This window comes from Plecotus auritus, assembly GCF_963455305.1.
Source record: "Plecotus auritus genome assembly, chromosome: 12".
Taxonomy (NCBI): Eukaryota; Metazoa; Chordata; class Mammalia; order Chiroptera; family Vespertilionidae; genus Plecotus; species Plecotus auritus.
Genome location: NC_137778.1, coordinates 7,399,417 through 7,541,634, shown reverse-complemented (window position 1 = coordinate 7,541,634; position 142,218 = coordinate 7,399,417). Strand labels below are relative to the sequence as shown.

The 142,218-nt window shown below is 48.9% G+C and overlaps 4 protein-coding genes across 4 annotated transcripts; 2 read left to right on the top strand and 2 right to left on the bottom strand.

The window, feature by feature from the left end:
• The first annotated feature begins 1,265 nt into the window (after positions 1–1,265).
• Positions 1,266–12,017, top strand: FMOD (fibromodulin). Its single transcript, XM_080647706.1, has 3 exons — positions 1,266–1,576; positions 4,145–5,133; positions 10,255–12,017. Exons 2-3 carry the CDS (start codon positions 4,152–4,154, stop codon positions 10,404–10,406), a joined length of 1,134 nt encoding a protein of 377 aa, XP_080503832.1. The 5' UTR covers positions 1,266–1,576; positions 4,145–4,151; the 3' UTR covers positions 10,407–12,017.
• A 25,560-nt stretch (positions 12,018–37,577) lies between these two features.
• Positions 37,578–41,800, bottom strand: BTG2 (BTG anti-proliferation factor 2). Its single transcript, XM_080647900.1, has 2 exons — positions 41,553–41,800; positions 37,578–40,487 (listed from the first exon to the last, which is right to left on the bottom strand). Exons 1-2 carry the CDS (start codon positions 41,704–41,706, stop codon positions 40,153–40,155), a joined length of 489 nt encoding a protein of 162 aa, XP_080504026.1. The 5' UTR covers positions 41,707–41,800; the 3' UTR covers positions 37,578–40,152.
• A 29,203-nt stretch (positions 41,801–71,003) lies between these two features.
• CD48 (CD48 molecule) lies at positions 71,004–138,779 on the top strand. Its single transcript, XM_080648291.1, has 5 exons — positions 71,004–71,266; positions 113,399–113,626; positions 125,727–126,035; positions 133,515–133,781; positions 138,320–138,779. Exons 2-5 carry the CDS (start codon positions 113,548–113,550, stop codon positions 138,397–138,399), a joined length of 735 nt encoding a protein of 244 aa, XP_080504417.1. The 5' UTR covers positions 71,004–71,266; positions 113,399–113,547; the 3' UTR covers positions 138,400–138,779.
• SLAMF7 (SLAM family member 7) lies at positions 78,075–97,309 on the bottom strand. Its single transcript, XM_080648082.1, has 7 exons — positions 97,039–97,309; positions 87,449–87,781; positions 81,647–81,919; positions 81,324–81,431; positions 80,807–80,907; positions 79,123–79,185; positions 78,075–78,315 (listed from the first exon to the last, which is right to left on the bottom strand). The coding sequence occupies exons 1-7, from the start codon at positions 97,190–97,192 to the stop codon at positions 78,244–78,246; spliced, it is 1,104 nt and encodes a 367-aa protein (XP_080504208.1). The 5' UTR covers positions 97,193–97,309; the 3' UTR covers positions 78,075–78,243.
• Positions 138,780–142,218: the final 3,439 nt, after the last annotated feature.

Here is a 142,218-nt window from a genome sequence, read left to right as displayed (position 1 = left end):
CTGAATTGTACACTCAAAATGGTTAAGAGGGTACATTTTATGTTGTATGTAATTTACCACAATTAAAAAATGTTTTTAAAGGGGGTGTTTCTTGGATGTGAGGCCATTCAGTTGAAGAGAGCAATTAGGACACATGATCTAAATTCCGAGGTTCCCAAATGTCTCCTTCCAACCCCCAAACTCCAAAGTCAGACTCACAGCCTGTCTGTGCACATCTGCCCTGGAAGGCCTAACCGGGAACGTGGCACATCCACAGCACGCTTCGGGTTTCCACCCAGGTCTGTTCCGCCCTGTCTTCTCAATGTCAGGAAGAGAGCTCCCACCCACCCAGTGGCTCAGACTGCAAATCTAGGGCTCATTCTTGACCTCCCTAACTCCTCATAGCAGGTTCACCTTCAGGACTTGTCAGTTCCCTGTCTAAAAGCACATCAGCCTTCATCCACTGCTCTAGGCCAACCTGCCATCCCCTCTCCATGAGGCTGCGGCTTCCACCCTCGCCTCCCTTTCCCTACACAGCAGTCTCTCCCGTGTGCCTTTAGAAATGTGAGTCAGGCCCTAGCTGGTTTGGCTCAGTGGATAGAGCGTTGGCCTGCGAACCAAAGGGTCCCAGGTTCGATTCTGGTCAAAGGCACATGCCTGGGTTGTGGGCTCGATCCCCAGTAGGGGGCGTGCAGGAGGCAGCCAATCAATGATTCTCATCATTGATGTTCCTATCTCTCTCTCCCTCTCCCTTCCTCTCTGAAATCAATAAAAATATATTTAAAAAAAAAGAAAGAAATGTGAGTCAGGTTCTGTTGCTTCTCCCAAGTAGATTAAAAGACAACATGTCTTTTTTAGAATAAAAACTAAATCCATTCCATGGCCTAAAGGTCCCTTCCTGGCCTAGCTCCTGTGTGCTTCTTGGACCTCATCTTCCCCTTGCTCAGGGTGTCTACATCTGTAAAATGGGTACAAGAGCAATCATCTCTCCCACATGGTAAGCATCACTGGGTGCTAGGCCAGGCACCTCACCCACAGCCTCTCCTATCATCCCGTTTCAACCCAACAAGTTAAATGTTGGGAACCCCAAGGATAAGTGAAAGTGTATGGTGCTGGGAAGGATGAATACTAGCTCTGGGGGAGGGAGGGAGGGAGGGACACCGCAGCTGAAAGAGTTAATTAAGATGCCTCTTCCCAAGCCTGGCCCTCCCATCCCGGCAGCTGCCCTGTGGGTTTAATGAGAAATCCAGAGCCTGTACAAATAACTTGTGGGGCGCCACTAACTCATTCAGCAGGGGGAGAGCAGAGCTGCCAGCGCTCAGGGAAGACAGTGAGTGGAAAGAAGGTGGTTTTCCTAGCGGCAGGCAGACAGGACTGGGAGCTCCGCCCCTGCAGCGGAGCCCAAAAAGCCAGGATCCTGGCTCCTCAGCCCCGCTCTTCACAATATTTGATTAGGAATTTGGGGGCGGGACCCTGGCCTGGCACAGACCCGGACACTCTCAGTACACACGCTCACTCCTTCGCTCTCACACACACTTCCTTCAACCCAAGGAGTCCACAGGCAGGGGGACGTGGTCACTCTGAAAGTCAACTCCAGGTAAGTGCAGTCGTTTCGCTGGTTTTAGTGATTTGTAGTTCCACAAGAAAATAAAGGAAAGGGGCTGGGGAGTGGGAGGGGGCAGCAGGGAGAAGTCATTCCTCATTCTCCCTCTCTGGGCCATGCCCCCAGGATGCTGGAGATAGCCAAGGGGAAATGGAAAGAAGGGGTCCCCGCATACTACTTTTGTCCTGCAGCTCCTTTCCGATTGTTGGGGGGACCTCCAGTTCTCAGGCATGAAAAAGCAAAGGGGAGCCAGCTCTGCCCGGCTACTACTCATAAATGCCACCCCACCCTCCAGCCCTGTGTCCCTGCAGTCTCTCCTATAGAGGGGCTGTGGGGCCGAAACACTGCTTATGGGGGGAGGGGAGTTTTGTGTATTGAGTCTGAGTGTGTGTGTGTGTGTGTGTGTGTGTGTGTGTGTGTGTGTGTGTGTGTGTTGCTGGGGTGAAAGGGAGAGAAAGAGACCATGTCTAGGGAGCTGTGAGTGGGGGTCCAGTCCAGAGAGGGGATGGCTTCTGGTTTGACCTCCTCCACTCTGATAGGAGGGAGGAGGGGTCTGTAGAGTGGAGAAATGAGAGAGCAGCAGTAACTCCTGAGTAAGCTTCCCAACTCACAGAGTGACAGTCTGAGAAACTTCCCCTCATGAAACTCTGAGCATGGGAGGGTCTCTAGAATTAGGGGGTGATTTAAGAGCAGACAACAAGAGATGGGGGTAGGACAAGCAGAGGCATAAGGTCCCCACCAAATCCTGTCAGCAGTCAGGGCTCCTAAGGAGAAGCCCAAGTGGACAGGATGCATGCCCCTGGAAAGCTGAGTCTTGAAGAGGAAGGTGGCTCTTGTCTGCCAAAGTACCCAGTCTGGAAGGAGAAATGGAGACAGAGGCTCACTGTGCCAGCCTCCAGACAGCCACCTTGGTCCTGCAGCAGCCCAGAGCTGTGCATGGAAAAATGTGCTGCTGGCAGTGGGCCGCTCCATCAGTCTTCTCTCCTGGCCAGAGCCAGGCCCCAGCCAGCGTGCCCAGGCCATGGGCGATTGGGTTGGCTTCTCAGAAACACTGTGGGCTCTTTGTCCGAGGCTTCAGGCTGCCTGAGAGTGAGCCAGGCTGCCTCTCCTCTGCAGCCCAGAGGCTGATGGGATGGAGCTGGCCTAAGAGAACTGCTTTCAGGGAACCAAGAGGTCTGGGAGGGGTGGTGGACACAGAGTGACTCTATTGTCACAGTCAGGGTGCTTCCCATCAGTTCATGGGAGTTGGTGCTGGCTTTTAGACTTCTTTCTTTCCCCTGACCACCGTTGCCAACCCCAGCGTGGCCCCAAAGTAATGTGAGAGATATCTGTGACCTTTTCGGGACCAAAAAAGGGTCTAAGGTTTCCCCATCCCAGGGTGACACTCACACCTCTGGACGGTGCCCATTGCTCACAGGAGCTATGCAGCACTTTGGCTTAGGGAGTCAGAGTAGGGTGCTCAGCCCTGATATGTCACCCCCTGACCCCTCATCTTCCATGCCTTCAGCTTCCCTCTCAGAGGACACCATGCCTGCATTTATCCCCAGGCCTGCCTGTTCTCATCTCACTAGCATGTAAATTCAAAGGCAACAGGCTGATGCCAGTGTGAGGGCCTCGATGTGGAGCCCGGTAATCCAGATGTCTCCACAGGGGATGGCAGGGGGATGCCAGAATCCCATTCTAAAGCCACGTTCCCTTGGGCACACGTGCCAGTCTTCAATTCCTATTCCCTTTTGTGCTGTTCCTCAATGCATGTCTCTTGGCCCCACATGGCTCTTGCGTAATGACCGTGGTGGAGAATGAAGAGTGCTAATACTTTCCTAGACATCACAGAGGACAGCAGGTGGACTGACTCAGACGCCCTGCACCCAGCCACTCTGGAAGACAAGTGCCATTCCTGGGCGCCAGTGCCTGCCAAGTTGCATGTGTAGCCACACATTGCTAACTCAAGAGTATTCTCGCCCAGCAGACTGTCCTAGACGCTGGCACTCTGGAGGGCAGCCCAAGCCTCCCCAAAGACTCAAAATCAGAAACCCTCAGGCTGCCCAAGAGACCAAAAGATCTTTCAGCAGTAATTCAGATCTTCCCCTTTGAGGTCTCCAGCCACTTCTGGAGGTTTCCCAGAGACATGAAAAGAGCCACGGGGCTTTTTCCTTGGACTTTTGAAAATTATTATTTCCCCGGGGAGTCCAAGTTGGCTGTGAATTCAGGCCTGAAGAGCACCCCACACCACAGGGCTTGCTATGGGCTCTCCAGCTGCCACAACAGAACCTTCAGGTTGTAATGGATCTGCCCCTCCAAAAAAAGGCAGCACCCCCATTCAAGTTTCTTCTCCTCTCAAAGACTCTGCTTCTGTGCCTCTACGCCCCAGGGGGAAATGCACCCAGCTCCCCTCAGACAGCCAAGGTCCAGCTGGGAGAAGGCATGCAGGAAGGGAGAGCAAGGCTCCTATTTTCAGGTGTTTGGCACTAAATCAGATCTGCTCAAAGCCTGAGCCTCACCCACTCACTCCCTGGAGTCTCACTCATGTCTGCTTGCTCTGTTCTCTCTCCCTTCTTGCAGAGAAAACATGCAGTGGGCCTCTGTCCTGCTGCTGGCAGGGCTCTGCTCCCTCTCCTGGGCCCAGTATGATGACGACCCCCACTGGTGGTTCCACTACCTCCGCAGCCAGCAGTCCACCTACTACGATCCCTATGAACCTTACCCTTATGAGCCCTATGAGCCTTACCCGTACGGGGTGGAGGAGGGTCCAGCCTATGCCTATGGCTCTCCACCCCCACCACCAGAACCTCGAGACTGCCCCCAGGAGTGTGACTGCCCACCTAACTTCCCCACGGCCATGTACTGTGACAACCGCAACCTGAAGTACCTGCCCTTCGTCCCTTCCCGCATGAAGTATGTCTACTTCCAGAACAACCAGATCTCCTCCATCCAGGAAGGTGTCTTCGACAATGCCACCGGGCTGCTCTGGATTGCTCTCCATGGCAACCAGATCACCAGTGATAAGGTGGGCAGGAAGGTCTTCTCTAAGCTGAGGCACCTGGAGAGGCTGTACCTGGACCACAACAACCTGACCCGGATGCCCGGCCCACTGCCTCGATCCCTGAGGGAACTCCACCTCGACCACAACCAGATCTCGCGGGTCCCCAACAATGCTCTGGAGGGGCTGGAGAACCTCACAGCCTTGTACCTTCAACACAATGAGATCCAGGAAGTGGGCAGTGCGATGAGGGGCCTCCGGTCACTGATCTTGCTGGACTTGAGCTACAATCACCTTCGGAGGGTGCCGGATGGACTGCCCTCAGCCCTTGAGCAGCTGTATCTGGAGCACAACAATGTCTACTCCGTCCCCGACAGCTACTTCCGGGGGTCACCCAAACTGTTGTATGTGCGGTTGTCCCACAACAGTCTCACCAACAATGGCCTGGCCTCGAACACCTTCAATTCCAGCAGCATCCTTGAGCTCGACCTCTCCTACAACCAACTGCAGAAGATCCCCCCAGTCAACACCAACCTGGAGAACCTCTACCTCCAAGGCAATAGGATCAATGGTGAGACCTTGGCAAAGGGGCATGGGGAGTGGCAGTCTATTTCACTGGAAAGACCCTATTCTGAGTGCTGGTGGCAACACAAAAGACATGGCAGTAGAGTAACTAGAGAGCACAAATGAAGCAACCTGAGACCCAGCCTTATACTAACAGCAGGGTCAGTACAATTTAGTGGCCAGTTGGTTGGTAGGAAGACTTCCCAGAAGTAAATTTCAATGTAGGGCCTGAGAGATAAGTGGGCATGGGCTAGAGGAACTTAGGACAAAGCCATTCTGGGAAGACAAATTGCCACCAACAAAGAAACCAGTAATTGAACAGGTCACCTGTAGGGGACAGCCAGGAAATGCGTGTGTCTGAGAGGAAGGGGTCATGTACTGAGGAGTGTGGAAAGGGTTGGGAGTGGCAGTTCATAGAGAGAAGGGATTGAAGTTGAATTTGTAGGATCCATCCTGGGAGAGCGGGGGGCGGGGGGGGGAGGAAGGTGGGCTAAGAAACCATGGCATCTGCATCCTACTCACTGGCCCAGAAGAGGATGAGCTCTCTGTTCCCACACCATCTCCTCCTGCCTCTACAGCCTGGTCTTGTGTTTGGGTGTTTATTTGCTTTTCAAACATAACAGCTGGTGGACAAGAATGTGCAGCCGCTCAGAGCTGAATGCAGTATTTGTTCTGGTCAGTTCTCCCTGGAGTTCAAGGAGTCGCTGGAGGCAGGGCAGAGGTCCCCCTGGAACAACATGAGCCTGACCACGACAAAGCCCTGGGGTGGGGGCGAGGATACCGGGCTTCTTGTCTCCCAAGCACTTCCCTGCAGGTGCCTAAAGGGGCCCGAAGGGCGGCCTCTAGGACCTAAATATTCCTTGCAGATTGGATTACCTGGTTGCTTGTCAGCTCCTGCTCAGCATCTTGCGTTCAGACTGTGCTTACAAGGCTCCGGGCCTCTGATGTCTTAATCCTACCCAGAGGGTCCAGAACCAGCATTTAACCTCCCTTCCTCTGTCAGCAAAGTCCCCTCTCCCTGGGGAAAGAAAGACTCACTAACAAAGGGCTTTGAAGCAGAGCCTGCTGAGAGCAAAGAGCACCTACAGGGCTGAGTAATCACCCCTTGTCTCTTGATCCTTTTTCTCCCTGTGCTCAGGGAACAGGTCAGTCATTTGGTGAGACGTTAATGAGCTGGACCGCCTTCCGCCCTCTGAGTGAGAGAGGCACCAGCACCAGAGGTTGGCAGTGGGGCTAGAAAGCTGATGAGGGCCCTAGCTGGTCTGGCTCAGTGGATAGAGTGTCGGGCTTCAGATCAAAGGGTCCTGAGTTCGATTCTGGTCAAGGGCATGTACCTTGGTTGCAGGTTCCGCCCTGGCCCGGCCCTGGTTGGGGCGCATGCAGAAGGCAACCAATCGATGTGTTTCTCTCATGTCATTGTTTCTGTCTTTCCCTCTCTCTTCCACTCTCTCTCTAAAAATCAAAGGAAAAATGTCCTCAGGCGAGGATTAACAATAACAATAACAACAAAAGAAAGCTGACCAGGTGCCTGGTCCTCTAATTTGAAGTGCAAGACACCATCGTGTGCACGGCAAACGGTTTTGTCTTTAATGTCTTTCTCGTTCCAAGGGGGCAGTCCTCTAAGACGTCTGTAAGATGTTGCATGCCACAAGGGGTTTGACATTTCCCCGCAGCTGTCCTTCATTCCACTAGCTCTCCATCATCCCTCCCAGAAGTCACCACTCCCTACCTGCCACCCATTCTGAATCCAGGAGGACTGTCACATCGGAAATGGCATGTGCTATGCTGTGCTCCATCAGAGTTTGACCTTGAAACTGTGACAGCAAAGAGCATCTGTCATGGGAGAGGACCCATTAGTTACTGCCTAACTATACAATCAGAGAAACTTGGGGTGGAAATGGCTTCATCACAGCGTCTGTTACCACCCTGCCCTCATGCAGAACCATGTTTGCTGCTCAAATATTAGGTGGTCCATCCCTTTCTAAAACTCTGATGAAGATAAGATTACTTCAGTAAAGTGTCCTAAGGTCTCACAAGAAAGTTCTCCTTAAATCAAAAAACCTAAAAATCTTCGGCCCTGGCTGACATTGCTCATTGGTTGGAGCGTTGGCCTGTGCATCAGAGGGTCTCGGGTTTGATTCCCGGTCAAGGGCACATATCTGGGTTGCAGGTTTGATCCCTGCCCCTGGTCGGGGCCTGTGGAGGATCGATGTGTCTTTCTCACGTCCATGTTTCTCTCTCTTTCTCCCCCTTCCTTTTCCTCCCCTCCGCTCTCTCTAAAATTCAATGGGAAAATATCCTCACTCCTTGAATGAGGATTTTAAAAAAATAAATAAATAACATTTTTCAGTGTCTACCCCAAATCTCTTCTTGTACAATTTAAGCCAAATCCTCTTTGTCTCATTATGAGTCTTTCCCCTAGTCTTCTCTTTAGACAAACAGCAATTCCTTATTTTTCTTTTTCTTTTTAATCTATTTTTTTTTATTTTTTACAGAGAGGAAGGGAGAGGGAGAGAGAGTTAGAAACATCGATGAGAGAGAAACATCAATCAGCTGCCTCCTACACACTCCCTACTGGGTATGTGCCCGCAACCAAGGTACATGCCCTGGACTAGAATCGAACCTGGGACCCTTGAGTCCACAGGCTGACGCTCTATCCACTGAGCCAAACTGGTTAGGGCCCTTATTTTTCTTAATTAGTAAATTAATGGGCCTGGCAGGTTATTGGAAAAGCAATGCACAATCACTGTTATTAGCTTTTCTTCTTTTTGCCACTTTGAAGTTAACAGGCATCGTTTTGCTTTGTTTTACTGTTTGCAGTGCAAAGATGGGGAGACTGAGGCAGAGAAGGAAAAGCAGCCTCTCCATGTCACCCAGGCTGCGTAGCATTGCACTCTGAGCCCCTCCTTTTGTGGTCCAAGGACCCAGAGCTAGGCGTCTCTGGCTGAGAATATGAGGAGCACCTTCCTGAGGCAGATCACCAGCAGGGAAGACAGAGCCCGAGCTGAGCCCCTCTCCTAGGGCGAATGACAGAAAGGGCCCCCTGCAGGGGTGGGGGTGCAGGCAGGATTGAAGCAACCCCCCAAGAGAGGATCCAGAAGAAGGGCAGGAACTAAAGGGTGTGCAGGGGACAGGCCGCCCTCCCCTCCTCTTCCTTCTTCCACTAGCATCGCCCTCAGTTTTTCCAGCCTGGCAGCAGCAGGGAACACAGCTCGGACTGTATTCAGCAGCTTCGGGATCCAGTGGAGCAGGGCGGGTCCAGCAGCAGGAATTTGGAAAGACTTATGTCAGCTTTCAATCTGGGCTGGAAAGTGTCCTCAGAGTCTCCAAGCAGAAGAGCCCTGTGCTATGAATGAGCTTGGAGAAGGAGCACAGGGGGCTCACGGTACCCAACATGTGGGCAGAATCTACACACTGTGTGCCCACAAGCCCCAGGGCCCCCATATTTATATGTGCAGAGCTGGGAGCCAGGATTTGAACAGGGGGTAGAGATTCTATCCTGGGACCTCCAGCGCAGTCCCAAATAGGGTTGGAAATGCTACTCACCTGGGCCACTCTGCGTCTCCCCAGCTCACCCACCCACTGCTTCCATGCAGACACCATAGACGCAGCCCCTGGCCTTTGCTCTGCCTGCAGTCTGCCCACTCGGAGGCCACTCGACCCATTCCCCAGGACCAGACAGGAAACATCCCAAAGCGTTTCAGATTTCCTCTCCCGCCCTCGTACACTCTGGGAAAGGGCATTCCTCCCCGCCCCTCCTTATGCTTTGGGGCTGGATTTTCTGTCTTCCATTCACATTGGCTGCAGCCTCGCCTCACCTCCTCTTGGTCAGTTCTTAACAGAGACGGAAACCAATGGATTGTATTCATTTAAAGACACGTTCTTCCCCAGCCTGTGAGCTCTCTATACTGTCTTCCTTGCAACCTTCATTTCACCCCCACAACGCCCTCCAACCGTCGCCCCTGGGAAGAGTCAGAAAGCCTTCCTCCCACTCCTGCTGCCCAGCTTCAGGCGGGCAGAGCTCCTGACCATCGAGGCAAGCCGAGAGCGCCTCTGGTGGACACAAAGGCGAGCCCCACCCTGGCTCAGCCCGGGGTTCCAGCCCTGGAGATGGACCGTGTGGACCCTGCCCTTGAGACCCGACCCCGACCCACACTCACATGAGCATCTTCCTCAAGCCCTTACCGCATGCAGGAGCCCAAGAGGCCTCAGAGCTCTTCGGTGGCGACTTCTGATGTCCCTGCTGGGTTTTAACTGAGTTCTTGTTTTTCTCCTTTCAAGTTCCTGACCTGCAGACCCTGGACAGAGGCGGTTGCTGTCTAAGAGGACAATCAGAGGGAGAAGGGGGTGAAAAGCTGCAGAAGAGTTTTTTAAAACCAAACAGAACTATCGCACCTATTAGGGATTACATGGTTGGGGTGGGGGGGAAGCTCCGAAAGGGGGGGACTCTTTTGGGATTTAAAAGAAAGAGATAAACCACAATCATATGAAATGCAGGAGGCCGGGGAATTGTGTACTTGGCTCCTGGGGTTCTTGGCAGCCTGATTCTTCTGACTTTGAGTGTCCTTGAGCCTCAGCGCCTTGCTCACCCCTGACAGTGCTGGGGATGGAGGGGCACAGCCCCCCCGAGCCTGGTCCGCAGCGGCGGTCTCTCCGACCCGGAGCTCTCACGTTAATTTCCTGCCACTTTCTCTGTGTGCAGAGTGGCAGGAGCTATTCCAGCTCTGAGTCCCTCCATTTCCCTTGTCTTTCATCTCAGAGCAAATGAGCCAAGCCCTCTCAAACGCTATCCATACCGCTCGCTGTCTTTGCGTTCCTCTGCTTCCCCCTGCTGCACGCAGATGGGAAGGGAGCAGGTTCTGGTTGGAAGAACACGCAAGGGCATTCCAGGGTCTGCAGAGTGCTGTCCAGGCTGGGGGTGGGTTGGAGGTTGGAGCGGCAGACACAGCTGAGGTCCCAATTTGCGCCCCCTAGTGGAAAGAGTCGGTATGACTCCAACCCTAGAACCCGCTTGGGCCACCTAGCCAAGCTCCAGCCCTGGCATCAAGCAGCTTCACAGGCCTCGCTGTGGATCCGGGACCCTGATCCGGGCTCCTCCCACCCACCTCCGCCCCTCTTGTCCCCGCAGAGTTCTCCATCAGCAGCTTCTGCACCGTGGTGGACGTCATCAACTTCTCAAAGCTGCAGGTGCTGCGCCTGGACGGGAACGAGATCCAGCGGAACGCCATGCCCGAGGACGCGCCCCTCTGCCTGCGCCAGGCCAGCCTCATCGAGATCTGAGCGGCCCTGCCCCGCCCTGCGCGGGGCCCGAGCCCCCACGCCCACTGCATTTGGCTTGATGGTTTGGTTTGGCTTTTGCTGGAAGGTCTAGGACAGACCATGTGACAGAACTCCACGGGCTCCCCTGATATCTTCTTCCCGGTAGGCAGGGTCGGGTGGGTCAGCGCACAGGCAGCTGAGGTGCAGGGCCCAAGCTCCCTTTCCCAGGACAGGGGTGGCGGCAGAGGGAGCAATACCCGGCAGTCCCAGCGTCAGGAATCTCACTACCCTTAGCTTCTTCCCGAGGTTCTGGTGTCATGAACTCTAACAGTTGCCTGAGCACGGTTCATTAGCTATTTTCCCAACAATCCCTGACGCTGAGCAGCGCCTGATCGCTCCCACGTGTGGGGCTGGTCATGCCACTCCCTGGGCTGGCACTCGCTGCTCCTCATAATATACCTCTGTCCAACTGCCTCCCAACTCCACCTCATCCCCTCAACTTGCCCCATGGACAGCTCTCTGGCCTTAGCCCCGGACAGGAGGCCCCAAGGCACTGGGCACCTGCCTGCCAGAGGACCCACCCTTGTGTCTGCAATTGGAAGGACACAAGAGTCACCTCTCTGCCTCCCTAACCTCACTCCTGGAGAGCCACCAGACTCAAGGTCACCATTATGATGACAATATTCAGGGCCCGATGTGGGAGGAGACAACCAGCCTTAGGCTTAGAAGTGGAGGGGGCCCTGCTTTAGCAGGTAGATGGGACTTCAGAAGAGGAAGGTCAGGCGGAACAGGCTGGGGGAGGAGGCTGCGCAGTGGTCCCTTCTTGCCCCACGCTCTGCATGGCCAGCAGCTCCCTGCTTGGGTCTCATCCTCAAAGGAGAGACCAGCATGAGAAAGGGGGTTTGGCCTCTCCTCTTACCAAGCACGAAGGACTACATCCTGATGGGAGAGGCAGACTCCAGCCAGCCCCGGGCTTGCCTGCTGGCCCGAGGAGGAGGCGGTGGCTCACCTGTGTTCATGGCTTTGTGCTAAGGCCACTGTTCTGCAGGGCCAGCGCTGGCCGGAGATGCTCACTGGTCGCGGAAGCCCAGGCCAGGCAGCCAGCTCCTTCCTGTGCTGAGCATCAAACCCTCTGCTTTTGCAGCTCTGAGCTACACTCTCATTACTGAAGGTTCCTGTTGCTTTATAGCTTGGCTGGAGAGCTTTGAAGTCTCCCCATTTCTGAAAGGTAATGTCGCCTGGAGCCTAACCCTCCTCTTTGGGGCCCCCATGGGGATGGAGCCACCTGGGAAGCCCGGGGCAGGGACCGCTGGAAGAGAGGTGGCCCTAGCCTGGCCCCTGCCAGATGCCATGGTGTCCCTGATACTGTGCGTGTTTGGGAGCAGCTTTCCCAAGAAGCGAAGGAGGGATCCTTGGACTATGTTCTTGGTCCCAGACCCTGAAATCCACAAAAGCCAAACTAACCAGCTCATTTCAACAAAGGAGCTCTGATGTGAGGGGCAAGGCTGCCCCCGCCCCAGGCTCTTCAGAAAGCATCTGCATGTGAACACCATCATGCCGCTATAAAGGATCCTTATTACAGGAACAGCATGAGTGGTGGCTGACTGACCAATAAAGGTATTTTACAATTGCATCTGCAAGAATGGAGTCATTGAAGGCAGACACTTTAATAGGACCTAGTGGGGTCACATCAGCCTCAGGAAGGAAGAGCCCACCTTCTCATGTATTCTGCTTGGGCAGATGTAGCTAAAGGCCAAAAAAAACCAAAAAAACAAACAAACAAACAAAAACACCTGTATAAAATCTCTAATAAGCATGCTTTGTGCGTTGGAAGTTCTTTTTTTTTTTTTTTAATATATTTTAATAGATTTCAGAGAGGAAGTGAGAGGGAGAGATAGAAACATCAATGATAAGAGCGAATCATTGATTGGTTGCCTCCTGCATGCTCCCTACTGGGGATTGAGCCCACAACCAGGCATATGCCCTTGACAGGAATCGAACTGGGGACTCTTCAGTCTGCAGGCTGACGCTCTATCCACTGAGCCAAACCGGCTAGGGCTGGAAGTTCTTCTTGAAGTCTAACTTCAATCTCTCTAGCCACACATTTCCTTCCATTGGGTCCCCCAGAGATAAAGAACTGGCTTTTTTTCAAGCATTCTAATGTTTTTCTCCTTCCCTCATCCTCCCTTGTCAAGCCAATAATTCTGGGTCCCAGGGGGCCTGAGTACAGTTGTCTTAACCTCTCCTGCCCTCTAGCGGCAACTGTGCAGAACTGGGGCAGTCAAGCACGACGAAGCCCAACTGGGCCTGGAGGAGGAAAATAAGCTCATTCACCCGCTCCACCCCCCACATTTCCTGAAAGCCTTTGAGTGCCAGAGGTTGTGCTGGGTGCTTAGCAAATGTTATGAAGTTAAGAGGGCAGACCCACTGTTTCCTAACAGAGAAATAACTGGTATTTATTGAGCATTAATATATTCTGTGAAATTCTGTGCCAAGTATGTTACCAATGTTATAACTCCATCGGAAGCCAGAGTCAACGACTTTGGTTATAAATCTCTGGAGTGAGAACTGGGCAGGGACGTGAGTGTAAAAGACCAGAAGGAAATCGTGGTGTCAGGCCTCTCCACAAGGGCAGCACACTCAGCACATCCTCGGGGAGGCCAAGGCCTGGGCACCGGCAGGGATGCAGCCCAGCGGTGAGGAAGAGTCCCCTGCCTCTACTTTTAAAAAAATTCTCACCCCGGATGTTTAGGGAGAGGGGAGGGAGGGAGGAAGGGGCAGAGGGAAACATCAGTTGGTTTTCTCTCCTATGCACCCCAACCGGGAAGCAAACCTGAAACCCAGGTATGTGCCCGGACCCGGAAGCAAACCCGCAGCCTTTTGGTGTAGGAGATGATGCTCCAGTCAGCTGAGCCCCCGGCCAGGGCTCTGCTTCTACCTTGTGCTTCTTAGCGGCTCCCATGCATATCACAACCGAGACAGAGCGGTGGGGTGGGGGGGGGGGGGCAGAATGGGAGCCAGGCCCAGGCCCGCTGCAGGGCTGCCTCCTCGCTGCCTCCAGCGCCTCCCCTGAGGGCAGGGAGGGTGGACTGACCGTCCCTCAGGCTCAGTTGGCTCTTTTCCTTTAGGCGCCATCTGATCTGTACTTGCTAGGTGCTGGGTGCTTTCCTAGGTACCTCGTTAGCACTCCTAACCTCCCTGTGCCAGGGGTACTGTTCCTTTCACTATTCACAGATGAGGAAACTGAGGCACAAAGCGGCTGAGTCACCCAGGAAGGAAGCCCCAAGGCCAGGATCTGATCCCGGGCCATCTGTCTCCCCGGCCTGTCAGTCTTGCTACCCCGTTTCTACTGTGTGATCCTGGGGAGCCCTGTTACTGGTGAAAGTAGGACCCCTGGGAGTATGTAGAGGCTTGGCAGTCATGTGTCACGGTGGAAGGCCATCTGATTTGATTTCTCGTGGACCTAAATCCATTCTGCTCGCATTCGCCGTCTCTTTATGAATTTTCCAATTCGCAGTCACTCTTCATTAACAAGTGCTTGCTGAGGGCCCTTGGGCAGGCACTGGAGATTCTGCAGAGAACAAACAGCCCCTGCCCTAGTGCAGCGATAAGCAAAAGCCCACTCCAAGGAGAACAGCTGTGAGCACAGATCTAGACGAGGATTATCAAGGAGCCTGGCCTGGCCTGGAGGGTCAGGGGTTGAGGTCAGATATGGAGGGAGAGGGTAGTTATCCAGAGGAGGTGATGGGGGGAGTGAGGCCGGGCAGTCCAGCAGAGGTAAAAGCATGGATTAACACCCTCGTGCAGGCCAGGCTTCGAGGCACTGACAGAGAAAATGGATGGAGCACAGGGAAGAGGGAAGAGGATTTTAAGCGATGCGGCTGGAGTTGTAGGCAGCGGTAAAACCGCCTGTTGCCTTTATTCTCTCATTTCAGACACAAGTACCAAGAAATTTTACCAACATCCCCAACCCACTGTCCAAGGGCCTGTGTTGTTCGCAGCCTCACAGTTCTACATTCCAACCACTAGTGGGCAGCATCTCCCTTCGCACGGTCAGAGGCTTTCAGAAAAGTTAAAAAGGCTTCAGTTTGCTCCCACCTTCTCCCAAACCTGCTCCAATTACAGCCAGCCCCGCTAGACTCTGACCAAAAATCAAGACCCCAGAAGGGGGGTCGTGACCTTGTATGCAGTGAACCTCTTTGGCAGTCTGGTGAAGCCAACCTCTTCTCAGAACATTTTTTAAGGCATAAAATAAAACACATAGTTTTTACAAAAGAAACCAGTTACCTTTGACCTGCCGATGTGGCTCAGTGGCTTGAGCATCATCCAGTGCACTAAAAGGTCGCTGGTTGGATTCCGGGTCAGGGCACATGCCCAGGTTTCCGGTTCAGGCCCCGGTTGGGGTGCATGTGGAAGGGAACCGATCAATGTTTCTCTCTCACATCGATGTCTCTCTCTCCCTCTCCCTCTGCTTTCCTCTCTCTTTGAAATCAATAAAAACATTAAATAAATAAATAAATAAATAAATACCAATTACATTTAAATAGTTACAAATATATAAATGTTTACATCGTATATTGTTTTATTAATGAACTAAATAATAAGATGTAGCAACAAGTCTAATTAGCTATAGTCCCTGTGAAGTGCTGATGAGCATAAATGGCATTTCTAAGTATTTTCAATAACTAGTGTGATTTCAGTTGGTGACGAAGCTTCAGGTGCTCCTAATACCCCTGTGGTCTGTTTCCTTCATAATTGACAGGAATGCTAACTTTCAGTTAGCTGAGTGAAAAATGAAAACACAGTGTCTTCTCATCCAAATTCACCGGCTGCTCTCCCTTAGGCCAGGAAAGGACAGGCAGAACCCTGGATCGTTGAGAAGAGGCAGGAAGAGGAGGCGCCCCGTGGTCTTTTCCCTCCCCGAGAGCAGCTCAAAGGCTCCACAAGTTTTAGCTCTCTGCAAAACCCTGAGCCAGACAACGTGTCCCAGCTGGCACATTTAGGGTATGAAAGCATGAATGTAGAGCCCTGGCTGGTTTGGCTCAGGGGATAGAGTGTCAGCCTGCAGACCAAAGGGTCCCAGGTTTGATTCCCACCAAGGGCACATGCCCGGGGTTGCGGGCTCGATCTCCAGTGGGGGGCGTGCAGGAGGCAGCCAATCAATGATTCTCTCTCATCATTGATGTTCCTATCTCTCTCTCCCGCTCCCTTCCTCTCTGAAATCAATAAAAATATATTTTAATAAGTAAATAAAACAAGAAAGAACATAGAGCTCTCAAGGTCCTTGCTATGGTGTTTGGTGGAGAGAATAATAACTAACATGCATTTTGCTTTAGCTGCTTAAAAAACAGTTGCTTTAGAACCCATGACACAGTTTGATGTAAGTGCCAAAGGAAACATATGAACAAAACGTCTCTTCGTTCTTTCTGAAGAGGAAGGAATGCTGAGGGCGGGGGTGGCCAGCAAAGCTGCAAGAGCAGCCCCAGCACCTTCTCCCTGGGGGCTGGGAGCCCCTTGTTTTATTCATTCCCTCAGCCATTCATCCCGCTGAGCTCTTGGGTACAGGGTCCGCAGCTGAAGTGTGTCATCAGGGGACTCCGTGTCCTGTGTAGACCTCCTCAAGCTCTCCCAGAAAGTACTAGGCCTCCGACAGACGGATGGAAGCGCCCGCCACCAGCTGAGCCTCGAGGTGACCCAGGCCACCGTCTTGTGCCCAGTGGAAGCAAACACATTGCTCAACCCCATGGCAGCCCGAGTTCCCAGAGCCGCCAAACTTCCTGGAAACCAGGCCATGCCCTGGGGACAGAGCCCACATGAGGTTCAAGCAGGACTGACACAGAGGCCGACCCGGTCCTTGGCTTCCCATGCAGTCCAGGGAGCAGAAACGGGGCGGGGTTGCGGAGGGGACTAGGGTAGAGAGGCTGAAATGTTCAAAAGAACCCAGCAGACCCTGCCCAGGCATGCAGGGCTCCAACGAAAATCGCAGACAGGCTTGAATGCGCTGTCCCCACCTACGTGTCCAGGTTGCCAGCCGCACTTAGAAGAGAAAGAATCACACTTGACCCAGTTTAAGAAATAATAACAGGAAGTGGGTCAGAGTCCCAGGAGGAGATAATGAGACCTACCTACATAAGCAAAAACATTCAGAAGCAGTGGGGTTAATCTTGAACACTCCTAATAATCTATCCCAATAATCCCCACGTCTCCTCCCCGGGTGTCATACAGAGCCCTGGGTCTTAGCAAAATAAGGCTCTAGGGACAGGTTGGGACAATAGCAGATGAATGGCGTAGCCGGCAGTTCAGAGGTAAACCTGGGTCAGACGCCAGGGCCAGCAACTGCCATTTGCACAAGAAGGTGTGGGGATGGGGAAAGCTGCTTCACGGAAGAAGCCACAAAACCCAAATCCCAAAGTAGAACAAAGATAGGCGGTCAGGTTCAGGGCACAATCAGCTCCAAGCCCAGGGGGAAGGTAAGTCAGGATCAGCCGCCCCGGAACAAGTGTCAGGTGGTGCTTCCTGGCCCGCCACCAGCTGAGCCTCGAGGTGACCCAGGTGGCACCTTAAAAATATGAAAACGCCCTGGCCGGGTGGCTCATTGGCTGGAACATTGTCCCAAAAGGTGGCAGGTTCGATGCCCAGTCAGGACACATGCCCAGGTTGTGGGTTCCATCCATGGTTCCTGTGTTGTGGGTTCGATTCCTGGTTGGGGCACGTATGGGAGGCAACCAACAGATCTCTCTCTCTCTCCCCCCACCCCCCCCCTCTCAAAATCAATTTAAAAACACCTAGCCTCGAGTGAGGATTAAAAAAACAAACATTTGTGTCCTCGGAAGTCTGAGACATGCAATCAATAAGGACCACGTGGAAGTCGGATCATCAGACCGAAGGAGGGGCTGTGTCAGTCCCAATTCTCTAGCAACAGAAATTGAATTTAGCCGATTTAAGTAGCAAAGGAATTCATTTGTTTGTTTGTCTGTTGCCTGTCAAGGAGGTGTCATACCAGGGAGCGCACAGACGCTGCGGGAGGGCTCTAGACCCGGGCTGGAAGGGCGTGCAGCCAGAAACAATGCCATGACCGTGTCCATGCGAACCTACAGCCACCGCTCCCAGGGCACAGACACGGGGCTGGCTCCCCCAGCACCACAGGTTGAGAACCGCTAGCAGGGTCGCCTAAGACAGTGGTCGGCAAACCGTGGCTCGCCAGCCACATGCGGCTCTTTGGCCCCTTGAGTGTGGCTCTTCCACAAAATACCATGGCCTGGGTGAGTTTATTTTGAAGAAGTGGCATTAGAAGAAGTTTAAGTTTAAAAAATTTGGCTCTCAAAAGAAATTTCAGCCCTAACCAGTTTGGCTCAGTGGATAGAGCGTCGGTCTTCGGACTCAAGGGTCCCAGGTTTGATTCCGGTCAAGGGCATGTACCTTGGTTGCAGGCACATATCTAGTGGGGAGTGTGCAGGAGGCAGCTGATGGATGTTTCTCTCTCATCGATGTTTCTAACTCTATCCTTCTCCCTTCCTCTCTGTAAAAATTCAATAAAATATATATTTTAAAAAAAAAGAAATTACAATCGTTGTACTGTTGATATTTGGCTTTGTTGACTAATGAGTTTGCCGACCACTGGCCTAAGACCATCGGAAAACACAGATATTTACATTACGATTCATAACAGTAGCAAAATTACAGTTATGAAGTAGCAACGAAAATAATTTTGTGGTTGGGGGTCACCACAACACGAGGAGCTGTATTAAAGGGTCGAGGCGTTAGGAAGGTTGAGAACCACTGGGCTAGAGGCAGGCGAGGCTGGGAAAGTGCGCACCACACCCTCATCTGCCAGGCTCTGGCACGGGGCAGGGGATGACCCAGAGCCAGGAAGGGCTCAGATGCTGAGCAGCCAGAGCACTGGCAGAGTCTCCTTTGGGGACATCTGTGGAAGGAGGTTCATGAAATGCATTGGCTCCCACGCCGGCCTCCATTGCAGCTCTGTAGAGCTGAGTAACAGACACCCCATGGGCATGGGGTGCCCTTATGGAATTGGGACTGCTGCTACACACCCCCTTCCTCTTCATCTGGAAACACTGCGTTCTGGCTAACACGGCCTTGAGTCTGTTTTCGGGTCTCGGAGCCCATCTGTATTAGTTTCGTAGGGCTGCTGTAACAACGTACTAACTGGGTGGCATAAACAATGTTTAAGCTTTACTGATTCCCTCACAGTTCTGGGGCCAGAAGCCCAAACTCCAGGAGCCAGTAGCTTTAAAAAAGAATCCTTCCTGGCCTCTCTCAGCTTCCGGTGGCTCCGGATGCTCTATGGTTTGTGGCCACATCACTCCCATCTCTGCCTACCCTCATCTCACGTGGCCTTCTTCCCTCTGTATCTCTCTGCACCCTCTCCTCTTCTGGTAAGGACTACCAGTCATTGAATTTAGGAACCATCCTAATCCATTATTATCTCATCTGGATGCTTAACTAATGTCATGTACAAAGGCCCTGTTTCCCATAAGGTCACATTTTAACTGTCTGAGTGGACATGAATGTGGGGGTGGAGGGACATTGTTTAGTCCATTATGCCATCTAAAGGGGACTTGCCTGAGGCAGACGAACAAGCTTCCTGTAGGCTGTCAGACGGATGTGTCCAGGGTCTGGGATATGGAATACCAACCAAGCATCACAGACTCGGGTCTTGCCATCTGGTGGATGACATCCTGGCAATGGCAAAGACAGTCCCAGGTGGCACCACACATGCACCAAACCAGATGAGAGAGAGGGAAATCCTTCTGGGTAGGTGCAAATGGAAAACGATTCATGTAGACCACCCCCACCCCCCCGCCCCCGTCTACACTGTTCCTTTTTGAATTCATTGTGAAATATTTCAAACCTACCACGAAGCACAGAAAGCAGCATGACAGAGGCCCATGCATTCACCATGTAGACTTGACAAATGCTACCATGGTCCTATTTGCTTTAGAGACATTTTTAAGGCAATAAAACATTGCAATGCATTTTAAGTCTCATTTTACCTCTTCCCATTCCTGTTTCATCCGCTCCAGAGAGAAACTCTCTCTCTGAGGCCTGTGTGTTTCGTCACTTTATTACCTGCTTTATACCCCTACGTTAATCAGAGTTCTATGTGCCTGTAAACTGTGCATGGTAGTCCTTTACTTACCACTCTGTTTCTCTCACTGACAACCGTGCTCAAGGGTTATCCATATTGAGTCTCGTAGTCCCAGTTCGTTCATTCTAACTACTATATGCATGCACCTAAATTTAGTTCTCTAATTCCCTTTGGAGGGACCACATTCGAAAATAATTGGGATTATTTTCAACATTTTACCTTTAGAAATACATAAACAGTGCACACTCTTACCTGTCTCTTGGGCTTGCATGTGAGAGTCTTTTAGTGCACGTGCCAGGGATTCTCAGCGGTGGTGCTGCTGGCACTGGGGCCTGTATAATGCTCTGTTGGGCAGGGGTGGGGCGGACAGGTGGACTGTATTTAGCAGCTGGCTGTTACCCTCCAGAAGCCAGTAGCACCCGTGCCCTCTCCAGTCAACATAAAAAATGTCTCCAGTGTGGCCAGATGTTCCCCGGGAGCGAAGCACCAGTGAAGAGCCACTGGCTTATGTTTCCGGGAGGGAGCTGCTGAGTTAGGAAGTGCGAACAATTTACCTTTACCTGCTGCTGCCAAACTGCTCCCCAAGGAGTGGCACAAATGTACTCATACCCACAATGCACGGGAGCCCCGTGTCCCCCAATGCCAAAGATTGCTTCAGAACTGAATAATTTGACAGTCTGGTGGGTGAGAGTTGATTTGCTTTTCATTTTAATTGGCACCTTTTCTTTTCAAACAGATAGCACTGATCTATCCCTTTTCGCCAGTTATGCTGAGCCTTCATTGGCAGTCCCAGAAGAGGAGAGGACCTAAATCCGCCAGCCCGACACGGGGATCTGAGGCTGGACTCTACCTGCCAGGCCCGCGGCAACAGAACTGACCCTCCACCAGGAAGGCGGGGGTGGGGGGAGAGGGGGCCTCCGAATGAGGCACAGTGGGAAAAGGTGAGCACCTTACATCTGTTCTAGTCTGTTTGATGGGGGCGGGGGGAGGAAATGCAGGTATTGGAAGGGGCACACTCGCACCTTTCTTCCTCTAGTGGGAGGGGGAAGAGAGGTGGCCTCTTTTGCCCAGAGCAGGATGGGTGGGGACAGCGGCAGCCCTAGTGTCCCACCTAGGGCCCACCCCAGAGCAGCTGCTGCAGCTACAGGAGCTGTGATGGTGTTTGTAAGCAAGGGCGTGGGCAGGGGCAGGTGAGAAAGCATCAGGGACGGGTGCCTCCAGGACTGTAGGTGAAGGGCCTCATCAAAAGTGAGCAGGAGAGGAGGCCCCAGTGAATGCACTGGCATCTCCCCAAGCCCAGGACACAGGTATCAGGCCTTGACTCATGAGTGCGTGTGAAGACAGCGGTGAGGAGTTTGTGAGACCCTGTGCTCCTCCGTAGATGGAAAGGGAGAGGTCAGAGGCCAGCAGGTGTACTGGTCAGAGTGGGGCCCATCCACCCATTGGCCCGTTGTCACATCACCAGATTATCCTTTCATTGCAGAATAGAGTAGGATGGGGTGGAGAACCATTGCTATAAACCCACAGTCAGTAAGTACCACACATGAATGTTTCATGTGTCAGTTGAGCAACCTGGTTAGATTGTAAATTCTTTAAAGGTAGAGATCATGTCATATGATTCCTCCATATACCCCACAACAGGTAGCACAGAGTTGGGCTCATAAGTTTTTAATAACACTTGTTGGATCATATTCTTTGGGGCCCAATGAAAATACTGGCATGAAATGGATTTCGTAGCCCATTATCTCATCCCACAGCACACACATACACACCTTTTTTTCTATTTGTCAAAAAATATAAAGTACTCTCTATTGTATGACTTCATTTCTCTTCCTAAAATATCTGTACAGTGAGGACATGGGTATGATTCACCCATGTTACAGGTAGGGCAATTGAGACCTACCACTTTTGACTTGACCCTAAAGGCATAGACTCAACACGGAAATCCAATTGGCTTCCCATTGAACCATACGCCAGCGCTTCTTGCCCTCCTCCCTGTCCCCAACATCCAGCACCATGATACATCCATGCTTTTGTTCTTAATGCAAAACATCAATTAAAGCCTCCTTCTGACACGAACAGGGCCAGCAGGTGATAAAAGGAGGCGGCTGCCAAAGCTCTGTGAGCACCGGTTTGCCAGTATCTGTGTTCACTGAAGACCCTCTAGGTGCCAGTGTGTAGATTAGTGCAGAAGACAAAGAAGGCCGAAGAGAGGAGTCTCTGTCTGGGTGACAACAAAGAACTTCCGGGGTTTGGGAAAAACAACCCCATTGTGAAGTTAATGCAGGTGTATGGAGAGATTAGGTAGGACACTCCCCAAGTCCATGAAAAAAAGGGAACTTAAATCTGATTAAAATGGAATTTATTATAAATCCTCAGATGTGGCTGTTCAAAAATTTTCGAGAGGAAGGAATTCGAAAAAAGAAAAGAAGTCCTCGAGGAAAAGAGGAATCCGTCTTGCCAGGAGACATCTCGCAGGGTAAAACCCAAGAGATAAAGGCAGGGCACATGCTCAGGCTGGAGCTCTGACTGTCCGAAGGGTTCCTCTGCGTTAGACTGCTTCACTGACAGGAATTTTAAATGTCCCCAGCATCAAGTGTTACCTCTAGCCCCAAAATCAAGAATGGAGGGCTGAGATTAAATGTGGGAAAGAAATATTCCTGCCTTTGCTGTTAATGCCTGAAGTAATAGCATCATTTATCAACCAGCATTGTGTGCCAGCATTTTGTCCCAATAATGCTAGGAGGCAGGCCCTCTTACCATTTTTTCAGAGGAAGAAACGGAGGTTCAGAGAAGTTAAGCGGAACCCTGGTCAGAGTTTGGAGTCCTTTTTTTAAAATATATTTTTATTGATTTCAGAGAGGAAGGGAGAGGAAGATAGAAAAATCAATGAGAGAGAATCATTGATTGGCTGCCTCCTGCACAACCCTCTTCCCCCATCAAGCCAGCAACCCGGGCATGTGCCCTTGACCAGAATCAAACCTTCAGTCCGCCGGCCCACGCTCTACCCACTGAGCCAAACCAGCCAGTGTCCTAATCTTGATGCTAACATGCTAGGTTCTCTGAGCCCGCACCTGAATGTCTGTGCGCATCAAGGTGGGGGAACAAAGCTATTCAAGAGACTTCCTCTTACAACGCTCAGAATCTATGTCCTCAGAAACTGTGTACTCCATTCAAGCATGCGAGGCTGGTGCCCACGGGATCGGTATCATGAAGGGGCTGGTTAATCTGGTTTTTGGAGGGAGGGTGAGCGGTAATGTGACCATTGGGGGGGCGTGAGCACACAGACAGGCAAGAAGAGAACGAAGAGGGCCTAAGTTACAAACCTGGGGACATAAGTGCCCCCAACTCAGAGGGCTTTAGGGAGGGGGCTGGGAAGGCCTGGAGGTTCGGAAACCCGACCTCTAGAATTGCTCCAGGACAGCTGGGCCGGCCCTGCAGGCGGTCAGCTTGTGGGGAGGGGACTGAGAAACGGGGGACGACTGCGTTTTAGGGACCGAGAATCTCAGGCAGCAGGTGGCGGGCGGGAGGGGCTGCGGGTACAGTCGCCACCGCGCCCAGGCCTCCCCCAAACCCCCACCACCGCCCGGTCCCAGCTTCCTGAAGGCCCCCCTCTCCGCAGCCACAGCCCGCCCCGCCCCTCGGTTTCCATCCTCTGCAGCCAGAGCGTCAGGGATGCCGTTGATTGGCTCGCTCTGTCCCCGGCCAGCCAATCAGCAGCTTGTTGCTGAGGCGGGGCTCGCGGCGGAGACAGAGCGGGGAGGGTTGCTCCGGAGTTCTCGCCAGACTCCGCGTTGGCGGCGGGAGGGCTGGGAGCCAGGGCGCTCCCTCTCAGGGCAGGGCAGGGCAGGGCAGGGCAGGGCAGGGCGGATCCCGGAGGCCCCTTTGGGGTCCCCTCGGCCTCAGCTGTCCCGGCTGAAAGGCGTCGCTGTTGTCCCCAAGCTTGTTGAGGACCAGAGAGCTGCTTCCGCTGGAAGGAGCAGACTGAGAAATGAATGAGAAATTGAGCCGGGCCAAAAACGGTGTCTTGCAGTGGGTGCCCCACAGTGACCCGGTGACCACCTCGTGCTGGTGACCTTGCGACTTGGGAGGGGCTAGCGAGAATGGAGAAAGCCCCAGGAAGCAGAATCAACTCAAGGCCCCTAACCATTGGAGTTGGTCCTTCATCCCATCATAGACTAGGACTAATGAGAGGGCCCGAAAGTCTGCAAAGCAAGGATGCCCCCCACCCCCGCGCGCCCCCGAGGACCTGGAGGCGGAGGGACAGGCGAGGATGGGAAATGGGCTTACCGGACAGGACTGGTCCTAGGAACAGTAAAGACCACATTTCCAACCCTAGCTTATTACAAAGGGGGGAAGGGGAGCCCCGAACCCCGGAAAAAATTCCGCTCTGGCCTCAGACTCAATTTCCAAATCCCTGTTCCAGCTTCCACTGTGTGGTGGGTGCAGATGCCCCCGGATCTGGTAATGACGATACTAATGATGTGTAAGAACACGTGTTGTGCGTATGAAGAGCCAGGCACGCTTCGGAGGGCTTCACATATGTTAGTGCTCTCCACAGTACCGAGTGGGAGCTGTTTTATCTCCAGCTGACGGATGAGAAACTAGGCCCTGAGAAGTGTAAGTGGCCTGTGGTAGCAGAGCTGGATTTGAACCCAGGTAGTTCCTACCTAGGGCCCTACCTGACCTGTCTTCAAGGGGGAACCTTCTGGTAATACTGTACGGGAAAGGGGCTTAGAGTGGGCTACCTTCTGAAGCAGCACGTGCCCACAGGAGCAGAACCTCCAAGTATCTGCCTTCTCAGTTTTCCCAACAGACTCATTGGAGTGAAAGCAGATAAAATGGTGAATTTTGTGTTATATGAGTTTTCCCACAATTAAAAAAAAAAATGAAACCAGAGAGAATTCTCCCAGCCGTCTGCCCAGCCCCGTCACAATCCCTAAGTGCCAGGAGTCAGGGGAAGGGCGATGACCCCTCTTCTAGTGCCATGGCTCTCTCATCTCCGAAACGGATCTCGCGTGGGGCACACACTAGGGCTGAGGTTGGGGCGTGGTGGACGGACACCCTGCCACCAGCTGGTGTAGGGAAAGGCCATCTGCAGGGCCTGCTTGGGTCTGGGGGGCAGTCCCTCTTTTCCTCCCATCCCCCCTCCTCTTGTTCATCTCTCCCTACTTCCTCCACCCCCACCCTCATGGGCCCTGCTATCCTTTCCCAGCTCCTTGGGCACACCATCTGCCTCTGCTCCCCCTTCCCCGAGGACTTAGCTCCTTTTATTGAGACTTTTAAATAATTAAATGCCCCCCAGGCCTCCCCCACACTGACCCCAGCCCCTGGCCTGGGGTGCTATTCAAAGACCAGGAGCCGGGCTGGAGGGCTGCCAGCCCCCCCCTCCAACCCCTACACCCCCCCCCAACTCTATTCAGCTCCTTTCTCTTCCTGCTCAGCTGCCTGGCGGCTAATGGGCCTTTTCTCCTGCTCAGGCCCCTCTGCCTGCCAGGCCACAGAAACCAAACAAAATGAGAAGAGCTGTAAGGAACTGCTGGGGGTGAGGAGGGAGGAAAACCCCAGAGCCACCTGAGCTGGGGAAGGGATAGGGGCAGAGAGGCCCAGAGCAGCCTGTCCTGGTCCCCATCTTTGTGTAGGAACTGGGGCCTCTTTGGCTAACCTGGGGGCTGTTTGGCTGAAGGGGGAGGGGGAGGGGCTGTGAAATGAGGAGGGGGCTGGAGGCTGTCAATCGCTTGAGTGGTCTGGGGCTTGGGCAGCTCCCCCATGCAAATCACCCCCGTGAGTCAGGAAAGTTTGGTGTGGACACAAAGAAGCAGCTTCTGTCCCCCGCTGCTCCCCTCCACTGCCTATGGCAACACCCCCTCCTCCCAGCCAACTAGACAAAAGGCCCAGCGGTGCCCAAGTGAATGGGCCAGGCCCTCCCTGGCCACGTCCCACCAGACAGATGGCAACAGTTGCCCCACACGAGTTGCAAACCTCCTTTCATCCATCTCCCAGTCATAAAGGAGAGTGGCCCCAATCCCTCCAGAGCCCATTGGCTTCTCAGAGCCAGCCCGAGGACAGAAGCGGGGGGGTGGGGGGGGGGTGCTGCCAGGGAGCGGGAGATGAGAGGGGAACTGACGCTGGATATTTGGCTGAGAAACAAAAAGGTTGTTCAAAGCTCTGGCGCTTGGGCCAGCCTGCCCATCTGTCCTCCTTCGGAGGAGGGGGAGGGGGAACGACACTCTGCCCCATGCTCCTCCTGGGCTGTGGCCAGCTCTGCGCAGAGCCAGGGCCCCTGGGAGGGGAGACCTCAATTTGGGGCAGCAATGCTACGCTGCAGTGGACTGGGGCTTGGTGCTTTGAGGGTCTCCTTAGGCAAAAACCCCTTGACTGGGTATTGTTTTGCCTCTTCAGAGATAGGTTTAAATGGAAGAATCCCAGGCCTTGGGGAAAGATGGAGAAGAGTGGGATCTGGGTTCTCTGCCATTCAATAATACCATTTGAGTTGTTCTAGAATGGGATTCCATCAACAGAATTCACCTGTGTCCTCGCACATTAAAAAGCTAGGTGGGAAGGCGTGGCCCTGGAGTTAGACGACCAGCGTCCACTCCCATCTCACCATCTGCTTGCTGTGTCATCTGGGCAGTCGCCCAGGCTGCCGGGAGTCCCAATGTCCTCTCTGTCAACTGGGGGTAAAATCACCCACCACCTCTACTCCCAGTGTGAGGAGGGTAAGCTGACTGGGACCTGGTGCTCTGTAAATGGAGAGGCTGTGCAAATGCATGGCCTCCTTCTCAATCTCCCACATCCATACTTCCCGGGAGGTAGGGTGGGCATGGCACTTTAATCGTTTTTTCAAAGTACTTCACATCTATGATTTCGTGAGGCAATTGAGACCAGGAAGGTCTAGGGCAGTGCAGAGCTCTGTGTTTGGAGCATAGGGATGGAGATTTCCCTCCCCTTTGCCCGCCTCGCCCAGTATCCTGAATCTCCTGGTTTTTTGTAGGGGTTTTTGGTCTCCCTCCTCCAAAAACATTAGCCCACCCTTGCAACATTAGCCCAGCCTGGTTTGGGAGGAACAGTGGGAATTCTAGGTGAAGGTGCTAAGAGATCTCAGTAAGTTTAAAACAAAAAGGAACATTCCCTATGTCTTAAACAGTAAAAACGTATACCAGTTGCTAGTTAAGATTCTGAGGCCACAGGCGGCCCATCTTTCAGGCTAACCCCCCTGCCCTCCGCCCCCCCACCACTTTCTGCAAAAGGGCTGAGCTGGTGGTGCAGGGTGAGGAAGTGGAGGGGAAGAGAGGAGCGCAGTGGCTGCCCAGGCCACATAGGGGTCGAAGCTCCTCCTACCTGGCCGCATGCCCTGCTCCTCCTCCCACCCACTGGCCTCCAGTCTGTGTTGGCCAAGGTGCCCACGCTGGGAGCTGGGTTGGGCTTCTCTCTGGCCTAATATCTCAAAACATCCTTCTTTGTCAAGTTCTGCTCAGGCTAACCTCACCCACCTCTGATCGTTTCCACTTGTCTTGCACCAGTGTGAGCATTTATGGATCATGTACTGTTCTGTGTAATCCACTAGTTTGCATTTCATCCCTGCTGTCAGTGTTTGATGTACTCTCATATATAATCACCCCCTCACCTCCTTTGCACTGACAACACCCAGTTCCACTGTCTCTTCCCGACTCCCCACCCTGAGTGTCTCCCAAGGACCTTTCTCTGGACAAAAGAGGGCCCTTAACCAGGATACCCACTGCCTCCTGGGCAGCCAGGATACCCACTGCCTACTGGGCAGCCAGAGGCTCAAAACACAAAAGCACAAACATATCTTTCAGTCTGCTACATGCAGCCATCCCTGTGCTAGAGTCCAGATGGACCCCGGACTCCAAGGCCAGCACTCATCTACTCCAATCCCTCACATTCGAACACAATTATAACTTTAACGAGTGCTTTTACATCCTGTTCCACCCACCAGGCTATCTCTGAATCTCATCCCAGGACACAATTCGTGTTCCATTTTTTGTTTTTCCACCTGGGCGGCGCCATGGGAAAAGTCTGTGGGTCGAGCAGTGACGGTGACAGGGAGATTATTTTCCTTTGGTGAGAACAAAAGAAGCCACTGAGAACGAAGCCTCCACCCTGTGCGGTAAGAAAGGAAGTGGGTCACGGTGACCAGGAGTCCCTGTGCTTGCACTCGGGCTGGGAAATAGCTCTGAGGGTGAAGCATCGCCTGGCTGGTGCATCTCCATTGGATGGGGATTCTTCAACTGCAAAGAGCCAACGGGCAAGGGGTGGGGGTACACGCAGGTGTCTGGGCGGGATACCTGGTCCCCCAGTCCTTCCTGCTGTCAGATTCAGACCCGGGTGTTTTTCTGGATGCTATGGTGGACATGGAGCAGTATCAGAGTGGCCTCTAGGACCTTATGTTCAAGTTGAAATATGACATGTAAAGAAAGCAGAAATCGCCCTGACCGGTTTGGCTCAGTGGATAGAGCGTCAGCCTGCGGACTGGAGGGTCCCAGGTTCGATTCTGGTCAAGGGCATGTACCTTGGTTGCAGGCACATCCCCAGTGGGGAGTGTGCAGGAGGCAGCTGATCGATGTTTCTCTCTCATCGATGTTTCTAACTCTCTATCCCTCTCCCTTCCTCTCTGTAAAAAATCAATAAAATATATTTTAAAAAAGAAAGCAGAAATCCATGAGAGACATACACACAAAATCCCACACATGTGAATGAGGATGGGAGCAGTGACTTCTTTCTATAGGAATCCTGAATATGTTTATAGACTCACTAAGCCTGGGATACATGTCAAGGACCGCACAGAGGAGAGGCAATCTGAGCTTGGGCATAAAGCCTGTGTCAGACGAGAGCCCAGACTTGTCTCTTGCAGACTATGGTCCATGAACTGTGTCTTGCTGTAAACGTCCCTGGAATCCAGAAGTCCTGAGGGCGACAGGTGACATGGAGAGAGAGAAGCAGCCCTGGTTCCAGTTCTGCCTTCATTGCTTGTCTCTGCTTATTCAGCCAGTCCTGGTTTGGAGTCTGACTGCCACTGGCCAGCAGTGTAGCCAGGGGTGATTTGTTCCCCCTTCCCTGAGTGTTAGTCTCCTCATCTATACCCTCAGGGCCATATCAACCCACAGAGTTATTCTGAGGATGGAATGAGGTTGTGTGCCTGGCGAGTGCTCACGAGTGCTGTGTTTTATTGTGATTCTTCTAGCCCCGTGGTCGGCAAAGTGCGGCCCGCGAGCCACATGCAGCTCTTTGGCCCCTTGAGTGTGGCTCTTCCACAAAATACCACGGCCTGGGAGAGTCTATTTTGAAGAAGTGGCGTTAAAAGAAGTTTAAGTTTAAAAAATTTGGCTCTCCAAAGAAATTTCAATCGTGGTACTGTTGATGTTTGGCTCTGTTGACTCATGAGTTTGCCGACCACTGTTCTAGCCCATCACAAACAGAAAGAAAAGGATTAAAGAGGCAGCATCCTCATTCATTCCTTTACAGTACTGTTCAGAGCCTACACAACATTGCATGCCAGGCCCTATGCAAGCCTCAGAGATACCACTGGTATGTAGCATCCAAACAGACAGCCCGGCTCCCGGAGCCAGCAGCCCACCCGGGAGACAGAGACATAATCACACGGATGAGTGGATCATTTCAACTGAAAGGAGGAAACTTGAACCGAACACGGCCCTGCCGCCCTGGGACAGAGAGAAACCCAAGACAGCGCCTGTCTTTGCACCGATGGGCTGGGGCTGGGAGGCCTGGAGGAGACGGGGGGGGGGGGGGGGGGGGGCGGGGAAAGGGGGGGCGGCGGTTTCAGGTCTGAGGGAAGGACATGGAGGCTTTACCATGGCCACTGTCCGCTCTTGGCTTTTGCCTGCCATTTCATGTAGGGATTAGGGCCCAGGGTAGCCAGGCCTTTGCCCTGAGGTCCCTGGAGTGACCCACACTTTAGGTCCTAACCCCACCCCCTCCCTTGAGGAAAGGGAATTGGGGTGCAGTGACCCCCTCGGGCCTGGCCCAACGCAAGCCCCTGTCCCCCTCTGCCTTCTGTGCTCCTCACTGTGGTCATGCTCCAGAAAGCAGGTGTCAGGAGGCAGCTGCTGCTGTGGTCGGTCCGCTCCAGATTCGGGGTGCCCTGCCTCCCCCACACTGGCTGCCATTGGCTCACAGGAGCCAAAACAGACTCCCTCTCCCTGCCCTACACCACACAACCCCGAAACAAAGAGGGTGCCGGAAACACCTGGAGGAGCAGGCAGCTGGTGAGGGACCTCTGCCCGAGAGAAGAAAGGGCACTCGTTCGGGGAGCAGTGAGGCTGGTGAGGAGCGGGGAGGGCTCAGGCGCTTCATCACACTCCTCTTGCACCCACCAGCTGCTGGGAACCGACAGCTGAGTCGCTCACATGTGCCATCTCTCCCCGCCTGCCTCCCCCCGTCCACCCCACCCCGCCCCCCCACAGTAAAGGATCACTCCCCTCCAGCACCAGCTTTCCGAGAGCCATCAGAGAAAGCTCCCAGCAGGCCTTGCCTCTGCCCCTTCCTCCCTTCCACGGCCTCCTCACTCTCACCAGAGTCTGATCATCTTTCAACCATGGCCCAGGCGTGAGACAGAACCCTTCCCCTAGGCCTCAGCCTGTGTTATATGAAAGCTCATTCCAAAGATGAGTCTTCACCCTGGCCGGTTTGCCTCAGTGGATAGAGCGTCCGCCTATGGACTGAAAGGTCCCAGGTTCGATTCCGGTCAAGGGCATGTACCTTGGTTGCGGGCACATCCCCACTGGGAGGTGTGCAGGAGGCAGCTGATCGATGTTTCTCTCTCTCTATCCCTCTCCCTTCCTCTCTATAAAAAAAAAAACAACAAAAAAAAACAAAGATGAGTCTTCGTTCACTTCCCAGCATATTTATCTAGATCTGTGTCCAGATCTGCCTACTCTGCTTATTATTTCTGGTTGTTGTGGCTTGTAGACTGGATGAAGCCTCCACCCAAGACCTGTTTGTTTTGTGTGTGTGAATGTGTGTGTGTGAGAGTGTGTGTGTGTGAGAGTGTGTGTGTGTGTGTGTGTGTGAGAGTGTGTGTGTGTGTGTGTGTGTGTGTGTGTGAGAGTGTGTGTGTGTGTGTGTGTGTGTGTGAGTGTGTGTGTGTGTGTGAGTGTGTGTGTGTGTGTGTGAGTGTGAGTGTGTGTGTGTGTGTGTGTCTGAGTGTGTGAGTGTGTGTGTGAGTGTGTGTGTGTCTGAGTGTGTGTGTGTGTGTGTGAGTGTGTGTGTGTCTGAGTGTGTGAGTGTGTGTGTGTGTCTGTGTGTGTGTGTGTGTGAGTGTGTGTGTGTGTGAGTGTGTGTGTGTCTGAGTGTGTGTGTGTGTGAGTGTGTGTGTGTGTGAGTGTGTGTGTGTGTGAGTGTGTGTGTGAGTGTGTGTGTGTGTGAGTGTGTGTGTGAGTGTGTGTGTGTGTGAGTGTGTGTGTGTGTGTGTGTGTGAGTGTGTGTGTGTGTGTGTGAGTGTGTGTGTGAGTGTGTGTGTGTGTGTGTGAGTGTGTGTGTGTCTAAGTGTGTGAGTGTGTGTGTGTGTGAGTGTGTGTGTGTGAGTGTGTGTGTGTGTGAGTGTGTGAGTGTGTGTGTGTGTGTGTGTGTGTGTGTGTGTGTGTGTGCGGGATCCACTCACAGGACTCCCTCTCCACTTCTTAGAAACCCCGAAGAGGGCACTTTCCCTTTTAGGTCTGGAGCAGGAGGACTGAAGGGGACAGTGAGGAGAGGCCACTGGCCCTGCGGCCCGCTGTGGGAACACCACGGTTTACTCAGCCCTTATCTTTTCATTCAACAGCTGGTGTACTCAGACCGCCTGGGCCAAGTCTCAGACAGCACATACAAAGAACTAGGACCCAGGGTTCCTGGTACGGAGGCTCATGTGGTCACAGCTGGAGGGCGGATGCGAGTTTGCAAAGCCACCAGACGTCAACAAAAAGCAATACACGAAGATGTGCTGATTGTGTTTGCTATAAAAGTGTCATCAGTAATAAGCCATGTGTACGCATCATTAAGAAACTCTGGAGCAAGAAATTTGGGCTAGCCCTGGCTGCTGTGGCTCGGTTGGGTGGGCCTTGTCCCGTGCACCTCGGGCTTGCCAGTTCAATTTCCAGGCAGGGTACATGTCCGGGTTGTGGGTTCAATACTTGGTGTGGGGCATGCAGGAGGCAGCTAATCGATGTTTCACTCTCACACCCATGTTTCTCTCTCTCTCCCTCTCCCTTCCTCTCTCTAAAAATCAATAAAAATAGTTTTAAAAAGAAATACGTGCCCTAACCGGTTTGGCTCAGTGGAGAGAGCGTCGGCCTGTGGACTGAAGGGTCCCAGGTTCGATTCCGGTCAAGGGCATGTACCTTGGTTGCGGGCACATCCCCAGTGGGGAGTGTGCAGGAGGCAGCTGATCGATGTCTCTCTCTCATCGATGTTTCTAACTCTCTATCCCTCTCCCTTCCTCTCTGTAAAAAATCAATAAAATATATTTAAAAAAAAAAAAGAAATACGTGATAAAAGTGTGAGCAAAAAGGTGATAATGGGTGATTAAAGCACATGTATAAATGTTGAAAAGCCCTGAGGTAAGTGTTTGTAAAGAGAACAAGTGAAATTATTCAGAGTGGCATCCTGAAGAGGCCACGGGGAGGGGGAGAAGGCCCCAACTGTGGAGACAGACACACGGAGGTTGTCAACCCGTGCCCACCGCCTCCCCCTTGTGCTTTGCTTCCCTCATCTGTGAGCTTGAGGTGACAATGCCTCGCAGGTGCCTCTGTGCGAGAGTCTGTGTGTAAGGTAGCTGGCAACGTGAGTGTTCAGCACACACGAGGTGCTCATATCCTAGGAAAAAAAAGTGTCGAATGACTTTTACAAGTAATTTTAGGCCAGGCAAATTGGCAGAGCAGAGAAATTTGCAAATGCAGGCACAGCTACACGGAAAGGTGAGCAGGAGAAGGGACAAGGTGAGGGGTCCTGGCAGGGTTCACTTGGGGTTGGAATGAGTGGGAGAGCCTTGCATACCATCTCAGGGATTCTGAGTAGCAAAGAAAGGCAGCAGCGAGGGAAAGCACGATGGAAATGGAGGTGTGGGTTGTCCCGGGCTGCCCAGGCTAGTGGGGCAGGTCGAAGGCTGTTGTGGAATTTCAAGAGTGAAGGGGCAGGTCCAGGACTCTGTGCTGGAAATGGAAATGGAATGGTGAGAGGTGATTTAGCACAAGGGCCTCATTTTACAGATGAGAAAATGGCAGAGGCCCAGAGGCGGAAAGGGACTAGTCCAGGATGTCAAAGACGTCTATTAGGAGCTATTGTCAGGCCTGAGGTGAGCCTCTACTATCCAATCCCTAAGCCCGGAGCTATTCCCACCAGCCCGCAGGGGCCTCCCAAGTGGTCAGTGGGAAGGACGGTGCCTGGGGACAGGATGGGTGCTCCGTGGCTGTGGAGTGTTTCCTGCCATCTCTGTCAGGGGACCTTCCTGGCCCCGGCCAGCCTCTCCATGCCACTACCTCCTAGACAAGCCTACTTGGGAAGTTCATTGATAACTAAAGTTCTCGCACGTGGTGGTTGAAAGTGCCTCCGCCCCTCTCTAAGTTACATTTACATTTCAATAGCAGGTACTTAAGAACTTAGGAGCCTGCAAGGTTTAAAGGGTTGTTTTCTTAAGAAGGCACAATCCACAGGTTGGCTCTTCTGAGCTGGGACTCCTCACAGGCAGATCCTGAATGAACCTGATTTTTCTTTTTTTCCTTCCATCTGATCTAAATCCCTTTCATCTACTTGCTTATTTTTTGGCAACTTTGACATTCATTCAACAAATATTCACTAACACCTAGGAGACACCAGACTCTGCTTGGCCCACGTTCTCGCTAAGAATCAAAGTCATAAGGACAAGGACAGAGAGAAGAACTGAGTATCATGGGAGCACATGTGGGGGGAAGGAGGAGATGCCACTGGACTGGTGCCTGGGAGAGATGGTCTGAGAGACGAGTTAACCAGGAAAAAAGTGGGTGGGTGAAAGGGGGGCAGGGAATTCCTTGAGCAAAGGCCCAGAGGCTGCAGTCCCAGGCACAGGTTAGTGGACACCAGTGGAGTGAAGGTGGGGAGAGCTGCCTCCAGCTGAATCCTTGCAGGGGAAGCCGAGGTCCTACGCGTGTCCTGGGTTCTATTAGGATCATGCTGGGTGCTCCTTCCTGGGGCCGTGGCCATGGCGACAGCCTGCTATTGATGTGCTGGATGCAGAGCCTCCCGCCGAGTGCACATCTGGACTGGGCGGGAGACTATATGGGTGGTAGCCTGGATTCTTCTTCCTAACCAGCTGTGTGAGTATGGACAAGCCCCTCAATTTTCCTGTCTCAGAAATTAAAGGGTTGGATGAAATGATTCTATTCCTTTCTTCAGCTTTTGATTCTAAATCATCTCCATTATCCCGGCAATCACTGGAGGGCAAATTAGCGTAGTAATTACCATCATTTTCAATTAGTTGAACTGAAAAGTTTTTGGGGCTGGGAAGGGCAATGAGCACTCATCTTCCCTTGTTTGCATCACTCCTGCCTGATGAGGTTTCCGTTTCTAAGCAGCAGGGAGGCGGCTGCAAAGAGGTGAGGCGCTCAGGGCTCTGGTGTGAGGCTGCCTGAAAGGTTCTCACCAGCTCCACCACCTACCTACTGGCTGTGCAACCTGGGCCAAGTCACTGTACCAACCAGGCCCCCATCTCCCCACTTGTAAGAGTGGATTAGAAATACAGTCCATCCCGGCTGGTGTGGGTCAGTTGGTTGAGTATTGTCCCATGCACCAGGCGGTCGCTGGTCCCATTCCTGGTCAGGGCACAGGCCCGGGTTGCTGGCTCCATCTAGGCAGCGGATCCATGTGTCTCTCTCAAGGATGTTTCCAGCTCTCCCTCTCCCTTCCTTTCTCTGAAATCAATAAAAACGTATTTTTTTATAAAAAGAATCCATCTCACATTGTTGTCATGAGGATTAAATTAGGTCAATAAACTACTTAGAATTAGTGCTTTTCACAATTAAGTTACTCAAAAAACGGGAATTGTAGTTTTAAGTAGAAGTTAACCTCATCTCTTCAAGGGGCTGCCAATTGGTCCTGAGATGAATAAGGACACTCTGGCATTCTCATAACTGGAAGGAAACCATTATTAAAGTAATAGTTCCTTCTACTGCCTCCAAAAATGGCTAGACTCAATACCATCTAAGCAAGTCTGTGTCCTCTCCCATAGATAAATGACTTTCAATCCTTTGTATAAAAAATCTTCATAGTCAAAAAGCCCATCCTAGTGTCACATGTAGCCTATAACAGGCACTAGAAGAACCTACTGAATGAATGAATGAACTCATGTCTGACTGCCATCATTCTTGCTGAAATGGTGGTGTCCTTACCAGACAGCTCATCTTTGCCCACAGAGCAGCTTTGACCTGCTGGCCCCATGGTCCGCTTGTGATTAATACCAAACTGGGATACATGCTCATTCAGACACAGAGTGGGCGGGAAAGGGATTTTCCAGTAAAACTTTGCTTACCTCCATCCTGCCCACCTGTAAATCACACCCACGTGCTCTCCCTTCCCAGAAGAGACAGAAATGAGGACGTTGAAAAGGACAAGCCTGACTTCTGGAGAGGTCTGGCTTTCTCTCCACATGATTTCTTTATAGAACTGTCAAGAAAAATGTTTGCATTCGGTCTAAGAAACTACCAGGGCTCTGGATAACAATCTTATACAAACGAGTGTACCCTAGATGTGCAGCCGGCCCTACCCCCAACTTTGATAGGAGCCTGGTTCTCTGGACACATCCAGCTCCAAGTCATTTTGTTCCCAGCTGCCACCTGGCTCTACCACTCCCCACCTCCAGACCCATAGACAAGGGCAGGCCTTAATTCAACCCTTGTCCAGGAAACCTGATGGGCTGCCCAGAGCACATCAGATAAGAGGGTGTAGCTAGGCAGGTTGGAGCAAAGGTGACTTTATTTACCACTAGCAGGAGGGAGGGGCCATTTAAAGTTCAGTGAGCTCCAGGGGATAGAGGGTGGGCCAGGATGTGCTAAACTGGGAGAGCAAGCTCAAGCCTTGATTGTACCCCCACCCCACTCCTTGGTGCCAGTCCACTGTCATTCTGGGAGACCAGTGATAACAATTAAGATTTTTCAAGAGAAACCTGAAATGTACTTTTAGTTGACATCTCCCTAAATTCTAATGTTGTTAATTATTTTTTAAAAAGTATTGAACAGCCTGGCTGGAGTGGCTCAGTGGTTGAGCATCAACCCATGAACCAGGAGGTCAAGGTTTGATTCCCGGTTGGGGCACATGCCCAGGTTACGGGCTCCATCCTCAGCAGGGCGGGGGGGTGTGCAGGAGGCAGCCGATCGATGTTTCTCTCTCATCCATATTTCTGTCTCTCTATACCTCTCCCTTTCTCTCTCAAAAAATTAATAAAAACATTGTTAAAAACGTGTTAAATGCTTTTTTTAAAGTACATACATTCATAGGCTCTCATTTACCTATGATGCACCTGGGACCACCTGGGTTGGGGGATGTGGGGGTTTACAACTGCCTCCCACCCCATACTAGGAGTGAGGCTCTGCATCCAGCACATCAATAGCAGGCTGTCGTCATGGTCACAGTCTCAGGAAGGAGTACCCAGCATGTTCCTGATAGGACCAAGGGCACGCGTGGGACCTCGGCTTCCCCTGCAAGGATTCATCTGGAGGCAGCTCTCCCCACCCTCACTCCACTGGTGTCCACTAACCTGTGCCTGGGACTGCAGCCCCTGGGCCTTTGCTCAAGGAATTCCCTGCCCCGCTTTCACCCACCCACTTTTGCCTGGTTAACTCGTCTCTCAAGATTCAGACCATCTCTCCCAGACACCCGTCCAGGGGCATCTCCCCCTTCCCCCTACATGTGCTCCCATGATGCTCAATTCTTCCCCCTGTCCTTGTCCTTGTCCTTGTCTCCGGTGTGCCAGGCTTTTTGGGTGGGGTGCTGACTCTGGCCTGGCAGTCTGGAGGCCCGTGTTGCTTCCCAAAGGCTACACATGATCAGATGTCAGGCTCACAGCAATGGGTCTCTTCCACCTGGAGCTTGTTTGTTGCAGCCTCATAGACTACCCCACCCAAACCTCCTTATCAGGAGCCGGGACGGCTCTTAATCTGCAGCTCCCAGGGCCTTGTCTGCACTCTCTGGGAGGTGCATTATCATCCAGAAACAGCTGACTGAGCGAGCACAGGTCTCCCAGGGCTCAGTCAGACTGCAACTGTTTACCAACTGGGGAAGCTGGGAGCAGAATGACCCACTACTGCTCAGTCCTTGACACAGCTGCCACCTGCAGCTCTGCTGGCAGTTCCTGTCCACAGCCCCTGCACCCAGCTGGCCAGGGGGCACTCGCCACCCCTACTGAACTTGGTCAGATCTAAAGCGGATAACACATTGTTGATCACAGAGCCTTTCATGAAAACTGAGGGACTGTTGGTCTGCCCCGAGCCAAGAGCAGCCCCAGATGAACCTGCCATCCTGCCGTTTCCGTGGCGTGGAGCCAGGGGTTTGGGATGCTGGCCCCTGAACTTCTAGACAAGCTCCCATGAACTTCAGGTTTTCTACTAAATGAAACACCCATCCTGAGTGGGGCCTATTAGGAAACAAGACAGATGCTGACTTTGTGCCAAACAAGAGAAGAGCACTCTTGGATGGGAGAAAATTCAACCTTAACACTGGGTCCTTACACCCAAAAAAGTAGGTCCTTATAAATGAGTGTGTAAGACATTTGTATTAGGAGTTACAAATGAACCTGGGAACCTTCCTTTAAATCACATCTTGACACAGTGGGTCCCCATAACCAATTCTATTTATGATACAGGTGAGCAGGCTTCCCCCATGCCCATATTCTGGCTCACCTACCCTCCCAGCCTATCACAGTCTCCAGGGCCACCTGCTACCTAGCACACCTAGGTCAAACTACGTGTTTCTTGATGAGGATCATGGAGGAGTGAAAGTGTGTGTGTGTGTGTGGGGGGGATCCCATAGTTCATGAGTCAACATATTTAAATTTTAAAGACAGCACCGATGGCCAAGAAAAACAAAACAAAAAATTAGCTCAGGTCAAAAATGCATTTGTGACTTCAATAGCAACAACTGAAGTCCCACCATTCTGTCTAATGAGACAAGAACGGTGGGCAGCAGATGGTACTTCCAGGGAGCCCAGGAGAGCCTGCACCAGGAATTTCTAACAATTCTGCCCCAACCTGAGAAGAGGTGAGGGGTTCCCTGCTCACCACCCCGTCTGTGAGAGGAGAGGCTGTGTCTAAGCATCTTTAATGTTTCCAGTGCCCAGAACTTACTGACAATACATTCTTGCTGAATGGAAGGAGTGAATACAGCTGAGGCCTAGCAAGGCTACATCAGATGAATCCTCTCACTTCTAGCATTTTCACAGAATATGCATCAGAGGGAGTAAATATGGAGCTACTTCCTGGAGAAGAGGGATGCTTGGAAATGCCCTCACCACACAACTTAAGATTTTCCTTTTATCTGGCCACATAGGTTTCTAAGTGCAACTGAAGACACAAAGGACCTGGGTCTGAAAGACCCAAATTAACGATGTGGGAGTTTTACCTTTTCTAGGCCACACAACTTCATCTGCTACAGTTTTATTAAAGTAACAAAACAGTGTACATTTGTCCATAAAGCTGTACATTCTTCCATATAAAAACACTATTATACAATTAGTAACCTTTGTCTTTTCTTTCAGAATAGCTTACAAATGCTCTACTATTTATTTTTACCTAATAGGAGAGACAGGCCTGCTCAACAGTCCAGCTCTGGGCATTTAGTTTTTAAAGTGAACGTCAAAAAGAAGAGAGAAAAGATTAAGCATGAGACCATGAGGCTGCTTCTGAAAAGGCAGGACCAGTTTGCAACATGCAACAATGAAATCTTCAGTGATTCACAGCTTTGTTTCAACCCACAGGCCAGAATATAAGCAAGCTCTTGGGTCTGTGGGGCCCCAAGTCCCTTTTAAAGCAATTAAGACTGGAAACAGGGTCTGGGAGAAACAGCTTGGATCTGGAGAGTTGAAAAGGAGGAGGCAGAATAGGCAGGAATGGGTTGGGAGAGTGTTTGGTAAATAGCACCTCCGAGTCAGAATTGAGTAGTTAAGAAACCCAGGAAAGGGGGGTGCAGTGGAGAGGGGACTTTGGGGGTTGGGGCAGAAGGTTCCTCAATAAGAGTCAATAGCAGGAGCATAGCCAGGTTGACCAGATGGCCCAGCTATGTCCTTTTTAAGATGATTCAGGTTTGGGAATCTCAAGGTCTTCCGAGAACCTCTCACTAATGTCACTGAGAAACCAAAGGTAGTTTTCCATTTTTCTCCAACCCAAAACAGTAAATATTGCACAAGTCTACAGACAAATTTGGATTGCACTGAGAGAGACAGCAACCTCTCCCAGAGGCGCTCTGAGCACCAGGGAGAAAAAGCAATGCCCAATGTTTGGTGTTTAGTGTCAGCCCTACAAGAATAGCCAGTAATCCTACAGAACTTGGGCTTTCCGGGGTCAGCCAAGGGACACCTGCAAGGCTGAGCAGCCAGCCAGTTCCGAGGACAGAGGAAGAGGGGCTCCCCAGCCCCCTAGAGCGCCAGGAGGTTCTGAGGGCCAGTTCTCCACATCCTCCTGGGACCAGGAGGCCATATTGCACAGTGACTGAGAAAATAGGATCGCTCCATGGCTCAACCAGAGGGGAGAGGAGCGGGGAGAGTGAGAGAGCAGTGTTGTGCTTTTAAAAAGAAGGCAGTAATAAAGGACTTGGAGTTCCCTGTGGCTTTTGAGCCACCTCTCAAAGGGATAATGGCAGCAGCATTAGCACTTTCACGTGGATCCAGAAAGAAGGGTTTTGTAAATACCCAGCGGACACTCTTTGGGTCTTAAAGTCCATTGCAAATCACCCCCGAGTCATTCAGCACACTTACACACAGCAGCACATTGCCAAGCAAAGGGTTTGTGCAGAGTACCCTGCCACCCCAGCCCCCGGAACCTCCAACCCTGCCTCACTCCCGTGAATCCCACAAAACAAAAAAGCTTTCGATTCCTGGCTGGGAAACAATACCTACAGGCCCCTGAGGATAGAATTAGAAACAAGTGATGATTTTAAGAAAAGCTGTTTGGGACAAAAGGAATCACTCTCTGCCCAGGATCTCATCAGAAAAATAAAAGTGAAGATTAGGCAACATGAGTTAAGTCCAGGCTTGAATGGCCCTGAGGTCAGGGATGCAGGTGTCTGGGTGGGGAGAGGGTGAGGTCCCATCTCATTCACAGCTGCTAACCATGCTTGTTCCCTCTCACATCTTGAGGTGCTGGCCCAGCTTCTCCCACCTCCCTGCCTTGGTTGTGCCCACCCCTAGCGGCTCCCCCTCCCATAGGCAGACACTGGCCCCCCAGACTGAAGCCACCACAGTTCTCTCCAAAGGCACCTGGGGAGGCCACTTCCAAGCAGCACCCTTTAAGGATTTTTTTCTTTAAAAAAATCTTTACGGTTTTTTTTCTCCCCTTTTCTTAAAAAAATAATATATATAAATAGCTCTTCATTTAAAATACAGTTCCCCACGTTGAGGTATGCTGTGGCCTGTTGTCCCCGCAGGTTGAGTACAGTGGAGTGCCGAGGGGGGGGGCAGGGGAGCTAACTGGAGACGGCCATCACGTAGTTCTTGGGGGGGCTGCTCCTGCCCAGCATCATTTGGTTCTTGCAGGTGAGGAGCCCGTAGGAGGCGACCAGCGGGGCCTCCTCATACAGGACGCAGATGGAGCCGTCCTCCCCTATCCGGTAGGACACCTCGTAGGGATCCACCCACAGGGTGAGCTCTCGGGGCAGCAGCCGGTGCAGCTGGGGCTGGCTGAGTCCGATCTGGCTGGCCACCTTGCTGATGATGGGGTCCATCTTGTGGTTGATGCGGATGCAGCGGTAGCCGGAGCCCTTGGAAGGCTTCTCGGGGAACCAGTGGTGTTTGTAGTGCTCTGTGGAGACAGGACAAAGGGGAGACCCCTTGGTTAGAGCAGCTGGGCCAGGGGTGCCACGCCTGCAAGGGGGGAGGAAGGGGTAAAGGAGAGGAAGCGACCCGGTGGTTTTAAGTCAACAAGGTGGTTTGCCATGACTTCCAGTTTCAAACCCAGGAAGACAAGCATCATGGTTGGGATCCTCAGCAAACTACTGCGCCTCCCACCCTGGGCCCCAGAGGTTCCCTCTACCTCCTTCAAAAGTCAGAGACCCTCGGCCACTGGCTGGCTCAGGAGTCCAATGGGGTTGCTTTACTGAAACATGATGTTCCCCAGCAGGCGGGACCTGCGTGGGCACAGTCAGAGACAGCCAGACACCGCCGGCCAGGAGGCTAAACCAGCTGGGAGACAGGTCTCTCCCCGGCCAGCATCTGCTTATCTCGTGTCCACCACCCCGTATCGCGCAGCACCCGCCCCCGTCACACACTCCCGGGGAGCTCAGTTACTTTCTACAAGGCTCCGTTGGCCCCCTGGTAGGTGGCAGGGGGCTCAGGGGCCCGGGGAATACAAAAGGAGCCCGATTCCAACTTGGAGAGAGTCAACAACCCGCCCAGAGCCGCGCGCGCACAGCCGGAAGCAGGGCGCTGGGACTCGGGCTGCCGAGAAGGCTCGAGTGCGCCTCCTCTCCCAAAGGGCTCCCTCCCCAAAGGGTCCTCTCCCAAAGGGCTCCCTCTCCGGCGGCCGGATGGGTCACCGCAGAGTTCGGGGCGTCTCGGGGTCCAGGGAGGGAGATTGGCCCGCTCTCGGACCCGCAGGCACCCCTCTTCCCGGGCAAGAGCCGGGTTCAGACTTGCACTCCAGAACTAAGAATCTGCGCCCGCTGCGCCCCCAAGACCCACCAGGGACCGAGACCTGCGCGCAGGGCCGGGAAGGTAGACGTGGCCCAGGGAACGGGAGAGTGTGGGCCGCCCCGGGCTGGAGGGAAGCCGAGTCCCGAGCGGCTCCCCTGGCCGAGGAGGAGGAAGAACGCCAGGAGGGGAGCTGAGCCTGGTGGCGGAGTGGCGGCCCGGATCCCGGCGCGCTCACCTGTGAGCGCCTCCTGGAGCGCCCCGCTGAACACCTTCAGCCGCTGCTCGCTCACGCAGCCCCGCGTCCGCAGGAGCCCGGAGAGGAAGCCCACGGCGGCGGCGATCTCGGGGAGCATGTGTGTCCTCTTCCCGGCCCAGCCGTTCTGGTTCATGTGCGCGGCTCCGGTGCGGCGGCGGGGGCTGAGAGAGGGTCCGGGGGTCCTGCAGCTCAGTTCCTGGGGTGCTCGCTCGTCCGCAGCGGGGACTCTACCCGACGGCAACCGGAGGCGCCTTTCATACCCTGGGGAGAGGCGGGGCAGCCACGGCCTCGCCCATTGGCCGCCGCCAGCGGATGGGGGCGGGGCCGGAGCCGCACGCCCCGCCCCCACCGCCCCCTCCGCGCTGAGGTCACTGCCCGCTGACGTCAGTGCTGGGAACCCGAGCCCCGAGCCAAGGCCGGGGCGGCGGAAGGAGAAAGGGGAGACCTGGAGGGGCCGGAGGAGAGCGCCCCAGGGAGCGGAGCCCAGCTCGCGCCCGGCCGGGGATGCCCCGACCTTTTCTCTCCGCCCTTCCTTCCTGACAGGCCTTAGAGCCACCTCCTCCAGGAAGCCCTCGCTGATACCATCTCCCCCAGTAGGTCCCCCTTTCGAACGCCCACATTTTCCAACCACTCACTGGCCTAATCACTCACCCGGACTGTCACCATTTACCGCTTTGCCATGTTTCTTAACTAGTGGGAGTGGGTTCCTCTTGGCTCTTCGGAAATGGGGGGACTGCCTTCTGTTTACGTCCACAGTAACCGCCCTGCCCTCGAGTCCTGCTTCTACAGCGGCCTTTTCTCCAGCCTGAAAATATCTAGGCTCACCTGTGGGTGGGTGGGTGGTGTGGGGGAGCTGGCAAGGCTTTTCTGTCCCCTCAAGTTATTTTTCTAGTTCTGGTTTTCCTTTAAATGCCAACATTTTTTTTAATAAGTGGGCTGCTCTCAACTGTATGCATTTTGCCATCCACTCCCCCTTTCTCCTTCCCTCCTTCCCCACCCCTGGCCCTTCCTCATTGTGGACTGAAGCTTTTGTAAACAGGGCTCCTCAGGGGACAGAATCCAGCCTCAGAATCTCCCTCTTCCACACACAGGACTGTGCTCAGGGCCTGGCTCTCCTGGACGTCTGCGGGGACTTCTAACCAACATCCCAGGGGCTGGCATACATATATGTTAAATGAGGCAAACCCAGTGGTCTCCGTAAATTCTTGTCCTTGAACTCTGGGCCCTGCTGACCACCTTTTCTGAGGGAAGTCTCCTGCGGGCTTCTCCACCAAGGTCCGCGGCTGGCCATGTCTGCCCTGGATGTCTTCCCGCCCCTGCTCCCTCACCTTGCACCTTGTCCACCCTCTTCCCTTTCCTCTCACTTTCTTTCCTCAGAGAGCTCCTCTTCACGTGGCCCGTTTTGATGTTTATTGTTTTTACAACTGACTTTCACATCTGCACAGCCCAACCTGGTGCCCCTTCATGCTGCTCCTCCTCCTGCCCCGGCGGTCCCTCCCCTTGGATGTCCGGCCACCAGCTCATGTCCGTCTCAGCCCACTTCTCTTCTCCAGAACCAGCTCTTCCTGATCTCCATTGTGTCTGAGATACCATCATTTATCCAGTTACTCCACCCACAGAACACATTCTTTTTTTGGCTTTTCCGTGTACTTTCCTCCTCAGATCCAGTCCCTAGACGTGTTGCTTCTTCATATCTAGAGGATTGCAGTGAATCTGTCAGAGCATCCATCCCACGGTTCGTAGAGTCCTGCATTTACTTTCTCTTCTTTTGCTCAGATCATCTGAGATACCCCCACCCCTTTATCTACTGCATTAAGTCTGGACTCCTTTGCCTAATAGGTAAGACCTTTCATAACTTGGCCGCATCTACCTTTTTAGGTTTTCGTCACTTTATACTCCAGGGTCACGCTCCTTACTGTTCCCTAAGCATCACGCCAGCTCTGCAGTCCAAAGGCCTCAACATTTTGCCCATGATCCCCATCCCTGCCCTGTATCCTGGTACCCAATCCCTGCATGCCTGAACATGCCTGCCCTGCTGTACTATAGCTCATGTCATAACCTCTTAGGTTCCTCACGGCCCCCTTCCCACCCCTCCCAGTCCTCCACACTCCCGAAGGCACGGTTAAGCTTGGTCTCCCACCTCGAAATCCTGCCCTGACCATTTTCCCACTGCAGAATGCATGTTAGTCGTACCACCCACCCTTGGCATTTATAATCTGTTGTTTGGTATTGTCAGTGATCATTTTAGAAGTTGACATCTTGTCTCCACAGTTTGCAAGCTGCTGGAAAACAGGTTCCTATGCTCATGTACCCTACATTTCCGGGACAGTTCAGGTTTCAGATGCCCTGCTCCGCTGCTGCATGCACTCCTGGAATTCTCGTATTTGCCCTTGAGCACATTTCCTAGTTGTCCTCTTTACTGGCTCTTCCCAGAGCTGGACCGGGCAGGATGAGACTCACCTCTGCCCAGTGCGGGGGAAACCACTTGTTGAAGGAAACAGGGCTGGAACTGGATATGAGACGACCAAGAGAGCATCAAACCAAAGAGACCAGGTGTCAGCAAGACCAGAACTGACCAAGGTCAAACACCAAGGAAGTCAGGAAAGCAGCTGTAGACAGGTGTACAGTATCATTCAGCACCTAAATCTGAAGACACTTAATCTCTTCCTGGTGTGCTGTTGACAGGGATCTGGTCTCCGGGCCTTGCTTTAGTCCAGAATTGATGAAAAAAGTATTTTGCAGGCCATCACCTGATTGTTTGTGTTTTGCCTGAGGAAATAGAACTCTGTCCTTATGTAGATTTTTGTATCACTCCCCAGGTCACACAGCTGGTTCTCAAAAAGCCAGAACTAGGACCACATCTGCTGACTTCAAGTTAGGCCATGGAGCCCCTGTGCTATTGTTACAATGGCCCAGGGTCCCACACGGTCCTACAGAGCTGTTATTCCAGATGATGATGATGCGATGACCCGGGGGAGATAGTGTGCATTTTTTCAACAGGAACAAGGAGACCTTATCCCCACCCTTGCCCATTACCCAGGGTGCGTGATAGCTGTATCATTGGTGGCTAGTTCCTGAATTCTGTAGAGCGCATAGATTATCAATAAGAACCAGAAGGCACACCCCCTACTTTCTCAACCTCTTTTCTTTCTTCACACAAACCTAGGAAGAGGAAGCTTAATTTATCTCACAGTCAAAGTCCCCAAGTCACTAACAGTGTAATTGTATACAACTCCCAACTCGAGATTTGGGTCTCAAATAAGTTTCTTTATAAGGTCAAATACATTATAGTACAAATTCTTTTTGAAATTTCCTGAAACTGCCCTTATATTGCTAGGACCAAGATCCTTAAAAGCTCAAAGGTCCAGATAGTGGCAGAGGTGGGGTTGGACATAAGTGTATGCCTCACCTGGACCAGAAACTTCTGTGCCTGTGACCCCGACCCACTGGCTCCCCTGGTCCTGGATGCCCACCTGTATGGCCCACTCTAGAGTGACCCAAAGCATCCCAACTGCCCCCCTCAGACCAAATCCCCATCCAGAACGGGTTCTCTCTCCTGAGGAGTCAGCTCTGGCCCTGTCTGTAGGGTCATCACACATGCCTTGCTCCCTTCTCCCCGTCAGGAGCAACAAGAGGCTATATGTTACCCTTGTCTTCCCAGCGGCCTGTTGGGCCTGCAGGGTCTTGGCTTGGTTGCCAAGGTTACCTCCCACTCTCCTGACCTTGTGTAGAAACCTGAGGTCGAGTAAAGCCCACGTGCAGGCAGGGGCTGGGCTGAGATATTCTAGGACAGTGGTCGGCAAACTCATTAGCCAACAGAGCCAAATATCAACAGTACAGCAATTGAAATTTCTTTGGAGAGCCAAATTTTTTAAACTTAAATTTCTTTTAACGCCACTTCTTCAAAACAGACTCGCCCAGGCCGTGGTATTTTGTGGAAGAGCCACACTCAAGGGGCCAAAGAGCTGCATGTGGCTCGCGAGCCGCAGTTTGCCGACCACTCTTCTAGGAGGATGACATCAGCTCACGCTTACACGGCACAGTGTGTAGTTTTGTAGGGGTGTGTGTGTGTGTGTGTGTGTGTGTGTGTGTGTGTGTGTGTGTGTATGTGAGAAAAAGAGAGAGAGAGAGAGAGAGAGAGAGGAAATACATGAACAAGCATACATACTTAAATGTGCCTGCTTGCTCTGATACTTGTGGGTAGGAGTGATTGTGAGTGTGTGTTTGCAGATGTTAATGTGCACTATTACATATTGAAGAGCATCATTGTCAAGGGTGGGTATTTGGATGCGTGTGTATTTTGGCGGGGAGAGTACGTTTTGGCAGAGTATGTCTGAGTGTGGCTGGTGTAGATGCTAATTTGACCTTCTTTTCAGACCTCGTTGGTGACAACCTTGCTGGGCTGCCCAGCGCTGATAAGAAGCATCACCCAGGGAGGACCAGACGCCTCTTCCTCCCTTCCTAATCAGGGTGGGAAGACGGCGAGATATACTCGTACCTCTTTGCAAGCCTTCTTGGGCAATGTACAGGGCGTCTTTCAGGGTTCTCTATCATCTTTGCACAAAATTGTGCTTTTCAAGGTTGGCTGTAGGCCAGCCAGCCTAGGACTTTTTCTTTAGAATGAGGAGCAGGAATCAAGGACAGAAGAAAGTGACATTGTTCCTCAGATCTGTTAATGAAGAATGTAAGAAAGTAGGGGTATTCGTTATATTACAAATTTCCGTCTTTAAGCCCCTTGCCCCACTCTGAAGTGAACTGAGATAGGGACAGAAATAGATAATGCAAAGATGATTGGGGTTAAGGGAAGTGGAAAACCATACACCTGGACGAAAGGAAGACTTGGTAAAATATGAATATGCAAAGGCCTTTCTAATCTTAAGGTCACGATAATTTTTAAGTCCCAAGGAACCAGTTCTGGGAACCTGTCAAGGGCAGGAGAAAAATCTGAAAGCTAAAAAGTAATTCACTCCTTCAGTTGCTCTGAATATAGAAGTGGAAAGTAGATTCAGTTATACAAAAAGCACCTAAGCAACGAACACCCTGATGGGAAAGGGAGCATCCAGAATGTGCTAAACACAACACCTGCTCCAGCCGGACTGTGACTCTCTGAGGGGCAGGGCGTCTTCACGTGGGGATGAAAATGGCCGTGGAGGGGTGGAGTGAAGGCTGCAGGCTCCTCCCCACGGTGCATCCAACCTGGGAAGTAGCAGAACCCCTGTGGCTGCTTCCACAATTTCCAGGTGATGAGCCGATAAACTGTGAGAGATGCAGGCTCCATTTGCTGCCACCAGCATGCAAGGCCATCAGATAGCCAGTGGCTAAAAAGATCAGGGCCTAAGCCCTGTTTTTACCCACAGGCAAGCTTGGGAACCTGGCGCCGCGTGGGGGGGGGGGGGGGGGCGCGGAATCCTAGTTCTCCGTGGCATAGTCCCTGGATTTCTTAATTTGCTCAACTCTCCTGAATCCCATTTGTGTGGCTCTGCTGTCACAAACTGGGAGCCTGTAGGCAGAGCTGACTCAATCACAGATATATATGGTTTGATCTGGATAATGTTCCAACAGTTTAAAAATTCATAAACAGTTGTCAATGTTTATGAGGTGTCATATTTTAAAAACATAGAATTATGATTTCTCTTTAAAGACCAGGATGTCTATTAACACCGGTCCCTTACGTCTGTCTAGCAATGACTGACACCTAAGACAGGAGTGTGTCCTCCAGTTTGCCACCGTCCCCACCACTCTCTATCAATCCTGATAAGACCAAGTGGCATTACTGTTTACCATGGACATATGTTGGGTTTTTAAAATTATACTTAATCCTCATTTTCATTACCTGTCTTGACCCTGGAGGTATTTGAATTTGCAACTCCTGATATGCAATAAATCTCAAACCGTTGCCTCTCTCTTTTTTTAAAATATATATATTGATTTCAGAGAGGAAGGAAGAGGGAGAGAGAGATAGAAACATCCATGAGGAGAGAGAATCATGGATCGGCTGCCTCCTGCAAGTCCCCCACTGGGGATCGAGCCCACAACCCGTGCATGTGCCCTTGACCGGAATCAAACCTGGGACCTTTCAGTTCACAGGCTGACGCTCTGTCCACTGAGCCAAACCAGCTAGGGCTCAAACCGTTGTCTCTAACCCCCACATCACTACTGAGCTCCCAACTATTTTTTTTTTTTTCCCAATTGAGAACTGGACATCTGTAAAATATTTTTTCTGGTATTTTAATCTCAACATACAACACATCAAGATACTTTTCTCCCTTCTTCCCCACGTGTGATTTCTTTTTCTCTCTCAATAGCAGCCCCATTCTTTTTCTAGTCACCAGGCTCACACCCTGGCAGACATCTTTAAACACCGCCCCCCTCCCCGATAATCAGTTGTCAAGGCCTAGAGAGTCCATATTTGCAATGTCTTTCCTGTGTTTGCTTCTTGCCATGAGCACTGCCTTCCTGGCTCTGATCCTTCTGTCCCCTCTAGACTATTGCTGTAGGTACTGGTTGGTATTCTGCCCTCCCGTCTCTCTTCACTTCAATCCATGCTGAGGACTGGTTGCCAGAGTAATTCTTCCTTAAATAATAATCTAATTGTGTTACCTTTGGCATGTAAAAACCTCCAGTGGCTTCCCATGGCCTACACTCAGCATTAATTAAAATCTCTCACCCAGCACTCAAGTCCCAATCCCATAAGACTGCTCAGGACAGTGATTCAAATCACCTGGGGAGTTTGGTAAACATTCAGATTAAAGAGCTTCCCCGGAGACTCTGATTCAGTGAGGTGGGGTCCAGGGCATCTGTATCTGTAATGAGAACCCAAGCCAGTCTGATGCAGGGACCTGGGGACCCCACTCAGCACACCCTGTCCTAGAGGCGGTCTTAGAGCTCCAAGCCCATAGTTGCCAGGCATATCTGCCCAGACACCAGGAGCTGTCCCATCCTCATTATATCCCTACAATACTCCCCACCCCCCACCCAGCCTCTCCTGCCAGCAGCAGCACCTAATTCACAACTGCTGGCTGAACTGAATGGTGGGGAGCAGGCCCACAGAAAGGGTGGGATAAGCAAGGCCTTGACCCCTAGCCAGATTTCTGAAGGCAGCCCCCTGCCCTCTCAGAGAGAACTTCAATAACCAGAAGAGCACACAGCAGTCCCTCTGAACGCAAGACCTCTTTGACCTTAAGACGTGGGTCGTTTAGACATACTTGCTCTTGTTAAGTGACCTGGATTCTAATCCTGAACCTGCCACCTATTATCTTATGACGAGGCAAATCATTAATCTCTCTTATTCTTACCTTTAAGATGGGACAATATGTTCTTCACAGCTCCTGGGTAGATGAATAATAATATACAGAGAGCTACTAGCACAGGCCTAAATATCATAGATGCTCAATAAACCAGAGCTCTTATTATTGTCAACTGTCAGAGGCGAACTTTTCAGAAATCATCTACACAGAATTTCTAATTTTCCAGATGAAGAAAAGGAGGCCATGAGATGGGAATTGATGCCCAAAGTCACACAGCTACTTAGTGGCAGGCTGAGGACGAGAAGCTAATCTCGCCCCCAGTCTCGTGCTTTTTCCATTATGCCAGACTCCTGTCTCGTGACACTCCATTCACTCATTCACTTGCTCAGGAAATACTAATCAAGTTCCCCTGGGTTCCCGGCTCTAGAGATACAGTGGGGTTTTAGAGCACCTGCCTGGGGTGGGTATGAGGCTGAGAGCAGAAAGGTCACTTGGCAACAAGGAGTTAGGAGACTGAGTGTCCAGGAGGCAGTACGCGCTCCTCGGCTCACACAGCTGTGGGGGGTGGCGGGAGTTAGGGGTGGAGAGGCACGCTGTGAGCCTTGCAGGGGCAAGATCTTGGGTCAACGAGAAGGCGTGACCAGGAGGGTCAAAGATGATGGTACATGGGATAAAAGGAACTTCAGAAAAGGCGATGGGGAGTGATGGTTGGAATAGGGAAGACTCTGCCCTCCACGTGAACCTGAGGGATGTCGGGTGACTGAGTAGCAAGCTCTCCCTGAGAGACGCCCAGGGAACAGGCTGTGTCAGTAAGTGAGGAGGTGGAGAAGTGCTGGGAGGAGGGAGGATGCAGGGGGCTTTGCTGGATCCAAAGGAGGCTGAGGAGAGGGTTTGGAGGGAAGGTGGCAGGAGTCAGATGAGCGGAGCATGTGCACAGCGTGTGGGGATAAGAGCATTCGCCCTGAGTTTAGACAGTGACCAGTGTCAGGAGAAGGAGGCAGGATTTAGTTCTGGCTGGGCTTTGGGGACAACTGAACGCGGGGCCCCAGGAGAGAGGCTCAGCCACAGAGACAGGGCACTCCGAGTGTTGGGGTGTCGGGGGCAGATGCTGCCACTTTTGCTCTCAGGGACCAGCCAGGAGACTGCAGGGTGACCTCTGTGATTTGAACGGTCAAGGCCCCAGGTTCCTGGACTCATACAGACTAACTCCCCTTCTACCAGGAGGAGAACTGGAAGTGTCACTAACTCATTAGGCTTGTCCCTGAGGCTGACTGTCCACCAGGCCCCATCCAGGAAGGGAATCTGCCCCTCCAAGACAGCTATTCCCTGAGGGTTGCTTCTCGGCTTCTGTGCCCTGCTGACCCACTACTGTCCACAGACAGAGAACATCTGGTTTCCCTCCCCTCCTTTGCCAGCCTGGCCCTGTGGTAAGGGCAGAGCAAAGGCAGGCTAGAGGGCCGAGGCGGGGGGGGCGGGGGGGAGAAGGGGGGAGGGGGGGGAGAGAGAGAGAGAGAGAGAGAGAGAGAGAGAGAGAGAGAGAGAGAGAGAGAAGGAGATGAGGGAGGAACTAGGAGAGGGGAGAGATGTGGACAGATGGCCAGACCAGTATTTGGCTACAAAGGTCCCCAGTGGTGTGTGTGTGACTCCCTAGGTGTATCTCAGGATGGAAACTATCTGTTAAGGTCTATTATCCGGGAGGCCTCCCAAGAATGTGACCTCCCACACCTGCACTCTCCGGGCCTCAGGAGGTGTGACTGAAAGTGCCAGAAACTCCACAGGGACACATGGCCTTGGGGCAGTAGCAGATCTGAAGCTGAATTTATTGCCTCTTTCCCAAAGTTAGAGGACAGACATGTTGTAAACCCTCCTCATCCTCACTCCCGGGGGCACAGGATAAACCCCTTCATCTCCAGACAGAAAACAAGAGAAGAGGCCCTGAGACTGTGGGAGTTCCCCAGATGTTGTTTCCGCAGAGCCATAATGGGGCTGGGCCTCCTGGGCAGAGTGTCTGGGGCTGGCAGGAAGCTGGTATCACAGCTGTGACAGCCAGAGATGACCCTGGTGTGGGGGCCAAGCGGTGCAGAAAGACAAACTCAAGAAAGAGGCAAGAACCTGAAGAAGAGGTCCTGCCGTTTCCTGGCTCTGGGCTCAAGGTATTGTTCAACTGCACCGCGGCGCAGACCAGGAAGGCCAAGCCTCTGATGCATACGGTTGAGAGGAAGGAGCCCGGTGGCCAGCCTGGGAGTCGGCCACCTCCCTGAGTCTCAGTTTGCTTATCTGTAACCAGAGAGTGGTCCACCCTGGCTCTTCCTTAATCTGCGATCTATGGTCCACACTGATGACTTTGCTCATATTATGTGCTCTGTGTAGAGTTCGGATAGTCCACTTCTTTGCCCATCCAAAAGCCTACTCACCCCTCAGGACCCGGCTTCTGTGTTGCCTCCTGGGTGACGCCTTCCTGCATCCACCCTCCCCCACTCCCCAAACCCCCATGGCAATTAGTCCCTTTCTCCTTTGTTTGTAACTCTATAAGCGCATATCCTGATACTAACGTTCACTGTGTAGACCTGTGAGGTTGGGATTCCTCGAAGGCACAGACCAGGCTGCAGATTTGTACTTCACTGCCTGGCACGTCCCTTGGCCCTGAGCACAGAGTAGGTGTTCAGTGACCCTTTACTGAATTTTTTTAAATCCATTATCTTCATGATAGAATGATGGGCATGTAAGAAAAGACACTGACAGGGCTCGGGTGGAGAGGGGTTGGGGAAGGGTGGCAAAGATTCTAAATCTTACTGTCTCCAACCTTCCCATTAAGAATAAGGTTGGTGGGGAGGAGTGTTTCTGTAGATGAAGAATGGGTGCTCTGAGCTGCTTTTATCAGCCTTGTTCTGAGGATGACTGACCTGGATGACTCAAGCTTTTGAACTAGTTTGTAATTTACTTATTCTAGTGTGAAGGTTAGAGCACATGCCTTAAAGCCATACTGCCCAGGTTCAAATACTAGCTGCGTTATCTTAAGCAAGTCATTAAACACGCTGTACTTAGTTTCTTTCTTAGAAACATCAATGATGAGAGAGAATCATTGATCACCTGCCTCCTGCACGCCCCACACTGGGGATCCAGGCCTGAAACCTGGGCATGTGTCCTGACTGGGAATGGAACGGTGACCTCCTGGTTCATAGGTCAATGCTCAACCACAGAGCCACACCAGCCGGGCTGTATTTTGTTTCTTTATAAGATGAGCCTAATAGTAGTTCTCACCCAGCACGTTAATAGTGATCAGTACTTGCTAACAATTATTACTTATATACTTTGCTTCCTTCCAAGAAGAATTTGAGACAGCTTAAAATTTTAAACCACATAGAAAAGAGGATAACTATATGTGTGTGTTTATGTTTTATTGAAGATCAGAAACCAATGAGTAGTATGAGGGAGAGAGACAAAAAAAAAAAAAAGTATTTGGTAATGTGTTTGGATTAGTTACTTCATTGACACCTAAATTTATCTCTGGGCTTCCAGGAAGACCAGGCAAAAAAAGGAATACAAGCATTGCATAATTTTCGTTGTGAAATGTAAGCAAGTATTCAAATCAGCTTGTCAAAATAACAACCCCCCCCCCAACACACACACACACACACACACACACACACACACACACACACACGCTGAACTCAAGGAGAAATTTTTGATGTGAAACGCTATGTTGGATCATTGGAACCAGTGATCTAAAGTTATTCTCAGTTGGCATTTGATATCATGAGACTCAGGTTTTAATGAGAGGTCATAATGACACTGGGAGCGATCAGGGTCAGGATGATAGCTGAGAAAATAACAATCAACATCCTTTCCATGTTTCTTTCTTTAAAAAAAAAAAAAATCCTCACCCAAGGATGTTTTTATTGATTTGAGACACAGAGGAAGGGAGAGAGAGACATTGATCAGTTGTCTCCCACGTATGCACCCCAACTGGGGATCAAACCTCAACCCAGGCATGTGCCCTGACCAGGAATCAAAGCCAAAACCTTTTGATGCATGGGACGATGCTCCAACCAACTGAGCCAACCGGCCAGGGCATGTTTCTATGCTCAGCTCAGGGCTTCCTTCCCTCCTTCTTGGCTCAGGAAACTCCCTTGAGGTCAGTCCTGCTGAGTCAGGCACAGGGTCAGGTGGCCCCAGGTGTTTCAGCTGCCTCCCTCCTGCATTAGAGTTGTGTGGAAACCAGATGGGGTCCATGTCAAAAGCTCCTGAGGGGAATGGAGAGATGAATGTTATGAGATAGGGTTAAGGGTTTGGGGAAGGTGGAGCCCCCAAATTTGATCAGAATGATGATCTTAGTGGCAATGAGGAAGCTCCTAGTAAGATACTCCCTGCTCCTTCTGAATTTAAGAAGAGTTTGTTGAAAGTAAATTTTCTTATGTAAAAAACTGCTGTATAAATCCAGGGAGACCAACACCCCCTCCAGCCTGGCCTGGCCTAGGAGGAGGGATTGTGCCCAAGAACTTACACGCAGGAGCTTTGGACCCATCTCAGAAGGGTGGGAGGGTTAGAAAGAGCTGAATTACTCTGCACGAGAAAACAGAAGGAACCTGCATTTTTGCTATTGGGGGGAGCAGCAAAGAGAGGGGAAGCGGTAGAAGAGAGAGCTAAGAGCTTGAGTAACGTTGACGTGGTGTGGGACCGGCGCTGGAGCCAGGGTTACAGAGGAAACAGGAAATTTTTAAAAAATGTTTTTATTGATTTTAGAAAGAGGAAGGAAAAGGGAGAGAGAGAGAGAGAAACATCAATGAGAGAGAAGTATTGATCTGCTGTATCCCGCATGACCCCCCTCCCCACACCGGGGATCTCGGGCTTGTCCCTGACCTTTGATCTCTTGGTGTATGGGTCAGCATTCATCCACTGAGCCACACCGGGTGGGCCAGAGGGGATTTTTAAGAACAGAAACGTCCATTTTGAAGCTAATTGCGTTTTGCAGTATTAACCTCTTCATAGACACAAGCCATTGGTAAGCCTTTGGTGCATGTAAAGGCTGTATGGAGTTCACTGTATGGAGTTAGGAAAAGGGCTGAGATCCGGAGCTCACAACAGCAGGAGCACTCATGGACCAGCAGGAGGATTCCTAAACTGATCAGACTTGAGACACACAGGAGTTCAAAGCCAGAGGCATGATGAGAAGGAAGTCCTCCCCTCCCTCCATCCCCACTCCCAGAGGAATCGTGAAGGTTTGAGGACTAGCATTCGATCTCCCATAGGTCTTACACTGAATCTTTTTTTAAGAAGTATTTTTTTATTGATTTCAGAGAAGAAGGGAGAGGGAGAGAGGAATAGAAACATCAATGATGAGCGAGAATCATTGATTGGCTGCCTCCTGTATTCCCCCTACTGGGGATCAAGCCCGCAACTCTGGGCATGTGCCCTTGACCGGAATCGAACCCGGGACCCTTCAGTCTGCAAATTGACGCTCTGTCCACTGAGCCAAACCGGCTGGGGCTTAGATAGAATCTTTGAACCAGTTTTAGCCAGCGCCTCAGGAGCAGCTGACTATCAGCCATTGGGAGTGTGGCCTTAGGTGTCACCCTCAAGTGTCTTACCTGTAATGAGGACAGCCGCCTCCAAAGGGAGGGTGCCTGCAACCCCCCAGCGGGTCCTCCCTGGCGGGGGGCGGGGGGGGGTTCCATGGGGACCACCGAAGCCCAAGCCCAGGAGTGGGGAGAGTGAGCACTGCCAGCCATTTATATATGGGTCATAAAATCACTTGGTCCCAGGATGTGAACACCGTTTGTCCTCCTTGTTTCTGAGAGATCAAAAGAAGGGGACTTGGTGCCTACACTCAGGGTGGAGGGTGGGGCTCTTCTGTCTGGTTTGGAGAGAAATGGCCCCTGCCCTCAGGAAACTCCAAGCGCAGGAGGAGGAGGAAGAGGAGGAGGAGGGGGGGAGGAGGAGAAGGAGGAAGAGGAGGAGGGGGGGGGGAGGAGAAGGAGGAGGAGGAGAGGCAGGCACACGGAGGACAGACATGCAAAGCAGCTGGCACACAAAGACATGTGAGCAGGTGAGCCTTGGGCACACTCAGTGGAAGTCAATGGAGGGGCTGATGGAGACCCCAGCTGTCAGCTGGGGTCCAGCAGGAGGCAGCTTGTTGGGGCTGGGAGTTCTCAGCCTGGACTGGATTTGGGAGGATGGAGGTCCGATTAGAGGGGCAGCAGACAGGTCCTGCACGGCATCTGCTGCCGGAGGAGAGGCACACAGGACCGCTGCCCCCCGGCTTTGAGCAATTCTGTTCCCTCCCTGGCTTCACTGGAAGGGTCATTGCAAGCAGGCTCACCGCGTGCTCACTCACCCAGGCCCCAAACAGCTGCCCACAGTCAGGGGAACAGGAGGAGGCAAACCCCAGATGACTTTGCTGACAAAGCTTAAGCTGTTCAACCGGCTCAGAGGGCGTTGCCAGAGCAGCCGGGAAGCCCCGGACAGGCCGGTTCTGGGAGCCTGGGCACCTGCCTCTTCTGCTCCTGTCCTGGGAAGGGGCACCTGGGCAGGCTCCTCCAGGGCACCGAGTGACACCCCCCCCCATAATTCTGCGCGGCACTTCACGCTTACAAAGCTGTTTTACACCAACAAGTGGGAGGCTCCTCTGACCCTCGCCCCCACCCCTGGCAGGTGTCCCCTATCGGGTATGGGTAAGGAAACGGAGGCCTGTTGAAGGTCAGGGGCGGAGGCCTGGCTGTGCTTTAGCTGCCCCACACTGGCCTCTGGCCTGGGGCGTTAGGGGCCCGCGCATTAAGGGGCCGGTGCATCCACTCAAGGCCGGTTAGTCATCTGTCTTTCCGTCCAGCTCTGATCGTTCACTGAGAAGCCCGAAGAGGAGGAGGGAGATGACATCTGAGCAGGCTGCCCACGTGGCCTCCAGCTCCCAGGGAGACCGGAAGGCCACATACTCTCTGCACACCGGCTCACCTTGGCCCGAGCGGAGCCGGGACGGTTTGGCAGCCCAGGACCTGGCAGGGCAGCCCGGCAGCAGCCGCCCCGCCCCGCCCCGCCCCGCGAGTCCGCGCCCAAATAAGGGCAGCGCTTCCCGCCCGCGGCCGTGACGTCCCGAGGGCCACGTCAGCGGCGGGCAGGAGGGCGGGGGCCTCCCCGCGTAAACAAGTGACCTAGGCCGGGCGGGGAGGGGAGAGGGTGGGAGAACGGAGGTGGGCGGGAGGGAGGAGGATAGGAGACAGGGGGGGGGAGGGTTGGGATGGATGGGGGAGAAGGGAGGGTTGGGATGGATGGGGGGAGAAGGGAGGGTTGAGATGGGGGGAGGAGGGGGCCCGCGGTTGTCCCCCGCCCCCACCCCCCACCCCCGCAGCACCTGGCCCACCCAGAGCCTCTGTTTTTCCGCCGACGAGGGGCCCGTGTGAGCCCCTCTGCCCCGGCCTGGACGCGGACCCGTCTGCCTGGGGCCGGCCTTGTCTTTGGACACCCAAGTGTTTGCCCTCTGTCTGTCTCCAGGTGTGGGGCGTGCGTGTTTCACCTCCCAGCCGTGACCTGTGTTTACTGTGGAGGCTGACAAGTTACTTGGCGGTGGGTGTTTAAAGGCCCCCACATCTCCCCATCTTTTTCTCTTAAACAAACAGACAAGAAGACCCGCTTGGCCCTGTGCGTCTCCCTGCAGGACTGGCTCCCCTTCTTACCAAGCGCCTCCCACCGCTGCCCCAACCCAGTGCGAGAGGAGATCTGGCTCCACTGTCAGGGGCCTGGAGCGGCCGGGAGAAGCCCGAGGAGAGAAGCTCAGGCTCACATTTCAGTGGGGTTTCTTCCTGCAGCCTGGGTGGTGGGAGTGGGGGGCCGAGGGGGGGGGGGTCCAGCTTCGCTCAGGTGAAGCCTGTTGAGTGGAGCCTGGTGGCCCGCCTGTCACCTGACATTGTGAGTGAGCCCGTGGGGAAGGGAGCCGCGAGGAGCACCAGGACTCCAAGATCCAGGGAGAGCGGTGCACTGCGAGGGTGTGAGAGAAATGAACTAGGACACAGATGCGAAGAGTCAGAAACCCAACCAGGGGCTCAGGCCTGTGCTGTGTCGGGGAACTGGGCTGCCCTGTCTGGGGGAGGAGCTCAGACTTAGGGAAAGTCCCCGGGGCCTCCCAAACTGTCCCTCACACCCACGGTGCTCACTCCTCCCTCCTCCCTCCCCTCTCTGACCCACTTCCTCTCTCTACTTCCCCTGGTAGATAATTGGGTGAAAACCTCACCCACCCCAAGCTCTAGGCACAGTGAGAGAGAGAGGGGTGTGTGTGTGTGGGGGGGGGGGGGGCGGTCCAGGGCTTGGGAAGAGGTGGGGCTCTCCTCGGGAGGGGTCTGCCCAGGATGTGGCCAGTTTGCCTTGGCGATGGGCACCTTCCTCAGGCCCGGCTCAGGGCAGTTGCTCAGAATGGTTGTGAGCCTGGGATTTAAGAGGCTGCAGAACAGAGGCCTCTTCCTGGGAGCCAGCGCCCTGGGGTGGACGGTGCCCACGGTACTGAATGAAAACCGGGGGCAGCATTGTGTGCCACCTGGGCGGGGCTCTTCCAGGCTGAATGGGGGTTCGGAGTCTTAGCTCTGCCTTTGCTGGGAGGTCTCAGGCAAGTTCCCAGCCTCTGAATCTCCGTCTCCTCGTCTGAAAATTGAACTAAAAGTTGAGTAGTAGCTGTGATCAGAGAAGTGCTCTCCAGGACCCACGGGGGAAGTTAGCCAGAGCCATCAGGTTTGCCTTTGGAGGCTCCCTACCCCCCCCCCCCCAGCTTCTCCCTCTGAGGTACCTCATCACCTCAGCCACCTCCTTCTCCATCCCCATCCCAGCCTGCCTTGATGAAAGAGCAGCGAGCATGGGAATATACATCGGTGTGTACATCGCAGCCGCCCCTCACCGAAGCGGGGGAGATACTCTCTGGCTGGCTTCCTGATTGTGGGAACGGAGGGAATAAAACTGAAAGACTTTGAAAACTGCCCCCGCTACCAGTTCATAACTTGGGGAATTCTTCCTTCCTAGCCTCTCCTCCTTTTACTTTTTCTCCTCAAGCATTTCTCCCCCGCTGTGAGTTTTCACAGCCTCCGGGATTTTTGTCCACAGCTCATTTACCTGGAGGACAACTCAGGGCAGGAAATGTCAAGTTCATTGCGTGACCACAGTGCCAGGCCCAGGGCAGGGCACATAGTAGGGGCTCAGGGAAAGCCAGTTCCCAGTTGTCTATCAGCAAATCCTAGTGATCGGCCAGAAGGAGGTGGCTCCAACAGAATCAGGGAAGCAGGCAGGAGGCAGGGAGGGAGGGAGGGAGGAGGAAGGAAGGAAGGAAGGAAGGAAGGAAGGAAGGAAGGAAGGAAGGAAGGAAAGAAGGAAGGAAAGAAGGAAGGAAAGAAGGAAGGAAAGAAGGAAGGAGGGGAGCCTGTCCTGGCACTGTTCAGGCTCAAGGATTCCAGCTGTTCTCACCACACAAAACCAAGATCACCCCCACCTCCCCAGGGCGACATTGTGGTGACTGGCTTCAGGGCTGAAAGAAACCTCTAGCCCCTGCCACTCCACTGAAGGAAGTCCTTCTGCAACAGGTTCCACTTCCTCACAGCCCCAGCACTAACTCCACCCCCACCCGCCCCCGCCCCCTCTCCCCCACCCCCTTCATAGGCAGCCCAGTTTCCTCTTCTGCTGGCTCATGGAAACAAAGAACAGCTGTCCTGCCTTTGGTTGGTTTAAAAATGAGACAGGCTTATCTCATCCTTATCTCTGGTGACTAAAGATCTGGGCACACAGCCAGGTCCACCAGCTCCTGGGCACAGGGGCAGCGCCAAGGCCTACCCTTCTCCCTGGGACTCGTTGCTAACCACTGAGCACACCTGTCCTCCGTGGGAGATCTGCACCCGACTCGGCCCCTGAGTGCCCCTGGGTGCTCTTGCTACTCCAGCCACCAGCTCCCATCCAGTGGCCCCTGCACGCTCACTCTTTACCACCAGGACTGAGTCTGCAATGGGCCTTGCACAGGCTGGGAGGGAGCTGGGTCTGTGACCGCGAGGTGTTCCCTGGCTGAGGCTGACCCTCGGGGAGAGAGTGTCCAGGCTTCCTCAGGCAGACTGCCCCAGAGGGAAAGGGTGTGTGTGAGTCACAAGCCCTGAGCTCAGGGCCACTCACAAACCTCTCTGAGCCTCAGGTTCCTCACCTGCGAGGCGGGCGAGGCGAAGCCTGCTTGCAGAGTGGCAGCAGGACAAACTGCACTGGCAGTAGTGCCACCACACCTGTTACTTCCACCTGCCACCCCCACAGGCCACCAGCTGCCATCTCCTCAACGGCCCTGCCTTTCTTAAACCCAAATCCAGTCTCCCCTCCTCGGGCAGCTAAGTGCACCCCAGTCTGCCTCCTCAGTGCTCACTTATTCAAATTGTGCACCTGTGCTTGGGGGTGTGGAAAAGCACAGCGTGTCTTCAGAGTATGTGTGCTTCCCTGCTCCTGCCCCTTCCTGGCATCAGGAGAGAATGTGCTTGTGCCCTGTTGATCCTCGGCTGGTACCTCTTTGTTCCCCACAACGCAGGGGGGCAGTAAATGTACCGAATCGTGGTGTGTACTTGGGAGAAAGTACATACAGACAGCTTCTTGGGGCAAAACTTTAATGTTACCACATAGGACTTTGTCGACAAAGACCTAGATGGTTTTGTGTATTTTCCTCTCGGGAAGCAAGCTAATTTTGGATTCATTGGGCATTCAAAAGGCAGCTGCCTGCAGGAGGAGCCAGAGAACTGAGCGGAGCCCAGCCCCCAGGAGAGGGGCTGGGGACATCCCTCCTTCCAGAGAAGGACAAAGGGCGCAGGTTTCCAGCTCTTAGCAGGCCGAGCCAGCTGGCCTCTCAGAGGGCCGGCGTGCCAGGCAGCTTTCCGTCGGAAGACTGCCTGGCCTTGTCCACTGTCAATGGGCCCATGAACTCTCGAGGTGGGAAGCCCTGGCCAGATAAATGCCCTGCTACTCCAGGGAACAGAACGTTCTAGAAGACACCAGAGAGCGCTAGTTCTGGCTGATGGAGCAGGCCTAGACCTGAAATGAAGAGGGGCTGTGAGTCTCCCTCCGAAGGGCCAGGGAAATGTCCTTGCTGTTGATCATGGTAACAAGGGTTACTCACCCGGCAAGCTCCCGGTGCTCGCCGCCAGGGCAAGGAGGGGCCAGGGGAACCGGCTGCTGTGTTCAACGGCTTGGGTTCAAGCCTCAGCTCCAACAAACGGCCTGATCGTCTCTGTGCCTCTGGTCCCTCATCTGTCAGGTGGGAATTACCAGAGTGTCTGTAATGTTGGTGCCTAGTGAGTTATCGCGAGAAAGCCCTTACTTAAGGGGCCGGCTGGTCTATTTACCGGTATGGAAGGCTCTGCCCCCGGTTCTGGCACCTTTGGTCAGGCCAGTGTATATATAAATACGTGTGTATATTTCCTCTGGCCTCTGAGCTCCGGTGCAGCAAGAGGAGAAGGCTCCGCTCCTTCCTGGGGGAGAGGCCCCCATGGGATCCCACCAGCTGTTCTCCACCGGCGCTGGGGTGACAGCAGCCAGGCGGGGGACAGGCAGTGGACACTCTGAGAAGCATCTTAGTGTCAGGAACCTGCCTGGGCCAGTGCCCCTGACTTCATTCAGTCAAGCACCTCACCTGCCCAATGTTGTTTATAACAACAGTGTTTATCTCCCAGCACTTTCACATTTATTGCTATTTAACCTCACATCGACCCCGCAGAAGAGGCTGTAAAGATCTTATCAGAGGGGCAGCTGGACCTTCCCTCTCCCGACCCCCTGCTCTGGCAGGCTAGTTCCCAGTGAGGAGGTCCCCGCCCAGCTCGGGTGGGGGTGGCTCCCCGGGGGCAGAGTTCAGGCCTCATGGTGAGAGGATGGCCTAATGACAGGTTGATTCAGTGGGTTATTTGGGGAAGACACACTTCAAATATTCCCACCCGGAGTCTAGGAAGTCCAGGACACTGTGGGTGGGAGAGCCGAGCAAGAAACTCCAGGTGCCTCAGTGGCACAGCTGGCCTGGGCGTCCAGAGAGCCACCTGGGCCCAGGTTTACCCTGAGCTGACTGTGTGACTAGGGGTCACTCACATAGCTCCCTAGGCACCCGGGTAGGGAGCATGGTCCTACGCTGCTTACAGGACGGGGCAGAACCTGTGGTCCCTGACCCAGCTCTCCAGCATGAACAGGAGTGAGGGAGGGGAGGGGGCAGGAGCTCTGCCATCGACTTGCTGGGCCTCAGTCCCCCTCGATCACAGGGTGAGGGCGTTGGCTCAGCTGTACCCAAGTTCCCTATGGGTTTGGACAGGCTGTGATGGCCTCTGTGCAAAATGATATCAATTTCTTCCCCCTTTTGTCATTTGTCTTCAGTTTGTTGATCTCATTTACAGCCTCTTACAGGATTTTTTTTCCCCCCAATTGAGTTCATTTCAACATTCTCCAAGCAACTAGTACACACCAGAGCTGGGTGCTGGGAAGTCAGTGGGCTCCAGCTACTGTTTTCAAGGTGCTTCCAGTCCAGTGGCGGACAAGCAAAACGGTAATGACGCCAGGGTCTCCGGAAGCCCCAGGTGACAGAGAGGATCTCCCTGAGGAGGCTGAAACCTGGGAAGAAACTCACCCCCTTCTGGGACGAAGGGGAGGGGGGCCTACCCTTCAGAAATCATCTCTCTTGGCCAAACACCGTGCTAGATAACATAGAGGCTATCTTATTCATTTCACCCTTTCAGGAACCTTTAGAGTAAGTATTAAGCCCATTTTACAGGTTGAGAAACTAAGATATAGGTGCCATACTCTGGGGTCCAGCTGAGACTCACATTCAAGTCCGCCTGACTCCAGAGCCCATGCTCTTTTCCACCCAGCGGGCAGACTGTGAGGGGCCCGAGCAGCTGACCCTGAACACTGCTCAGGGTCTGAGCCCTGCTGGCCTTTTCTGAGTCCTTCTGGTCCCTGCCTGTGACCAGCGGGAGAACTGCCGCTTTAAGAGACACAGCGCCTTCTCAGAGGGGTTGGTTTCCATTCATTTTTAATGGCCCAGCTGCTGCAGTCTCCCTGCCTCCTTGCTACTAGCCAGGGAGTTTCTCTGCAACTGAGCACCATGCTCCGGCCCGTCCATGCTTAATGGCACCAAGACTCTTATCTGTCACTCTAGTCGTTTAGATTACCCTGGCACAGAGACCGGGGCCCGGGAGGCAGCAGATGGTAGACTCACCAGGCACCTTGTGCTTGCTGAGGGAGGAGAGATTATTGGAGCAAAGGGTGAGAGGGTGGACAACATGAGGGGGGAGGGTTGGGGTGGGGCATATAACGGGGACAGAGCACCCAGCCGCATGTCCCTGTGGTTCTGGCCATGGTCCCCTCCACTCTGCCTCTTCTCGGTGACCTCAAGGGGCTAGCACTCAAGGGCTGCTCATTGCCCCCTCTCAGAGCCTTCCTGGGAGACCCAAAACACAGGAGGGGGATGAGTGGGTGCATTTTGGTAGGGCTTAAACACAGAGTTCCTTTGAGCCCACTCTGCTGTCCCCTGAACATCCGACTCCGCTATTTTCAGGGAGAAAACAGCAGTAGGTGCCACTCTTATGAACTGCTGCATACAGGGACCTTGAATGTTCCAGGGACATAGGCACGTGGCAAAGGTCACAGTCCCCACACCTTCAGCCGAACCCCCATGTGCCTGTGAGCTGGGGGTGCTCATGCCCTGGTTCCTGGCTCCGTAGTCCCTGGAGGGGGAGGGACAGGTTCCAGCCCCTCCCCTGGGGGCCATGCGATGCTGGAGCAGACCGTCAATGCCTATTTGGGGAGTAGAGTGTCATGGTTCAAGCGCAGCTCCGAGGCCACTCAGATGTTATTTACAGACCTTGTCTAATGACCCAGCCTCCGAGGGGGAGGTGGGGACTGGACCTGCGGCCGGGTCCAATTTCTCCTGCTCGCTGACTTTCTTACACCCTGTCACAACTCCTCGACATCCCACCTTCTTTCTACCCAGGAGCACCGGGTTCCCCTGTATGGGAGGTGCCACTCCCAGCTGGGAGTCTGGATAGAGTGTTCTTAAGACAGAGGGAGGGGCTTGGGAGTGGGGCAGAGGGCCCACCTGAGGACCAAGAGGGGCTCCTCGTCATGAGGGTAGGGAGGCAGGAAGGGGCAGACAGGACCCCTTGAGTGGGATGGACAAGGCCATACCCTATAGGGCAGTGGTTCTCAACCTTTCTAATGCCGCGACCCTTTAACACAGTTCCTCATGTTGTGGTGACTCCCGACCATAAAATTATTTTCGTTTCTACTTCATAACTATAATTTTGCTACTGTTATGAATCGTAATGTAAATATCTGTGTTTTCCGATGGTCTTAGGTGACCCTGCTAGCAGTTCTCAACCTGTGGGTCGCTGTGTTTTCCGATGGTCGTAGGCTCTACAGCGGCGGCTCTCAACCTGTGGGTTGCGAACTGCTAGCAGGGTCGCCTAAGACCATCGGAAATCACAGATATTTACATTACGATTCATAACAGTAGCAAAATTACAGTTATGGAGTAGCAACGAAAATAATTTTATGGTTGGGGGTCACCACAACATGAGGAACTGGGTTAAAGGGCCGCGGCGTTAGAAAGGTCGAGAACCACTGCTGTAGGGGCTCCTGGGGCTAGGGTGGGGATGGGCAACAGGACAGGTAATGGCGATTTCCTAATTATTTTCCTCCTAATTCAAGTGGGAGGAAAGCTGGTTGGATGGATAGAAGATGGCCAGCATATCAGACAAATGTTCACAAAGCCTGGACCCTTGACTCCTAGGTTGGGTTTTTGATGGTTGACCTTCTAGAGACTGAAATCTGAAGGGCATTCCTGTGACCCCCTGGCATCAGGTTGCAGGCGTGGTCGGGATGAAACTGGTCTCTGCTCTCTACTTCGGTGTCCCTGGGGTTTCATGCTGATGAAGTCCCTCTATTTACCCCTCGGCAGGTGCCCTTGGCCTCCCCATCAACCACTTCATAGCCTTTTACCCCAAATGCAAGTGCTCTGTATAAAAACAGTCCCTATCTCGAACTGTTATGAGAATTAAATGAGAAAATCCTTGTGGAATGCTTGTAACAGCATTAGCACCCAGTACGCACTCCATCAGTGTCGCTATGGTTACCAGAGGTCATGGTACAAGGACAAAGGTGGCCAGTGCAGCTCCAACATCAAGGCACTCGTGTAGTTCCTCAGTCCACGTGTCGGCTTCCTAGGAAAGACAATCCAAGAAGGGGGGCACTGATTCCCCCGGGAAGGCCCTGTGGGAACCCCAAGACAACTGGGCAAAGGGCAGCTAAGGGCATGGTCCCTCCTTCTAGCTGTAGGGCATCACACACCACTCCCTCTTCGCCGGCCTCAGCCTGAGCCCAGTCTCTCGGCAGAAAAGGAGGAACTTGGAGTCCCCAGCCCCACCCTCCACCAGAGGCCTCGGGTTGGACTGGAAGAGGGGAAAATCCAGACTGAGACAGAAGCGTGGTTTGGGGTTTTGCCTCCTGAATCACAGGGCTGCCAGCCCAGGGGCAGTGAGGAATGGCCAGGCCCAGCCCCGAGGCTGCGGTCCCGGTATTTACAGCCCTCTAAGCTCTCCCCTACTCTCATCCCTGCGGTCAGGCACCACGCTCTGATAGCCGCGGGGAAATGGACTCTAGCAAAACCTCCCGGAATGATCTGTTTCTTCCACAAAGTACGTGCTTACTTCGTGCCAGACAATGTTCTGGATTCCGGGGTGCAGCGGTGAGCAAAACCGGCAGAATCCCTGCTCTCTAGGAGCTCACGTTCTATGGGGGAGAGGGATGAAGAGGAAAGTAAATTAGAAAATATAAATTTCTATTAATGATAAAGGCGAATAAAGAGGGGAGCGGGATAGAAAGTGTCACTGGTGAGTGTGTTATTGAAATGGAATGGCCAGTGAGGGCCTCATGGAGAAGGTGACTTCCGAGTGAAGTCTTTAAGTCAGCCAGGGAGGTTCGAGGACTTCTGAGGGAATAGGATGCCAAGGCCAGGAAACAGCAAGTACCAAGGTGCTGGGGCCAGGTGGGGTGGCGCAGGTCTGAGTCACAGCACACTGGCCAGTGGGGCGCAGCTGGGAGAGCGCGGGGACGCGAGGAGATGGAATCAGAGGCCGCAGGGACTGATTGCACGGGCCCCGAAGGCCATGGTGAGGACGTGGGCTTTTACTCTCGGTGGTGGGGAAGCCAGCGGAGACTTTTTGGTGGAGGAGTAACCTGATGTGACTTGCATGTTGAAGGGATGGCCTCTGGCAGCAGTGTTGAAAATACAAGTGGACAAGGGTGGAGGCGGGGAGACCCGGTAGAAGGCCATTGACACATGTCTCGGGATGAATAGTGGTTTGGGCTGGCTGTTAGCAGTCAGAAGGTAAGAAATGGTTGCATATTTTAAAGGAAGAGCCTACAAGATTTGCTGATAGACAAAATGTGGGCTGTGAGAAAAAAGTGTATGTGCATATGCCCGGTACAATGGAAAATCCTTTCTATACTAGCACAATATCACTAAAATTTCACCATAGTCATATAAATGAGGTTCTATTGTTATTTGCCATGTTACAGATGGGAAGTGCTAGAGCTGGTCTACATCAGAACCCCGTAGCAGCCACAGGGTAAGTCTCATCCATTTATTTAACGTGCTTCATTGCGTAGCTACTCTGCAGCAGACACTGGACTAGAGGTTAGGGATGCAAAGATGAGTGGTGGACATCTTGACCTTGAAGAACATGAGTTTTGGAGGAGGAGGCAGATATGTACAGACATAACAACGGCGAGGTAGGTGTGTAGAATCCTAGCCCTCAGAGGGCTGGGTGACTAAGTGTGCCCGGGGTGGGGAGGGGGAGAGAAAGCACCTCGGAGGGGGTGATGTGTAGGAAGATTGCATAGGGCTCTGAGTAGGGTTCTGGCCGAGGAAACTGTGCCACAGCCAGGATGTAGAAAGCGGTCTGTGCACTTGGAGGACCGCATGCAAAGGCTCTGGGTTGGGAGGTGTGGAAGGAGGCCTTGGAAGGCAGAGGTGAGCTGCAGTTGTCAGGCAGGCCTGGGGAAGAGCTTGCCCGAGGGCAGGGAACAGCACTGCAGGTTTCCAAGGGCGAGAGAAGCCATCAGATCTATTTTCCAAAGATCTCTTCATGCAGTGGGTAGATGCCAGGAGAAGAGGGCATAGTTTTCCCTGTTTTAGGATGACGCTGCCCGGGGAATCTGAGAACAGACGTGGGAACGTGTCTACTTTTCCAGGAAACAGTACTTTCTGGGTGTGTGTGTCTATAAATACACTCGTACACAGTGCCTGGCTGGAGTCTCACTTGAATCAATGACAGCACTTGCCACACTCCCTGAGCTGCCGCTGCTGCCCCCTCCTGGCGAGGAGCCCTTAAAGCACCCGATTTCACCACCTAGCGGACAGGGCCAGCGTCCGACCTCTGCCTTACCATCATTTCCCTAGGGCAGTGGTCGGCAAACTGCGGCCCTTTGGCCCCTTGAGTGTGGCTCTTCCACAAAATACCACGTGCGGGCACGATTGAAACTTCGTGGCCCATGCGCAGAAGTCGGTTTTCGGCTCTCAAAATAAATTTCAATCGTTGTACTGTTGATATTTGGCTCTGTTGACTAATGAGTTTGCCGACCACTGTGCTAGGGCACCAACGCGAGTCTCTACACGGCAACGCAAATGATGTGCGTTTGGCCAAAGGAGGAAATATGGAGACTGCTAGATCCAAGCTGAGCAAGAACTGACTACCCAGTGGAGTGAGAAGTGGGATTTTATTTGAAAACCTGACCCACATCCAATGACTCAAGGCCATCCTGGTCAGAGGTAGTGAATGGATGAGATAGATGACCCTTATCCCATCCAGCTCCATGATCCTTCAAGTCAGAATAGTGGCGAGAGATGGAGACAGAGAAAGACAGAAATGTATATCTGCACATATATTCTCTCTCCATATATATATGAATGTATATACATGTAGATACACACACGTGTGTGTGTGTGTGTGTGTGTGTGTGTGTGTGTGTGTGGAGAGAGACAAAGGCAGACTAGAAACAGGGACAGAGACAGATAGTTAGGGACAGAGAGACAGGGCAGCCAAATTTGGGTTTTAACAGGATAATCTTCAAGGCCCCAGCGGGAGCAGACCTGCTAAAAATAGGATATAATGTTGGTATGCAGTGGAGCCCAGCCCAGCTCCCCTTCCACATCCCCAGCTCAGGAATTTATACCAGTGTTTCCCCTTGTCAGCCCTGGAGGAAAACATAAAGACAGAGGGACAGCAGAACAGGAAAAACCCAGACTCCCAGGGATTCTCACAGAGGACAGTCCCCCCTCCCCCACCCCCACCCCGCCCGCCCCCCCTCTGCCCCGAGGGCTTTCTCACTCCTCTGGTCCGTGGAGGGGAACCCAGGTTGCTGGCAGCTCTTCCTGAGGCTGAGTCCCATTCCAGGGCCTGAGGGGGGCAGGGCACTGGGCACCCAGCTGCCCTCCGCAGTAAGAGGAGTTGGCCTGTCTCACAGGGCAGCTAAGCTGAGCCAGCACATCAGCCAGCTGCCTCCTTAGCCATCCGGCTCACCAATGGTGGGCAGGGAGATAGCTGAATCCTGTTCTCCACAGGACTTGAGAGTCAGGGAAATGGTTCCTTCCCTCCTGGGCCCCAGTCTCCTCATCTGTAAAATGAGAATAAAAACCTCTGCTACTGCCCTGGCCCATGGCTCAGAGAGTTGGAGCATTGTCCCATACATCAAAAGGTATGAGTTCGATCCCAGTGGGCGCATATGGGAGGAAACAGATCGACGCTTCTTTCCCACATTGATGTCTCTCTGTCTCTTTGTCTATCTCCCTTCCTCTCTCTAAAAATCAATAAACGTGTCCTCAGGTGAGGATTAAAAAAACAAAACAAGAAACATCTCCTACTGTGTGATCTCACTTATATGTGGAATCTAAAAGAAAAACAAAAACAGAAAATCAAGCTCACAGGTAGAGAACTGGTTGCCAGAGATGGGGGGGTGGGGGTGGACAAAATGGGTGAAGGTGGTCAAAAGGGACACTTCTAGTTATAGAATAAATAAATCCTAGGGATAAAATTATGTAAGCATGGTGGCTATAGTATATAATACTGTACTGCATATTTGAAAATCATTGAGAGTACAGCAAAACCTCGATTTTGTGGACTCAATTTAATGGACTTGGGATTTAACAGACAAAATTTCTGGTCCATGTATCATATGTGAAAAGTAATGCCCTGTTAATTTTAAAATGCTTTTAACCAAGATTTGGTTATAATTAAATTAACAGGTTATTTTGTTGTTAATTCACTGTTATTTTGAATAAATTTTAGCAAACAGACCATATGTTGGAAAAAACACTATAGTAATAATGCAAATAGAAATAAATATTACATATCTACAACTATAGTCTACATATTTAAATCCAAGAGTCACCGCTCATAAACAATGTTAAATGATTAGCAGGTGATCACATCACATAGTGAGCCGTAATTGGCTCTGTTGTCACGTGGCATGACTTTCTGCAGCAGTTTTAACAGATGCCTCGCTGTTCCCAGGGGCGCTGAGCCACGCCCAGCCGCGTACATTCGTTTACTCGGGTGACTGGCGAGTGCATGCATTTACTAGATCTATTCAGTATAAATTTAAAATTACAGTAATGCATATAGAAAATGTTTCTGTGCAATTAAACTTTCCATACAATTACACAAACATGTCTACATAAGTAAAAATAACAGGTAAACTAATTAGTCAATTTTTTAACATACACGTTCAGAAAACCTACTTTATTATAGAATGGACTTTCGGCTTTAATGCCTGAATTAGTCCGTTACATCGAGGTTTTACTGTTGATCTTAAAAGTCTTCATCACGAGAAAGAAATAGTTTTGTCATTATGTATGGTGATGGATATTAACCAGACTTACTGTGGTGATCATTTCACAATGTATACAAATACCGTGCACCTCAGTTAAAACATCAATAAGTCTGTCCTCTCCTGTTACAGCTGAGGAAGCCGAGGCACCGAGCAGTGAGGTGACTGGCCTCGGTCACTGTCCTGCCCAGGATTTGCACCAGGCACCAGGCCTGCCTCTGGGCCGTGTTTTCACCACGCTTCTCGGCTGCCTCTCCAGCGTCAAGGGCTCTGCGGCGTGGAGAGAGCTTTTGCTCAGGATGGGAGACTCCAGTACTGAACAGAGCCGTTCACTTTGACTCTAAGCTTAAATTCCTATTCCTTCATTTCAAAGTGGCCTCCACGTTGAGCTTGGTGCAAATCTTTGTTGCCCGAATGTTCAAATACAGAGTCTGTACCCTGGAGTACTAGTAGGCTCCCCTTCCCCAAGCCAGAGCACTGCCCCTGTGAGAATGAGGAAGCCAGCAAAACTCACAGCATTAGGCAAGTGAGGTGGTTGAATACAATCTAGAGTTTGGTAGAGTTTTAATTAAATGCTCAAGACATTAAGTCATTATACTTTTAGCACGTTTCAGAAAACCCCTTCGACTCTGTGGTTTAACAAGCCCAGCCGGTGTGGCTCATGGTTGAGTGTCGACCCATGAACCAAGAGATCATCGTTCAATACCAGGTCAGGGCACATGCCTGGGTCGTGGGTAAGGGGTATGGGGGAAGCAGCCAACCAGTGATTCTCTCATCATTGATGCTTCAATCCCTCTCTTCCTCTCCCTTCCTCTCTCTGAAATCAATAAAAACATATTTTTTAAAAAGTTTCTGAAATGCAAAAAAAACCCCACCCTCATGAAAACAAACAAACAGAAACAAAACATCTGTTGTGCTTACCCCCCACGACTGCTGTGAGCAGGGATTGGGGGGACAGTCTGAGGGGACTTTGTAAGCTTTCTTGGGCACCACAGCACAAGGGGCCGTGGTTGTGTGTCTGCTCGGGGCTGTGCCTGCTTCCGGCCCGGCGGCTCCAGGTCGCAGCGGTGGGGAGCAGGCTGTGTGCTTTCTTGGAGCTGTGCCTGAACTGGGTGTCCCCGGGAAGACCTGCTTGGGGACTTCCCGACTCTCTCAGGGGGTTGTGTAGAGAGTGTGTGTGTGGGGGGGTAAAGGCTGGGAGGGGGCCACTGGGGAGAAGAAGGCCTCACACAGCCTCTTCTCCATTCACCCGCCCCCAAATCTCCCGGCTCCTTGGGAGCCCTCAGGCCTCCAGGCTAGAAACACTGTGGGGTGCCGGGGGCAGACCACTCTGCAGGGTGTCCTCCCTTTCCCCTTTCCTCAGCTTCCACGCTCTGCCCCGAGTGGACACTTGAAAAGGGACCAGAGGGATCTGGGACACTGACCTGAGGGAGGGCCCGGGAGGGGAGGGACACAGCAGGCCTGGTTCAGACATTCACAGGAAACAGCCCCTGTCACCCTGCTTGTGAAGTTCCTCTCCAGCAGCCATGGGCTCTGACGGTAATCCACCTAGACTGTCTCGTCATCAGCCCGGCCGGCGTGGCTCAGTGGGTGAGCGTCAGCCTATGAACCAGGAGGTCACGGCTCCATTCCCGGTCAGGGCACAGGCCTGGGTAGCGGGTGCCATCCCCAGTGTGGGGTGTGCAGGGGGCAGCCTATCAGTGATTCTCTCCCATCATTGATGTTTCTATCTCTCTCTCCCTTCCTCTCTGAAATCAATAAAAATATAGTAAAAAAAAAAAAAAAAAAAAAAAAAAAGACTTGTCATTAGCCCTAGTCACACCACAGTTACAAAGATGAGATCTTTATTTATTTATTTATTTATTTAATATATTTTATTGATTTTTTTGCAGAGAGGAAGGGAGAGGGATAGAGAGTTAGAAACATCAATGAGAGAGAAACATCGATCAGCTGCCTCCTGCACACCTCCTATTGGGGATGTGCCCGCAACCAAGGTACATGCCCTTGACCGGAATCGAACCTGGGACCCCTCAGTCCACAGGCTGACACTCTATCCACTGAGCCAAATTGGTCAGGGAGAGATGAATCTTTAAATTGAAGCTTATGAAACCCACCTCACTCTCATGATAACAAAAGTTGCAATTTACCAAGACCCCCACATGCTGGGCAAGGCGGCAGACATCTTACACATTTCAAGTCTAATCCTCCCAACAGCCTAGGGGTGGCCGTGCCCCAACTGACAGGTGCGGGAACTGAGGTCCTACGAGGGGAAGTCACATGGCTGACATCACACTCGGGAAGCGTTGGGACAGGCTGGCACCCAGGTCCCGGACTGGAAGCCTGAGGGAGGGCGTGTGGGTGAGGAGTGAGGTGCAGTGTCCTCCAATCCTGAAGAACGGAGTCTCCGTGAAGGTGAGTGGTGAACACCCTCCGGAGAAGAATGTCACCAAATAAAGTGGCAGCCCTGTGACTTATTTGGGCATCTGGCTCTCTGGAGAGACACGGTGTCAGAGAAGGGCTCAGAGGAATGGCAAGAATTCGTGGCGGATCCAGCGCAGCCCGGCCAGGCAGCTGTTTCCAGAGGCAGCCGTTGTAAGTACCCCTGGCTAAGGACGGGGCGCTGCCACTGCCCCAGATGCAAGGGCTCCCCGTGATTGCACGTTGTCATGAGCGCATGGTGTCTTACGCTCCTCCCAGAGCTTCTGGGTTGTTCTGGGATTAGCTCAGGTGGCCGATGAGGAGGCTGAGGCGTGAGGACTCTGCCAGGGACACTGTCAGCCCAGAACGCCTTTCCCTGAGGCTCCCTGGCAGGTCACCACCCCCTGTCCACTCTGACAGATGCGCGTCCTCCCGGCTGGGCTCGCTCCCTTCGCTGGGGGCCGCCTGGGTGAACAGGGGTGGCTCCAGCAGAACCCCACCACCAGCCTTAGTGACAAGTCACAGTCCCTCTAAACAAATAGGTTGGCATTCTGTTTGCCCATCTGCCTGCAGGGTGTTTGGTTCCTGCGAGCCAGGTCTCCAGATGTCACCAACTCTGGTGACCTGAGAAATAAAAACAAAAACAAGTCCCAGACCCGTTGAGCAATGACGGGCTGTTATTGTCACCAATGTTCTGCCTGCGGGAGTTGGGGCGGTGAGGGGCACAGGCTCCCTAAAGACCCAGTGCAGCCTTGGGCTGTAGAATCCGAGATCCTTGCTGTGTGTCCTGGGGTAAGTTACTTAACTTCTCTGAGCTTCGTTGTCTAATTTATCTCACAGAACAAAGGTATGTGAAATCACTGTAAGTTAAAGTGCTCTGTGGTCTTTTCCGGAATGAGCTCAGCCACTATTGGTGCCACTGTGCGTGCCTGCCCGGCCCACGGGTCCTGGGTCACTTCAGGGCAAAAAGTAGAGGGAGGCCTTGCTCCTGTCATCGGCCAGACAGCTCCTCTGCTTCCTCCGTGTCTGGAAGGCAGGCCCCGTACCCAGCCCTCTGGACCCCTGTCCCCGGGCAGGAAGCTTCTTCAGGCCTTGTCACTCCTAAGCTCCTTGTCTGTACCCCCAAGATGGGAGGAAGGTCACATGGTGGCCCTTCAGTGTTTAAAAGGGGGGCTCTGGGCTGTCAGGAAGCAAGAGGAGAGCCACCGACTGGGCGGGAGGAAGGGCCCCGCATTTGGTCTACCTCCCAGTTTGAGTTCATTCTCTGCCAGTATGGCTGCAGACCCCTCTCCACCAGCCTGAACCATCCTAGTTGCAATAGCATCTCTGTTGTGGTTTCCCAAGGGGAGGTCAGCATCCCCCCCTCATCCCCCCCAAGACCAGGGACTGGGGTAGAAGCCATGCTTTCCTACCTGCCCCCATCAGGCTGACCCCCAGCCGGGCAGGATCCATTCTTGGGGCTCAGCAGGCGACAGAGCCCAGGCTGGCTGATCTGATGAGCAATTACTTGCCTCTGGGTAAGACAGTGATCTCGCTAAGCTCTTGTTTTGCCTTCTTGTCTAAGAACCTAAAGGCTGTTTTGCAACCTTTTGGCCCCTTTCCTCTGGCCAGAGAAGTGAGCACGACTCCCTGTGCCCCGACCCCCTCTGACCTGGAGGACAGGAGCACAGGGAGGGGTCGCTGCAGGGCATGGGGCAGGGCTGACTCCAGGGGCCATCTTGGGAGGCCACCCAGGCGGATCCTCCCCATGGCAGGGCCTACAGAGCAACTCCTTCCTGGGCTAAACACGGGTGAGTGGTTCTGGACCCTCCCCCGCCCCAGCAGCGCCCTCAGCAAGCACAGGACAGGCCTGGCTGCTGCAGGAGAAGCCCTCCCACCATTGCGGACAAAGCCCAGAGACAGACACAGGCGTTCCTTGCAAGGAGAGGGCTCACACGCCCTTTGGCCTCAAGTACTTCCACCTCCCCCCGTCCCTCCCCCCGCCCCCCCACAGGAAGTCAGATGGTGAGAAATAGTGACTGGCTTTAAATAATCACAACCGACTATTTTAGGCCTCTGGGGACAGGGTATATTTTCTGAGCTGCAAGAAACACACCTTGCATGAAGCAACACCTGTTGAGGCCCCGACTTCCTCAACCGCCAGCCCTGCTCCCAGGCGGGGCAGCTGGGAGACAAGACGGAGGCCTGCCTCCCCCTGCTGGCGAGCCTGAGGACCACACCACCTCTAGACTGGATCCTCTGGAGAGACAGATGAGCAGGAACACTGCTTGTCTCCCTCCCTCTCCCTTCTCCCAGGGAACCAGAGAGCTTTACTGCAGCGAGAAAGAGACTTCTGTCTCCCAGAGGCAGGATTCCCCTCCCTGTGGGGCGGAAGGAAAGATGAGGCTCAGTGAGTGTGTGACTCCCCCAGACTCACCCAGGAAGTGGGAGCCTCCTTCACTGCAGAACCCAGAAGAGGCAGACGTGCCCTCTGACTCAGCAGGAGCACCGCTCCCACAGGGGCCCTCCTGTGTCCTCTTATCTCCACGGGCCAAGGCCTGCTCCTTACCGTGTTCCCCATCTCTGTCTGCTGGGCCACTCCATGAGCATCTGGGCTAAACCAAGTGCCGACATTCAACAGATATGCAGCCAGAGAGATGCAGCGGGGCAAGGTGGTCTACGTGCCTCGTGGGTTGGGGGTCCTGGTATTGGAACCGGGGGTCTACGAGAAGGGGCTTGCAATGCCTCTCCCAAGGCGGGTTCCCACTCACGGGGGAGAAAAGCCAGATGACTTTACCAAGAAGTCACATTGCTGCCCCAAGCAGGGAGCAGCGCCGAGGGTACAGCTGGAGGGTAAGTGGCCCCAAGGGTGAAGGTTGGAGGACTCCCGGAGCTGAGGCCACGCTGGGGAGCTCTGTCAGGGAGCAGGTCCCCTGGCCTACATCATGGCTTCCTTATGGGGACGCTCCTGTGTCATGCTTCCCTCCATGCTCAGCATCTTCCGGATTATAGGGGCGCTTGCCTGTGCTTCTTGGAGGGGCCCCTCTTCCTCTCTCCCGGAGAACATGCGGGTTGAAACAGTGTCGTGTCCGGCTTTCCTCGGACCCTGACTGCCTCGGTCTCAGTTCTGCTGGACACCCCTGGGCTCCAGCCGAAGCGAGTCCTGGTGACTGACTGCAGCTCACAAAGGAGCTGTTTCTTCCCAGAGTTGTTGGCCAGGGAGGTCTCCCACCCCGACTGGGCCCAGGCTCTCTGCCCTCCAGGCCAGGGCAATAGGAGAAGGAATGTGTGGGGAACTCCCACGCCCCCCGCAGTCCTGCGCTCGTCATAGCACCTCTCCAGCCTCTGGGCATCTTGCTGGCTGATTTGGTGGTAACTGCTGGAATTAGTGGCCCTCGGTCCCCAAAGCTCCGTCTCCTCACTGAGGAGAGGGCTTCCTTCATGGTGCCCCTCCTCGCTAATTCCCCTGTGTCAGCAAGACCCCTGAGCAGCAAGTGCCATCACTGGGCAGTGGGTAAATACCTCCTAAAGGGAAACCCCTACTTACTGAAAAATGATGATTATAGGACAAGGATCTGGAGCCAGGCGGACCAGGCTCTGAATCCTAGTTCAACCCGTTCCTCTCTGTGTTGCCTTGGGCAATCTGCATAACCTCTCTGAGTCTGTTTCCCAAGCTGCCAGTGGGATAATGGTTTGTACGGCAAGGGGTTATGCAGGACTGAAAGGAGATAACACAGTGACTCCAAGTGGTTTAAATATTGGGTCAAGGACAAGTGGAGCTAAAGGTAGTATAGTATAGCTTACTGGAGTATTAATACTACTAGAAAAGTTCAGGGAAATGTATTTTGAGGTAAACTACCAAAATGTGAACTCTGGATTTTATTTTATTTTTTAAATAAATATTTTTATTGATTTCCGAGAGGGAAGGAGAGGAAGAGAGTTAGAAACATCAATGATGAGAGAGAATCATTGATCGGCTGCCTCCTGCACACCCCCCTTACTGGGGATCGAGCCCGCAACCTGGGCATGTGCCCTGACCAGGAATCGAACCCTGACCTCCCGGTTCATAGGTCGATGCTCAAACACTGAGCCACGCCGGCCGAGCGTGGGTTTAAATTTTAAAAGAGGAAAGAAAAACTGAAAGGAATGTTTTTACTTGCTTTGGGTTGTACTCTAACCTTGAGGGTCAGGGGTTACCTGGTTAAGAGTCTGCCTTTGGGAGTATTTCCATAGAAGAGTCTGCAAGTGATGTGTGTGAGCAGCCAGCTCCTGCCGGATGCACAGTGGAGTGGTCAGGACTCATCTGTAATTGTTCCCTGATGAGTCTTGGCTCTCCTGGGCTTCAACCACCAGCACTAGGATCAGAATCAGGCCTGGCACGCCAGTGAGGGGCCAGGGCAGAGGTCCTCTTTTGCAAAATTACTAGGAGCATCAGAAAGGTGGGCGGGAAGAGTCTCTTTTCACATTCCAGGGTGATAGGCCTGGGGGAAGATAAGTCAGCCTGTTCCATGCATCAATGCTTCTGTTTGTATTTTGTGCATCCATTTATTTTGTTTATTAGATTCCACTGATAAATGAGATCTTTCTCTTTCGCTTACTGGCTTATTTCCCTTAGCATAATTATCCAGGCCCATCCCTGCTGTTGCAAAAGGTAAGATCTCCCTTTTTTATGGCCAAGTAGTATTCCATTATGTAAATGTACCAATCATCTACTTTTTTATCCCCTCATCTACTAATGGGCACTTGGGCTGTTTTCAAATCTTGGCTATTGTAAACAATGCTGCTCTGAACATAGGAGTGCATATATTCTGTCCGCATAACTGAAAACTGTAGAGAATGTTTATGAGTTTATTTGAGCCAAGCTGACAATGATTGCTGGAAAGCAAAACCTCAACAGACTGAGAAAATGTTCCAGAAAATGGCAGTTCAGCACCCTGCTTTATACATCGCCATCAAAAGAGCAAACCGAAGCGGGTTACTGGTGATCTCTGGCTCTGCTCTGAGGTGCCTGTGCTTTGAGGGGTCCAGAAAAAAGGGAAATTACTTTGTTTCTGCGAAGGCATGTTTATCAGGTATGTTATTCCAGAAGCAAAAAGACAACAGTCTTCGTTAAGGTGAAGATTGGCCTTTGTCAGGGGAGATTCTGGCGGAGGACATGGCCACCTGCCATAAACTGCTTTCAGTCCAAAAGTTTTAATTTGAGATCATCCTCTGTGGTTACTCTCGGTCCCTGAGGCCTCCCCAGAGCTTGTCAAATTTAGCACGCGGCCCCTTTTTGTCCATAATGTTTTGCATTAGTGTTTTGTGAAACACTATATTCCCAGAAGTGGGCTCACTGGGCCAAAAGGCAGTTCCATTTTTTACTTTTTGAGGAAACTTGGCACCGTTCTCCACAGTGGCTGCACCAGTCTGCATTCCCACCAGCGGTGCACGAGGGTTCCCTTTTCTCCACCTCCTCCAGGCACACTTCTGAGTTTCCATCCAGCTAAACCCAGCCTTCCACCTGGCTTCTCTGTCCTTGTGCGCTTTGACCCCCACGTCCTGTGGGTCCGTGGCTGACGTCCTGGGTGTTGGGAATCTGTGGCCAGGCCTCCTGGCACTGCCACGGAAATAGTTCACGAGGGGCCAATGGCACGAGAGCAGAGGGCATGACTGGCCAACACCAGTGTGAGCTCAGCACAGTACCAGGCACACAGTAAGGAGTCAGTTAATGCATCTGTTTCTGGCTGCTATGTCTGCTTCTGCTGTTCGTACACGTTTGCCTCTTGACAACCAGACCCTTGAACTAATCCTGACCTCCAAGCCCTGGGGTGAAGCCGTCATTCCTTTGTGTGACACTGCACTTGTATTTCAGCAGAGACACTTCCCAGCTCCTTGCTTGGGTTTGGCCGGTAAGTTCGCAGTCACATGTCCAGGAAGACATAATGACATCTTCTGGGTTGGAGGGGACTTCTCAGCAGGGGGTAGAAGTAGGAACTCTTGAATCTGAAGGAGCATAACGTGTTATCGAGGAAATTGGGGTGTCCTCTTCCCCACCTGGTGCTGGGGGTAGGGTCCTTACGATATCTCAAGAAAAAGAATTTTCTGAGACTTGCATGGGAGGACGAGTGATTTTTATTTGTGTGGAATTACATCCCTGGGCTTCTAAGGTCCCATTGCCTTCCTAGAGGAAGTGCAGCTGGAGTTTCAGTGAAGCTAAATCAGAACTGGGGTCCAGGGTTTCCGTTCCATGTTGTAGCCGGTCCCGCTCAGCATCAGGCTAGTGAAAGTCCATTAGTCCATTGTGTGTGGGGTCCACATGGCCATGGCAAATGCAGGAAGCAGGAGCGGGAGAGCCCCACAAGTCAGGAGTCAAGAGCAACCAGGAGAGCGAACTTCTTTGTTCAGGGGAATAAACATCCCAAGTTTCATGCCCTTGCAGTGGCCACACCTATTCTGGCCAGTGGGCTAGTCTGAGGTGTGACTGACAGCAAGCACTTTCCTTTTGTCACCCTCAGTTTACTGAGCATGTGTCTATTCTCCTCTCTGTCCAATCTGCAGGAATAGGCCGGTGGCTCCCTGCGAGTGCAAAGCTTTAGCGTTCTGGTGAAACTGCCCAAATGACATTTCCGTAATATTTGGCCTCCCCTTTGCTCCTTTCCTGTTATTAACAACTAGAGGCCCGGTGCACAAAATTCATGCATGGGGGGGAGAGGGGGGGTCCCTCAGCCCGGCCTGCACCCTCTCGCAATCTGGGATCACTGGCTCCTAACTGCTTGCCTGCATACCTGCCTGATCACCCTTAACCACTCTGCCTGCCTGCCTGACTGCCCCTAACCCACTCTGCCTACCTGCCTCATCACCCCTAACCACTCGCCTGCCTGCCTCATCATCCCTAACCACTCTGCCTGCCTGCCTGATCGCCCCTAACTGCTCACCTGACTGCCTGATCGCCCCTAATCGCCTCTGCCTCAACCCTTGCTGCCATGGCTTTGTCCAGAAGGTCATTCGGCTGTCCGGTCTAATTAACATATTATGCTTTTATTATTATAGATTAGCTTATTACAATAGCATCAAAAGGATAGTTTTCCAGGAAGGAACTCAGTGTTCTTTGTTCTTCCTCAGTCTTTCTGGTTATGTCAGAGAATTCGTTTGTTTTCTTTGTGATGACGCAGGAGGGAGCGCAGTGCTGTTTAGATGACTTTCTCATAGATAAATAGCGTTGATGTGTCTGGCGATGTGGGCAGTGAGTGAGATTTCTCCATCTGCCAGGCAAACACAAGAATGCAGAGCGCTGAAGGTAGGCAGGCCTCTGTACCCCTCACAGGTGAGCCCTCCATCCCAGACACACTTTACTGCCAAGGTTAACCCAAGCCTACCAACTGTGCCTGCTCCACGGGGTGATCACTTTGACCTTAGAGAAACCATGCCTTGAGGTTAACCCACATTTATCTTGTTGAATGCTTAAGGAGCTGAACTTTTCTTCCAATAATCCACCAGAACCAACCTTTCCTTTTACTAAGTAAACTGCTTTCCCCATTCTCATCTTTTCTGATCTGGTCCGAAGGGGAGACAGAAGGCCTCACTGCTTCTGCCAAGTGTGATCTGTGAAGGCCTAAACTTTAAAGCTTACTACTTAGACTCAGGGGAGTGTGCAAACCAGATGCATCATAGGTAGAATATGGAAAAGCAAAGCAAATCTCTCCTGCTTCCAGTTTACTGGTGGCTCAGAAGCAAGCTGGAGTCTCCTCCCAGGCACAGCCTCGCCACGGCCTTTTACCTTATCCGTGTCCCCAGTCAGGGTCCTGATGAATTTTCTATCATTCTTACCTAGAAGCTCTCTCCCACTCTATTTCGTTCCACATTACCCCCATCTGATTCCTAAACATAACTCTCTTCTAGTCTCTATATTCTATGTGATTGTAAGCAAAGGGAATGGGGACATCCTGGGGAGCTTCTAATTCCAGATCAGGAAACAGGAAATCACTGGGGCCCGAGAAATTTTAAGCTAACCTTGAACTAGCAAAAGTGATAGAACAACTAAGATGAAATTGGGCTGTAATGATTCTTACCTTTTGGGGTATTTGCACTGTGGAATAAAGAGAATTTATTGAATTTTCCTCTGGAATAGTTGTCTATAAAAAAAAAGAAGAAAAAGAAATCATCATCCATCCTTGGGTCGCATAAACAAGGCCAAAGAGATGCCGAGAATCCAAAGGAAAGAAAGCAGAGAAGGGAGGAGAAAGCAGGAGGGACAGAGGGTTCTGGAACAGAAATGGGTAGTGGGAAGTGCTCTTGTTGATGACTGTAATTATAATTATTAATAACTTGTTTACAAAATAATTAGATTATTTTAAAACTGTGTTGTGTTTAAGTGAACTTAAAATATATAAGATATAGCACGAGCCAGTTTGGCCCAGTGGATAGAGTGTTGGCCTACGGACTAAAGGGTCCTGGGTTCGATTTTGGTCAAGGGCACATGCCCAGGTTGCGGGCTCGATTCCCAGTAGGGGGCGTGCAGGAGGCAGCTGATTGGTGATTCTCTCTCATCATTAATGTTTCTATCTCTCTTCTTTTTCCTTCCTCTCTGAAATCAATAAAAATATATATATTTAAAAATATATATATATGTAAGATTATATAAGTCCCATGAGCTATGAGCCTCCAAGGTGATTAAAGGATAATTTGAAGTAATATTGTTAATTGTTGCAAATAAACCTTGTCATCAGTCAAAAGGGCCTTTGGAACCAGTCAGTAAAGATGACTGATGGGACAGAACAAAATAAAACAATAACGGCAATAACCAAAGCTCCTTCTAGGCTGGTGAAAAGTCTCCTGAATCAACGAAGTTTATTCCTGAACATCCAGGACATCCAGTCCTGTGGTCTCCTGGGAATGTGTCTCCAGCAGGGAGGATGCACCATAAAGTGATTAATTTTGACAGAAGCCAGGCTGAGTGCAGCACAGAGCAGTCTCCCTACAGGAAGAAAAGAGCTCTCGGGACACTAACAGCTTCAAAGAGGACATGTAGGGTCTCCTCTTGGAAAAGTTGCAGGTAAGAGTAGGAGCGGGAGTGAAACTGGCATCCGGAGGCTCTAAGGTGTTCATTTCATTACGTGGGCCTCTGTGGAAAAGCCAGTCCAGCCTGGACTGCAGTGATTGTTCTTGAGGGGGAGGGGACTTTCGACATTCTCTACTTCACGTCTCCAGATTGCCTCTGTTTATTTAGCTTTATACTCTTCAATGAGTTTCCTTTGGATTAACCTTGTGTTCATTTAATGTAGTTTGGTGACCCACACTTGGGAAGCCTTGAGTGTGGCCCAGAGCCACCAGGGGCCTTCTGAGTCCTTTTCTGATGGCTTCTTGAGAAAAAGGCATCTCTACGTCCAGTCTACTGGCATCACAATGCAAACATCATGTCAAAAACCACACTACTCTACCTGTTGTCCTATGCAAAAGGAAGCGGGCCTGCTGAGGAGCTGTTGAGTAGCTATTGTGAACTGTGGAGAGAAGGGGTAATTCCACAGATCACAGTGTGAGCATTATTGGTTGGATCAGAACCAGGTGACCCAGAGGTCACCAGCTTCTGCATAAGAAAGAATCCACAAAGACTCGGGGGAGACACAGTGCATTGGGTTTCAAGGATTGTATATCCTCATCTCCCATGTTGTCCAAATCCATGGGAAAATCTCAAGTAAAACAAGAAGGGCCTCAAAGAGGAGGATAAGGCCCCCAAAAATATAGGAATGGACTCACAGTTGGGTTAGAGATTGTATCATACTCTGAGGTCTCTCCAGAAAGGGGATAGCAGTTAAGAATTTCCGGATGAGTGTCCATTCTCTTCTCTTCAATGGACTCTACAACCAAGTTGGAAGAGAATCAGAGTTGGCCCCTCCTTCCACTCACCACCCCCATTGGCTCACCACCCCATCTGACAACCTACTTAGAGTGACCAACTATACTGGTTTCCCTGTAACTAAAGAGTTTTTCCAGGGCATGGGACTTTAAGTGCTAACCCCAGGAAAATCCCAGGATTTTCTGGTTACCCTCATTACTTCCCAGGCTCTGAAAGGGGTAGGCACTGGAGAGAGAACTGGAAGGACCTTGGCCTTAGGAGAGAAGCCAGAACTAAGGGATGAAGGCTGATGGTGTTCTTGAGGCAGAGAGTAGGGCCTCTTCATTTCTGTATCCTTAGGCCTACCAGCAGTTTGTTGAATTAATGAGGGAGAAAGTGCATGAATGAAGGTAAAGACAAAAATGGTACATGCTCTACCTTTTCCTCTTTGTCTCCATATAGTCAAAATAATTAACACCAGTACAAGAACAATGAGCAGTAAGGAAATCCACAGGCCCATGATGGAACCTAGGTCACCAGCAACACCTTTAAAGAGAGAATGGGTGGAGGCACAGGGAAGGAATCAGAGTCAGCTAAGGAAAATGACCCAACTTTTAGAGCAACTGCTATTTTCTCCCAGTCTGGTGACTTCCCAAGGGCCTCCAGTTTTTAAACGGGGCCCATTCCCATGGGTACCAGGAGCTAAAGAAGGCATAGCTCCTGAGACTGTAGGCTTCTAGAGAAAGGGGAGAGACAGTCACCTTCACAGAGCTTCCGGGCAAAGATGGGGTTTGAAGAGTTGCTGCTAACGGGGTTCCTGGCCATGCAGATGAAGGTCATGTCCTTTTCCTCCAGCCTCCAGGTTATGGGGAGGATGGAACCATTATGGAACTCATTGGAGGTCTTCCCCAGGGACTTCCAGCTGTAAGTCACATCCTCTCCTCCCCGTTCCAGGAAGCATGTCAGATTGGTCACACAGGTGCCATTTTTATTGTTCTGCAGACCCAAGGTGATTTTGGGCTTTGATAGGTGCTCTAGAAAAGAGAAATGGGCAACTAAGGGTGGAAACTATGCCTATAGCACTCTTTTTCTAAATTATTCTATAAGCTCTGGACCTAAACCTCTTTAAGGTGCTGCAGAGTAGAGCAGAAGTGGCAATTTAGAGCAGAATTTTCATTCTTATCTGGAAAAGAGAACTATCTAGGTCTGCTTGTCCACAGCTATACAGCAATAACAACAACAATAGTAATATCTATAATAATGAAAGTGTAATATGCTAATTAGACCGAACAGCTGAAGGACCTTCCAGACATCATTCCAGACCGCCTTCCAGAGGAAGCCACGTGGCAGGGGCCAAGGAAGAGGCAGTTAGGGGTGATCATGCAGGCAGGCGAGCAATTAGGGGTGATCAGGCAGGCAAGCAGAGTGGTTAGGGGCGATCAGACAGGCAAGTGAGTGGTTAGGGGCAATCAGGCAGGCAGAGGCGGTTAGGGGTGATCAGGAAGGCAGGCAGGCAAGCAGTTAGGGGTGATCAGGTAGGCAGGAGAGTAGTTAGGGGCGATGAGGCAGGCAGGCGAGTGGTTAGGGGCAATGAGGCAGGCAGGCGAGTGGTTAGGGGCAATGAGGCAGGCAGGCAGGCAGGCATGCCTGCAGCTAGGAGCCAGCAATCCCTGATTGCGAGAGGGATGTCCAACTGGGCTTGGGCCTAAACTGGCAGTTGGACATCCCCCAAGGTGTCTCGGATTGTGAGAGGGTGCAGGCTGGGCTGAGGGTCCCTCCCCTCCACCCCCGTGCATGAATTTTGTGCACCAGGCCTCTTGTAAATAATAACAAGTCAACAAGAATGCAGCTGCCAGTTATTAAGCCCAGCCATATGGCAAGCACTGTGTTAAATGTATTTTAGATGTTAGCTAATTTTATCTTTTTTAGAGGCTCTCCATTTCTTTGTCCTTAGGCTTCCTTGAAGAGACTTTCCCTGAACTCTTCTAGATGAACAACACTTCTGGGGCCCCTCCCTACTCAGTGCTCACTCCTCTCTCTCAGAGGATGAGCAATTGGTTCATTGCTGAGATGGTGAGAGTCTGACTTCTATCATCCACATTTTTGTACTTGTGGGTTGAACTGTGAAGATTGCTGCTAAATGTAGTTTGCCCTTTTCCCTCTCCCCCTAGCTAGTGTGCCTGCAGAATGCATTATTCTGTTCCCTTCAGCTATGTATATATGGAAGACACACCTGGATCAAGGTGAATGGCCTACCTCCTACAAGTAAACCTGGAGGGCCATCTCCTGGTGTCTGTGATATTGCATCTCAGTGAATGAGGCAGCTATTCTTGTAGCTAGTGGTTGAATAATTATTTTGTAAATTCATCTCTCTTGAATGGGCTCTAAGGTCTAGACTTAGGGAAAAAAATTTCTACTAGATTGCTTTAAAAGAAAAAAAAATAAAGCTTTTTTAAAATTTATTTTTTATAATCCTCACCCAAGGATATGTTTTTATTGACTTTTAGAGAGAGAGGAAGAGAAGAAAAAGAGATAGAGATAGAGATAGAGATAGAGATAGAGATAGAGATAGAGATAGAGATAGAGATAGAGAAACATCAATCAGTTGCCTCAAGTACTTGCTCCCACTGGGAATTGAACTCACAATCTAGGTATGAGTCCTAACTGGGAATCGAATCTACAATTTTTCAGTGTGAGCGAAGATGCCCAAGCAGTTGAGCCACCTAGACAAGGCAAAATAAGCTATTTTTATCTTTCTTCCAATTCTTGTGTCTATTTCTCAATTGATTGGAATCTGTAGAGGAAGAGGTGTGATTGATGTTTATACCCGATAATCTTTCTACAAAAGGTATCACTTTCCTCCCCATTACAATTATGGAAACTAAGTTTCAGAGAGATTAAGTAACTTGGCTAACACTGCCACCTCTTCCTCAGCACACGTATCAAGGTCCTTGAGCTAGGAAGGAAACCGTGAGCCTGGTTAGCGGCCAAACTGAAGAGGAAGCTAATGAGATAGAAGCTTGTGGGATATAGAAGAATTTCTTCTTCAAGAGAAGAGGTGCTGGGGAATAAAGCAATGACCAAAAGAAGCAATGTTCCTTCCCTTATGAGGCATAACTACTAGTGGGGTTTATGGGCAACAAACTCCCTCAGTTTTTATTTGTCTGAGAAAGTCATTATTTCACCTTCACTTTTGAAAGATAATTTTGGAGAGAGAGAACTACATAACCAGACACCCAGAGAAGAGAGACCATGGGGAGACAAAGACACAGCCCGCATATGAAAGAAAAGCAGGCATCACCAGAAAAGGAAGTAAACGAAATGGAGGCAAGCAACCTTCCAGAAAAAGAATTCAGAGAAATGGTCATAAGGTGGCTGAAAAGAATGGAAGACAAATTCGACAATATGAGCAAGAACCAAGAGGAAATGAAAAATGACATCGCTGCTGTAAAGAACTCAATAGAAAGCATCAAGAGTACACTAGAAGAAGCAGAGGACTGCATCAGTGAGCTAGAAGACAAGGTAGGAAAAAAATACCCAAGTAGAGCAGCTTCTAGGAAAAAATATTAAAAAGCAGGAGAAGAGCCTAAGGGAACTTTGGGACAACACGAAACAAAACAACATCTGCATAATAGGGGTTCCAGAAAGAAAGGATACTGAGAAAGGAATAGAAAACCTGTTTGAAGAAATAATGACAGAAAACTTCCCTGATATAGGAAAGAAAAAACCCACACAAATCCAAGAAGCTCACAGAGTCCCAAGCAAAATGAACCCCAAAAGACCGACACCAAGGCACATTATAATTAAATTGGCAAACACCAACGACAAAGTAAGAATCTTAAAAGTGGCCAGAGAGAGACAGAAAGTTACCTACAAAGGAACCCCCATCAGACTAGTGACTGATTTCTCAACAGAAACTCATCAGGCCAGAAGGGAATGGAATGAAATATACAAAATCATGCAAAGGAAGGGTCTGAATCCAAGAACACTGTACCCAGCAAGGCTATCAATCAAAATTGAAGGTGAAATCAGGAGCTTCACAGAAAAAAAGGACTAAGGGAATTTATTACCACCAAATCAGCAATGCAAGAAATGCTAAACGGTCTGCTGTAAAAAAAAGAAATAGGAAGCGAAGAAGGAACACAGGGGTAAAGAATAAAAATGGTGACAAATAAGTACCTATCAATAATAACTTTACATGTAAATGGATTAAATGCCCCAATAAAAAGACATAGGGTAATGGATTGGATAAGAAAACACGACCCATATATCTGCTGTCTACAAGAAAACCACCTCAGAAAAAAAGACGCACACAGACTGAGGGTGAAGGGATGGAAAAAGGTTTTTCAGGCGAATGGAAATGAAAAAAAAGCTGGGGTAGCAATACTTATATCTGACAAATTAGATCTCAAAGTGAAGGACATAACAAGAGATAAGGAAGGCCACTTCATAATACTAAAGGGAGCAATCCAACAAGAAGAAATAACTCTGGTAAATATATATGCACCCATTACAGGAGCACCCAAATACATTAAAAAAAAAACTCCTGGAAGATATCAAGGGAGAGATTGACAGCAATACAATCATAGTAGGAGACTTTAATACCCCACTATCACCATTGGACAAATCCTCTAAACAAAAAATCAGCAAAGAAACATCAATCCTAAATGACTCACTAGACCAGATGGAATTAATTAACATCTTCAGAACATTTCACCCCAAAGCCACAGAATATACATTCTTCTCAAGTGCACATGGGTCATTTTCAAAGATAGACCATATGTTGAGTCATAGGCAAAGTCTCTTCAAATTCAAGAAGATAGAAATCATATCAAGCATCTTCTCAGATCACAGTGGCATAAAACTGGAAATCAACTACAATAAAAACAATCCAAAAAAATCAAACACATGGAGACTAAACAGCATGCTATTAAACAATGACTGGGTCACCAGAGAGATAAAAAAAAAAAAATAAAAAATATCATGGCAACAAATGACAATGAAAACACAACAACCAAAGTTTATGGGACAGAGCGAAAGCAGTCTTGAGAGGGAAGTTCATAGTTCTACAAGCCTACTGCAAAAAACAAGAAACAATGGTAATAAATTACCTAACCCTACAACTCAAAGAGTTAGAAAAAGAGCAACAAGAAAAGCCCAGTGTAAGCAGAAGGAAGGAAATAATAAAGATCAGAGCGGAGATAAATGACATTGAGACAAAAAAAAAACAAAACACAAAAATAATACAAAAGATCAACAAAACCAAGAGCTAGTTCTTTGAAAGGATAAACAAGATTGATGAACCTCTAGCCAGGCTCACCAAGAAGCAAAGAGAGAGGACCCAAATAAACAAAATCAGAAATGAAAGAGGTGAAATAACAACAGATCCCACTGAAATACAAAGGATTGTTAAAAAAAAATACTATGAACAACTCTATTCCAACAAACTGGACAACCTAGAGGAAATGGACATATTCCTAGAAAAATATAACCTTCCAAAACTCAATCAGGAAGAATCTAAACATCTCAATAGGCCAATAACTATGGAAGAAATTGAAGCAGTCATCAAAAAGCTTCCAGCAAACAAAAGCCCAGGGCCAGACGGCTTCACAGGAGAGTTTTACCAAACATTCAAGGAAGAACTAAAACCTATCCTCCTCAGACTATTCCAAAAAATTCAAGAGGAAGGAACACTTCCAAGCTCCTTCTATGAAGCCAGCATCAAAACCAGATAAAGACAACACAATGAAAGAGAATTACAGGCCAATATCCCTCATGAACATAGATGCCAAAATCCTCAACAAAATTCTAGCAAATTGGATCCAGCACTACATCAGAAAGATCATACACCATGACCAAGTAGGATTTATCCCAGGAATGCAAGGATGGTACAATATCTGCAAATCAATAAACATGATACATCACATAAACAAATTGAGAAATAAAAATCATATAGTCATATCAATTGATGCTGAAAAAGCATTTGACAAAATCCAACACCCTTTCTTGATTAAAAACTCTCAACAAGGTGGGAATAGAAGGATCATACCTCAACATAATAAAAGCCATATATGATAAGCCCACAGCTAACATCATACTCAATGGGCAAAAACTAAAACTATTTCCCCTAAGAACAGGAACATGACAGGGATGCCCACTCTGACTCCTCCTGTTCGACATAGTACTGGAAGTATTAGCCATTGCAATTAGACAAGAAGAAGAAATAAAAGGCATCCAAACTGGAAAAGAAGTAAAGCTGTCCTTATTTGCAGATGACATAATATTCTACATAAAAAGTAATGTGGCTAAGACCATGCAACTAATAAATAGAGAAGCCAGCATTTGACCTGTGTGATTGCACTTCCCATTTCACCCACCGGTTGCACCACACCGCCTCTTACAGAATCTCTGAGTAGAAGGGGATTTCAGAAGTCAGCTACATCTACTTCAACCATGCAGGAGTTCCATCTTCCACAATCTTGCCAAGTGTTTATCCTGCCTTTGCTTAAACATCTCCAATATCAGCAAGTTTACCATTTTACCTGGGCAGTCATTGTACTCACCATAGACCTGCAGCCCATACTCCTGGATTAAGGGCTCCTGGAGGGACGAGCTGTGTATTTGGACTAAGTAGGCACCTGAGTCATTCTTACTCAGTTTGCTGAGCTTCAGGGAGTAGTTCCCATGCGAGAAGTCTACCCTTTCCTTGTTATGATTTTTAGTCACTATGACAGTGTCTGGTTTGTTTGTCATTGTTGGCTGTATGGTGACAAGGGCAGTACTTTTAAAGAACCAGATAACGCTGTCAATCCGATCTAGTGAGTGTGTCAGAGGGAAAGTCACAGACCCACCGACAGCACCAACCAGCTCCTTCTGGGCTCCAAAGGCTGCGGGTCCTGCAGACACAGAGAACCATAAAATAAACGTGAGTTCCTGCTCTTTCCACCAATTACTCAGCCCCTTTGGGCTCTAGAAAGGTCCCAAGAAAGCCTCTCCATCCAATTCACCCGGCCCCTGGGAAACCTTTTGGAACCTCATTCACCTGAAGGCATTGAGGTCAGAACTCCTCCTGAAAGGAGTGGCTCGGTGAACCACCCCACTCCCAGAGGCCTCTGGCTGAAGACAAAGTTCTGAGGTAGAGCACAAGACCCAGCTCCATCCCTGACACGCTCCTGGAGGAGGAGAACTGGTAGGTTACAGTCCAAGTCTCCACCCACTGCTCCTGGGGAGCCGAACTAGATGCAGGTGAGGAAGGAGAGCCTTCCTGACATGGGGCAGGGGTTTTCAAGCACAGATCAGAACGGTGGGAGGTAAGCTGTAAGTGCCACATGATAGTGATAGCTTAGAAATCCGAGGACTAGTTACCTTTTCCTTTTATGAGAGTGGATTTGAGAATCCTGATTTCCCTTTTATGTTCTTTGGTGACCTTCCCTTAAGCATCAGCTGCCCTCCCAGTACTTCAGAGTAAGAGAACCTGATGCCCCTGGCTGGTTTAGCTCAATGGTCATAGTGCTGGCCCTCAGACTAAGGGGTCTCAGGTTCGATTGCCGGACAAGGGCACATACCTGGGCTGCAGAATCCCTGCCCGGGTCGAGGCATGTGTGGGAGGCAACTGATTGATATGTCTCTCTCACATTAATGTTTCTCTCTCTCTCCCCCTCCCTCTCTCCTATCCATTCTCTCTAAAAATCAATGGGGGGTGGGGAGAGAGAAAGAGAATCTGATGCTACCAAATGTTGACCTAATCCCTTGATTATAGGTCTGGGATCTTGACCAACATTTTTGCTAAATTTATTTTCAAAGGAACTGGTTCCTCTCCCTGGGTAAATGCCTTTTAGGAGGCAATTCCTGTTTTCAAACAATATTCTCCCGGGGGGCGGGGGCGGGGAAGGCTGTGAGTGTGGGTGGAGGGTGTCAATGGGGGGAAAAAGGGGGTCATCTGTAATACTTTCTTTTTTATTTATTTATTTATTTATTTATTTATTTATTTTTTGTGTTTTTTTTTTACTTTTATTTTATTTTATTTTTTTTACATTTTTTTTGTTTGAAGTATTAAAAATAGTAGTACATATGTCTCTTTTTTCCCCCCATTGACCTCCCCATCTGTAATACTTTCAATAAATAAAATAAATAAATGCAATGTGAAGTATTTTCGAAAAGCAGAAAACACACACACATGCACAAAACACACACATTATTCTCCCTATAATTTATCAGTCAGTGGATATATTCTTTGAGTTCCTCAGGCCTTTATCAAATCATCCTGTTAAGAAATCTGATTTTTCAAACAATTGCTCTCCCTGCCTCCTTAATACTAAGGTAGGATGGTTTTTCAGTTGCTCTCTGATCATCTCAAGGGTGCCAAAGTAGTCCCAGTAAATGTTACAGATGAAATCAATTTTATTTTTAATTATTGATGGATCAGTTAATGCATTTATTCTTTCACTTCAACAACAGAGGTGAAGGAATTAATATTTTACAGTCAAATAAAGGTTGGGCATCACTTGCCCTCAAGTAGGTGTAATTCCTGCATTTAGGGCAACTGTGACTAACTTTTTCTTCACCTGAGGTTTTACGGAGATTTTTAAGTTAGGGAGGTGACAAAACTGCAAGTATGTGGCCTTTCTTCCTTGGCACACATGCTGTCTTCTCAGGGTAAATGTCAAAAGGTATAAACTATGTGGTGATAAGAAAACTGACGCTCAGCGCATGAAATTGCATGTGGTAGTCCGCTGCTGTTTGCAGCCCCACCCACCTGCCCACCGCCCACCTTGCTGTGATCAGAGCCTGTGGGCTGTGGGGGAGGGACTGAGAGGTGCTCAGTACACCTCATGGTGACCAGTCATTTGGTCGTCCTGGTCATCACGGACACTGGCTATATATACACACACACAATAGAGGCCCGGTGCACAAAATTCGTGCAAGGGCGGGGGTGTCCCTCAGCCCAGCCTGCACCCTCTCCAATCTGGGACCCCTCGAGGGATGTCCGACTGCCCGTTTAGGCCCGATCCCAGTGGGATCGGGACTAAATGGGCAGTGGGACATCCCTATCACAATCCAGGACTGCTGGCTCCCAACTGCTCGCCTGCCTGCCTTCCTGATTGCCCCTAACTGCTTCTGCCTGCCAGCCTGATCACCCCCTAACCACTTTCCTGCCAGCCTGATTGATGCCTAACTGCTCCCCTGCCAGCCTATTTGTCCCTAACTGCGTTCCCCTGCAGGCCTGGTCACCCCTAACTGCCCTCCCCTGCAGGCCTGGTCACCCCTAACTGCCCTCCCCTGCAGGCCTGGTACCCCACAACTGCTCTCCCCTGCAGGCCTGGGCCCCCTCCCAACTGCCTTTCCCTGCAGAGCCAGTCACCCCCAACTTCCCTCCTCTGCTGCCGGGTCACCCCTAACTGCCCTCCCCAGCAAGCTTGATCACCCCCAACTGCCCTGCCTTGCAGGCCTGGTCCCTTCCCAACTGCCCTCCCCTGCTGGCCATCTTGTGGTGGCCATCTTGTGTCCACATGGGGTCAGGATCTTTGACCACATGGGGGCAGCCATCTTGTGTGTTGGAGTGATGGTCAATCTGCATATTACTCTTTTATTAGATAGGATAGAGGCCTGGTGCATGGGTGGGGGCTGGCTGGTTTGCCCTGAAGTGTGTCCCGGATCAGGGTGGGGGTTCCCTTGGGCATGGGGTGGCCTGGGTGAGGGGCCTGTGGTGGTTTGCAGGCCAGCCATGTCCCCCAGCAACCCAAGCAGAGGCCCTGGGATCTGGGATTTATCTTTTACAATTGAAACTTTGTAGCCTGGAGTGGAGCCAAGCCTTCTGCTCGCTCCGTGGTGGCAGCCATTTCTGTCTGGATTTATGTATCTTCTATAATTGAAACCTTGTAGCCTGGAGTGCAGGCCTGGGCTGGCCAGGGTGTGCAGAAAGCTTGGCTTCCTCCATCGCCGGGGAAACCCTGCTCTCTCTCCATGGCTGCAGCCATCTTGGTTGGGTTAATTTGCATAGTCGCTCCTGATTGGGTTGTGGGTGTGGCTTGTGGGTGTAGCAGAGTGATGGTTAATTTGCATATTACTCTTTTAGTAGATAGGAGGATATATCTCCACATTCATAGTTCAAATGAAACTGAAGGATGACAGGACAAATTGTCAACACGAGTCTAGATAGAGTATATTGTTCTATCTTAATTGTATCTTCAGGGAGGGAAGAGGGGTCATGGAAGAAGAAAGTAGTCCCATGCCAGGATGACCATACGATGCTGTGGGAAGATAGGAAGCCCAGAACTGCCACCCACCTGCTACTACCAGACAAGCAGCCAGTCCTCTTTCCTCACTGGATCCCATTTACCTTCCACCTCACAAGCTTGTGTTTGTGCTGTGTCATTCTCTCGGCTTCTCCAACCGCATTCAAGTCCCGTAAAGCCCAGCTCAAAGCCCTTCCCCCAGGAAGTCTCCAGCTCTTTCTCACACCCACCCAGGAAGAATCCACCAGTCACTTATTTTTTACTTTAAATTCTTCAGAAGGAGGTGTTCCTCAGGGTGGCTATTAGACATAGCCTTTTGCTGTGAATTAGCCAAAGTCTATAGGCACTTGGTTCCAGATCACCCAGGAGGGGTGGAGCTGGCTTCTTCTCCCAGGCACGTGGAGTGCTGTGAACGCTTTAGAGCTCTGGGTTAACTGGAAGTCAGGAGAGCTGGGTTTCCTTCTGGTTCCTTCATAACAATAACTCCAGCAACAAACACTAGTGTAATGGGCATTATCTTTCTTGATCCTCAAAGCAATTCCATGAGATAGAGGTGAAACTGCACGTTATAGTTGAGGACACTGGGGCTCCAAGATGCTAAGTGACGTTCCCAAGTCCCCAAACTTGAAAATGAGAGAAGTGGAATGAGAAGTTAGTTAATTCCTCTGACTCAGAGGTCTGCGTTCTGTCCACTACTGCCTCACCGCTTACCACTTTGAGTTTCTGTGTTCTCAACTTTCATAGGAGAATGAGAACAACCTTTATTTACTGCCCAGAATTTGGGGGAAGATGAAGTGTGCATACGGTTTTGGGGAAGTACAAAGCAATCTGCAACATGGTGGGAAGCAGGAGAAGGGGCGGGGAGGGTGTTTATAAGGAACACACCTTAAAACTACTTCTTTTTTTTGTCTCATTTTCGTAAGGAAGGCTAAAACTGAAAAAAACAGATTTTAGTTTTGGCATAGCTTCTTGGCAAGGTAAGCTTCTCAGAAGGTTCGTCTGGAACCTGATGCCTGCAGACTAGTCACTGATTACTTCACACCATGCAGGGAATAGTCACTAATAGTCCTGCCTTCAGAGGTGAAGGGAGCTGGGGCAGGAGACACTTTGCCTTCTGCTCTAGCCAAGACACTGATATTTTTGGTATCAGAAGAGTTCGCTTTAAGATGCCCTCCATCGTAGAAAGAGCTCCCTCCCTTTGCCACTTGCCTTTACTTCGGGTTATCACCTCCACCCCTTAACCCGCTCCCCCAAGTCTGCCCACAGTTCAGGTTTTAGGTGAGTACCTGCCATGTCCTCCCCCACTTTCCCTTCTCTAAGTTTCACTTGAATCACCATTTCTGTTCAGGGAAAAAGTTTATAAGGTGAGAACCTATTTTAGGATCAACTGCTCAGAACCGGGGGCTTCCTAAATAAACTTCTAATGAACTCAAGGAGGGCGCGTGTCTGCTCATGCCGAACAGTTGGTGAGGCCAGGTGGTGGGGAAGAAAGGACTGGGAGTGCTGGCTGTGTGGTCTTGGGCAGATCACTTCACGCAGGCCTGGGGCACATGTAAACAAATCAGCTCTGTCAGATATTCAGAGAGACATCTGCTGGAGGTACCACCGGAGTCTGATGACCGGAGGTATACTCCTAACTTATGGAGCTCCTGATCTGTTCTGGGATCCCTGAGGATAGTAAAATGTTCAGACCCGAGTACTGTGACAGGTGGAGGAAGTTTCCAGTCCTTCATGGCCTTAAACATAAAGTACCTAAAATATGAGTTATTTTTATTTTTATCCGCCCCTCCCCCCCCCTTTTTTTTTGGTTAATCTTTACCCTAGGATATTTTTCCTTTTTTTTTTTTTTTTTTTAGGGAGAGTGGAAGAGAGAAGGAATGACAGAGAGAAACATCGATGTGAGAGAAGCACATCGATTGGCTGCCTCCTACACCAGCCCTGGCCAGGGCCAGAGCCCTTGACCAGAATCGAACTTGGGACACTTTGGTCTGCAGGCTGATGCTCTGTCCACTGCGCCAAACTGAGTTTGTTTTCTACATAGGGACTGATTAAACTGCTGGGTTAAGCCCTGGCTGGTGTGCTCAGTGCTTAAAGCATGGGCCTGTGCACTGAAGAGTTAGGGGTTTGATTCCCAGCCAAGGGCACGTACCTGGTTCACAAGTGCAAGAAGCAACCAATAGATATCACACTGATTTTTTTTCCTCTCTCCACACCCCTCCCTTCCACTCTCTCTTAAAAAAAAAAAATTCTCGCCAAAACCGGTTTGGCTCAGTGGATAGAGCGTCCGCCTGCGGACTGAAAGGTCCCGGGTTCGATTCCGGTCAAGGGCATGTACCTTGGTTGCGGGCACATCCCCAGTGGGAGGTGTGCAGGAGGCAGCTGATCGATGTTTCTCTCTCATCGATGTTTCTAGCTCTCTATCCCTCTCCCTTCCTCTCTGTGAAATATCAATAAAATATATTTTTAAAAAAATTCTCAGGTGAGAATTAACAAAACAAACAAAAATGCTTGGTTTAAGAGATAAAATTAGAGAACCAAGATGGTGGCCTAGGTAAATGTTGCCTCCCACAACCACATCAAAATTACAACTAAAATACAGAACAACCATCATTCAGAACTGCCTGAAATCTGGCTGAATGGAAGTCCTACACCTAGAGAAGTAAAGAAGAAAGCTCATTGAGACTGAAAGAAATAAACTTACAAGTCCAAGAAGCATGGAGAGTCCCAAACAAGAGGAACTCAAAGAGGCCCACACCAAGACACATCATAATTAAAATGTCAAGGGTTAAAGACAAAGAGAGAACCTCAAAAGCAGCAAGTGAAAAGCAGTTAGTTTCTTACAGGGAATGCCCATATGACTGTCAGCTGATTTCTCAACAGAAACTTTACAGGCCAGAAAGGAGTGCCAAGAAATATTCAAAGTGATGAAAAGCAAGAACCTACAACCAAGATTACTTTACCCAGCAAAGCTATCATTTAGAATTGAAGTTCAGATAAAGAGCTTCACAGACAAGAAAAAGCTAAAGGAGTTCATCACCACAAAACCAGTATTACATGAAATATTGAAGGGTATTCTTTAAGAGAGGAAGGAGAAGAAAAAGATAAAAAATATGAACAATAAGATGGCAGTAAATACATATCTATCAACAATTGTATCTAAAAATCAAAATAAACAAAGAAGAAATGTAATGAACAAAATACACTGATGAATAAAATAGAATCAGAGGCATGGAAACATGAAACAGACTGATGTATCTCTGAGGGAAGGGGGGTGGAGGGGCAGGAAGAGATTAACCAAAGATCTTATATGTATACTAGGGCCCAGTGCACGAATTTGTGCCCTTGAAAGGAACCATGGACCGCAAGGCTGCAGTGGGCAACAGGGGCGGGTCTCGGCCCATCCTCTGTGCCCCGGTCATGCCCTCCCACCCACGGCCCCCAGTCCCTTGTCTGCCAGCAGCCCTGCTCCCGCTGCCATTGCTCCCATGCGCTGACGGCGCTGGCCCCACTTGCACCCACTGACAGTGCAGAGCGTTAGAGCTAACAGCAGCAGAGGGTGCAAGCAGTGCCGACACTGTCAGTGGGTGCAAGCAGTGGCTGCTGCCCTGATTGCCCCTCAGGAGCAGAGGGAGGTGGAGAAGCCCTCAGGGGCAATTGGGGCCAGTAGCCACCACTCACACCCGCTGACAGCGCTGAGCGATTGGGACTGGTGTCAGCAGCAGGTGTGAATGGTGGCTCTAGCACCAGCTGTGGGTGTGAGCAGCAGCTCCAGTGCTGTCAGCGGGTGTGAGAGGCAGCTACTGGCCCCAATCACCCCTCAGGAGCAGGGGGAGGTAGAGAAGCCCTGAGGGGTGATCGGGGCCAGCAGCCGCCACTCGCACCCACTGATGGTGCTGGGCGATCGGCGCTGGTGCCAGGTGCCAGCAGCAGGTGCAAGCAGTGGCTCCAGCACCAGTAGTGGTTGTGAGGGTGGTGCCAGCAGGTGTGAGCTTCAGGCGAGACCACAGCACATGGGAGCAAAGAATTTTCAGTTACCACAAGAGGCTCACCCCAATGGCAGCAACCGGCACCATGCCTTGGTCTGGCACCCCCAGCTCACCTGTTCCACCAACCCACCGTGGCCAACACCCGCTGTGTTCTGCACATGCCCCTGGTGGTCAGCGCATGTCAAAATGACCAGTTGTTCAGTTGTTCCACTGTTTGGTCTATTTGCATATTAGGGTTTTATATATATAGACTAGAGGCCGGTGCATGAAATTCATGCACGGGGGGGGGGGGGAGAGGGGGAGGGACCCTCAGCCCGGCCTGCACCCTCTTCAATCCGGGACCCCTTGGGAGATGTCTGACTGCCGGTTTAAGCCCAATCCCTGCGGGATGGAGCCTAAACCAGCAGTGGGACAGCCCTCTTGCAATCCAGGACTGCTGGCTCCTAACTACTCACCTGCCTGCCTGCCTGATCGCCCCTAACTGCTCCCCTGCCGGCCTAGCCACCCTCTAACTGCCCCCCCTGCTGGCCTGGCCACCCCCTAACTGCTCCCCTACTGGCTTGGCCACCCCTAAACTGCCCCCCTATCCTTGCCAGCCTGGCCACCCCCTAACTGCTCCCTGTCCCTGCCAGCCTGGCAGCCCCCTAATTTCCCTGATTGCCCCTCAGGAGCTGAGAGAGGTGTAGAAGCCCTCAGGGGCAATTGGGGCCAGCAGCCACCACTCACACCCACTGACAGCACTGAGTAATCGGGACTCCCCCTAACTGCTCCCCTGCTGGCTTGGCCACCCCCTAACTGCTCCCCTGCTGGCCTGGCCACCCCCTAACTGCTCACCTGCCAGCCTGGCCACCCCCTAACTGCTCACCTGCTGGCCTGATTGCCCCCTATCTGCTCCCCTACTGGCCTGATCGCCCTAACCACCTCTGCCTTGGCCGCTGCCACTGTGGAAGGAAGTCGGATGTCCAAAAGATGTCCGGTTGACCCGGTCTAATTAGCATATTACCCTTTTATTAGTATAGATATGTATTACCAATGGAAACAGAAAATAGGGTGGTAAAGGCCTGGGGTGGAGCAGAAACTGGGTGGAGGGGAGCAATGGGGTGGGAGGGACCTATAATACTCTCAACAATAAAAAAAGAGAGATAAAATTAAAATGTTTCCCTTCACCAATATAATTGTTTTACATATCATTTAAAATATATTTCTAAACATAAAATATATAAGTATCTTATAAATGTATTTAAAGAAAATATCTTAAATATATATATATTATAATCCTCACCTAAGGATATATTTTCCATTGATTTTTAGAGAGATGGGGGGAGAAGGAGGGGGAGAAGGGGGGGGGAAGAAGAAACATCGATGCGAGAGAGACACTTTAATTGGTTACCAACCCCATGGGCCCAGAGTAGCGCCAGGGATCAGGGATTAAACCTGTAACCTGTGCCCTTGACTGGGAATCGAACCTGTGACCCTTTGCAGACTAACACTCTAACCACTTCGCAATATAGGCCAGGGCTAAATATATATTTATGAAAAAATAAACATACACTTGTATGAATTATTTTGTTTTTAAAGATGTCCTCAAAGGGAGGGAGGGCTAAGGTCCAGGGAAGATGACAGTCTCCATCTAATCTGTGGCAGAAACTGTGATTAGAACACAGGTCCTCCTGATCCCCAACACCACTTCTTCTAGCCCTTCCTTCCCTGGACACTCAGAAGGGGAGTCGGTCCCCAGAGTCCTTCCGTCCCCTCTCTCTTCAGTCTCTTTCTGCCCTCTGTGATTCAGAGACCATCGGATGTAAAAGGCAATATTAGATAAGGGAGCAGAGCCTCCTGAGTTGTCACAGCCCCAGAGTGGACCCAGGACCGAGAGCTGCGCCTCCTAATGGGGAAGGCAGTCAGGAGAACAGGAGGATCTGCGGGACTCACCCGTGAGCTGGCAGAGGAGAAAGATGAGGATGAAGCTAGCTGGGGCAACAGGCATACTGCTCTCTGGAGGGCAGTCCTTCAAATGAACGACTTCCCTCCTGTAGCGTTCAGGTTTCCTTTCCAACGGGGGTCTACAGCAAGTAGGAGGGGTCATGAGATTAACAGGTGAGAATGACTCACGTCTGATTTTTTTCTTTCCTTTTTAGCGGCTAGTACATAAGGGAAAAAGAAATTGAAACCCGAAGGTAATGGAAGTCCCATCTTACAGAGAAGGAAGTGCAGGCTCAGAGAAGTTAGGCAAGCCACATAGTGGGCGGAGATATTTGTAATACATTGTTTCACAAGAATCTTGTATCCATATTATATAAAGAAGTTGTACTCATCATCAAGAATTAGGCAGACAACCCAATAGACAAGAGGCTCCAATCGGTACTTCATAAAAAAGAATATTGACGTGGGAAATCAAGAGAAACCACGAAGAAAATTAAGCAAATAGGAATAAAAGGTCAACAGAGACATTACAGTGATTTTTTTGTGTGTGTTAATATTTACCAGAGGATATTTTTTTTCCATTGACTTTTTTTTTTTTTTTTAGAGATAGTGGAAAGGAAGGGGCGGGACAGAGAGAGAGAGAGAATCATCGATGTGAGAGAGACACATCGATTGGTTGCCTCTCACATGTACCCCAAGCAGGGCCCGGAATTGAACCTGAGACCCTTCAGTCCGAAGGCTCATGCTCTACTCACTGAGCCAACCAGCTAGGGCTAAAGTGAACTTTTTAAAAGAAGGAAACAGAAGTGGTAGACCTAAATCCAATCAAACACAAGAAAAAATAATGCGGTCAAAACAGGCAGTAAAAACGATGTATGAGGCTGCTGCTGCCACTGGCTTAACATGGCATACTGTTTGACAGCAAACTTTTTTTTTTTGCAAAAGTAGAAAGAATACATCCTATATAATAAAAGGGTAATATGCCAATTGACGCAAATAGCGGAATGACCAGAACTACCGCTCCAGTCACTATGAGACGCAATGGCCACCTCTCGGTCCCTTTCCCTGGCTGGCAGGCTCTGATTGCCCAATGGTGAATGGGGAACTGGGGGTGGAGAGTGGGGGACGCAGGTGGTGCCAGGCCAAAGCCCCCACCCCATCAGTCACTCCACACACACAGGGGGTGGAGCTGGCGAGCAGGCAGAATGGCAGACCTCTTGGTTCCTTCCCTCAGCCGGCAGGCTCCGATTACCTGATGGCAATTGGAGAACTGGGGGTGCATGGCAGTGAGGGGCAGGGCTGGCTGTGGACAGCTGGGGAAGATGGCCCTCATCGCAGGCCAAGCCTGGGGACTGTACCCAAGCACGAATTTTGTGCGCTGGGCCTCTAGTTCTATAATAACAGTGTAGTAAATACTAAGATTGTTAGGGCCAAAAATAGAATAATGGGGAATAGCTATAGTTATAAGAAATATTAATCATGCTCTGTTAACTGTGATCATTCTATTCTGATTAGAGACGACACATTCTAACCTGGTTGAGAGCTGTACTCCCCGGGACGTGGAATGCTAACACTGGAATGCAGTCCATTCTCCTGTCATTATAGAAGAATTTACAACCTCCTGGCTGATACAATCTATTCCTGGAGGTACACACATTTCCTGTAACCTGTAACCACTGCCAACTTTCCCATTCCTGTAATTCCTACTTTCCCATGTAATCTTTGTCCTTCTACCCATTCTCTACTCCCCCCACCGCCCCCCCCCCCCCGCCCTGCAATCACCACACTGTGAACATAGGGGTGCATATATTCTTTGAAATTAGTGTTTCCGATTTCTTCAGATAAATTCCTAGAAGTGGAATTGCTGGGTCAGAAGCTTGTCAGTTTCTTTATTTTTTTTATTTTTTTATTTTTTTAAATAAATCTTTATTCAGATTATTACAATTGTTTCTCCTTTTTCCCCCCATAGCTCCCCTCCACCCGGTTCCCACCCCACCTTCTGCCCTTACCTCCCCCACCCCACTGTCCTCATCCATAGGTGTATGATTTTTGTCCAGTCTCTTCCTGAACCCCCCATATCCCTTTCCCCCTGAGAATTATCAGTCCACTCCCTTTCTATGCCCCTGATTCTATTATATTCACCAGATTATTCTGTTCCTCAGGTTTTTAATTCACTTGATTTTTAGATTCACTTGTTGATAGACATGTATTTGTTGTTCATAATTTTTATCTTTACTTTTTTCTTCTTCCTCTTCTTTAAGAATACCTTTCAGCATTTCATATAATACTGGTTTGGTGGTGATGAACTCCTTTAGCTTTTTCTTATCTGTGAAGCTCTTTATCTGCCCTTCAATTCTGAATGATAGCTTTGCTGGGTAGAGTAATCTTGGTTGTAGGTTCTTGCTATTCATCACATTGAAAATTTCTTGCCACTCCCTTCTGGCCTGCATAGTTTCTGTTGAGAAATCAGCTGACAGTCGTATGGGTGCTCCCTTGTAGGTAATTAACTGTTTTTCTCTTGCTGCCTTTAATATTCTCTCTTTGTCTTTTGCTCTTGGCATTTTAATTATGATGTGTCTTGGTGTGGTCCTTTTTGGATTCCTTTTGTTTGGGGTTCTGTGCGCTTCCTGGACTTGTAAGTCTATTTCTTTCACCAGGTGGGGGAAGTTTTCTGTCATTATTTCTTCAAATAGGTTTTTAGTATCTTGCTCTCTCTCTTCTTCTGGCACCCCCATAATTCTGATGTTGGTACGCTTGAAGTTGTCCCAGAGTCTTCTTACACTATCTTCAACTTTTTGGATTTTTTTTTTTTGCTTTTTGCTTTTTCGGTTGAGTGTTTTTTGCTTCTTTGTATTTCAATTCCTTGACTTGATTCTTGTGTTCCTCTAGTCTGTTTTTGGGTCTCTGTATAATATTTTTTATTTAAGTCAGTGTATGTTTAATTTCTAGTTGGTCCTTTTTCATATCTTTGAGGGTCTCGTTATATTTATCGGCCTTTTCTAGGATATTCTTGAAAAGCCTTATAACCGTGGTTTTGAATTCTATATCCAGTTGTTTGTTTTCCTCCATTTCTTCCGTTTGTGATCTGTTTCTTTGACGCCGCATTTTCACTGCTTCCCTGAGTTGGTAGGGTAAATTTGTGTGCTAGGTTTCCTATATGGCCCAGTGGGTCGGCCTCCCCAGTTAACCTGAGGTGGACACTCTTGGTGCACCCCTTTGTGGACTGTGTGCTTGTTGTAATGAAGTCTTGATTGTTGTTGGTATCACTGGGAGGAATTGACCTCCAGGCCAGTTGGCTATAAGGATCAGCTGTGTCTATGCTGGGAGAAGTTCGGTGCTGGAGACAGCCTTATAGGATTAGACTTGCCAAATTGCAATAGCCTCTGTGCTCAGCTTGGATGGGGTGGAGTCTCAGGGCGGAGCAGACAGTCTTGGCTTCCCGTCAGCCTTGCCCTTGCGCGCACTCGTAGACCTCTGCCTTCCCCAGCTCCCGAGTCTCTGCCCGAGAGTCCAGACTCCCCCCACAAGAGCGTGGGTCCCAGGGGCTCACCTGGAACTGGGGTTCAGTGCAGTCAGAACTGGGGCTCAGTGCAGTCAGGAGCCTCCGACTCCCTTCCACTAGGGAAAGCCTGAGGCGACCTCCGCAACCTTTGTGCGCACTGGCACGCATGCACCTTCAGACTTCTGCCTTCCCCAGCTCCCGAGTCTCCGCCCGAGAGTCCAGACTCCCCCCGTAAGAGTGTGGGTCCCCAGAGGCTCGCCTGGAACTGGGGTTCAGTGCAGTCAGAACTGAGGTTCAGTGCGGTCGGGGGCTTCCTTCCCCCTTCCGCCAGAGAAAGTCAGCCAGGCTCTCAGCCACCCTTCCTCTCTGCGCGCACAAAGACCCTTTGCCGTACCTCCAATTCTCTGTGAGCTTTTCTCTTTCCTTCTAGTTGTAGGATTTTCACTCAGCCAGCTTTCCTGTGGTTCTGGATGGTGTCCGTTCTGTCTTTTAGTTGTAGTTTTGAAATTGTTGTGCGAGGCAGCAGTTTAGGTGCTTACCTATGCCGCCATCTTGGTTTCTCCCCTTGTCAGTTTCTTTAAAAACTAAACATATATTTACCATATAACCCAGCAATCACACTTCTGAACATTCATCTCAAAGAAATTTTTTGCCTTTTGTATTTTGAAGATGTGTTATTACTAGTAATGAACATTTATGATTGTTATGCCTTCCAAATAAATTGATCCCTTTATCATTATGAAATGCCCCTCATTATCACTTTGTCTTAAAGTCTACCTCAGTTTCAGGCTCGACCCCCGGCCCTGGTCAGGGTACATGTGGAAGGCAACCAATCGATGTGTCTTTTCACATTGATGTTCCTCTCTGTATCTTCCACTTTCTCTGAAAATCAATGGAAAAATATCCTTGGGTGAGGATTAACAACAACAAAATAATCTATACTAATAAAAGGGCAATATGCTAATTAAACCAGACATCTTCCGGACATCTTTTTGGACATCCTTCCGGACAAAGCCATGGTGGTAGGGGCCGAGGCAGAGGCCGTTAGGGGTGATCAGGCTGGCAGGGGAGCAGTTATGGGGCAGCCAGGCCAGCAGGGGAGCAATTAGGGGGCGACCAGGCTGGCAGGAGGGCAGTTAGGAGGTGACCAGGCCAGCAGGGGACTAGTAAGGAGGTGATCAGGCTGGCAAGCAGAGGCAATTAGGGGCAATCAGGCAGGTAGACAGGTGAGTGGTTAGGAGCCAGGGGTCCCAGATTGTGAGAGGGATGTCTGACTGCAGGTTTAATCCCAATTCTGGGGATTGGGCCTAAACTGGCAATCGGACATCCCCTGAGGCGTCCTGGATTGGAGAGGGTGCAGGCCAGGCTGAGGGACACCCCACCCCCCTGCACAATTTTCATGCACCAGGTCTCTAGTAAATAAATAAATAAACAAATAAGTAAACAAATAAACAAACAAATAAATAAAAAATTTTTAAACAGAGAACACTATAGACTAGTATTACTTAAGAATAAAGTTGCAGAGATCGTAAATGAAACATTAACAAATCAAATCCATTCATGTATTAAAAACATGTCATGACTGATTATCAGTTATCTCAGGATTGTGAGAATAGGCCCATGTCATAAAAATTTATCAAAGTGAAATCCATCACACTGACTAAGGCAAAATGACATATGACCATGTCAGAAGATATAATAAAATGTTGATAAAATTCAATACTCACTCATAATTTTAAGAATTTGTAGGAAGCTACAGAAAACATCATACTTAAATGCTGAATCTTTGGAAACAATACTGTCAAAGTCAGGAATAAGACAAGGTTTCTCCAGTTACTGCTATTATTCATTAATTAACTGGTGTCTTGGCCAAAGAAATGAGACTAAATAAATAAATAAGTGAATAAGTAAATAAATAGATTAGAAAATGAGAGTCAAATTATCATTTTAAGATCAAATCCATCAATTTTTTAAAATCTGCAGATAAATTGCAAGAACCAATAAAAGAACGAGCAAGGACTCCAGCAAACAACTGATATTTTTCTAACTTCAAATCTAGTGATTTTTCCATTATGAGGTACTGTCCATTTGTAAATCATACTTGTACAGATGTGGCAATGGTAGAAATAGCAGTTTTGAAATGTGATTTTTTTTAAATGTATATTTTTATTGATTTCAGAGAGGAAGGGAGAGGGAGAAAGAGATAGAAACATCAATGATGAGAGGGAATCATTGATTGGCTGCCTTTTGCACGCCTCCTACTAGGGATCGAGTCTGCAACCCGGGCATGTGCCCTTGACCGGAATTGAATTCAGGACCTTTTAGTCCACAGGCCAATGCTCTATCCACTGAGTCAAACCGGCTAGGGCTTGACATGTGATTTTGATTTCTGATATTCTTAGCAAACAGTTGGAAAAGAGGTCTTTTGTAAAAACGGGCTCAGTGGTAGATTGGAGAATATGTTTCATTTTAATTCAAACAATTTCACTTTTGTGTTTCATGTAATGGCTTTCCTTGTCCTAGAAATGATTAAGCCAAGTCTTTTGGGAAAATATGGAGAGAAGCTGTCTTAAGACGGGAAGAGGCCTGGATGGGGTGGGATGAGATCAGTAAAAAATCCTCAAGCTACCCCACCAAGGCATTTAGAAAGAGAAACAACAACCACAAACGAAGTCTCTGCAAAAACAATTTGCCTTTGAAAAACAAAATGTATCAGCAGCATTTGTTAATTATTTCTTTTTTCTTGAGTCATTTTGGGTCCACAGGACTCCATTCTCTCTTGGTTCTCTCCTACCCAAGGCTTCTCACTCTCCCATGCTCAATGGTGGGAATCTCTCCCATCTATAAACGTTGAAAAGTTTCTGGGTTTGGTTCTTAAACTTACTCATTTTTTATCCCTATATTTTAATCAATTTCATTCAGTCTTTTGATTTGAAATACCCAATTTTATTTCTAACTCTGATCTCTTTCTTAAATTCTAGTATCTTGTATATCCAACCACCTACTCATCATCTCCATTTGAATATTCAACAAGCATCTAAAGCTTCACATGTGCCAAATCAAGCTCTTGTTTCCCTACCCTCTACTTTCTCCACCTGTCTTCTTCATTGCAGTAAATTCTTGCTCTAGTCATTAAGTTTTTCATGCCAGAAAATTATAATTATCTTTGACTCCACTTTCTCATATGCCATATCCATTCATCCACAAATTCTATTGTCTCTTCCTTGGAAAATGCCTAGAACCCAACCACTTTTTATCACCTTTACCAACCTTCATCACTACCAGCACAATTACAATAGCTATCTAACTAGTCTCCATGCTTCCACCTTGGTCCCTTATATTCTGTTCTTCACAGGCCACTACAATGATACTTTTTAAAATATATATATATATATATATATATATTATTGATTTCAGAGAGGGAGAGAGAGATATAGAAACATCAGTGATGAGAGAGAATCACTGACGGGCTGCCTTCTGCATGTCCCCCACTGGGGATCCAGCCTGCAACCAGGACATGTGGCCTTGACCAGAATCGAACCTGAGACCCTTCAGTCCACAGGCTGACACTCTATCCACTCAGTCAAAGCAGCTAGGGCTAAAACAATACTTTTAACACATAAATCAGATCAAGTTATTTCTTTGCTTGCCGTTCATTTCCCATATCTCTGAGGATAAAATGCAAAGTCCTTGCCAATACCTCCAAGACCCTACATGATGGCTCTTGGCTACCTTATTGGTGTCCTCTCCTACTTCTTTCCTCCTAGCCTCTCCACGTCTGTCACACTAACCTCCTCACTGCCCTGAACACGGCAAGCACACTCCCACCTCAAGGCCTTTGCACTAGAGAAAAGTTCTTCCCCCAGATATCCACACAGCTATCTCTGTCTTAAGATTTACTCTGTGTTACCTATTAGAGATGGCTTCCTTGTCCTCTCAACAAACCATTACTCTCTGAAATTTCTCTCTATCCCCTCCCCCTGCTTTATTATTGTGGACCAAGGGAACAGAACAGAGAACCCAGAAATAGACCCAAGCCATTATGCTTAATTAATATTTGACAAAAGAGCCAAGAGCATACAATAAAGTCAAGACAATATCTTCAATAAATGGTGCTGGGAAATTTGGTCAGATACATGCAAAAAAATGAAACTAGATCACCAACTTACACCATACACAAAAACAAACTCAAAATGGTTAAAGGACTTAAATGTAAGACGGGAAACTATAAAAATCTTAGAAGACGCCATAGGCAGCAAAATATCAGACATATGTCGCAGCAATATCTTTACCGATACAGCTACTAGGGCAATGGAAACTAAAGAGAAAATAAACAAATGGGACTACATCATAATAAAAAGCTTCTGCACAGCAAAAAAAACCATCAACAAAACAAGAAAGCCCCCTGCATGGGAGAACGTATTTTCCAATGTCATCACCGATAAGGGTTTAATCTCCAATGTTTACAGGGAACTCATACAATTTAACAAAAGGAAGATAAGCAGTCCAATAAAAAAAAATGGGCAAAGGACCTAAGTAGACACTTTTCAAAAGAGGACATACAGAAGGCCGAGAGACATATGAAAACATGCTCAAAGTCACTAATCATCCGAGAGATGCAAATCAAAACAACAATGAGATACCATCTCACACCTGTCAGATGGCTATCATCAACAAATCAACAAATGACACTGCCAAGGATGTGGAGAAAAAGGAACCCTCATGCACTGCTGGTGGGAATGCAGACTGGTGCAGCCACAGTGGAGAACAGTATGGAGTTTCCTCAAAAAATTAAAAATGGAACTCCCATTTGACCCAGTAATCCCACTTCTGGGACTATATCCCAAGAAACTAGAAACACCAATCAGAAAGGATATATGCACCCCTATGTTCATAGCAGCACAATTTACAATAGCTAAGATTTGGAAACAGCCTAAATGCCCATCAGCAGATGAGTGGATTAAAAACCTGTGGTACATCTACACAATGGAATACTATGCTGCTGTGAAAAAGAAGGAACTTTAACCATTTGCAACAGCATGGATGGAACTAGAGAGCATTATGCTAAGCGAAATAAGCCAGTCAGACAAAGATAAATATCACATGATCTCACTCATATGTGGAATACAATGATCAATATAAACTGATGAACAAAAATAGATCTAGAGACAATGTAACACTGAACAGACTGTTCAACCTTAGAGGGAAGGCAGGGGAGGGGTGTTAGAGATCAACCAAAGGACTTGTATGCGTGCATATTAGCATAACCAAGGGACAGGGACACTGGGGCAGTGGGGGCTTGTCCTTGAGGGTGGGAGTGGCGGGGGGGTCAATTGTGGAAAAAGGAGACATATGTAATACTTTAAACAATAATAATTTAAAAAGAATAGAATGCTTGTATATTTCAAGGAGAAAATCTGTGTCATCTCAAAGTGAAAAATGGCTGTTGCTTTAAAGCAGGGGTGGGGAATGTCTGGCCCTCAGGCCATATAAGGCCCACAAAATCATTTGGTCTGCCCTGCCAAGGCCTTTAGGGGTGAGTTAATTGAATGTTTGACCAAATATAGCAGGCTAATTTTTAAGTTGATCATTTTGTATGGCCTGAAAATGATGTTATAAATATCCAAATGGTCCTTGGTAGAAAAAAAGTTCCCCACCCCTGCTTTAAAACATAATAGTATTGTTACAACTTACCTGATTTTAAAAATAGCTTGTTCAATAGTTACTTCTTTTTCAAAGCAACTATAATTAAGGTATGTTGTGCGGAAGTGGGCATATAGCAAGCACAGCAGTCGTTTTTCTTATGTTATTTTTGCACTCAATCATCATTTAAATTTTTCTTCACAAATTAACCAAGTATGACATTAAAGTGTGAAACAGAGAACTTTAAATTTGAAGCTAACAAAATATGAGAACATTTTGATGCCTTTCTCCCTAATATATTTTAAGCAAAATTTGATGAAATTTTTGGACATCTTCAGGAGAATGTTCTACATCTTCTTTCAACTTATTCTGAAATACTTATATTAGTGTTAAAAAGGTCCCTGGGCCCACCTGCTGTGTCTCAGTGGTTGAGTGTTGAGCAGTGAACCAGGAGGTTATGGTTCTATTCCTGGTCAGGGAACACACCTGAGTTGCAGGCCCGACCCCAGGGTGGAGTGTGCAGGAGAAAGCCTATAAATGATTCTCTCTCATCATTGATGTTTCTATCTCTCTCCTTCTTTTTTCCTCTCTGAAATCAATTATATATATATTTGTTTGTTTTTTAAAGAAAAAAAATGTCCCTGGGAAGGCCCAGAACTGCTTACTCATTTTCTGTTACATTATTTGGCTATGAGTAATCGACTAGGGTTTTCTAAAACTTTTCATTCTACTATTATGAGACCTCACATCTCTAGGGTAACTTCCAGTTTCTATGCCCCTTCTCTCACATCCTCTCTCTCTCAGTCTCACCAATCGTGCTGCATGTCTTTGGGGGAAGGGGACTCTGGAAAGGAAGGTTATCCTTTTGCTATGCCCAAAACAGTGCTTGATGTGACTATACCAAACACACTGACCCAAACACCCAAAGATCTACCTCAAATACAGTGTGGGAGAGCCCAGGACCAGAACCTGCTCCTCATTTGTCATAAACATGACTTGTATCATCCACTGTGTTTATATTACCGGTATCTAATATATATACTAGAGGCCCGGTGCATGAAATTCGTGCACAGAGGGGGAGTGTCCCTCAGCCCAGCCTGCACCCTCTCCAATCTGGGACCCCTCGAGGGATGTCCGACTGCCCGTTTAAGCCCGATCCCACTGGGATCAGGCTTAAACGGGCAGTCGGACATCCCTCTCACAATCCAGGACTGCTGGCTCCCAACTGCTTGCCTGCCCGCCTTCCTGATTGCCCCTAACCGCTTCTGCCTGCCAGCCTGATCACCCCCTAACCACTCCCCTGCCAGCCTGATTGATGCCTAACTTTTTTGCCCCTAACTGCCCTCCCCTTCAGGCCTGGTCACCCCTAACTGCTCTCCCCTGCAGGTCTGGGTCCCTCCCAACTGCCTTTCCCTGCAGGCCTGGTTGCCCCCAACTTCCCTCCTCTGCCAGCTTGGTCACCGCTAACTGCCCTCCCCAGCAGGCTTGATTGCCCCCAACTGCCCTCCCTTGCAGGTCTGGTCCCTCCCAACTGCCCTCCCCTGCTGGCCTGATTGCCCACAACTGCCCTCCCTTGCAGGCCTGGTCCCTCCCAACTGCCCTCTCTTGCTGGCCATCTTGTGGTGGCCATCTTGTGTCCACATGGGGGCAGGATATTTGACCACATGGGGGCAGCCATCTTGTGTGTTGGAGTGATGGTCAATCTGCATATTACTCTTTTATTAGATAGGATAGAGGCCTGGTGCATGGGTGGGGGCCAGCTGGTTTGCCCTGAAGGGTGCCCCGGATCAGGGTGGGAGTTCCCCTGCGGCGTGTGGAGCCTTGGGCGAGGGGCCTGTGGTGGTTTGCAGGCCGACCACGCCCCCTGGCGACCCAAGCAGAGGCCCTGGTATCTGGGATTTATTTATCTTCCACAATTGAAACTTTGTAGCCTGGAGTGGAGCCAAGCCTTCTGCTTGCTCTGTGGCAGCAGCCATTTCTGTTGGGATTCATGTATCTTCTATAATTTAAACTTTGTAGCCTTAAGTGGAGGCCTGGGCCAGCCAGGGTGTGCGGAAAGCTTGGCTTCCTCCATCGCCATGGGCAACCCTAGCCTCCTGCTCTTTCCAGCTCCGTGGCTGCCACCATTTCTGTTTGGGTTTATGTAACTTCTATCATTGAAACTTTGTAGCCTTGAGTGGAGGCCTAGGCCAGCAAGGGCAGGCATAAAGCTTGGCTTCCTCCATCGCTGGGGGCAAATCAAGCCTCCCTCCTGCTCTCTGTGGCGGTAGCCATCTTGGGAGGGTTTATTTGCACATTCACTCCTGATTGGCTGGTGGGCATGGCTTGTGGGCGTGGCTTGTGGGTGTAGCGGAGTGATGGTTAATTTTCATATTACTCTTTTATTAGATAGGACTAGAGGCCTGGTGCACGAAATTCTTACATGGGGGGCAGTGAGGGTTGTCCCTCAGCCCAGCCTGCACCCTCTCCAATCTGGGACCCCTTGAGGGATGTCCGACTGCCCATTTAGGCCCTATCCCACCAAGCAGTCGGACATCCCTCTCACAATCCAGGACTGCTGGCTCCCAACTGCTCGCCTGCCTGCCTTCCTGATTGCCCCTAACCGCTTCTGCCTGCCAGCCTGATCACCCCCTAACCCAGGGGTGGGCAAACTTGTTGACTCGAGGGCCACAATGGGTTCTTAAACTGGACCGGAGGACTGGAACAAAAGCATGGATGGAGTGTTTGTGTGAACTAATATAAATTCAAAGTAAAGGAGTGGAGGGGAGAGCAAGAGAACCCTCCGCTCTTTCAGCTCCACGGGCCGGATAGAACAGCCGAACGGGCCGGATCCGGCCTGCGGGCCGTAGTTTGCCCACGGCTGCCCTAACCACTCCCCTGCCAGCCTGATTGATGCCTAACTGCTCCCCTGCCAGCCTGTTTGCCCCTAACTGCCCTCCCCTGCAGGCTTGATCACCCCCAACTGCCCTCCTGTGCAGGCCTGGTCCCTTCCCAACTGCCCTCCCCTGCTGGCCATCTTGTGGGGGCCATCTTGGGTCCACATGGGGGCAGGATCTTTGACCACATGGGGGCAGCCATCTTGTGTGTTGGAGTGATGGTCAATCTGCATATTACTCTTTTATTAGATAGGATAGAGGCCTGGTGCATGGGTGGGGGCCAGCTGGTTTGCCCTGAAGGGTGTCCCAGATCAGGGTGGGGGTTCCCTTGGGGTGTGAGGCGGCCTGGGTGAGGGGCCTGTGGTGGTTTGCAGGCCAGCCACACCCCCTGGCGACCCAAGTGGAGGCCCTGGTATCTGAGATTTATTTATATTTTACAATTGAAACTTTGTAGCCTGGAGTGGAGCCAAGCCTTCTGCTCACTCTGTGGCAGCAGCCATTTCTGTTTGGATTTATTTATCTTCTATAATTGAAACTTTGTAGCTTTAAGCGGATGCCAAGCAGGCCAGGGCTGCAGAAGCTTGGCTTCCTCCATCGCCAGGGGCAACCCTAGCCTCCTGCTCTCTCCAGCTCTGTGGCTGCCGCCATTTTTGTTGGGATTTATTTATCTTCTATAATTGAAACTTTGTAGCCTGGAGTGGAGGCCTGGGCTGGCCAGGGTGTGTGGAAAGCTTGGCTTCCTCCATCACCAAGGAAACCCAAGCCTCCCTCCTGCTCTCTCTGTGGCTGCAGCCATCTTGGTTGGGTTAATTTGCATACTTGCTCCTGATTGGCTTGTGGGCATGGCTTGTGGGTGTAGCAGAGTGATGGTTAATTTGCATATTACTCTTTTATTAGATGGGAAGTGTGTATTTATTTATTTATTTATTTGAGAGAATCATTGATTGGCTGCCTCCTCCATGCCCCCTTCTGGGGATCGAGCCCACAACTCGGGCATGTGCCCTGACTGGAATTGAACCTGAGACCCCTTATCCACTGAGCCAAAACTGGGTAGGGCACAGAGTAGTTTTAATGTAGGATCTGCTACTGTAAGTCATCTCACTCCTATGGTTCATAATTTCTTCACGTGTAAATTTAGAATAAAACTGCCTTCTCATGCCTATGCCATGGGTTATTGTGGGAGCAAAACTATCAATGGGTATGAAAGCAGGTTGTAACTCTAAAGGGCTATTCTAGAGTGACTACAAAACATATAGAGTGGCAGAGAAGAGCATAGTCCTGTGTGGGGGTTTTGCAGGTTGCATTGAGTTTGGGCATTTACCCAGATGTCTAGAGCTCAAAGCCTATCCTAGCCCAGTTTCACAAGTTCTGAAATGTAAAAAGCAGGACAGACAGAAGGAGAGCAGAGGAATCCCAAGCACCCCAGGTCTTGTACCCATAACTGTGGAACCTCCACGAATCCCAATGGACTGGAAAATTTGGCCTTGGGCAAGGTGACTTTAATGTTCCATGCCTCAGTTTCCTCATCTGGGAAATGGAGATAATCATAGTTCTTAGTCCAGGTGATTGTAAGTATTAAGTGAGATAATCCATATTAAAATAGCATAAGGACTACCTCCTAGTAAGCCCTAGTAAAATTAGCTAATATATAAATATATTTTAATCCTTCCTCAAGGATATGTTTTTTTAAATATGTTTTTATTGACTTCAGAGAGGAAGGGAGAAGAAGAGAGAGATAGAAACATCAATGATGAGAATCATTGATTTACTGCCTCACGCACACCCCACACCGGGGATATGTCCTGACTGGGAATCAAACCGTGACCTCCTGGGAGAGGGAATTCAGGGTTGCAAGTACCCAGAATACTTTTTAAAAAAGACATATAGGATCTGACTGCTTCCTATTTACCTGCCTTTTATTTTGAATAATAATAATTCAGCCTTGAATGCCATCTAAGGCTATGGTCTGGCCCCATCCCCAGTGGTCCACTCTGTTCAGCAAGACATGCTGACACTGAGACTTCCTAGGAATGAGCCTTCCTAGCACCGTGGGACTCCATTATCCAACCAAAGTCTGGTCATCAATTCATCCTTTGGGTTGATTTATGATCAAAAAAGGAATGTGTGGGTGAAAAAGGGTCACATGATAACCTGACTAACTCAGGGAAGGCCTGCATACTCAAGAGACCTCAAATAACTACAAAGTGTTAGCAGGAAACCCCGTGCCCCCCCATCTCCTCCCTCCCCCCCCACCCCTCACCCCCCCGTTTGGCCTCAGGCTGCTTGTCGCTGTGTTCAATAAGGAAGGCAGGGTTGAATCATTGCCAGGTGAGGTTGCTAGTAAACACTCACAAACAGAAATAGAAGTCCAGGATGCGGCCCAAAAGGCTGCCTATAACTGTGCACTGGTTAAACAGAAAAGAAGACATGGGATGTGGCTCAACCAAGAAGACAGGGCACTTACAAGAATCAAATCCTGCCTCCCAGCAAGGTACAAGGGACAGGATTATAAAGGGGAAGGGGCTAGGGCAGGGATGGGCAAACTTTTTGACTCGAGGGCCACAATGGGTTCTTAAACTGGACCAGAGGGCCGGAACAAAAGCATGGATGGAGTGTTTGTGTGAACTAATATAAATTCAAAGTAAAGGAGCGGAGGGGAGAGCAAGAGAACCGGATAGAACAGCCGGATACGGCCCTCGGGCCATAGTTTGCCCAAGGCTGGGCTAGGGTGAGGAATGCAGCTACATGCAGGCCTGGGGGTCCACAGATGTCAGCTATTGTAGTCATCAGGCGATGAGATGATGTTGATGAGATGATGTTTTGACTCCTGGTGGGTTGGCCTGACTATGCTTGTCAGTTCTACCTTTTCAATTGCTTTACACAGGCCTTGAAAAGGAAACTTTAAGAAAAACTTAACCCCCTATTCACATGAGTAATTTGTGTTCTAAGATTTAAAATAATATGATTAGAAGCCCACAGAACCCCAAACAAAAGGAATCCAAAGAGGACCACACCAAGACACATCATAATTAAAATGCCAAGAGCAAAAGACTAAGAGAGAATATTAAAAGCAGCAAGAGAAAAACAGTTAATTACCTACAAGGGAGCACCCATACGACTGTCAGCTGACTTCTCAACAGAAACTATGCAGGCCAGAAGGGAGTGGCAAGAAATTTTCAATGTGATGAATAGCTAGAACCTACAACCAAGATTACTCTACCCAGCAAAGCTATCATTCAGAATTGAAGGGCAGATAAAGAGCTTCACAGATAAGAAAAAGCTGAAGGAGTTCATCACCACCAAACCAGTATTATATGAAATGCTGAAAGGTATTCTTAAAGAAGAGGAAGAAGAAAAAAGTAAAGATAAAAATTATGAACAACAAATACATATCTATCAACAAGCAAACCTAAAAATCAAGTGAATTAAAAACCCGAGGAACAGAATAATCTGGTGAATATAATAGAATCAGGGGCATAGAAAGGGAGTGGACTGATAATTCTCAGGGGGAAAGGGGTTTGGGGGGTTCATGAAGAGAATGGACAAAAATCATACACCTATGGATGAGGACAGTGGGGGGGAGGTAAGGGCAGAAGGTGGGGTGGGAAATGGGTGGAGGGGAGCTATGGGGGGAAAAAGGAGAAATAATTGTAATAATCTGAATAAAGATTTATTAAAAAAAAAAAAAAAACTACCCCAGAGAATATGCTTGGAATTAATGTGTAAACATTTTAAAGATCTACTAGAGAATTAACCTTTATATACTAAGTATTTACTCTAGGGATAACTTCATATAGGCAATTATATACTGAAATTCTCTTTCTGTCAATATTCTTGAATATTTAAACTATAGTCACTTTCAACTCTTGTTTCTGATTACCCCAATAGGTGTATTAGTTGTGGGTATGGATTATTATTTTATCCATCTACTTTGATTTTTGTCATTTGGCTCTCTTGTCATGCTTTTTGTATTTGAATAAATTCTCAGAACTTGTACAAAAAAGAAAATAAATAAATAAATAAAATAAAATAAAATAAAATAATATGATTACTTTTCAGATTAATTCAGCTGCTCTATCTATCCTATATAATAAAAGGCTAATATGCAAATTGTCCCCTCAGGCGGGAGCTCAACCAAACAGGAACTCAACTGGGAGCTCACCCACTTGCTATGACGTGCGCTGACCACCAAGGGGCAGTGCAGAACAAAGCGAAGCCCCAGCTCGTGGCTGGAAGCTGCTAGGGGCTCTACCCATGTGCAAATTTTGTGCATTGGGCTTCTAGTTAGATTATAAATCCATCCTATCAAAAGGATGAACTAAAATTCAAACCGACATTGTGTTCTCAGATATAAAGAAGCTAAACCTATGGGACTTCCTGTTTCTCCAGCCCTTACCCATAAGCTGGCGTGAAGGGAAGTCGTCATTTTTTTCTAGCCCCAGGCCGGACACTGAAGACCTCCCTGGCTGCAGCGTTCAGGAAGCTCTGGAGAGAAACATGTACTCCGAAGGGCTGAAGTGGTGTCTGGCTCTACAGCTTCTACTGCCTCATTGCTTCTTGGAGACCAGGATTCAAGGTATTTCCACAGATTGTCTGCTTATAATTGTGCACTGGTTGGACGGAAAAGAGGACATGGGGAGTGACTCAACCTGAGTTCCATCTCTTTCCCCCAGGGGACCATAAGAAAGTAGGTCCCCTTTTAGTCCTGTGGTTTGTGTTCTCTGAAGTACTAGTAGTTTTCAAATTTTGAATAAAAGGAAGTGTTGGCAGCAGTGGGAGGGAACAAGCTGGTGTTAGATAGGTGGGGTCAGACAGGGCCTGCACGGTGTTCAGCGACCTCGGTACTTGAGTTCTGGCTAGGAAAGGATTCAGAGCCAAGACTCAAATTATAAGAGAACATTTATTTAGAAAATCACAGAGGTAGGAAAAATAATTTGTAGAAGAAATGGGCTTAGGAAACATGTTAAAGAGGTAAAGGAAGGGCCCTTGGAGCTTGGGAGTGAGGAAGGTAATGCTTGGGAGGAGAGAGGGAAGGGAAAGGTGAGGGTGTGCTTCTTGGAGGAGAAGGTACTGGGTCCTCCATCCTAAGGGTTTTAAGGGTGGAGATTTTAGGGGAGGTTCCAGGGGATGATTGATTGATTGATTGATTGATCTTTATTGTTCAGATTATTACAGATGTCCCTCTTCCCCCCACCCCTCAGCTCCCCTCCACCCAGTTCCCACCCCACCCCAGGCCCTCGCCACCCCACTGTCCGAGTCCATAGGTACTGTATACATGCATATAAGATCTTTGTCCAATCTCTTTCCACACACCCCCACACACATCCCCTTCCCCCCAAGAATTGTCAGTCTGCTCCATTTCCATGTCCCTGATTCTATTATATTCACCAGTTTATTCTGTTCATCAGATTTTTTATTCACTTCATTTTTAGATTCACTTGTTGATAGATATGTATTTGTTGTCACTTTGTTGTTCATAATTTTTTATCTTTACCTTTTTCCTCTTCTTAAAGAATACCCTTCAGCATCAATAGTAAAAATCATCTTATTAATTATGTGTATCCACTAGAATCAAGTTCCTTAAGGGAAGGAGCTATATCTCCCATGTCTCCCTGTCCACTGGCTCCTCCCCTTGACCTATCATAGCTTAGGTTTGTTTGTTTGTTTGTTTGTTTGTTTGTTTGTTTATTTATTTATTTATTTATTTATAGTTAGTCCTCACCTGAGGACACTTTTCCCATTGATTTTAGAGAGAGTAGAAGGGAGAGGAAAAGAGAGGGGGAGAGGCAGAGAGAAACATGGGTATAAGAGAGACACAAAGATTGCTTGCCTCCCTCACACACCCTGACTGGGGCTGGGGATTGAACCTTCAACTCAGGTATGTGTCCTGGACAGGGAATTGAACCAAGACCCTCTGGTGTGCAGGCCGAAGCTCTAACCACTTAACTTTGCAAGCCAGGGTTCCTCTTTAAATAAAATTAAAAACTAACAATCAAAAACTCTCTTTACCTTTCATGCCCCTTTACATAATGCCCTACCATTGTCCTTCCCATTCACATTAATGTCTTAAAAGAGTTGTTTAGGCCTTGACCATGGTAATCTGACTCACTGAATTCATTCGACTCTCCATCTCACGAAATGGTACTCGGTTTATCTTGTCACGCATGACACAAATCTTCGGTCTGAGATCTACTGCCAAATAACTTCCCAAAAAAGTTTGTAGAGGTTTGTAAATAGTTGATCTTACCAGAGAGCCTCAATTTCTTATCAATATTTTAAACATGCACCTCTTTCCATATCAGTATTACTAGAGATCATGTGACTTGTTTTTAGAGTAATCAGAACTTCCTTTTTAGAACATCTTCCTTTTTCCTGAATAGACGCTTTGGCATAAAATTATGACTTCCTTTCATCTAATTCCCCCATTTAAATTTTGCTTTTTTTATGAACAAGAATCATGGATAAGCACAGAAAATATCTGCTTTATTTTCTATTGTAAACTACAAGTAAACAGTTACTTTATCCTAAGCATCCAGACACATAACCCAACTACTTCCTCCTGTTAGAATTAAATCAAAATAGTAGCTTTCCTTAAAGTTGTTTCTCCTACCTTTTATTTTATTTCTTATTTTTTAAAAGTGTATCTTCATTGCCAAAACCAGTTTGGCTCAGTGGATAGAGCGTTGGCCTGCAGACTGAAGGGTCCCGGGTTCGATTCCGGTCAAGGGCATGTACCTTGGTTGCGGGCACATCCCCAGTGGGGGGTGTGCAGGAGGCAGATGTTTCTCTCTCCTCGATGTTTCTAGCTCTCTATCCCTCTCCCTTCCTCTCTGTAAAATATCAATAAAATATATATATTTTTAAAAAGTGTATCTTCATTGTTGAAAGTATTGCAGATGATCCCTCTTTTTCCCCATTGACCCCTTATAGACTACACCTGCCCCCTGCCCCAGGTCTTCACCACACCATTGTCTGTGTCCATGGGTGATGCATATTACCTCCTACCTTTTAAAATAAGGAATTGGTAGGAAGGCAAATTAATATTTTGTCAATTTACTTTAAAAATGGAAAAATACATAAATATACTCTATATAAGTAAATATCAATCTATCTGAATTTATTAGACAATCCTCCATTAGCTGACTAAACTAATACCTTGATGCCCCAAATTGTATTACAATTTATCTGCATTAATTTTGCAATCTCTATTAGTAAAATTAATCTATCTTTCTTCTTCAATTTGTGAATGGATTATAGAATTCTTTTAAAAAAAATTTTTTTTTATTGATTTTTTTTTTTTTTTTTACAGAGAGGAAGGGAGAGGGAGAGAGAGTTAGAAACATCGATGAGAGAGAGAAACATCGATCAGCTGCCTCCTGCACACTCCCTACTGGGTATGTGCCTGCAACCAAGGTACATGCCCTTGACCGGAATCGAACCTGGGACCCCTGAGTCCGCGGGCCGATGCTCTATCCACTGAGCCAAACCAGTTAGGGCGGATTATAGAATTCTTTTAGAAAACTAGAATGCTTTTCTTTCCTTCTTTTATGGTCAATCAACCCTTATTTCTAGTGTTTCTATCTTCAGGTTTATGTTGCTTTTCCAGGCCACTCATTTATTAGATATTTTGCAATAAAAATCACTTAAATTCCTTTGCTATTAAATATATATATTTTTCTGATTTCAGAGAAGAAGAAAGAGGGAGAACTAGAAACACAATGATGAGAGAAAATCATTGATTGGCTGCCTATTGGGGATTGAGCCCACAACCCGGGCATGTACCCTGACTGGAAATCAAACAGTGACCTCCTGATTCACAGGTTGACTGTCAACCACTGAGCCACACTGGCCAGGCTCCTTGGCTATGCTTTTTGTTTGTTTGTTATTGTTGTTAATCCTTACCCGAGGATACTTTTCCATTGACTTTTAGAAAGAGTGGAAGGGAGGGGGAGAGACAGACAGAGAGCAACATTGATGTGAGACACACCTAATGGTTTCCTCCTGCATGCCTGCAACTGAGGTACATGCCCTTGACCAGGAATTGAACCCAAGACCCTTCAGTCTGCTGGCTGACACTCTATCCACTGAGCCAAACTGGGAAGGGCTCCTTTGATATTTTTAAGCATGTGTCTTGGCTCATCTGAGGCTGCTGGGTTTGCCCAAGTGCCCATCAGCAGATGAGTGGATAAAAAAACTGTGGTACATTTACACAATGGAATACTATGCAGCAGTAAGAAAGAAGGATCTTTTACCCTTTGAGACTGCATGGATGGAACTGGAGATTATGATGTTAAATGAAATAAGCCAGTTAGAGAAAGACAAATATCACATGATCTCACTTATTTGCAGAATCTAGTAAACAAAATAAACTGACCAACAAAATAGGTCCAGAGGCATGAAGGCATGGAACAGACTGACAAACATCAGAGGGGAGGGGTAGTGGTGAGCAGAAAGAGATTACCCAAATAACTTATATACTTACTAGAGGCCCGGTGCATGAAATTCCTGCACGGGGGGTGGGGTGAGGGGGGTGTCCCTCAGCCCAGCCTGCACCCTCTCCAATCTGGGACCCCTCAAGGGATGTCTGACTGCCCGTTTAGGCCCGATCCCACCAGGCAGTCGGACATCCCTCTCACAATCCAGGACTGCTGGCTCCCAACTGCTTGCCTGCCTGCCTTCCTGATTGCCCCTAAACACTTCTGCCTGCCAGCCTGATCACCCCCTAACCACTCCCCTGCCAGCCTGATTGATGCCTAACTGCTCCCCTGCCGGCCTGTTTGCCCCTAACTGCCCTCCCCTGGAGGCCTGGGTTCCCCCCAACTGCCCTTCCCTACAGGCCTGGTCATCCCCAACTTCCCTCCTCTGCCAGCCTGGTCACCCCAAACTGCCCACTCCTGCAGGCTTGATTGCCCACAACTGCCCTCCCTTGCAGGCCTGGTCCCTCCCAACTGCCCTTCCCTGCTGGCCATCTTATGGTGGCCATCTTGTGTCCACATGAGGGCAGGATCTTTGATCACATGGGGGCAGCCATCTTGTGTGTTGGAGTGATGGTCAATCTGCATATTACTCTTTTATTAGATAGGATAGAGGCCTGGTGCATGGGTGGAGGCCAGATGGTTTCTGCTGAAGGTGTCCCGGATTAGGTTGGGGGTTCCCTTGGGTGTGGGCAGCCTGGGCGAGGGGCCTGTGGTGGTTTGCAGGCCGGCCACGCCCCCTGGCGACCCAAGCGGAGGCCCTGGTATCTGAGATTTATTTATCTTCTACAATTGAAACTTTGTAGCCTGGAGTGGAGCCAAGCCTCCTGCTCGCTCGGTGGCAGCAGCCATTTCTGTTTGGATTTATGTATCTTCTATAATTGAAACTTTGTAGCCTGGAGTGGAGGCCTGGGCTGGCCAGGCTGTGTGGAAAGCTTGGCTTCCTCCATCGCCGGGGAAACCCAAGCCTCCCTCTTGCTCTCTCTGTGGCCACAGCCATCTTGGTCGGGTTAATTTGCATATTCGCTCCTGATTAGCTGGTGGGCGTGGCCTGTGGGTGTAACAGAGTGATGGTTAATTTGCATATTACTCTTTTATTAGATAGGATATGCATAGCCCATGGACACAGACAATAGTATGATGAAGGCCTGGGGTGGGGTAGGGGCTGGATGGAGGGGGGCAAACAGGGGACATCTGTAATACTGTCAACAATAAAAATATATTAAAAATAAAATACTACTTTTTTGTTAAATAAAAACACACAGTTCATTGGTCATAAGTAATTAAATAGTAACTCAAATTTCTATTTGCAGTCTCTCAAGAGATGTTAAAGGGAATCTAATTTATAAGCTATAGCAACACTTTCTACAACCTCCTCTTCAGTCTTCTCAAAGCATCCCATCCACCTGTTCTCAGAGATCCTTACTTTTTTGAGCCTTCTTGCTGTAGCACCCCTATTTCCTAAACAAACCCAAGTGGCTCTTGTTTATTTAACTCATCCCTTCCTCTCTGCCAATTCAGTTCAAACTAATCTCAAGGAGTAAGCAAGAGGAAAAAACTAAGTGGAAAGTAAAATAGAAATATTTTTGACTAGTAGGAAGTCATAAAGAGGAGACTAGGAACACTTATGTACACATCTTGTCTCATTCATTCATTCATTCATTCGTTTTATACTAAACACCAGATGTGAGCCAAGTATTGTGGGCATTTAAAATTGAGTAGGATATGGTCTTTGTGAGAAACTCACCATCTTAGTGACTATGTGTCTGTTATACATTTCCCTCTCACACTTCAGTCCGAAGTTCTCTTGAGCATGTTGGAGATACCCTTACCAAACAAGATCTTATTGTTTTTATAAAGTGGACTCCATTATCACAAGGAAAAAGGATGCAAATTATAACTGGGTCTGGATTATGACTTGAGTCTATCTAGTTTGTATTCTTCATTTCTCAGTGGACTCATCCTCATTCCTCCTTCCTCAAGAAATCCTCAGGGAAGTGCTCTGGTCTTACAGTGGTGCTGGTATCTCTTTTTCTTAGAATCACATGTCCTAAACCAGTGACCTAGTTTTGTGTCTTCTCTTATGCATACTGATACCTTTTTAAAAATATATATGTGTTATTGATTTTAGAGAGAGAGGAAAGGAGAGGGAGAGAGAAACATGAATTGACTGCTCTTGCATGCCCCCTACTGGGGATCTAACCTGCAACTCAGGCATGTGCCCTGACTGGGAATCAAACTGGAGACCTTTTGGTGCATGGATGATGCTCAGCCAACGGAGCCACACCAGGCTGGGCCATACTGGTATCTTTTACTTTTAGACCATTAGGCTGCAAGTGAAGGCTTCTTCAGGAATTGCTATTATTCTTTGGATTTTAGGTCCCTTCTATATTCTTTACTCTTTCACATTTACATATAGGCATTCATTTCTAAAAATTATATCATGAATCTAGTCCTTATTTTACTGCTGTTTTGATACAATAAAATAAGTTTAACAAGCAATTCTTAAACAGCTCAATAACAGGCATAGTGTTTGGTGTTATGAATATAAAAATATAGGCAATTATAATAAAACAACAATAAAGCATGATATTTATTGAATTCTCACTAATCTTCCAAGTATTAGTCTAAGTACTTTATTTGTTTTAAGTGATTATTTGTATTCATTAAATTATATTCTAAACATTTTTATTTGTATAATTCTATTAATTAGGGTTATTCAGAGAAACAGAACCAATAGGATATATGTATACATATATAGAAAGATATTTATTATGAGGAATTGGCTCATGCAATTATGGCATAACCATCTTATGGTATATAAGCATAACCCATATAATGTACGTCTCTTTATAGAGAAGTCTTATGATCAGTCATCTGTAAAATGGAAGTCAGGAAAACTAGTAGCGTAGTTTCAGTCCAAATCCACAGGACTGAGGACAATGGTGTAAGTCCCAGTCCAAGTCTGAAGGCCCAAGAACTAGAAGCACTAATGTCCAAGGCTAGAAGAAGATGGATGTTCCAACTCAAGCAGAGAGCAAATTCACCCTTCCTCTTCATTTTTGTTCTATTTGGGCCTTCAAAGGGTTGGATGCTCACCCACATTGGTGAGGATGATCTTCTTTACTCAGTCTACCAATTCATATGCTAATCTCATCCAGAAACACCCTCACAGACACATCCAGAAATAATGTTTTACCAGCTATCTGAGCACCCTTTAGCACAGTCAAGTTGTCATGTAAAATTAACCATCACAGACTCTATGAGATAAGTACTAAAACAAAAGCAGAGAGGAGAGGTAACATGCTCAAGGTCACACAGCTAGCAAGTGGTAGAGAGAGGTTTTGAACCAAGGCAGTCTGATTCCAGAAAACATACTCTTAACCATCCTATATAATAGAAGCTGAATATGCTAAGCGTCCGGTAGTCTGGTGACCAGTCAACCATTCAACCAATCAAAGCATAATATGCTAATGATATGCTAAGGCTGCTCAGCACTACGATGTGCACTGACCACCAGGGGGTAGACGCTCCAACTGGTAAGTTAGCTTGCTGCTGGGGTCCAGCTGATCAGGACTGAGCGAGATGAGCCAGACACACCCTGGAGCCTTCCCGTGGTCCCTCCCTGGCTGGCCAACCTCCCGTGTCCCTCTCCAGCCCTGATTGTGCACCAGTGGGGTCCCTTGGCCTGGCCTGTGCCCTCTTGCAATCCGGGACCCCTCAGGGTATGTTGGAGAGCTGGTTTCAGCCAGATCCCACAGGCCACTCCCCTCAGGAGGGTGCCAGATGCAGGGCTCACAGCTGGCAAGCACTGCTGCAGCGGCACGAGCCTCTCCCAATCGGTACTGATTGGGTGCGAGTCTGAGGCAGGTGCAGTGGGGCCGGGATGAGCAGAAGTGGCAGGTAGGAGCTGCAGGCGGCATTGGACTGTGGGTTTTGGCCCGATCCCCACAGGCCACCCCAAGGGACCCCACCTGTGCACAAATTCGTGCACCAGACCTCTACTCATACTATAATGGAAAATGAAAGAGACTCATAGGACTCATTTTTTGTCCTTAGGACATTATAATCTAGTGACAGAGACAAGGAGTATACATTAAACAGATTATCTATAATAATAGAAGCATAATATGCTAATTAGACCAGATGTCCTTCTGAATGACCTTCTGGATGAAGCCGGGGCTGCGAGGGAAGCCTGGGTCCTGGGTGCCAGAGGGTAGTCAGTGCCGGCAGCCAGGGGAAGGAAGGCCTACTTTGCACAAATTTTGTGCATTGGGCCTCTAGTTTCAATATAATGAATGCTAAGATATAGGTATACACAGGATGTCATATCTTTCCTTTATCACCTATGTGTAATGATTCCAAAAAGGCCATCCTAGTGGTTGGCTCTGACTTTACTGAGAAATAAAGAAGTGGTGAATAGTGGGTTGTGCTATCTTTCTGAGCATATGTCTGAGACTTGTTGGAGCATCTGCAAGGATGACTTAGGACAGTTTTCAACCAGAGTGGGGGTGGGGATGGTCCCCACCACTACCAGGAGACATTTTGAAGTGTTTGGAGATACTTTTGATGTCACAACTGGAGAGGTGCTGGTGGCATTGGTGGGCAGAGGTCAGGGATGCTGCTAAGCATCCTACAATGCACATGAACAGACAATCAAAGAATTGTCTAGACCAAAAAGTAAGTAGTGCCAAGCTTGAAAAACACTGATCCAGGCTATCTACTGTCACCACTACTATTAGTCCACCTGGATACAACTAATAGAATGAAAACAAGTCTAGAGTATATGTCTAATGATTTTAAGATCCTCTAGAGCAGTGGTCGGCAAACTCATTAATCAACAGAGCCAAATATCAACAGTACAATGATTGAAATTTCTTTTGAGAGCCAAATTTTTTAAACTTAAACTATATAGGTAGGTACATTGTTATTAACTTAATTAGGGTACTCCTAAGCTGGCCTTTGCTAAAAACTCAAGGGGCCAAAGAGCCGCATGTGGCTCGCGAGCCACAGTTTCCCGACCACTGCTCTAGAGAATGTCTTGCTAGGCTGTGTGCTCTAAGAAGCCACAGATCATGTCTGCATTGCTGATGTCAGAGCCTAACACAGTGCAAGGAACATAGTGGTTGTTCAAATACTGTTGCGTGGACTGAATTGATTATTTCACAGAGATTATAAAGTATAAAATGGATCAATCAGAAGCACTGTAAAATGAATGCTTGGGTGTATCTGCATATGCCTCAGGCACAGGCTAAGTGTCTAATGAATGTTTGTTGAATGGATAGTTGGATAGCTGGAAAGATTAATAAATAGAAACTTGAAAGCCCTGGGACACAAGCATTATTTTCTTTTAGCCATTGAGGAGAATGCTTTTGGAAATGATAGACGTGGAAAATGAGCAGGTAAATAGATATACATATATATCTTTATATATAAAAGCCTAAGCAACTGTTACGATAGAACAACCAGAACAACTGGAATGACCAGTTGCTATGATGCGCACTGACCACCAGGGAGCAGACGCTCAATGCAGGAGCTGCCCCAGCCCACAGGCCCCGATTGCAGATGGGGCCTGCCGGCCAACTTCCCAGTCACTCCCCCAGGCCAACAGGTCCCGATCACCTGATTGGGGCCAGACCCTGGGCTGGGATGGGGAACCGTGCCGGGTGGTGGCATGTGGGCAGCGAGGGAAGGAGGAGGCAGGGAAGCTGGAAACCTGATCAGCTTAGATTGCCGGCCAGGCCTAGGGACCCCACTTGTGCATGAATTTCATGCACCGGGCCTCTAGTATACATATACATACACACACACATATATATGATGTTGAACAATATGATTCCGTGTTTTGTGTGAGATGGTATATGAGATCAGAGTAACATAAGTTTTATTCTCCCTTTCCTCTACCATTAGCTTTTTCTACTGCTCTTTCTCAGCCTATACAGTCATGTGCTACATGTTGAGATGTGTCATTAGGCAACTTCATCATTGTGTGAACATCATGGAGTGCACTTACACAAACCTAAATGGCATAGCCTATTGCTCTTAGGCCACAAACCTGTCCAGCATGTTACTGTACTGAAACATATCTAAATATAGAAAAGGTAGAGCAAAAATATGGTATAAAAGATAGAAAATGGTACACCTGTCTAGGGCAGTTGCCATGAATGAAGCTTGCAGGACTGCACGCTGCTCTGGGTGAGTCAGTGAGTGAGTAGTTAAGTGAATGTGAAGGCCTAGGACATTACTGCATACTACTGTAGACTTTATAAAAACTGTACCATTAGGCTACACTAAATTTATAAAACAACATGATATTCAATTAAGCACAAAATAATATGATGCCATCAAGATATATGATATGAGGCTGCTGCAAGTATAACACAGCATATTGTTTCACAGGAAACTTTTTTTTTTTGTTAATCCTCACCTGAGGATATTTTTCCATTGATTTTTTTAGAGAGAGTGGAAGGGAGAAAGAGAGACAGAGAGAGAGAAACATCGATGTGAGATAGACACATGGATTGATTGCCTTCGCACACACCCTGACCAGGGCCAGGGATTGGGCCTGCAACAAAGGCACATGCCCTTGACTGGAATCAAACCCAGGACCCTTTAGTTCACAAGCTGACACTCTTTTCACTGAGCCAAACCAGCTAGGGCTACAGGAGACTTTTTATAAGTAGAGAGAGGACATGATAAAATAATGATAAAAATATGGTATAATAATACATAAACAAGTAATCTTCATTTATTATTATTCTCAAGAATCATGTACTGTGAATATCTGTATGTGCTATACTTTCATACACCTGGCATAGCAGTAGGCATGTTTACATCAGCATCACCACAAACATGTGAGTAATGGGTTGTACTACAACATTAAGATGGCTATGTCTCACTAGTCGATAGAAATTTTTCCCATTATAATCTTACTAGAGGCCTGGTGCACGAAAACTCATGCACAGGTAGGGTCCCTAGCAGCTGCCAGCTGCCAACCAGGGCCTTCCTTCATTCCACGCCACCCCTTGTTGGTCAGCACACATCATAGCGAGCGGTTGAGCTCCCAGTTGGTTGAACTCCTGCCTGAGGGGACAATTTGCATATTAGGCTTTTATATATGTAGATGGGACCACTGCTGTATATGCAATGAAGTCAGTGAATGCATATATGTATAGAATTCAGTTCTCCCCACCTACAAAAAGAGTCAACAGACCTCCTTTACCTTGCATCTTGTAGGTATCATTTTTTCTTTCTACAACTTAACCAAACCTGAGTTTTTATAGCTGAGGCTTATACAATTTGGGGTATCCCCATGAAAGAAAGAACAAAACTGTATGTACAAATAAGACTAAAAATAAATTTAGTTAGAATAAGAAAAGCCGAAACTGGTTTGGCTCAGTGGATAGAGCGTCGGCCTGTGGACTGAAGGGTCCTGGGTTCGATTCCGGTCAAGGGCATGTACCTTGGTTGCGGGCACATCCCCAGTGGGGTGTGTGCAGGAGGCAGCTGATAGATGTTTCTCTCTCATCGATGTTTCTAACTTTCTATCCCTCTCCCTTCCTCTCTGTAAAAAATCAATAAAATATATTAAAAAAAAACAAAAGTCTGTAGATGTCTATCTCTTCCAGGCAACTAACTGGACTTAACGCCACTTTTTAAAAAAAAAAGAAAAAAAGAAAAAAAAAGAAAAATAAATCCCAGTGTATCACAAGTTTTAAAAAGCTTACAAGTACTATCAGTATTACTAAAGCCAGAAAAATAGCATAAAGTTTTGGTACTGAAATGTGTTCATGCTTTTATTATACTTTGCCACTAATTAGCTCTGTCTCCCATCCACTTTAAACCTTGTTTCTCTCCACACCTACTGCTGGGAAACTAATCAAACCAGTAGGGAACACAAGCCCAGAGAGGAGATGGCTTGTCATTATTTTATTTGAAAAATCTACTGGGCTGGGTCTACTCAGTGTCCTTTTTCTATATCGTCTGAGGCAGAACTGGATGGATTATAAACAACATTTCCTGTCCCCAAGCCCACTTCCCAATCTCCAACTTTCATTGAATTCCTGATCAGGGAGGGATCCAGGCCCTCTGATAAAGACTATAGTCATGGCTGCAAGCAGAAATTCCTTCCTTCTTCCCTGACCTACCAGTCCAGGCATCTCTGCCTTCTCTAAGTTGGGTCTCATTCTGTCTCATTGGCAGGTCAATTAGCAGATCCAAAATTCGCACTCTCTGGCAGCAATGTGAGTCTTCGAATCTCCAATTTGCCTGAGAACTACCAACGTCTCGTCTGGTTTTACACCACCGACCGGAAAATTTTAGAATGGGAGACCAACCAGCCTAATCCTCACTACTTCAAAACTAAGTTTAAGGACAGGGTCACACTTGGTCTTCAAGATGGCACACTCCACATCTATAATGTCCAGGAAGAAGACAGCAGCATCTACATGCTGAAGGTGTTGTTGAAGTCTGGGTTTGAAGAGGGATGGAGCATCCCATTGAAAGTGTTTGGTGAGTTTGGGGAACCCAAGGGCAAGTCCCCATTCTGGGCCCCTGGATGGACCAGTGGGAGCTTCCTGGTAATCATGGGGGCTCTCTTGGGACGAGGAGAGAAAAACCCCAGGACAGGCTTAATTTATTTCTCCTGAAGCCAATTCTCCTTGGGAGTGAGCCCGGGCTGGCAGAGCCCAAACTGATAGCCTTGGGACATTTAACACCTCTTCTGATGTTAATGGGTCTAAGGTTTGAAGAGAAGAAAAACAATAGAGGTGGTTTCCTCTCTATTCTCTTGATTTTCTCCTGAGATAAGTTCTGAGCTCATCTTAACAATATATTTGAACAAAGACTTTATCAGACTTAAGGAAAAAGATAGAAGAGATAAAGGATGGAGCAGGATATTAAGGAGAGTTTTTAATCTTTCTGAATGTAAGGGCCAACAGCTCCTCACAGCTCCAGCTTAACCAGTATACTTGGAATAAAGACTAGGACATTATACATGGAATCAGACATTCCTGGGTTAAAAACTCTGGCCACTTACTAATTATGTGACCTTGGAGAAAGATTTTAACATTGCTGTGCCCATATTAGGTAAATTTCTTTTGATGGTGTTAATGTAAAAAAGCATTCAGACCTGTAAAGAATTTTTGTGAGTTTATTTGAGCCAAATTGTCGACAATTGCCAGGAAGCAGAAACCCAAGGTATTGAGATAATAATCCAGAGAATGGCAGTTTTCACCTTGTTTTATACATTACAATCAAAGGAGGAGACGTAAGTGGGTCACATGAACTCCACTGGTGATAGATTATCGCCGTGGGAGAAAGCACAGCGGGGAAGCCTCTGGGATTGGATAAAAAGTAAAATGATAGACACATACTTCTTTTACTTAGGTGGGTGCAGGATAGTTAACAGTCAACAATTAACTCAGTGACAATGAGGGGATTTGTGATCTCCGCAGAGCAGTGCCTGTGCTCTGAGGGGTCTGGAAAAAGGGAAATTACTTTGACATTCCAATGATATGTTATCGTAGATGCAAAAAGACAATAGACTCAGTTATGGTAAATATTGACCTTTATCAGAATGTGACTACCCACCATAAACTGCTTTTAGTTAAAGTTTTAATTTCAGACCATCCTTTGTGGTTCCTTTAGGTCTTTGAGTTTGCAAAACCCCCCTACAGGCCTCCTCTGAGCTAATGATGTTAGTATGTGGTCTTTTTTTTCTGTCCACAATGGCACGTAAGAGAAACCAATTTGATGTACCTTTAGCAAAATATGAGAAATTATTTAAGGAACTAGGATTATTTAAATTAATTGAAGGACTTTGGAAGATTCAAGAAGGGCTGAAGGGGAGGAAGACTGAGGACTAGGGCCAGTCCAGAGTCCCCAGCCGCAGGAATCTGTGGACTAGGCCTGTGGATTCCTGCCATTTACATGACTTATCTCTCAAAGTCTAGACTTTTGTATCTTTCAGTTTCAATCTCAAGGGAGAAAAACTGGTTGTGCTGGGGAAGAGGTAGCAGCTTCTTCTCCAAACCACCCCTTTGCCTTTGGACTTCTCTGGGGCCAGCAGCTCCCTGACCTGACAGGCCCAGGAACTAGGGCGTGGCCAACTACAATGGGCTCTGTGTTAAACCAGCAGTTTGCAGAATAAGCTGCACATGGAGGGCTTTTGGAGCATGAAGGAGGGTGAGGCAGTGGAGTTCACCTTTAAGAAGTCCACCAAAGGCTCTGGCCAGTGTGGCTCAGCTGGTTGGAGTGTCATCCTGTACACCATGTGGTGGCAGGTTCGATTCCCCATCGGGGCACATACCTAGGTTAGGGGTCAGGGTGCATATATGAGGTAACTAGTTGATGTTCTTCTTTCACATCAATGTTTCACTTTCTCTCTTCCTTCCTCTCTCTAAAGGTATATATTTTTTTAAATAAAAAAGGAAGTCCACCAACTTACTTCTGCCTGGAATCTGAGTCACCAGCTCTGGAGGGGTGTCCTGTATTGGGAGTGAGAGGGGGCCAAGAGGGCAGAACATGCAGAAGTGCAGGTCAAAGGGACAGGTGCTCCAACTGTGGAGGTCTAGACCGTCATGCCAAGGAATGTAAGCTGCCACCCCAGCCCACAATGGGCCACTTCTGCCAGAGCATCGGCCATATGGTGGCCTCCTGTCCACTGAAGGCCCAGCAGGCCCCCAGCTCACAGGGAAAGCCAGCCTACGTACAGGAGGAAGAGAAAGAGATCCGTAGCTCTAATCGGTTCCCAGAGGCCCAGCATTGCGCCACAGTGTGCATGGGGTATCCTTTTGTGATCAGGAAGTGTCAAAGAGCAGGTGGAATGGAGAAAGTGGAAACAGGATGGGTAGGGGGCAGCTGGCACTGCTATGTATCTCAGTCTGGAGTCCACAGCATCACCCCCTCTTCATCTTGGAGGGTAGGCAGGGAGGCGGGGGCAAAGGAACTCCAACCACTCTCTATCCAAATGCATGTGAGGGCTTTGGGGGCATCCCTCCCTATATGCTCTATCTGAGTCTTCAGCCCCACAAGCTCCAGCTTGGGAAGTGACCTGGATAGGGAAGTCGTTTTTCTTTTAAAGAAGGATATGTAATAATACTATTTCTTGTGCCAGAGTGAAACAGATTAAGCATGAGACCAGACTGATAGACCCAACCCACAAAGTACTGCATCCTGTGGGAGGGCATCTCAGGTAAGGCAGGGTTTTTCCTTTCTCTTCATAACCCACTCTTGGGATAGGGTTCTGAGAACTGTCCCAGGCAATGGGTTGTGATGATAGGCAAAGGGGTGGTTGGGAAACCAGTTGCAGACCAGCTATTCCTAAGCTCACTCCCATCCCCATTCTGGGCCAATACCATTTTATTTATTTGGTCCCTTGGAAAACTGCTCCTTGTGTCCCACTTTTCCAGATTGCCAACTGCACAAGCTGTGTGTGGATGACCTATCTTATGCACTTCAACTTTTTTTTTCTTCTACTTTTTAAACTTTCAGGTGTTTTATTGTTTTGTTTTTTTTTAGACAGAGAGAGAGAGAAAGGGAGAGAGAGAAACACTGATGTGAGAGAGAAACATTGATTGGACTCCCTCCTACATGTGCCTCCATTGGGAATCCAACCAGTGACCTTTTGGTGCATGGGACTATGCTCAATCAATTGAGCCACAGCGGCCAGGGCCACTTTCAGGTTTCTTCTCCAATATTTATTTATTTATTTATTCTAACCTCTGGATATTTTTTTCCATTGATTTTTAGTGAGTGGAGAGGAGAGAGAGAGAGAGAGAGACTGATGTGAGAGAGACACATCGATTGGTTGCCTCCTGCATGCACCTTGATGGTGGTGGGGGGATGAAACCTCCAACCCAAGTATGTGCCTTTGACTGGGAATCTAACCCAAGACCCTTTGGTGTGCGGGCTGATGTTCTAACCACTGAGAAACACAGGCCAGGGCTTAATTTTTTAAAAAATATTTTTATTGATTTTTTACAGAGAGGAAGGGAGAGGGATAGAGAGTTAGAAACATTGATGAGAGAGAAACATCGATCAGCTGCCTCCTGCATACCCCCTACTGGGGATGTGCCTGCAACCAAGGTACATGCCCTTGACTGGAATCGAACCTGAGACCCTTGAGTCCGCAGGCCGACGCTCTATCCACTGAGCCAAACCGGTTAGGGTCATACTGTTTTCTATAGTGTTTGCATTGGTCTGCATTCCTACCAATAGTGCATGAGGGTTCTCTTTACTCTAGATCCTCACCAACACTTGTTGTTTGTTGATATTTGATGATAGCTTTTCTGACAGGTGTGAGGTGGGATGTCATTGTGGTTTTGATTTGTATTTCTCCGATGATTAGTGATGTTGAGCATCTTTTCATATGTCTATTGGCCATCTGTATATCCTTTTTGGAGAAGTGTCTATTCAGATCTTCTGCCCATGTTTTAATTAGATTGTTTTTCTGGTGTTGAGTTGTATGAGTTCTTTAGAAATTTTGAATATTTACTCATTATCAGATGTACCATGGGTGAATATCTTCTCCCATTCAGTAAGTTGTCTTGTCATTTTGTTGATAGTTTCCCTTGGCTGTGAAAAACTTTTTAGTTTGATATAGTCACACTTTTTAATATTTTAATGTTGTTCCCCTTATCTGAGGAGATATGTCAGGAAAAATATTGCTAGAGAAATGTTTGAAATCTTGTCTATGTTTTCTTCTAGGAGTTTTATGGTTTGGAATCTTACATTTAAGTCTTTAATCCATTTTGAGGTTATTCTTATGTATGATGTAAGAAGGTGATCTAATTTCAGTTCTTTTGCATGTATCTGTCCAATTTTTTAAACACCAGTTATTGAATAAACTATCCTCTCTTTTTATTCTCCTTCCCCTGTTTCCTATTTTGGACCAGATCTTCTGTCCTAAAAACTTGACTCCTCTTATCCACCCCCACAAAATAGCTCCCCCATTTAATGTCTCCCCAACTCTTTTTAAAATATATATATTTTTTTATTGATTTCAGAGAGGAAGGGAGAGGGAGAGAGATATAGAAACATCAGTGATGGAAGAGAATCACTGATTGGCTGCCTCCTGCACACCCCACACTGGGGATTGAGCCCACAACCCGGGCATGTGCCCTGACCAGGAATGGAACTATGACCTCCTGGTTCATAAATCAACACTCAACCACAGAGCCACACTGGCTGGGCTCCCCAACTCTTAAGTGATATATATGCAAAAAGCCTGAAGAAGCTAAGAATACTTCATTCCTTGATCCCATACTCTTAAGTCAAGACCATTTCTTGATATGTGATTAATGCCAAACACTTAGATTGCTATACGTAGATGGATCAAGAGTACTTTAATCTCTAATGTTCAAGTAGAGAGGAGCAATGAGGGGGCCTTCCATTTTGAAAGTGGGGTTGGGAGACCAAGAAAGGGAAGATGAATGTATATCCAAGTCACTCGGGAATTTTATGCAGGTTCAAGAAACTTATGCCAAAGTAGCCACAAGATAGTTTAGAAGGAGACAGATGAATGTAACTCCATCTTTACTGCTGGAAACCAAAGCTTTGTGTGAAATCTTAAATTTATGGGGAGGGAGGGCAAGAAAGCATGTATCTGTCTGTTCTCTCCTTTGTCCCTCCCCCACATTTTTGTCTGCAGGAGACTGAGCCTCCTTGGGCTTTGGTGACCCCCCATCGTTGGGGACTGCTTATTTGATGGCTGATTTTGCTATGCATTAGCCATTTGCAATCTATCATTTCTAATATATATACTGACCCTTTCCTTTCTCTTTTCCCTGAGAAAATAAAATGGATAAATAAAGAAGAGAAGAGTGAGAAAGAAAGAGGCTAATTAACCCAACTTGGTTCAGGTATGTGTACCTGATCTAAACATTAATGGCCAAAAGGGTTAGGTTATAAAGCAGAAACATGGTTCCTTCTGGGGTAAGAAGTTAGAGAAAAGAGTCTGGGCAAACATCCAAGAGAAGTGTGCACCTCAGAGCCTTGAGTTCCTCATCGTAGTATAAGGATAACTATATCTACCTTTTAGGATGCTATAAAAATCCAAGTGGGTAATTTTTAAATGCTAAAATAGTGCAAATAAAATGCATTGTATATATTTAGGTCCCACCAGCCAGATAGTCCCAGTTCTAAGAGGCTAGATTCCTCTTCTTGCTCACTTCTTCCATGTCACATGGCCTACAAATTCAGGAGAATAGGAAATATTCAAAGTCTCTTATAGTGGTGTTTAGAAAAAACAACTCCAAATTTGTGTCATTTACCAATCTGTGTGGTAAATACTTCCATCACAGCCAATTCTAAGTTACTAATGGTTTCGCAACCAGCTTGCAAAATTTCTGAATATTTTAAAATCCACAATCTAGTTTAGCTTCAGTCCATCTGCCTGAAGATAAGACCCTCGGGATGTGTTTAGAAGAATAATTGTCCTTTAGTCCAGCCCAGGAATTTCTGGTAGCTCAAAGGGGGCATCTTGGAACCAGATTACCCCAGTTGATTCAATAAAGCCCATCCCCAAAGTGCCCAGGGCTGTGCTGCTCACCATGAGAAATGAGGAAGGTGTTCAAGACATGAAGCTAGACCACAGAAGTGGTGGAAGAATTGCATGAAAATTGCTCAGCTAAAGCATGCAGGGTGAGTTGAGCAATCTGAGAGATGATGAGTCTAGGGTTCAGGCCACCAGCCTGGTAGAGCTCCCTCTGCCCCTCCACACACATACAACCCAGAGGCAAACTCTGACCGGGTCAATTCTCTGTCACATTTAAATCCTGTGACATCTGACTCTGCAGATGGTTTACCCTTGACCAGAATAAAAAACCCCAAGAGAATTTCAAGTGAAGTGACCCTAGCACAGGAAGGAGCAGATGCTAGGATTACCTTTTCGCCTGTCTGGCAGCAGGACGATAGCTGTGGTGATGATGTGACCTTCGGCATGCTTATAACACAGTCTGCAGAAAACCCCTTCCCATGGACAATGTCATTTTGCAAATGAGGAGGAAATTCAAGGCATCAGTTATCTTGCCTAATGTCACTCCACCAGAGCCAAGTACAGGATCCAGGCTGGTCTCAGTTCCAAGCTAGTGTTTTGTCCTTTCTTTTTTTTGTTGTTTTTTTTTTATATATAATCTATTTTATTGATATTTTACAGAGAGGAAGGGAGAAGGATAGAGAGCTAGAAACATCAATGAGAGAGAAACATCCATCAGCTGCCTCCTGCACACCTCCCACTGGGGATGTGCCCGCAACCAAGGTACATGCCCTTGACCGGAATCGAACCCGGGACCCTTCAGTCCGCAGGCCGATGCTCTATCCACTGAGCCAAATCGGTTTCAGCTGTTTTGTCCTTTCTATCTCACAACTGCTCCATCCATCTACTCATTAGATACTTCTAGAATACCTGCGATGTGGCAGGCACTGCACTAGACACTGAGATACCAAAGTGAACACACACAGTGCTGCTGGTCACCGCTGACAGGTGCTGGGGGTTACATGAGGTTCTTCTCTGTAGCTCCACCAGAGTCCAGAAAAGGGCTTTGCCATGTTCAGGGCAGACTCTCTTACCCCAGGACTCCTGCTGAATCTGAGTCCAAAAGTCTTTGAAGGACAGACAGATCAAGCTTCCAACTCAGGGCCATTGCTAGAGAAGGGGCCCTGAGCAGTTCAAATAGTTGGGATACCAACTCTGACCCTAGCAGATCTGTCTGCCAACACTCCGCTGTTCTTTCTGGCCCACAGAAGGTCATAAACCCATTTTGTTTCTGAGTGCATAGCTCCTCCTCCTAAACCTCTCCCAGTCTGAAGCTGCCCAGAGGGCCAAGCTGCTCACTAGTTCCCTCTAGAGGGGCTTCTGCTCTATGACTCCAATTCCCACAGCACTTGTCACTCCTAGCTTCCTTTGTACATCGTTGGCTAAACCTTCCCAGCATAAATGCCCCACAAATGCATAAATCCAATGTCTCATAACATCCTCCTCATTTTCAGATCCTGTACCTAAGCCTGACATAACAATCAAGAAGACACAGGAAATGAACAACAGCTGTTATCTGATCCTGTCATGTATGGCCGGAAATCAGTCTGTCAACTACACCTGGTATGGGGACTCAGGACCCATTTCAGAACGGCTCCAGAGTGGTGTGCTTAATATCACCGTTATACCTCAGAACTCCTCCAAGTTTTACAGATGCGAAGTCAGCAATCCTGTGAGCTACAACAATGACACAGTCTACTTCATTTCACCCTGCAAACTGGGTAAGAAATATTCCCAAGGGAGCTGAGGTGGGTTCAGGGTCATTAGTTTTCTCTTGAATGAAGAAAGGTGTGGGGACCCTTTCAATTCTCCTGGCACAGAATTTGATGGAGAATCTCAAAGGCATCTGGGAGACTCAGGTTCTACCCATGGCTCTGCTAACACCTCCAGTGAACTCACCTCACTTTTGTGGAGATCAGTGTCCTTATCTGCAAAGGGCAGTTGCACAGGATGTCACCTCCTCGCCTGCTCTAACAATGCATGGACCTAGAATCTGAGGCCAGGGTAACTGTAGGACAATCTGAGATATCAGAGTGACCAGAGAGAACAGGGCAAGTGGGAGGGTAGGCCACACACTGTTGAGTAGGCACATTGAGAGGTTTCTGGTAGATAGTCTAAATCAACAACGGAAGAAGGGCCAAAGAGATGAGCATGAGGGAGAAAAAGTAGTGAACAGGAGTGAGAGCCTTATCCTAAGGTAGAGACCCTCTGCTCTCCCCAGCTGTGTTCTTGATGAATTTAGGCAGACAAGTTCTGGGTTTTATGTTTCAGATTCCTCCATCTCCTGGGAGAATCTATTCACTCACTTGAGCATCACTCCTGAATCTCTATCTAAGCCTACACAGAACCCACTGGGTAGTAAGTCTATGGGTTTTGGAGTCAGACACCTGGGAATTAATTCTGGGAATGTCACTTACTAACTAAGCAAGTTACTTAGCTTCTCTAAGTCATGTTCCTCTTAAATAACAGACAGAATAATAGTTCTTATCTCGTGTTGTTGTAAGGATTGAATGAGACAATATAAATGACCTAGCACAGTGCCTGACAAGTCTTCAGTGAATGGTAGCTAAATTAGGCAATCCCTTCAAGTTGGGAGACACTCGAGGTTTTGGGGGTCCCCTTAATAAACATGGATTGCTATCACCAGCATTCACCCCTGAAATCACATCTTACTCTCTTCACCCCTGAAATCACATCCCTGAACCCTGGTGTACATATCCTTCTAGAATAACTCATCCCTATGATGCCAACATTTACCTGAGATCCCTGTCATGCCCAGTCATCAGGGACCATGGCCCCCAAGGACATTGCTCTTTCATGGTCTTCTTGGACCCAGTCTACTTTCCCCCTATCTGTGCTGATTTCTCTATCTCTGCTGCTACAGGTAGACTATGGAAACTGTATGTTCTTCTTTATTCTTCCCAACTAACTGGTCATATCTCTTCTAGTCTCCTCATATTTGCTGCTTTTCTGTCACCTCAGACTTAATGTGAAGTTTGGTGTCTGACCTTGAGACCACAAGTTGACTGGGCAGTTCCAGCAACACCTTTATGTCAACACCTTATCCTGAGATCCAGGAAAAGGAAGACACAGTCTCTGTCCTTTATAAAAAGAGGGTGGAAATCAGAGAAACCAAGATGGCGGCACAGGTAAACACCTAAACTGCTGCCTCGCACAACAATATCAAAAGTACAACTAAGAGATTGCCAAAACCGGTTTGGCTCAGTGGATAGAGCGTCGGCCTGCGGACTGAAGGGTCCCGGGTTCAATTCCGGTCAAGGGCATGTACCTTGGTTGCGGGCACATCCCCAGTGGGAGGTGTGCAGGAGGCAGCTGATCGATGTTTCTCTCTCATCGATGTTTCTAGCTCTCTATCCCTCTCCCTTCCTCTCTGTAAAATGTCAATAAAATATATTTAAAATAATAATAATTAAAAAAAAAAAAAGTACAACTAAGAGACAAAATGGACACCATCCAGAACCACAGGAAAGCTGGCTGAGTGGAAATTCTACAACTAGAAGAAAAGAGGAAAGCACATTGAGACTCAGAGGAGCTGCAAAAGACTGAGGTACGGAGACTCGCACGTGGAGAGGACAGGCGGCTGTGTGCATGGGTGGCTGAGTGCGTGACTGGCTTTCTAAAGTGGGAGGGAGAAGGAAGCTCCTGACTGCACTGAACTCCAGTCCCAGGTGAGACACTGGGAAACCAGACTCATTCGGGGGGGAATCTGGACTGTCAGGAAAAGAGAAAGCACACTGAGACTCGGGAGCTGCGGAACGCAGAGGTCCAGAGGCGCGCACGTGCAGTGATGACTGACTGCTGAATGCACGGGCGGCTGAGTGTGCGGCTGGCTTTCTAAAGCAGGAGGGAGACGGAAGCTCCCAACTGCACTGAACTCCAGTTCCAGGCAAGTTTCTGGGAACCCTGACTCAGTCGGGGAGAAACTGGACTGTCTGGCAGCAGGCAAAACTCGAGGGCGGCTTTTTCTCAGAGGTGCTTGCAGTGATTACTGAGGGACACTGAGACCCAGGGGCCTCATAGGGCAGGGCTGACAGGAAACCAAGGCTGTCTACTCTGCCCTGAAACTCTGCCCCATCCAAGCTGAGCACAGAGGCTTTTGCAATTTTGCAAGTGTTGTCTCATAAGGCTGTCTCCAGCACAGAAGTTCTCCCAGCGTAGACACAGCTGATCCTCACAGCCAATTGGCCTGGAGGTCAATTCCTCCCAGTGATATCAACAACAATCAAGACTTATCTACAACAAGGCTGAGCACCCAGTCCACAAAGGGGTGCACCAAGAGTGTCCACCTCAGGTAACTGGGGAGGCTGAGCCACTGGGCCGTATAGGACACCTAGAACACAAAGCTACTCTACCAACTCAGGGAAGTAGCGAAAATGTGGAAACAAAGAAACAGATCACAAATGAAAGAAATGGAGGAAAACAAACAACTGGATATAGAGTTCAAAATCACGATTATAAGGTTTTTCAAGAATTTCCTAGAAAAGGCTGATAAATTTAGCAAGACCCTGGAGGATATGAAAAAGGACCAACTAGAAATTAAACATACACTGACTGAAATAAAAAATATTATACAGAGACCTAACAGCAGACTAGAGGAACGCAAGAATCAAGTCAAAGAGTTGAAATACAAAGAAGCAAAAAACACTCAGCCGGAAAAGAAAAAAGAATCCAAAAATTTGAAGATAGTTAAGGAGCCTCTGGGACAACCTCAAGCGTACCAACATCAGAATTATGGGGGTGCCAGAAGAAGAGATAGAGCAAGATACTGAAAACCTATTTGAAGAAATAATGACCAAAAACTTCCCCCACCTGGTGAAAGAAATAGACTTACAAGTCCAGGAAGCGCACAGAACCCCAAACAAAAAGAATCCCAAGAGGACCACACCAAGACACATCATAATTAAAATGCCAAGAGCAAAAGACAAAGAGAGAATATTAAAAGCAGCAAGAGAAAAACAGTTAATTACCTACAAGGGAGCACCCATACGACTGTCAGCTGATTTCTCAACAGAAACTATGCAGGCCAGACGGGAGTGGCAAGAAATATTCAAAGTGATGAAGAGCAAGAACCTACAACCAAGATTACTCTACCCAGCAAAGCTATCATTCAGAATTGAAGGTCAGATAAAGAGCTTCACAGATAAGAAAAAGCTAAAGGAGTTCATCACCACCAAACCAGTATTATATGAAATGCTGAAAGGTATTCTTTAAGAAGAAGAGGAAGAAGAAGAAAAAGGTAAAGATAAAACTTATGAACAACAAATACATGTCTATCAACAAGTGAATCTAAAAATCAAGTGAATAAAAAATCTGAGGAACAGAATAAACTGGTGAATATAATAGAATCAGGGGCATAGAAAGGGAGTGGACTGACAATTCTCAGGGGGAAAGAGGTGTGGGGGGTGCGGGAAGAGACTGGACAAAAACCGTACACCTATGGATGAGGACGGGGGCGGGGGGGCGATAAGGGCAGAGGGTGGGGTGGGAATTGGGTGGAGGGGAGCTATGGGGGGAAAAAAAGGAACAATTGTAATAATCTGAACAATAAAGATTTATTAAATTAAAAAAGAAAAGAAAAGGAAAAAAAGAGGGTGACTGCTCATTTGCAGCAAGGATGAAAACAATAATACATAAAGTTTTTGGAAGGGTTAAACCTATCTTGTCACTTTTTAGCTGCCCAAATTATCCTAGAAAAGCATTCCTAATCTCCCTTCCCTATTTTATCACTCATTGTCTTTCCCTTATTATTTTGTACTTCCTTCCTTCTCCTCCTGGCTGTCTCCTCTCCTCCTCTGTTTTTATTCCCTTCCCTCCCTGTTTCTCCCTCCCCCCCCTTTTTTCCTTCTAGTTGGTACAAATGGTTAATGAGGTGGAGAAACAGGAAATAGTCCTTCCTTTCCTAAGGTTATCTGTGCATAGCATTAAATGGTCATCTGTCTATACCTGGAGCTCTGCCCTACTCAATGCTGTCTGGTGGAGGAAAGTGATTCTTTCCCAGGCCCACAGACATGCAAGCACAGGACTCAGCTGAGCCAGTAATAGTTAATGGGTTTCTGCACTCTTTATACTTTAATCTGGGGAGACTGAGCCAGTCTGGGGCGAGGATATCTCAGGCACAATGAGACTGGATTCAGGGAGGAAATACACTTTCCTGCTCTCATGACAATGTCCACACCGCCACCCTTTCTCAATGCAGTAATCATACACCTAAGTATTTGGGGTTTTCTTGCCTTTTCAGCCCGATCCTCTGGAGTAGCTTGGATCCCAGTGTGGCTCATGGTCATGGTACCCACCATTCTTGGCCTCCTATTGATCTGAGACAAGCTCTTCTAACTCAAGGGTGAAACTAGAAGACTGCAGGATCTTGTCTTCAACAGCAACCATGCTCTTAACCCGAGTAGAAGCTCTGGTTCTATGGGATGGAGAAAGTGTTTTGAAGCACCTATAAAGAGTTTCAAATTAAATTTTTAAAAATCATGACTACAACCCAGCTGGCATGGCTCTGTGGTTGAACATTGACCTATGAACCAGGAAGTCATGGTTTGATTCCTGGTCAGGGTGCATGCCCAGGTTGCAGGCTCCATCCCCATTAGGGGGCGTGCAGAAGGCAGCTGATCAGTGATTCTCTTTCATCATTGATGTTTCTATCTCTCTCTCCCTCTCCCTTCCTCTCTGAAATCAATAAAAAAATATTTATTAAAAATCATGACTACAGTATGGTGATTACCAGAGGGAAAGAGTGGGGGAGGTAAAAGAGGGGTAAAAATGGTAATGGAAGGAGACTTGACTTGAGGTGGTAAGCACACAATACAATATAGAGATCATGTAATATAGAATTGTGCACTTGAAACCTATGTACCTTTATTAACCAATGCCACCCCAATAAGTTCTAACAAAATAGATCCAGAGACATAGAACCATGGAACAAACTGATGAATTTCAGAGGGAAGGTGGGGGAGGGGGAAAGATTAACTGGGGAACTTCTATGCATATATGCACAGCCCATGGACACAGACAATAGTGTGGTAAAGCCTTGGGAGAGGCAGGTGTTGGGAAGAGAGGGTCAATGGGGGGTGGGGAACACACAAAGGAGACATCTGTAATGCTTTCAATAATAAAGATACATTTTTTAGAAGTAATTAATAATAAAAAAGAGAAAAAATAAGTTGAATTTCACAATTCTATTTTTTAGACATTCCAAAATGTTATGTTGAAGTGGTATATTTACATCTACAGATTAATAAATAAATACTTGCAAGAAGAAGCACATCAAGACTGGTAGGAGGGGCAGAGACATGAGGTAGAATTGTGGAACTGGCTGGTCCCACACCCACGTGTGGCAGTTTAAAATCGGGAGGGATATCTTGGCTATGGAGGTTTCCCTGAGTAACAAGGGGTCCCTGCCCCATACCAGGCCCTCAGTCCAGGGTTCCAGTGTTGGGAAGAGAAGCCCCCACAACTTCTGGGTGTAAAAACCAGTGGGGATTGTGGCTGAGGAACACAGAGGCTGCGGGAGTCCCAGGCCATTCCTCTTAAAAGGACTTACTGGGATTCACGCCCTCTGAGCTCCAGCACTAGGCCAATTTGAAAGGACCTTGCGACATTCAGGGAGGAACTGCTTTGTCTGGAATCAGGGCAAGAGCTGGAGCAGCAGGCTTCTCCCAGACAGAAGTGCTGGCAGAGGCTAGTGTTCCTTTGTTGAGCCCTCCCTGCCACTGAGCTGACAGGCTGCATCATATCAATCTCCATCAACCTGGCTCACCCTTTCCCCCTACCCTGGTGATTCCCTGAGACCCTCCCTACTAGCAGGCTTATCACATCATTTCCAGTGGCTTTTCCATACAACTGGCCTCTATTGCCTCATGCTTTGGACTTTCCTAAAATCTCTCAAACAACTATCAGCTGGCCTCAGCATGTCTCATACCTCTCAATAAGTGGCCCCAGGCCTGGAACTAGTGGCAGCCCATCCTAATTCACAGCTTGGTCTCTCCTAGGAACCTCTGAGCTCAACACAAGTAGCAGCCATCTACAGATTGCTTTGTAGCTCATGCTGGGTGGCCCTGGGCAGGGCACAGGGAGAGGCTGACTTTGAACCTCCTGGCAGGCCCCAGAGCCAGTGCATCCAGTGGTCAGCTTTGACCATGCTGGATTACACCCCACCACCTCCACAAGTGACACACTCAAGGGTTGGACTCAGTGAGCACCAGAGCTCCACTAAAAGAAGTCCTGTTTCATAGGGTGGGCTCCTGCACAACAGCAATACTTCAGTTGTAGTCACAGCCAATCCTTACAACCAATTGGCCTTGGGTGGGGGTGTCTACCCCTCCCAGTGATGCCAACATAAATCAAGACTCAACTACAATAGGACCATGCACACAGCTCACATAGAGGTGCAACTGGAGTGCCCAGCTCAGGTAACTGGGGAAGCTGAGACACTGGGCCCTTCAGGACACCTACTACACAAGGTGACTCTACCAAGTCTGGGAGACATAACAGATCTACTTAATACATAGAAACAAACTCAGAAAAGCAGCCAAAATGGGGAGACAAAGAAACATGTCACAAATGAAAAAAAAATAGGAGAAATCTCCAGAAAAAGAACTAAATAAAATGGAAGCAAGAAAACTATTGGATACAGAGTTTAAAACCATGGTTACAAGGATGATTAAGGAACTGAATGAGAACTTCAAGGAACTTAGTAAAAATTTCAAGAAAATTAGTGAGAATATCAATGACATAAATAGGATCAGTCAGAAATGGAGCATACATTATCTGAAATAAAGAATAATTTACAGAGTCCCAGCTGGTGTTGGTCAGTGGTTGAGTGTTGACCCATGAACCAGGAGGTCATGGTTAAATTCCTGGTCAGGGCACATGCCCAAATTGCAGGCTCGGTCTCCAGTGGGGGTATGCAGCAGGCAGCTGATCAATGATTATCTCTCATCATTGATGTTTCTATCCCTCTCTCCACCTCCCTTCCTCTCTTCAAAATAAATAAAAACTTTTTTTAAAAGAAAATATTTATAGGGGATCAACAGTAGAGTAGAGGATGCTGAATTTGAAGGAATCAAGAATTTGGAATATAAAGAAGCAAAAAACACCCAATCAGAACACAAAAAGAAAAAAGAAACCAAAAATATGAAGATAGTGTAAGGAGCTTCTGGGTTGACTTTTGCATCATGGGAGTACTGGAAGGAGAAGAGAGGCATGAAAACCTATTTGAAAAAAGAATGGCAGAAAAGTCCCCTTACCTAGTGAAAGAAATAGACATACAAGTCCAGGAAGCACAGTAAGTCCCAAACAAGAGGAACCCAAAGGGGCCCACACCAAGATACATCATAATTAAAATGCAAAAGGTTAAAGACAAAGAGAGAATCTTAAAAACAGCAAGAGAAAAACAGTTGGTTACCTGCAAGAGAGAGCCCCTGAGACTATCAGCTGACTTATCAACAGAAACTTTGGACCTATAATCAAGATTACTCTACCCTCAAAGCTATTATTTAGAATTGAAGGTCAGATAAAGAGCTTGCTAGATAAGGAAAAGCTAAGGAGTTCATCACCATCAAACCAGTATTACATGAAATGTTAAAGGGTCTTCTTTAAGAAGAAGAACTAGTCCTAGCTGGTTTGGCTTAGTGTATAGAGCATTGATCTGTGAACTGAAGGGTCCTGGGTTCAGTTCTGGTAAGGGCACATGCCCAGGTTGTGGGCTTGATCCCCAGTGGGGGGGGGGGGGGGTTGTGCAATCTCTCTCTCTCTCCCTCCTTCTTCCTTCCTCTCTAAAATTAATACATATATATGTATGTGTGTGTGTGTATATATATATATGTATATATATATACATATATATATATATACACACACATACATATACATATATATAAGAATATATAGTACATTTAAAAAAAGAAATAAAATATAAAAATATGAACAATAAAATGGCAATAAATGCCTATCTATCAACAGTTGAACCTAAAAATCAAAATAAATGAACAAGGAATCTAATGAACAGAATAAACTGATTAATAAAATAGAACCAGAGGCATGGAAATATGGAACATATTGACAAATCTCAGAGTGGAGGGAGAAGGGGAAACGGGAAGAGATTAATCAAAGATTTTATATGCATACTAGAGG

Excerpts from the sequence above, each read along its gene's own strand:
- BTG2 (XM_080647900.1), bottom strand. The coding sequence starts at position 41,706 with ATGAACCAGAACGGCTGGGCCGGGAAGAGGACACACATGCTCCCCGAG. Across the intron at positions 40,488-41,552 it reads GCTCCAGGAGGCGCTCACAG|AGCACTACAAACACCACTGG; the intron begins GTGAGCGCGCCG and ends CTGTCTCCACAG.
- FMOD (XM_080647706.1), top strand. The coding sequence starts at position 4,152 with ATGCAGTGGGCCTCTGTCCTGCTGCTGGCAGGGCTCTGCTCCCTCTCC. Across the intron at positions 5,134-10,254 it reads CCAAGGCAATAGGATCAATG|AGTTCTCCATCAGCAGCTTC; the intron begins GTGAGACCTTGG and ends TTGTCCCCGCAG.
- SLAMF7 (XM_080648082.1), bottom strand. The coding sequence starts at position 97,192 with ATGACCCCTCCTACTTGCTGTAGACCCCCGTTGGAAAGGAAACCTGAA. Across the intron at positions 80,908-81,323 it reads ATGGAGACAAAGAGGAAAAG|AGTCCATTGAAGAGAAGAGA; the intron begins GTAGAGCATGTA and ends ACTTGGTTGTAG. Across the intron at positions 78,316-79,122 it reads CAGTGCAAATACCCCAAAAG|ATGGAGAAATCTCACTCACT; the intron begins GTAAGAATCATT and ends TTTGCCTGGCAG.
- CD48 (XM_080648291.1), top strand. The coding sequence starts at position 113,548 with ATGTACTCCGAAGGGCTGAAGTGGTGTCTGGCTCTACAGCTTCTACTG. Across the intron at positions 126,036-133,514 it reads CATCCCATTGAAAGTGTTTG|ATCCTGTACCTAAGCCTGAC; the intron begins GTGAGTTTGGGG and ends CCTCATTTTCAG. Across the intron at positions 133,782-138,319 it reads CATTTCACCCTGCAAACTGG|CCCGATCCTCTGGAGTAGCT; the intron begins GTAAGAAATATT and ends TTGCCTTTTCAG.